The following is a 111,619-nucleotide window of genomic DNA, read 5'->3' as shown; positions in this document are numbered from 1 at the left end:
GAGGACGGAGGGATAATAATATCTGAGGAAGAATGGACAATAATATGGAGGTATCAATGGAAGTCTACCAGTTCACAGAAATGGAGGGAGTTCAGGTGGAAAAACTTGGTAAGATATTTTATTACACCCTCTCAGAAATCCCATTATGATAGAAACCCCCCCTGTTTGCTGGAGAAATTGTGGAAATCAAAATGCAAACCATTATCATATTTTCTGGGAATGCCCCATTATCAAAGACTATTGGAGTAGGATACATAATGCCCTACAAGGTATCTTAAAATGTGAAATACCCTTAGAGAGTAAGACCATATATTTTGGGTATATACCTCAAGAATGGTTGAAAAGAGATAAATATTTAATGAATGTACTGCTGGTGGCTGGTAAAAAGACCCTTACCAGGAAATGGTTATCACAGGAGAGCCGAATTTTAAATGTATGGATGGAAATTACAATGGACATTTACAAAATGGAGAAGATAACAGCATCTGTTAATCATAAGTTGGAACAACTTTATTCATACTGGAAAAAATGGTTTAACTACTTAACACCTCATAGGCCTGATTGTACTTTCACAATCAATGAATATGTTTTTTAAAAAAATCACTCCCTACTCTGTACATAGTTTTCTTCTTTCGATTGTTCTTTCTTTCCTCTCCTTTCTATAGTGTATACCTCATAAATATTATGTGGAGATTTGTGACAAATATGATTATATGATATGTATGTACAGTATCTGAAATACATCTTGTGGAAATGTTTGTTTGATGATGAAATTCAATAAAAAAATAAATTACAAAAAAAAGAAAACTAGAGGGCTATGAGTAACCCTAGGTAATTTCTAAAGTAAGTACTTGTTCGGCACAGCATTGTGGGCCGAAGGGCCTGTATTGTGCCTAAGGTTTTCCATGTTTCTAAGCAACACAGGCAACAACAGGGCTTCACTTCCACATGAGCTCAAAGCCTTCTATGCTTGCTTTGACCATCAAAACATGGAGGAACCATCATGAACTCCCATCCCCCAAGGATCCTACGATTTCAGTCTCTGAGGCCGACATGTGAGCAGCCCTCTGGAGGGTGAACCCATGAAAAGTACCAGACCAATACTAAAAACTTGTGCTAATCAACTGGCAGGAGTATTCACTGAGTTTTTATCCTCTCGCTGCAACAGTCTGAGGAACCCACCTGCTTCAAGCAGGCTTCAATTATACTTAAGAAGGCCAAGGTAACCTGCCTCAATGACTATCATCCAGTAGCGCTTACATCCACAGTGATGAAGAGTTTTTGAGAGACTGCTGATGAAACATATCAACTGCTGCCTGAGAAGCAATTTGGATCCACTCTAATTTGCCTACTGGAGCAACAGGTCCATAGCAGATGCCATTCCACTTGCTCTTCACTCAACCCTGGAACATCTGGACAGTAAAGATGCATACGTCAGAATGCTCCAAGACCTTGGCTTCAATATCTCCTTGTTCAGTTGGATCCTCGATTTCCTCACTTGCAGACCCCAGTCAGTTCAGATTGGTAATTTCATCTCCTCTACGGTCTCCTGCTGCATAGCTGCACCACAAAGCTGTGTGCCTAGCCCCCTGCTCGACTTGCTTTACACTTGAGACTATATGGCTAAGCACAGCTCCAATGCCATTTTCAAGTTTGCTGACAACATTGCCGTTGTAGGCCGAATCAAAAGAGGGAACAAATCAGCATATAGGAGGGAGATTGAATTATATGCTGCATTACAACCACCTCTTACTCAATGTCAGGAAGACCAAAGAGCTGATTTTTGACTCCAGGAGGAGGAAACCAGGAGATCATGAGCCAGGCCTCATATGAGGATCAATGTGGAGAGGGTCAGCAACTTTCAATTCCTCAGTGTTATTGTTTCACAGGAGCTGCCTTTGGCCCTGCACACAAGTGCAATTATGAAAAAAGCATGGCAATGCCTCTGTTTCCTTAGGATTTGGGGAATATTCGACATGACATCTAAAACTTTGATATAGTTCTATGGATGTGTGGTGGAGAGTATATTGACTGGTTGCATTATGGCCTGGTATGGAAACACCTATGCCCTTGAACAGAAAGTCCTACAAAAAGTAGTGGATAGGAGTCCATCAAGTCCCTGGAGTCCAGTCCATCACGGGTAAAACCCTCCCCACCATTGAGCACAACTACACAAAATGTTGTCATAGGAAAGCAGCATCCATCATCAGGGACCCCACACCATCCAAGACATCAGGAAGAAGGTACAGGAGCCTCAGGACTCACACCATGAGGTTCAGGAACAGTTATTCCTGCTCAACCATCAGAGGATAACTTCACTTCATTATTGAAAATTTCCCTCTGCCTATGGACTCGCCTTCAAGGACTCTTCATCTCATGTTTTCGGTATTTATTGCTTATTTATTATTATTATTATCTTTCTTTTTGTATTTGCACAGCTTGTGTCTGTTGCAGACTGGTTGAATATCCAAGTTGGTGCCGTCTTTCATTGATTCTATCATAGATTTATTGAGTATACACCACAAGAAAATGAATCTCAGGCTGTATATGGTGACATGTATGTACTTTGATAATAAAGTTACTTTGAATTTTAAGATTCAAGTGCTGAGGACTAAGAAGGTATGGTCAAGGGAGGTGGAGGATTGCTTACAGGACTGCTTTGAGTCAGTGGACTGGACAGTATTTAGGAATTTGTCTTCAAATCTGAATGAATACACCACAGTTGTCACTGATCTCAACAAGACCTGTGTGGATGAGTGTGTGACTTTGAGAACATACTTAACACAGCCAAACCAAAAGCTGTGGGATGAACCAAGAAATGCAAAGCCTGCTGAGGGCTAGATCTGTGGCATTCAAGATCGATGATCCAAAACTATACAAGTTATCCAGGTATGAATAACGGAAGGCTATTTTAAGGGCAATAAAACAACTCTGATTAAGGTTAGAGATGGAATAGTATGCATATCAGCTGCGGCAGAGTTTCCAGGAGATTGCTTCCTACAAAATAAAACTAAACATCATGAATAGCTGTGATATTTCACTCCCAGATGAGCTCAATGCCTTTTATGCATGCTTTGAAAGGGTGAATAAAACTAAACTTGTGTGAACCCCTACTGAATCTGGTGACCTGTGATCTGATCAGGGACCACGGTGAACCCTTGCAAGGCGTCAAGCCCCAATGGGACTTGGTAGGACTCTGAAAATCTGTGCCAACCAACTGGCAGGAGTGCTCAAGGACATCATCAATCTCTCACTGCTGCAGTTGGAAATTCCCACCTGCTTCGAAAGGGCAACAATCATATCAGTGCCCAAGAAGAGCAGGTGAGCTGCCCCAACAACTATCAACCAGTGACTGCAATGAAATGCTTTGAGAGATTGGTCATGGTCAAAATCAACTCCTGCTTAAGCAAGGACTTGGACCTGCTGCAATTTGCCTGCAACCGCAATAGGTCGACAGCGGATGTAATCTCATTGGCTCTCCGCTCGGCCTTGGGTTACCTGGACAATATTAATACCAACATCAGGAACAAGCTCTAAAACTAGGCCTTTGTATCTCCCTCTGCAACTGTTTGACTTCTGGGAAACCACTGTCTATGCAGATTGGAAATAATACCTCCTCCTCACTGGCAATCAACAATGACACACCACAAGAATGTGAGCTTAGCTCACTACTCTACCCTCTCTACACCCACAACTGCATGGCTACATACAGCTCAAATGCCTTCCATAAAATTTGCCGACAACACAATGCCTCTTGGCTGAATTTCAGATGGTGACGGGGAGGGGTACAGGAGTGAGACATATCAGCTGGTTGAGTGGTATCGCAACAGCAACCTTGCACTCAACATCAGTAAGACTAAGAAATTGATTGTGGACTTCAGGAAGGGGAAATCCAGGGAACACGAGGGAATTGGGTGAACCAAATTGGTAAAGGTGCTGAGGAAGAGGATTTCTTGGAATGTATGCGGGATGGTTTTTTGAACCAACATGTCGAGGAACCAACTAGAGAGCAGGCTATTCTGGACTGGGTTTTGAGCAATGAGGAAGGGTTAATTAGCAATCTTGTCGTGAGAGGCCCCTTGGGTAAGAGTGACCATAATATGGTGGAATTCTTCATTAAGATGGAGAGTGACATAGTTAATTCAGAAACAAAGGTTCTGAACTTAAAGAGGGGTAACTTTGAAGGTGAATTAGCTAAGATACACTGGCAAATGACACTTAAAGGATTGACGGTGGCTATGCAATGGCAAGCATTTAAAGGTTGCATGGATGAACTACAACAATTGTTTATCCCAGTTTGGCAAAAGAATAAATCAAGGAAGGTAGTGCACCCGTGGCTGACAAGAGAAATTAGGGATAGTATCAATTCCAAAGAAGAAGCATACAAATTAGCCAGAGAAAGTGGCTCACCTGAGGACTGGGAGAAATTCAGAGTTCAGCAGAGGAGGACAAAGGGCTTAATTAGGAAGGGGAAAAAAGATTATGAGAGAAAACTGGCAGGGAACATAAAAATGGACTGTAAAAGCTTTTATAGATATGTAAAAAGGAAACAACTGGTAAAGACAAATGTAGGTCCCCTGCAGACAGAAACAGGTGAATTGATTATGGGGAGCAAGGACATGGCAGACCAATTGAATAATTACTTTGGTTCTGTCTTCACTAAGGAGGACATAAATAATCTTCCAGAAATAGTAGGGGACAGAGGGTCCAGTGAGATGGAGGAACTGAGCGAAATACATGTTAGTAGGGAAGTGGTGTTAGGTAAATTGAAGGGATTGAAGGCAGATAAATCCCCAGGGCCAGATGGTCTGCATCCTAGAGTGCTTAAGGAAGTAGCCCAAGAAATAGTGGATGCATTAGTGATAATTTTTCAAAACTCATTAGATTCTGGACTAGTTCCTGAGGATTGGAGGGTGGCTGATGTAACTCCACTTTTTAAAAAAGGAGGGAGAGAGAAACCGGGGAATTATAGACCGGTTAGCCTAACGTCGGTGGTGGGGAAACTGCTGGAGTCAGTTATCAAGGATGTGATAACAGCACATTTGGAAAGCGGTGAAATGATCGGACAAAGTCAGCATGGATTTGTGAAAGGAAAATCATGTCTGACGAATCTCATAGAATTTTTTGAGGATGTAACTAGTAGAGTGGATAGGGGAGAACCAGTGGATGTGGTATATTTGGATTTTCAAAAGGCTTTTGACAAGGTCCCACACAGGAGATTAGTGTGCAAACTTAAAGCACACGGTATTGGGGGTAAGGTATTGGTGTGGGTGGAGAATTGGTTAGCAGACAGGAAGCAAAGAGTGGGAATAAACGGGACCTTTTCAGAATGGCAGGCAGTGACTAGAGGGGTACCACAAGGCTCAGTGCTGGGACCCCAGTTGTTTACAATATATATTAATGACTTGGATGAGGGAATTAAATGCAGCATCTCCAAGTTTGCGGATGACACGAAGCTGGGTGGCAGTGTTAGCTGTGAGGAGGATGCAGAGTGACTTGGATAGGTTGGGTGAGTGGGCAAATTCATGGCAGATGCAATTTAATGTGGATAAATGTGAAGTTATCCACTTTGGTGGCAAAAATAGGAAAACAGATTATTATCTGAATGGTGGCCGATTAGGAAAAGGGGAGGTGCGACGAGACCTGGGTGTCATTATACACCAGTCATTGAAAGTGGGCATGCAGGTACAGCAGGCGGTGAAAAAGGCGAATGGTATGCTGGCATTCATAGCAAGAGGATTCAAGTACAGGAGCAGGGAGGTACTACTGCAGTTGTACAAGGCCTTGGTGAGACCACACCTGGAGTATTGTGTGCAGTTTTGGTCCCCTAATCTGAGGAAAGACATCCTTGCCATAGAGGGAGTACAAAGAAGGTTCACCAGATTGATTCCTGGGATGGCAGGACTTTCATATGAAGAAAGACTGGATGAACTGGGCTTGTACTCGTTGGAATTTAGAAGATTGAGGGGGGATCTGATTGAAACGTATAAGATCCTAAAGGGATTGGACAGGCTAGATGCAGGAAGATTGTTCCCGATGTTGGGGAAGTCCAGAACGAGGGGCCACAGTTTGAGGATAGAGTGGAAGCCTTTTAGGACCGAGATTAGGAAAAACTTCTTCACACAGAGAGTGGTGAATCTGTGGAATTCTCTGCCACAGGAAACAGTTGAGGCCAGTTCATTGGCTATGTTTAAGAGGGAGTTAGATATGGCCCTTGTGGCTACGGGGGTCAGGGGGTATGGAGGGAAGGCTGGGGCGGGGTTCTGAGTTGGAGGATCAGCCATGATCATAATAAATGGCGGTGCAGGCTCAAAGGGCCGAATGGCCTACTCCTGCACCTATTTTCTATGTTTCTATGAATCCAGTCCTCATTGAGGGATCAGCAGTGGAAGGGATGAGCAGTTTCGCTCTGAATATGTTAGGCCCAACATATTGATGCAATTATACAGAAGGCATCACAGCAGCTATATTTCATTAGGAGTTTGGGGAGATTTAGTATGTCACCAAATACACTCACAAATCTCTACAGATTCACCATGGAGAGAATTCTAACTGGTTGCATCACTGTCTGGTGTAGAGGGGCCACTGCACAGGATCAGAAAATGCTGCAAACGCAGCCAGCTCCATCATGGGCACTATCCTCTCCAGCATCAAGGACATCTTCAAAAGGCGATGCTTCAAGAAGGTAGCATCCATCATTAAGGAGCCCCATCACCCTGGATATGCCTTCTTCTCATTGCTACTGTCAAGGAGCTGGTACAGGAGCCTCTAGGCACATGCTCTACATTTCAGGAGCACTTTCTTCCTCTCCACCATCAGGTTTCTGAATGGATAATAAATCCATGAACACTACCTCACTATTTTTCCTCTCTTTTTTGCGCTAATTATTGTTTTATGTATACTTCTTATTGTCATTTATAGTTTTTTATTGCTTTCTTTATTAATCTTGTTATTGATTTTAAAAAAGCATAAATACAATCAAGAGCAGAATTAGATCAAATATATTTATCAGTAACAATATAAACCAAGATTAAGAGAGACATTGTCAAAATCATAGATATTGTTAAACTAGTATAAAATATATAACAAAAAATGAAAATAACAATTCTCTTCTTACCAGTTTATGAAGAGAAAGGAAAAAACATTGGGTTTTAAATGAAAAGAAAAAAAACACTACACTATATTAAAAAAAAGGGAAAAAAAGGGACTGGGCAGTCCATTTTGAGGATACAACCAAAAAAAAGAAAGACTTTCTGATCAAATCTAAAACTTCAAAAAAAATTGAAAGAGTAATAAATCAAATGAAATGAAAATATTGGATAAAAGGTCACCATATTTGCTCAAATTTAAAGGATGTATCAAATGTCTGACTTGTATTTTCCCTAAATTTAAACAGGACATAACAGAGGAGAACCAATAAAAGACCGTAGGTGTTCTATTGCTATGTATTGCATTGTACTGCTGCTGCAAAACAACAAATTTCACAATATATGCCTGTGGTATTAAGCCTAGTTCTGTCACAACAGAAAAAACAAAAAAAAACTCTTAAAAGTGTATAATTATGTTCAATAGGCTCCTTATGCTGTGATTTACAGAAAGGTTCATAGACTCTAAGTCAAAACATTTAGTCCCTGTCTATGCCAAGCAAATGGACTTTAAGTTAATATTATTTCCCTGGCCTTGGCCCATTGTAATGCAGGGTGTGTTGCTTTAGAACAATTTTTAAAATATGGTGGGAATTTCTGCCTCTACCACCCTTCCAAATATTGAGTTCCAGACCCTTACCATTCATTGAGTGAAATCATTTTCCCTCAACTAACCTCTAATCTTTTTACCACTTCAATTAAATATCTGCTTCCTGATTACCTTCATATTGTGAAAAGTCCAGTTTATCTTGTTAAGAGTTCATAAAATTTTATACAGCTCAATTAAATCTTCCCTGATATCCCTTTTCCAAAAAAGTACACCCACCTAGCCAGTTTTTCCACATAACTGTACCTTCTCATTGTTATAATATCCTTATAAATCTCCTTTGCATCATTTGAAATATGATTACAATCTTCCTATGCTGAACTCTACAGAGTATTCAAACTGCAGCCCAATGATTTACACAGTTCTAGCATGAACTCCTGCCTCTTGTACTCTAAGCTTCAGTCAAAGCTGTCCTGTATACTTACACAATCACACTTTCTGCTGTCCTGCCATCTTCAGGGATTTCTGTACATGTACTCCAAGATCCTCATTCCTCTCCATTGTTTCCTACCAATTCAAATCTGTTGTTCCAGTTTCTTTATCCTTCTCAAATCCATTATCTCACATCTATACTCTGAGATCTATTGAGCATAAGACACAGGAGCAAAATTAGGCCTTTTGATCATGACTGATTATTTCGCCTCTCAGCCCCATTCTCTGCCTTCTCCCTGTAACTTTCGACATCCTTCTATTTGATTCACTGATGGTGGTTTTTCATTGATTTTGTTGTGATTGTTTTGTATTTACTGTGAATGCCTACAGGAAAATGAATCTCAGGTTGTAAATGGTGACATATATGTACTTTGACTTTGAACTTGTGAATCATGAATGTATCAATCTCCACTTTAAATATATCTAGTGACTTGGCCTCCACAGCCATCCATGGCAATGAATTCCACAGGTTCACCACTTTCTGGCTAAAGAAATTCCTCCTCATAAGCACAAGAGATTCTGCGGATGCTGGAAATCCAGAGCAACACATACAAAATGCTGAAGGACCTCAGCAGGTCAGGCAGCATCTATAGAAATGAATAAACAGTCAATGTTTCAGGCCGAGACCCTTCATCTGGACTGGAAAGGAAGGGGGAAGATGCCAGAATAAGAAGGTGCGGAGGGCAGAGGGGAAACAGTACAAGCTAGAAGGTGATAGGTGAAGTCTATTCTTCAATTCCCTCCTCCCTTCCCTCTTTTTCTATTCCCCACTCTGGCCTCTTACCCCTGCTCCTTCTCTTTCTCCTCTCATCCACTCTCCTCTCCTATCAGATCCTTTCTTCTCCAGCCCCTGACCTTTTCCACTTATCATCTCCCAGCTTCTTAACTCATTCCCCCTCCCCCACCCATCTGGCTTCACCTATCACCTTCTAGTTTGTACTCCTTCCCCTCCCTCCGCCTTCGTATTCTGGCAACTTCCACCTTCCTTTTCAGTCCAGATGAAGGGTCTTGGCCTGAAATGTTGTCTGTTTATTCATTTCCATAGATGCTGCCTGACCTGCTGAGTTCCTCCAGCATTTTATATGGGTTGCTCTAAATTCCTCATCTCCGCTCTAAAGGGCCATCCTTCTATTCTGCAGCTGTGCCCTCTGGTCCTAGACTTTCCTACTATTGGAAAGGAACATTCTCTTCACGTCTACTTTATCTGGTCACACTTGTGTCACCTACCTGGTCAACTGATTTCTTTTGGTCTTTACAACCTAGAACTTTCTTTCACAGCATCAAGCGCACTGACAATTTTGGTTATCATCCGCAAATTTAATTGTGGTAAAAATACCTGTCCAAGTTATTTATTGATTTAGTAACCTACAGCACAGAAGAGGCCCTTCAGGCCCTTTGAGCCACACGGCCCAGCAAGGCCCCAATTTAATCCTTGCCTAATCAGGGGATAATTTACTTACTAACCAGTACGCCTTTGGACTGTGGGAGGAAACCGGAGCACCCAGAGGAAACCCACACGGTCACAGGGAGAATTTACAAGCTCCTTACAGGAAGATCAAGTATGCACAACATCAATAAAATTTGAGTCAACCATTATCTTTGCTGTCTTCCACTCAACTAAACGTTAATCCAGCTTGCCCCTTGGGTCACGTTTATTTTGATCGAATTATTGAAGTGTCACACAGATGTTGTTAAGTGCAAAAGGAAAGCAGGTCACTCAGATAATTCAATTTGTGTAAATACTATAGCATAGCACAGAAGGATGACAATGAAATATATCATATCATGCATTGATGAGCATAGCTGCAAAGAATTTATACCATCCTCAGCTGTTTCCATGGCAACTTTGGATAAAACACAAAAGAGAAAGCACTATTTACTTAGCTAACTGATTGGGAGGAATGCAAGATAAAAGAATATTTCAAAGAAATAAGGTGACATTGTGGAATGCAAATACTTTCAGAAAATGTAAAAAATCAAAGTAGACAGTGGAAAACAAGGAGAGAGAATTCTAAAATGTGTACACTTACCCGAACAAAGCATCTTGAAATTGTAGGAAATCATTAGTGAATAAAAATAATTTCTCTGCATTCCTGCCTGCCTTACAGAGTTCAAGTCAAAATGTGCTATAACATATAGCAAGTGCATAGCAAATTACATTCATCTGGACAATACGGCATAGGCTTTAGTTTTAAAAGAACTGGCAGAAAACAAGAAACAAGGGGATATTTTAATGGTGAAACAATAAACAAGAAGCAGCTTTTAAACACCGAGAACAGAATTGTCCTTTCAGTTCTCATTCCCATTGAACAGTGTTCCATGTGCACCCAACTGCTCCATGTCCCTAACATCTTCACAGAATTTCATCCGCACCATCTTGCACCTCCTTCTTTCCAGACATGCTGTCACAAACTGCCTGCATACTCATACTCACAGAGGCGCACTGTCCCCACCCTCACACGCGCTCCATCCCCATCCTCACATCCTCACATGTACTCAGTCGCCACCCCGTCCTCACACGCACAATGTCCCCACCTACACACGTGCACGGTCCCCAGCCCCACACGCGCTCCGTCCCCACCTGCACTCATGCGCACTCCGCCCTCCCCGCACTCACTGTCCCCACCCTCACACGCGCTCCGTCCCCATCCTCACACGAGCACTGTCCCCACCCTCACACACACACTCCGCCCTCCTGGCACTCACACACGCCCCACGCCCCCGCACCGTACTCATGCGCACTCCGCCACCCCCCACTTTCTCACTCTGTTCCCCCACCCCTACCTCACAGTCACTCACACCCTGTTCCCTCACCCCTACCTCAGTCACTCACACCCTGTTCCCTCACCCTCACCTCACAATTACTCACAGCCTGTTCCCTCACCCTCACCTCACAATCACTCACACCGTTCCCTCACCCTCACCTCACAGTCACTCACACCCTGTTCCCTCACCCTCACCTGTCACTCACACCCTGTTCCCTCACCCCAGTCACTCACACCCTGTTCCCTCACCCCTACCTCAGTCACTCACACCCTGTTCCCTCACCCTCACCTCACAATCACTCACAGCCTGTTCCCTCACCCTCACCTCACAATCACTCACACCGTTCCCTCACCCTCACCTCACAGTCACTCACACCCTGTTCCCTCACCCTCACCTCACAGGCACTCACACCCTGTTCTCTCACCCCAGTCACTCACACCCTGTTCCCTCATCCTCACCTGTCACTCACACCCTGTTCCCTCACCCCAGTCACTCACACCCTGTTCCCTCACCCTCATCTGTCACTCACACCCTGTTCCCTCACCCCAGTCACTCACACCCTGTTCCCTCACCCTCATCCGTCACTCACACCCTGTTCCCTCACCCCAGTCACTCACACCCTGTTCCCTCATCCTCACCTGTCACTCACACCCTGTTCCCTCACCCTCACCTCACAGGCACTCACACCCTGTTCCCTCACCCCAGTCACTCACACCCTGTTCCCTCACCCTCACCTCAGTCACTCACACCCTGTTCCCTCACCCTCACCTCACAGTCACTCACACCCTGTTCCCTCACCCCAGTCACTCACACTCACACCCGTTCCCTCATCCTCACCTGTCACTCACACCCTGTTCCCTCACCCCAGTCACTCACACCCTGTTCCCTCACCCTCATCTGTCACTCACACCCTGTTCCCTCACCCCAGTCACTCACACCCTGTTCCCTCATCCTCACCTGTCACTCACACCCTGTTCCCTCACCCTCACCTCACAGGCACTCACACCCTGTTCCCTCACCCTCACCTGTGACTCACACCCTGTTCCCTCACCCCAGTCACTCACACCCTGTTCCCTCACCCTCACCTCAGTCACTCACACCCTGTTCCCTCACCCTCACCTCACAGTCACTCACACCCTGTTCCCTCACCCCAGTCACTCACACTCACACCCTGTTCCCTCATCCTCACCTGTCACTCACACCCTGTTCCCTAACCTCTACCTCAGTCACTCACACCCTGTTCCCTCACCCCTACCTCAGTCACTCACACCCTGTTCCCTCACTCTCACCTCACAATCACTCACACCGTTCCCTCACCCTCACCTCAGTCACTCACACCGTTACCTCAACCTCACTTCAGTCACTCACACCGTTCCCTCACCCTCACCTCACAATCACTCACAGCCTGTTCCCTCACCCTCACCTCACAATCACTCACACCGTTCCCTCACCCTCACCTCACAGTCACTCACACCCTGTTCCCTCACCCTCACCTCACAGTCAATCACACCCTGTTCCCTCACCCCTACCACAGTCACTCACAACCTGTTCCCTCACCCTCACCTCACAATCACTCACACCCTGTTCCCTCACCCTCACCTCAGTCACTCACACCCTGTTCCCTCACCCTCACCTCACAGGCACTCACACCCTGTTCCCTCACCCCAGTCACTCACACCCTGTTCCCTCACCCTCACCTCACAGGCACTCACACCCTGTTCCCTCACCCCAGTCACTCACACTCACACCGTTCCCTCATCCTCACCTTTCACTCACACCGTGTTCCCTAACCTCTACCTCAGTCACTCACACCCTGTTCCCTCACCCTCACCTCACAATCACTCACACCCTGTTCCCTCACCCTCACCTCAGTCACTCACACCCTGTTCCCTCACCCTCACCTCACAGTCACTCACACCCTGTTCCCTCACCCCAGTCACTCACACCCTGTTCCCTCACCCTCACCTCACAGGCACTCACACCCTGTTCCCTCACCCCAGTCACTCACACTCACACCGTTCCCTCATCCTCACCTTTCACTCACACCGTGTTCCCTAACCTCTACCTCAGTCACTCACACCCTGTTCCCTCACCCTCACCCTCACCTCACAATCACTCACACCGTTCCCTCACCCTCACCTCAGTCACTCACACCCTGTTCCCTCACCCCAGTCACTCACACTCACACCCTGTTCCCTCATCCTCACCTGTCACTCACACCCTGTTCCCTAACCTCTACCTCAGTCACTCACACCCTGTTCCCTCACTCTCACCTCACAATCACTCACACCGTTCCCTCACCCTCACCTCAGTCACTCACACCGTTACCTCAACCTCACTTCAGTCACTCACACCGTTCCCTCACCCTCACCACACAATCACTCACAGCCTGTTCCCTCACCCTCACCTCACAATCACTCACACCGTTCCCTCACCCTCACCTCACAGTCACTCACACCCTGTTCCCTCACCCTCACCTCACAGTCAATCACACCCTGTTCCCTCACCCCTACCACAGTCACTCACACCCTGTTCCCTCACCCTCACCTCACAATCACTCACACCCTGTTCCCTCACCCTCACCTCACAGTCACTCACACCCTGTTCCCTCACCCTCACCTCACAGGCACTCACACCCTGTTCCCTCACCCCAGTCACTCACACCCTGTTCCCAGTCACTCACACCCTGTTCACCTCACCCTCACCTCACAGCACTCACACCCTGTTCCCTCACCCCAGTCACCTCAGTCACTCACACCCTGTTCCCTCACACCTCACCTTCATCACTCACACCCTGTTCCCTCACCCTCTACCTCACAGTCACTCACACCCTGTTCCCTCACCCTCACCCTCACCTCAGTCACTCACACCCTGTTACCTTCCTCACAACCTCTACCTCAGTCACTCACACCCTGTCTCACCCTCACCTCCCTCACCCTCACCTCACAATCACTCACACCCTGTCCTCACCTCACAGTCACTCACACTGTTCCATCACCCTCAGCTCAGTCAATCACACCCTGTTCCCTCACCCTCACCTCACAGTCACTCACACCCTGTCCCCTCACCCTCCCTCAGTCACTCACACCCTGTTACCTCAACCTCACCTCAGTCACTCACACCCTGTTCCCTCACCCTCACCTCAGTCAATCACACCCTGTTCCCTCATCCTCACCTCAGTCACTCACACCCTGTTCCCTCACCCCAACCTCACAGTCACTCACACCATTCCCTCATCCCGACCTCAGTCACTCACACCCTGTTCCCTCACCCTCACCTCAGTCACTCACACCCTGCTCCCTCACCCTCACCTCACAGTCACTCACACCCTGTTCCCTAACCTTCACCTCAGTCACTCACACCGTTCCCTCATCCTCACCTCAGTCACTCACGCCCTGTTCCCTCACCCTCACCTCACAGTCACACTCTGTTCCCTCACCCTCACCTCACAGTCACTCACCCTGCTCCCTCACCCTCACCTCACAATCACTCACACCGTTCCCTCACCCTCACCTCAGTCACTCACACCGTTACCTCAACCTCACCTCAGTCACTCACACCCTGTTCCCTCATCCTCACCTCACAGTCACTCACACTGTTCCATCACCCTCAGCTCAGTCAATCACACCCTGTTCCCTCACCCTCACCTCACAGTCACTCACACCCTGTCCCCTCACCCTCACCTCAGTCACTCACACCCTGTTACCTCAACCTCACCTCAGTCACTCACACCCTGTTCCCTCACCCTCACCTCAGTCAATCACACCCTGTTCCCTCATCCTCACCTCAGTCACTCACACCCTGTTCCCTCACCCCAACCTCACAGTCACTCACACCATTCCCTCATCCCTACCTCAGTCACTCACACCCTGTTCCCTCACCCTCACCTCAGTCACTCACACCCTGCTCCCTCACCCTCACCTCACAGTCACTCACACCCTGTTCCCTAACCTTCACCTCAGTCACTCACACCGTTCCCTCATCCTCACCTCAGTCACTCACGCCCTGTTCCCTCACCCTCACCTCACAGTCACACTCTGTTCCCTCACCCTCACCTCACAGTCACTCACCCTGCTCCCTCACCCTCACCTCACAATCACTCACACCGTTCCCTCACCCTCACCTCAGTCACTCACACCGTTACCTCAACCTCACCTCAGTCACTCACACCCTGTTCCCTCATCCTCACCTCACAGTCACTCACACTGTTCCATCACCCTCAGCTCAGTCAATCACACCCTGTTCCCTCACCCTCACCTCACAGTCACTCACACCCTGTCCCCTCACCCTCACCTCAGTCACTCACACCCTGTTACCTCAACCTCACCTCAGTCACTCACACCCTGTTCCCTCACCCTCACCTCAGTCAATCACACCCTGTTCCCTCATCCTCACCTCAGTCACTCACACCCTGTTCCCTCACCCCAACCTCACAGTCACTCACACCATTCCCTCATCCCTACCTCAGTCACTCACACCCTGTTCCCTCACCCTCACCTCAGTCACTCACACCCTGCTCCCTCACCCTCACCTCACAGTCACTCACACCCTGTTCCCTAACCTTCACCTCAGTCACTCACACCGTTCCCTCAACCTCACCTCAGTCACTCACACCCTGTTCCCTCACCCCTACCTCAGTCACTCACACCCTGTTCCCTCATCCTCACCTCTGTGACTCACACCCTGTTCCCTCACCCCACCTCAGTCACTCACACCCTGTTCCCTCACCCCTACCTCAGTCACTCACACCCTGTTCCCTCACCCTCACCTCACAGTCACTCACACCATTCCCTCATCCTCACCTCAGTCACTCACACCCTGTTCCCTAACCTTCACCTCACAGTCACTCACACCATTCCCTCATCCTCACCTCAGTCACTCACACCCTGTTCCCTCATCCTCACCTGTCACTCACACCGTTCCCTCACCTCTACCTCAGTAACTCACACCCTGTTCCCTCACCCTCACCTGTCACTCACACCCTGTTCCCTCACCCCTACCTCAGTCACTCACACCCTGTTCCCTCATCCTCACCTCTGTGACTCACACCCTGTTCCCTCACCCCACCTCAGTCACTCACACCCTGTTCCCTCACCCCAACCTCAGTCACTCACACCCTGTTCCCTCACCCTCACCTCACAGTCACACTCTGTTCCCTCACCCTCACCGCACAGTCACTCACACCCTGTTCCCTCACCCTCACCTCAGTCACTCACACCCTGTTCCCTCACCCTCACCTCAGTCACTCACACCCTGTTCCCTCACCCTCACCTGTCACTCACACCCTGTTCCCTCACCCCTACCTCAGTCACTCACACCCTGTTCCCTCATCCTCACCTCTGTGACTCACACCCTGTTCCCTCACCCTCACCTCACAATCACTCACACCCTGTTCCCTCACCCTCACCTCACAGGCACTCACACCCTGTTCCCTCACCCCAGTCACTCACACTCACACCCTGTTCCCTCACCCCAGTCACTCACACTCACACCATTCCCTCATCCTCACCTTTCACTCACACCGTGTTCCCTAACCTCTACCTCAGTCACTCACACCCTGTTCCCTCACCCTCACCTCACAATCACTCACACCGTTCCCTCACCCTCACCTCAGTCACTCACACCGTTACCTCAACCTCACCTCAGTCACTCACACCCTGTTCCCTCACCCCAGTCACTCACACCGTTCCCTCATCCTCACCTTTCACTCACACCGTGTTCCCTAACCTCTACCTCAGTCACTCGCACCCTGTTCCCTCACCCTCACCTCACAATCACTCACACCGTTCCCTCACCCTCACCTCAGTCACTCACACCGTTACCTCAACCTCACCTCAGTCACTCACACCCTGTTCCCTCATCCTCACCTCACAGTCACTCACACTGTTCCATCACCCTCAGCTCAGTCAATCACACCCTGTTCCCTCACCCTCACCTCACAGTCACTCACACCCTGTCCCCTCACCCTCACCTCAGTCACTCACACCCTGTTACCTCAACCTCACCTCAGTCACTCACACCCTGTTCCCTCACCCTCACCTCAGTCAATCACACCCTGTTCCCTCATCCTCACCTCAGTCACTCACACCCTGTTCCCTCACCCCAACCTCACAGTCACTCACACCATTCCCTCATCCCTACCTCAGTCACTCACACCCTGTTCCCTCACCCTCACCTCAGTCACTCACACCCTGCTCCCTCACCCTCACCTCACAGTCACTCACACCCTGTTCCCTAACCTTCACCTCAGTCACTCACACCGTTCCCTCATCCTCACCTCAGTCACTCACGCCCTGTTCCCTCACCCTCACCTCACAGTCACACTCTGTTCCCTCACCCTCACCTCACAGTCACTCACCCTGCTCCCTCACCCTCACCTCACAATCACTCACACCGTTCCCTCACCCTCACCTCAGTCACTCACACCGTTACCTCAACCTCACCTCAGTCACTCACACCCTGTTCCCTCATCCTCACCTCACAGTCACTCACACTGTTCCATCACCCTCAGCTCAGTCAATCACACCCTGTTCCCTCACCCTCACCTCACAGTCACTCACACCCTGTCCCCTCACCCTCACCTCAGTCACTCACACCCTGTTACCTCAACCTCACCTCAGTCACTCACACCCTGTTCCCTCACCCTCACCTCAGTCAATCACACCCTGTTCCCTCATCCTCACCTCAGTCACTCACACCCTGTTCCCTCACCCCAACCTCACAGTCACTCACACCATTCCCTCATCCCTACCTCAGTCACTCACACCCTGTTCCCTCACCCTCACCTCAGTCACTCACACCCTGCTCCCTCACCCTCACCTCACAGTCACTCACACCCTGTTCCCTAACCTTCACCTCAGTCACTCACACCGTTCCCTCAACCTCACCTCAGTCACTCACACCCTGTTCCCTCACCCCTACCTCAGTCACTCACACCCTGTTCCCTCATCCTCACCTCTGTGACTCACACCCTGTTCCCTCACCCCACCGCAGTCACTCACACCCTGTTCCCTCACCCCTACCTCAGTCACTCACACCCTGTTCCCTCACCCTCACCTCACAGTCACTCACACCATTCCCTCATCCTCACCTCAGTCACTCACACCCTGTTCCCTAACCTTCACCTCAGTCACTCACACCATTCCCTCATCCTCACCTCAGTCACTCACACCCTGTTCCCTCATCCTCACCTGTCACTCACACCGTTCCCTCACCTCTACCTCAGTAACTCACACCCTGTTCCCTCACCCTCACCTGTCACTCACACCCTGTTCCCTCACCCCTACCTCAGTCACTCACACCCTGTTCCCTCATCCTCACCTCTGTGACTCACACCCTGTTCCCTCACCCCACCTCAGTCACTCACACCCTGTTCCCTCACCCCAACCTCAGTCACTCACACCCTGTTCCCTCACCCTCACCTCACAGTCACACTCTGTTCCCTCACCCTCACCGCACAGTCACTCACACCCTGTTCCCTCACCCTCACCTCAGTCACTCACACCCTGTTCCCTCACCCTCACCTCAGTCACTCACACCCTGTTCCCTCACCCTCACCTGTCACTCACACCCTGTTCCCTCACCCCTACCTCAGTCACTCACACCCTGTTCCCTCATCCTCACCTCTGTGACTCACACCCTGTTCCCTCACCCCACCTCAGTCACTCACACCCTGTTCCCTCACCCCAACCTCAGTCACTCACACCCTGTTCCCTCACCCTCACCTCACAGTCACACTCTGTTCCCTCACCCTCACTGCACAGTCACTCACACCCTGTTCCCTCACCCTCACCTCAGTCACTCACACCCTGTTCCCTCACCCTCACCTCAGTCACTCACACCCTGTTCCCTCACCCTCACCTCACAGTCTCTCACATGCTGTTCCCACACCCTCACCTCAGTCACTCACACCCTGTTCCCTCACCCCTACCTCAAAGTCACTCACACCCTGTTCCCTCACCCCTACCTCACAGTCACTCACACCCTGTTCCCTCACCCCCTACCTCAGTCACTCACAGCCTGTCCCACACAGTCTCCTTTTCTCGCTGTTTCTCTGCCATCTCTCATTTCCCCTTATTTGATGCAAGATGGCGGATGCTTCTTGTAAAGTTTAATGATTGACAGCCATTACCGAGTTGGAGTGGAGCAAAGATAACCTTCTTCACTAAATCCCCTCCAGAAAACTCAAATATCAGTAAGTCTAATGATCTTCAGAAAGTCAAATACACACTTATATACATTATGATGGCAGTAATATCCTAACAAATTTTCCATTTTAAACTGTGTCTGCCCCAAAGATTTCAATTTAGTAATTAGATGTTTCCTTTGCACCTCGTAGGAACTGCAAACAAACAAAATATGCTGCAGCGTTTCTTGACAAATGCACTCCTTAAAAATACCCATATCATGCATATTAAATCTGTACAAGGAATTATTCAATCTGGTATGTCCTATACGTGAACATGTAAGGATAACTTCTTGTCTCCCTTGATACCCATCTCAAGACTGAGTTCGCACCATCCTCTGAATTTTCTATAAATGCTGTCCTTTTCTTCTTATCCCAACTTTGTTGCCACAGGTAATGAATAGACTTTTTAAATGACGGTTTTCACCTCCCCTTTACGCGAAGGCGCCACTATATTTACATCCGTGATTTTTAATGAGTGCTTGACTAGAATCTCCGCCACCTCGTTTCATTCACCTCAACAGGGCAGCAGTGATTAAAAAGTGTGAGCCCAGACCCTGCAGCCTCAACAGATGTCCAATCTCAAGAAGAATGTCCGGTACCTGTCAAAACCGAGAACGAATCAGAGCACAAAAGCACATTATCAGGGCGACCTATTCCGAGGCTAAAATGATAACTACCATCTCAGACGCGGATACTGATACATTGTCCGATCATCTTCTCTTAATAATCACCTGAAACTCTGGAATACAAACCCCGAACAACCTGCGAATGCATCTTTCGATTCACATTGCTGAACTAGCTGGGCCACTGATGTACAATCATTCATCTCGATCTTTTCTTGAGGCTTAAATCAGCCCCAGGCAAAGGGGAGAGCCCTGGAGGGGCGACAGAAAGGGGATCAGTGGGCCTGATCCCAGACTAAACAAGCCAAGATTCTGCGTCCATTCATTCCCCCACCCAACACTGAAGACAGTGTTCCCAACACCACGAACGTTGCCAGCACTGTACGGCCAACTTTAGAGATTAACCCAGTAAGCCTGTGACCTGATGTGAAGGTACTTCACCCATTTCTACCGGTAATGCTGAAATCGGTGATGCTTTCACAGCACCACAACATAATCTCAATGTCTGATCTTTAACTTTAGCTAGGGGCTATCAGACCGCTGGCGATGGTGGAAGATCTGACCGAAACTGTCATTTAACACTGATGAGCACTGACTGCTGTGACGATCGACACGCCACCGATAACCGAGCTGCAGATCCCCTGCCGCCGCTGTCCTACCGTCAGTTGCCACTGGAGCTCTGGCACTGGCACAGGCCTAGCAAAACCCACAATCCAGCGCGCCGGCGCTCCGCAGCCAGCGCTCCCGGCGCGCACCGCGCGGAGCCCTTCTTGCCAGGCTTCCCACAGCCCTTCGCGCGGAATCCATCACAGCCTTCCCTGCCAGGACTTCCACAATGCTTTGCGCGTCCCGTCTCCGCCCTCCTTTGTCGAGCGGAGGGGTTCGATTTAATGTCTGGGCAAGTAATCATCGAGTAATTTTTCGTCCACGTAGTCAAGGGGAGCAGTTCGTATGATCTCCTCTTTCAGTCAGGTTTTAAGGCTTATCATAGCACAGAGTCTGCCCTGCTGAAAGTGTACAATGATCTCCTCCTCTCTACCGATTCAGGTGACTCTGCCATCCTAATTCTTCTTGACAGTGCAGCATTCCATACTGTGGATCATGCCATTTTAATAGACCGTCTCCAGTACGGGGTTGGTGTTGAACTGGTTCACATCCTACCTCAAAAATAGAAGCTTCACCGTCAACATAGGCAAATTTTCCTCTTCTCCTGCGGGGTCCCACAAGGTTCCATCCTAGGTCCCATTCTTTTCTCTATATACATGCTTCCCCTCGGCCAAATCATTCAAAAACACATTTCCTTCCACTGTTATGCTGACGACACACAGCTTTATCTCCCCTTGAAACCCAACGACCAGTCAAATCTAGTCAGCCACATGAACTGCCTTGAGGACATAAAGTGTTGGATGGCACAAAACTTCCTACAGCTGAATGAAGGCAAGTCTGAAGTTGTCCTATTTGGCCCCTCGACTCCATCAACGTGATTACCAACAGTCTTGGTAACCTGTTCACCCTTCTCAAACCCCATGTTAAGTCCCTTGGTGTGATATTTGATTCCACCGTTAAGTTTGACAAGCAAGTTAATGCAGTAGTAAAAGCCAGTTTTTTCCAGCTTCGGACTATTGTCAAAATCAAGTCGTTTCTCTCTTTCAAAGATGCTGAGAAAGTCTTCCACGCCCTTATATCCTCTTGCTTGGACTACTCCAACTCCCTGTATACTGGGATTAGTCAGTCGTCCCTGTCCCGCCTGCAACTGGTCCAGAACGCCGCAGCCAGGCTCCTGACAGGTGCACGGAAGAGGGACCATATTACTTCTATCCTGGCCTCCCTCCACTGGCTACCAGTACAGTTTTGAATTGATTTTAAGGTTCTCTTGTTTGTTTATAAGGCCCTAAATGGGCTGGCCCCCTCCTATATCGCAGACCTTCTAACCCCTTATTCTATTTCCAGGTCCCTCAGGTCGGCTGACTTGGGGCTCCTGGCTGTGCCGCGATCTAAATTTAAGTTCAGGGGTGACCGCGCCTTTGCTGTTGTAGCCCCTAGACTGTGGAACAGCATTCCCTTCCCCATCAGATCTGCCGCCTCCATTGACTCTTTTAAGTCAAGGCTCAAAACTTACCTTTATTCACTGGCGTTTGAATCTTCCTGATGTGGCTGATTTTTGGCTTGTGCTTAGGCTCATGTGTTGTTTATTTTGTGTCTATAAGCTATGTGCCTTGTTTATATCTGTGTTTCTTGTATTTGTAATTTTAGCTACCTGTTATGGATTGTACAGCACTTTGGTCAACATAGGTTGTTTTTAAATGTGCTTTATAAATAAATTTGACTTGACTTGACTATTGGTCCAATTGCAGCAGTGTTCTAATACCACTGCATTTAATTTGAAGTTTATAGTTCCAAATCTCACTTCGCGATTTGAGCACACAAAAGTAAATCAAGGCTGTCACCCGAGTGTATAGGTTAGAAGATTTTGGATTATCAGCGGTGTCATCTTTTAAAATGAGATGCTCTCTCGAGAAGAAACTCTTGATACTATTGAATCAGCAAAGTAACCCACATAACTTTTAAAGATTTTATCAGTTTGTGCCCTTGTATGCCTTCCACTTAGTCATTCTCACATGCCCGTCAACTTCACTTTAATTATTTTGCTATTTGTGCTCATTTTGGAAACCCTTAGTCATTTTGCGCAAATTCCAGGCATAATCCAAATGGCCAGCGAGAATGCGCAAATTCCAGGTCAGTAAATCAAGCTAGATGTCAGAGAAAGTATTGAAAGGCAAAATCGAAATAACATATGATGGGTTGGATAGTTTGAAGCGTGTGTATTTTAATACTAAGGGTATTATGGATACAGTAAAGGTGATGAATTTAGACTACGGATCAGTACGTGGAACTACGATGTTGTGACCATTACTGAAACTTGGTTGAGACAGTGGCAGGAACAGGTTAATGTACCAGGTTTTGGAAGTTTTAGAAAAGATAGAGAAGGAGGTAAAGGGGGAGGGGCGGGTGCACTACTAATCGGGAACAATATCACAGCTGCACACAGGGGAGACATAATGGAGGGTTCAGACACGGTCCATTTGAGTGGAATTTAGGAATAGGTGCACTCAAACTGATGGGATTTTACTACAGGCCCCGCCCTCCCCCCAGCAGCCACCGGGACATTGATGAACAGATGTCTGAACGGATTAAGGAGATGTGTAAAATAATAGGGTTGGTGTCATGGGGGATTTCAAATTTCCTCATATAAACCAGAACATTCTTAGTGCAAGGGGGTTAGATGGGGCAGAATTTGATCAGTGTACACAGGAGGGTTTAATAAATCATCAACGAGAGGAGGGACTGTACTGGACCTGGTGTTGGGTAACTGACCTCTCAATGGGTGAGCAATTAGAGAACAGTGACAACAACTCCTTAACTTTCAGGGTAGCTATAGATAAGGATAGGTATGGTCAATGTAGGAGAGTTTTAAATTAGAGTGGGGCAAATTACGAGGGCATTGGTCAGGAACAACGAGGGGTTAATTGGGAACACCTTATTTCTGGCAAGTCCACATCAGACATGTGGAGGGTGTTTAAAGATCGATTGCACAGAGTACAAGAAAGGTACAAACAGTTGGGTAAAAATGCTGACGGGCCAAAGAGTTAAATTGTACCACAGAGGCAAAATTCCAAAGGGTGAAGAATGCAGGACTGAATGAGCTGTATTTAAATACATGTAGTATTTGGAATAAGGTGAATGAACTCGTGGCGCCATTAGAGATTGGTTGGTATGACGTTGTGGACATCATTGAGTCGTGGCTGAAAGAAGGATGTTAGGAGCTTAACATCAAAGGATGTACTTTGCCAAAGGATGTACTTTGTGTCAAAAGGACAGGCAGGAAGGCATAGGCGGTGGTGTGGCTCTGTTGGTAAGAGATGGAATTACATCTTTAGAAAGAAGTGACAGAGAATAGGGTCAGAGAATGTTGAATCTTTGTGGGTAGAGTTAAGACACTGCAAGGGTTTAAAAAAACATTATATGGGAATCATATTGGCCTTCATATTGTAGCCAAGATGTGGGGTGAGATTGCGAAGGGAGCAGGAAAGGGCATGTAATAAGGGTAATGTCACAATAGTATTGGCGGACTTCAATATGAATGGGGATTGGGAAAATCAGGTTGGTGTTGGATTGCAAGAGAGAGAATTTGTTGAATACCTATGAGATGGCTTTTTAGAGCTGCTTGAGCCTACTAGGGGAAAGGCTATCTTAGATAGGTGTTGTATAATAACCCAGATCTTATTAAAATCTTAACCTAAAAGAACCCTTAGGAGCCAGTGATCATAATATGATTGAATTCATACTGCATTTTGAGAGGGAGAAGCATAAATCACATGTAGCAGTATTGGAATGGAATAAAGGGAATTACAGAGGCATGAGAGAGGAGCTTGCCCAGGTGTATTGGCGGGAGATACTGGCAGGGATGATGACAGAACAGAGGTGGGACTGCATAAAAACCAAGGGAAAAGGTGAAATTTGAGGGCAAACAAGCCAATAATATAAAGCAGGATACTAAAAGTTTTTTTTCAGTTATATGAAGAGTAAAAGGGAGGTAAGAGTTGAAAATGATGCTGGAGAGGTAGTAATGGGGGATAAAGAAATGGCAGTTGAACTTAATAGGTACTTTGCATCAGTCTTTATTGTGGAAAACACTAGCAGTGTGCCAGAGGTTCATGAGTGTCAGGGAGTAGGAGTGAGTGCCATTGCTATTACAAAGGTAAAAAATGCTAGACAAATTCAAAGGTCTTAAGGTGGATAAGTCACCTGAACCAGATGGACTACATCCCAGAGTCCTGAGAGAGGTTGCTGCAGAGATGATGGATGCATTGGTCATGATCTTTCAAGAATCACTTGATTCTGGCATGGTCTTGGAGGACTGGAAAATTGCAAATGTCACTCCACTCTTTAAGAAGGGAGGAAGGCAAAAGAAAGGAAATTTTAGGTCAGTTAGCCTAATCTCAGTGTTGAGTCGACTATTAAGGGTGAGGTTTTGGATACATGGAAACTGATACAATAAGTCAAAGTCAGCATGGTTTCTGTAAAGGGAAATCTTGCCTGACAAATCTGTTAGAGTTCATTAAGGACGTAACAAGTAGGGTGGATAAAGGGCAGGCAGTGGATTTCATTTACTTGGATTTTCAGAAGGCATTTGATAAGGTGCCACACATGAGGCTGCTTAACAAGATAAAATCCTATGGCGTTACAGGAAAGATAATGGATAAGTAGTGCTAAGGAAGCAATGTGATGACAGAAGGACTTGGACAAATTTGATGAATAGGCAAAAAAGATGGAATACAGTGTTGAGAAATGTATGATAATGCATCTTGAACAATAATGCAGACTATTATCAAAATGGGGAGAAGGTTCAAACATCAGAGGTGCAGAGGGACTTGTAAGTCCTCATTCAAGACTCCCAGAAGGTCAATTTGCAGATTAAGTCTGTGGTAAAGAAGGCAAATGCAATGTTGGCAATTTTTTCAAGAGGAATAGAATATAAAAGCAAGGAGATAATGCTGAGGCTTTATTGGACATTAGTCAGGCTGCACTTGGAGTATAGTCAACAGTTTTGTGCCCCTTATCTCAGAAAGGATATGTTGTTATCGGATAGAGCCCAGAGGAAGTTCACAAGGATGATTCAGGGAATGAAGGGCTTAAAATATAAGGAGAGTTTGGCACCTTTGGGCCTGTACTCACTGGAATTTAGAAAAATGCAGAAGTATCTCATTGAAACCTACTGAATGTTGAAAGCACTAGATAGGGTGGATGTGGAGAGGATGTTTCCTGTGGTGGGGGTATCCAGAATTAGAGCGCACACCCTCAAAATTGAGGGACAACCTTTTAGAACAGAGGCAAGGAGTAATTTTTTTAGCCAGAGTGTGGTGAGTCTGTGGAATGCTCTGCCACAGACTGCAGTGGAGGCCAAGTCTGTGGGTATATTTAGAGTGGAAGTTGATCATTTCCTGATTGGTCAGGGCATCAAAAGATATGGCGAAAAGGCAGGTGTATGGGGTTGAGTGGGATCCAGGATCAGCCATGATAGAGTGGCAGAGCAGACTCGATGGGCTGAATGGCCTAATTCTGCTCCTCTGTCTTATGGTATGTGCCTGTTAGAAGGAAGGACAAGGATGGAAAGATAAGAGAACCTCAAATATCTGGGGAGGTAATGAATTTAGTCAAGAAGAAAAAGGAAAAGTATGCAAGGTCTTCAGAAATTAAGATCAAAGGGAGCACAAGGATTATAAAGTAATCAGAAAAGAACTAAAGAAGGGAATTAGGAAAGCCAAGAAGAGCCATGCAAAGTCCTTAACAAGTAGGATTAAGGTTTAATCCCAAAATGTTCTATACATACATTAAGAACAAGAGGATAACTAGCAAGAGGGTAGGACCACTCCAAGATAAATAGGGGAACATTTGCTTGGATGCAGAGAACATGATGAGGTAATTAATGAGTTATTTCCTCTGGCAAAGTGACACAGAGGACCAGGAGATCAGTGCTGAATGTATAAATACTATATGTTTGGATGTTTAGAGGTGAAATAGGAGGAATTGTTGGGCCTCCTAATGAGTATTCAGGTGGTTAAGTCGTCAGGGCCTGATGGGATTTACCCCAGGCTATTGAAGGAAGCAAGAGACAAGATTGCTGAGGCTTTGACCAGTATCTTCATGTCCTCTGTAGGCATAGGTGAGGTCGCAAAGGACTGGCGAGTGACTAATGTTGTACCTCTATTTAAGAAGGGAACAAGGGAAAATCCTGGGAACTGAGTCTCACGTCAGATGTAGGGAAATTGTTAGGAGAGAATTCTTAGGGATAGGATATATGAGCATTTGGAAACACATGGCCTAATTAGTGAGAGGTAGCATGGCCTTTTTTTTAGATTATGAGGACACTCAGTCTTCATTTATTGTCATTTAGAAATGCATGCATTAAAAAAATGATACGTTCCTCCAGAATGATAGCACAAGAAAACACAGGACAAACCAAGACTAAAATTTACAAAACCACATAATTATAACATATAGTTACAACAGTGCAAAGCAATACCATAATTTGATAAAGAGCAGACCATGGGCACGGAAAAAAAAAGTCTCAAAGTCCCGATAGCCTCATCATCTTACGCAGGCGGCAGAAGGGAGAAACTCTCCCTGCCATGAACCTCCAAGCACCACAAACTTGCCGATGCAGCACCATTGGAAGCACCCGACCGCAGCGGACTCTGAGTCCGTCCGAAAACTTCAAGCCTCCGACCAGCCCCTCCGACACAGCCTCTCCCAGCACTATCCTCTGCCGAGTGCTTCGACCCCACCCCAGCGGCCGAGCAACAAGCAAAGCCAAGGAGTCGGGGCCTTCCCCTCTGAAGATTCTGGACCACACGGTAGCAGCAGCAGCAAAGCAGGCATTTCAGAAGTTTCACCAGATGTTCCTCTGTGCTCTCACGTCCATCTCCATCAAATCAGGATTGTGCACGGCACCCTACTTGACAAATAACAGACATCACCACCGGAGTGGCCACTCACAGCCGTGTCACGTTGCCATCTTCTCCTCCCTCCCTCCTTTGTGTGGGGCAAGTCATGTCTTATCAACTTGATTGAGCTTTTTGACAAGGTGAAGAGGGAGATTAATGAGGGTAGGGCAGTATATGTTGTCTGCATAGATTTCAGTAAGGTGTTTGACAAAGTCCCTCATGGGTAGCTTTTAGAGCGATTTTTGGGTTTAGCACATTTAGATTTAGCTAATGACTTTGGCCACCAGTCTCTGGGTCCGAGTATAAATTGTGGATTTAATTTGGACAGTAACTCTGAACAATGAGTTCCTAAAAGCTGTGAATCATAGACCAGACAATGTTGATTAAAGTTCATTTGGATTTCTGTGGTGTGTGCGCTAATCGGGAGGTGTGACGTTTGTGTTTAGTTTCAAAGAAAGCACTGTAGATACATTGTAAATATGGAATTGCCCTTTGATGTTTAGCATATATGTAACGCTTTGTAAGGTTTCACTGCTAATGTAATGGTTTCTCTGTAGCAGCAGTGTTTGGGTTATGACTAGAGATAATGGGGGCTTTGGAATGTGCGCTGGCCACTGAGAGGAGACATTTTTCTTTCTTGTTTGCCCAAGAGAAGGTTTTGCGGTCTTTTGTTTGGCGGAAGATGGAGAGAGAAGATGCTAGAATGGTGAAGTCGTAGTCTACAGGATAGAGTGGACTTGGAATGGGGTCGGGAGTTGATGACGCCAGGGAAAATTGATGGAGAATGAACAGAGGGAAAACTGTGAGCTCCAATGTTGCACATTAGGCTATCTCATGAGAATGGACCCTTTTTCTTTTTTGTTTTCTTTACTAACCCAATAGTCAAATTAAGAATCATATAGCTCTATCGTTTAATTGCATATTCTGGACCATTTGTTATTTCATGGTACTGATTTGTAGCAGCAGAACACATCACACAGCATCTACCCAAACAAGATTTCTCAAGTTTGGCCAGGCCAGAGGCTGTCTCCCCCTAGATTAAACCACTAGCCAAACCTGGGAGTTACACATAAAATATCAAGCCCACATTGGACCAGCTAGACTTTTCAACCAGAAGTGTCTCCATATCATGCCAGGTGAGTAAATTTGCAGATGATGCCAAGATTGATGGAGTTGTAGATAGTGTAAAAGATTGACAACAAATACAGTATGATATAGATCAGTTGCAGATATGGGCAGAGAAATGGATAATGGAGTTTAACCCAGATAAAAGTGAGGTGCTGCACCTTGGTGGGGCAAATGCATGGAGAAAGCACATTGTTAACGTCAAGACCCTTAACAGTGTTGATAAGCAGAGAAATCTTGGGGTGCAAGCACATAGCTTCATAAAAGTGGTTACACAATTCAATAGGATAGTTTAACAAGGCTTATGGAATACTTGCTTTTATTAGTTGAGGCATTGTGTTCAAAAATCAAGAGATAAGTTGCAACTTTATAAAACTCTGCTAGGCCATATCTGGAGTACTGCATGCAGTTCTGGTTGCACCACTATAGAAAGGATGTTAAGGCTTTGGAAAGGGTGAAAAAGAGGTCATAACAGGATGCTGCCTGGATCAGCCGGTATGTGCTATCATGAGAGGCTGGACAAACTTTGACTGTTTTCTTTGGGGTGGCAGAGACTGGCGGGGTGGTGGGGGAGATCTGATAGAGGTTTATAGGAATATTAGAAGCATAGATAGAATTGACAGGGTACCCAGGGTAGAAATGCCTTAATACCAAAGGGGATGCTTTGAAGGAGAGAGGGGACAAGTTCAGAGGGGATGTGAGAAGCAAGTTTTTATTACTCAGAGTAGTAGATGCCTGGAATGGTGGTAGAGACAAATATATCAGAGGCATCTAGATAGGCACATGAATGTGAGGAAGATGGAGGGATATGGGTATTGTGTAGGTAGGAAGGATTAGTTTTGGGAGGATTTTGATGTACTTTTTAGCTGGTTCGGCACAACAGTGTGGGACAAAGAAGCCATTCCTGTATAAACAGGATTACCAGCTCACAGTATTAGAAAGTTTTTTTAAAACATGATACTCAAAGGGTCATACTATAGTTTGATATGGTTGAACAGGGGTGTCAATAATTTGGATGCAAATGCTGCATCACAGTGGGAGAATTTAAAAAGTACAGGAAAAGGCTATTCCCCTGTGATCACTACTAGGGAGTTGCTCAGGATTGATGATTTGCTTCCACTCTCTGGCTCAAAGATGACCAATGACACCAACTGAAAACAATCCAATTATTCACAAATGGGTCAGGAGCTGGCTAATGGAGTACGTGGATAGATCATTTGAGGTGATGCAAACAAAGTCAAGATTCTCCATATCGAACTCAAATGCATCTTCACCACTTTGCTTGCGCAGTCAGTGGGATGTTGCCTTTTTTTCCCCAGAAGCTGGAAAGCTCAATGACATGGCTCAAATTTAAGGCTGTGCAGGTACATTGAAAGCTGTGTTAAATTTCACCTCCTCACTTCATTCCTTGTAAAAAAGCTTGGCCAGGAATTAAGAATATTTAAAGGTGATTGGTGAAGCTTAAGTCTACTTCATGTGGGACTGTGTGAATATGCTCTCAGCCCTACTAGCTGTGCAACAAAATCCCTTTCAAAAGTGTAAGGGCACAAGAAATTGGCAAAGTATGAAATTAGCTGGAATGTTCAGCAAATGCCACGATTTCACTTTGTGCTTTAAGAAACAATTTCTCACGTGAAAATGAAAATTCAAACTGTGTAAAGGCTCAGCAGTTAGTTACTGACTTATGTCACTAGCATTTAGAGCAGTAATGAAGGTCCTCCATCTGCCTGTCCTTAGCAATCTTCTCTATTGTGCCCAGGTGTGGTTCAGGCTCCTCATTTCTGCCTTTACAGTACACCAAGTTGTCTTTGGTTTCCCCAACCTTTCCAGGGTCCAATGAAGTGCTGTCTTGAAGAGTTAGCCTCTCTTCTCATGCACAATCCATCTCCAATGTTACCTCATGATGATATTGGCCATGTCCTCTTGGTGACACTGAGGAGTGGGGCATGGTTCAAGATCTTTCTTGGCCAGAAAATAAAGAGGACCTTCCAGAGGGTTATGGTGTGCAATGACAGCAGCTTGGTGAGGTTGGTCTGTCATGCACAAGCATTTTGACCCATACAATGGTGTAGACAGAACACACCTCAGGTACAGCTTCAGCTTGGTTGATCCCCGTATGTTGCTCATTGATCTGAAGACATTTCTAGCTTTGGTGAATCTGCACTAGGTATCGTCCTTGGTTGGGGGCCCCCCCCCCCCCCAATGCTGCTGAATGATGCTGCCCAAGGTGGTGATCTGCTGGTGCTGGATAAATTGATGCCATATGCCTTGATGGGAGGAGGAGGGTCATGGCTGTTTTTTTCTGGCTGAGTCCAACCAGTCCACCAAAGGTACACAGCTGCTAAGTTTTCTCTTGCACATGCTGGTACACGATAGTAACGTGAGGTCATCTGAAGTAGAGAATAGATCCAGCTCATGCCTCTCTGCTTATTTCTCATTGTTTGCCTCATAACCCAATCATCAGACTAAATATCACTAACATCACATAGCCTTGCCCAATTCGTCTTGACTTCAAAGCTCAAACTGAAGTTCTCAACTATGCAGGTGAAATTAGCATACAAACTCTGGAAAAGCTGGACAATTTTGGAAGGGATCCCATGAGGGGCTCTCGCCATGGATGGTATCAAACGCCTTTTCAAAGTCTACAACTATCACATACGGTTGTCTCTGCCATTCTGTGCAGTTCTATGATGTAACACAGCGTGAAGGCTGAGGACGTGTCATATATGCAAAACCATTGATGTATTACATATGGATGGATTTGAGCAAACAGTGAGGAGGTATCAAGAAATAAATCGGTGGCAACTTTCAGGATACTGTAAAGACTTCTCACACATTTTGTGGTTTAAGTGTTTTTTTGGGAAGGAGTACTTAAAAGTAAACTATCAGACAAAATTGCTTGTACAAAGAAATACAGCAAAATAGAGCAAGCATATGTTCAATGTTTATTGCTTGCTTGTTGTTTTTAAAATTTCTTTGCATTTACTATGAATGTCCTGAAGAAAATAAATCTCAGGGTGACCAAATTTACTTTGATAATAAATTTACTTTGAAATTTGAAATCAGATAATCAGTACAGTTAACACCAAGTCATGCAATCCAAAGTGTTAACTATCAAGCAGTTTGATAAGGGCATAGATAACTTGAATGGTAATGCTCTTTATCCAAGGGTAGGGAAGATAAAACTAGAGGACGTAGGTTTAAGGTGAGAGATAGGCTGAATAACCCATTTCTTTGCAGTTTAATTCTATGCTGTAAATAATATAAAAATAAACAACAAATAGGCACTGATGTAGGTCCGATTCATTTAAACCATGGAGCAAGATGATCTTCCAAATTCAAAGGTTGAAATATTGAATAATTAAGAGTGTACACTGATAGATGAATTCTATCCAATACAGGACATGCAGATCAATACACCTTGGTGTCTAAGCATTAGACTCTTACATCATTTACAACAAAACAAAGACGACATCAGGGTCAGAAATGAAATTCCTTATGGCGCCTCTAAATAATTTTATTAGCAAAACCAAAAATTCAAGCAAATAGAATTGACATTTTGTAATGGAATGATAGTCTAACATGCAAGTATTAGGAAAGTCAAAAGAAAGTAATGTGTAGTAACCTATAATTAACTCAGTTACAAATATAATCAATCTAATTCCAAGCTAAAACTGTCCCGAAAATCCTAAATTACACGTTTCTTTATCAACAGAAAAAGCAAAAGCAGATGAACTCAAGCAATCATTGAAACCTGGAGCTATATTTGAAGAATTACAAAACTACTTAACCCAAACATGACATAACAGCAGATTTCATACTCTGTTGCCTCTTGATTAAACCCAAAAATTTTAACAATATCATCAGCACGCTGGCAATGGAATAACCTTAACTCGGAAGAATGAGTTATTAAAGTAATATTTGTTTAAATGCATGTTTTGCAAAAAGTTGCTCAAATTCACTTGTTTACAAGATTATAACAGGACAAATCAAGGGACACTGACTTTTTGGAAACTTATTCAATTCTGAGTGCATTTGATTTTTTAAAAGTACTGTGGTCAAGTAAATATGCATTTTGTTAGCAATTTTTGACAATCTGCATGGATCATTGGTAACTAATACAAGTTGGTTTTATCATTCAGAAATGAATACTATACAGTACTATACAATTTCAGGTAATTCAAGAGAAACAACATTTTAATGCAAAATTCCTTTCCTGCAATCTTATTCCGAATTATGTAAAGTAATCCAACTACCTCCTACAAAAATAAAAACTTAAAATTAGTTTTAATGGAAACAAACTGCAGTGATTCTTCAAGACTAATATTAACAATTAATGTTCCTAGTTTCAGAACATTTCTTACCAAGACAGAATTTCAATTTGACTATAATTAAAGCTTGTGCTTTAGAGGAATCATTCTTAAGCCATTTGGGATTTCTTTAGCCAGAGGATGGTGAATCAATTGAATTTGTTTCCTCAGATGGAAATGGCGACAAAGACCAAGTCTTAAAGCAGAGGTTAACAGGTTCTTCATTGGTAAGAGTGTCAAAGGTTATAGGGAGAAGACAGAGGAGTATGGGGCTGAGAGAGAAAATATATCAGCTGTTACCAAATGTCAGAGCAGATTTGATAGGCCACATGGCACCTATATCTTGTGGTCAAATTTAATAAATTTGTTAAAAATCATTTTTGTAAGATGTGTATTTTGTTGAAAAGTCAAAGTTGTAAAGTAATTCATATGTTAGTCAATAAATAATTCCCTCAGCAAATGCAGCATAAATGAGACATTGCAAAAACCAAAACTGTGGATTGATTTTGGTGTTAACTTGCAAGGCTTTTATTTTAAACAGATCTAAATAAACAATTTACTAGAACCAAAGTTTTACAACTTGAAGACTGAAATTGGCTTCTCAACTTCCAGCAACTCCGATCTTCCACATTAGAAAAACAAAAGATTGACATTAGTTCAAATTAAAGAAATATATAATTGTATTTTGGTCTTTACTTTTAACAGTTGCAGAGTATATTGCTTTACAAAATTATCAGGATTTCTACCATTTTTATGGCTCAAAGATCTCACCATCAACACCGCATTCATCCTTTCTTTACCCTTTAATACCAATGCCATGCAAGCTTCATTACTGTACAAATATGGGACAACAAATGAATATTAGATATTTCTACAGATTTCAGTAATCATGTAACTTATTCTTGGTAAGCTATTTTCTTTTACCCGCAACAATAAAACTTGACATTTGCCAGATATTTTCAAATTACTACCTTACAAAATTCACCATCTTCCTTAGATAAAGTAACCCAGATATGGTACTTGACCCAAAGCAGTTCCTGGGATAACTCAAGAACTGATATTCTAACAATAACTTAGAAATCCATCAATTCCCATCACTTCAATACCCTTGAAAGCTGACTGTCCCTATCCTGAGAACTTACTTATTTAACAAATAGTTACTGCAAACAAAATCACTGTTGCCAATCCATTCATGCATGTCTGTACATTACAAAATTAAGACATCTAAACATTGTTAGAAGGGCAAAAATAATAACCAATAAAATCAGGATGCTAAAAGAATTGCCAGCTAATAGGTTAGATGTTACAGATTATCATAAGTAGAATCACTGGTCAGTTATTTCTTCGATCTGCACTTCAGGGCTTTGTTCTCTTTTAGATTTCCGGTAATCTTCAGCTTGCTTGTCCAACATTTTCTTTAAAATAAAGAACATTAATGAGGCCATGTCATCATTGTTTTAGGTAAGAGTCTTTAGACCCCACCCCCATCATAATACAATGACTTAGGCTTAAGAAGGTTGTTATTGGGGCTGAAGTCTGAGAAAATAATTGTATTCTTAAAACTATCATCTGTTATGCAGCTTAAGATACATATTCACAGTGTACTTCAAATTTCATCATTCTACTCACAAATCAATGTGGACCTCTCATTAAATTGTAAGTCACTGTCAAACTCAACATAGTTGCATTGAATGGCATCATACTTATAAAATTTAATTCAGCTTTATCCCATCGCACGAAATCTCAATGTTCAGATAGTTAAAATATACTCATGATTTCTTTTACGGTTGTATAAAATTAATAGAAGATAATGATTAATAGATTAATAAAATTAATAGCATCTTTAGGAAGAGGTACAGTCGACGTTTCAGGCCGAGACCCTTCGTCAGGACTCACTGAAGGAAGAGTTAGTAAGAGATTTGAAAATGGGAGGGGGAGGGGGAGATCCAAAATGATAGGAGAAGACAGGAGGGGGAGGGATGGAGCCAAGAGCTGGACAGGTGATTGGCAAAAGGGATACGAGAGGATCATGGGACAGGAGGGCTAGGAAGAAAGAAAGGAGGGGGGGAAGCCCAGAGGATGGGCAAGGGGCATAGTGAGAGGGAGAGAGGGAGAAAAAGGAGAGAGAAAAAAAAGAATGTGTGTATATAAATAAATAAATAATGGATGCGGTAAGAGGGCGAGGTGGGCATTAGCGGAAGTTTGAGAAGTAAATGTTCATGCCATCAGGTTGGAGGCTACCCAGACGGAATATAAAGTGTTTTTCCTCCAACCTGAGTGTGGCTTCATCTTTACTGTAGAGGAGGCCATGGATAGACATATCAGAATGGGAATGGGACGTGGAATTAAAATGTGTGCAGAATGGGAATGGGATGTGTCAGGTTGGAGGAAGTTTGCTTTTTGTCAATCTCAATATATACTCTATGGACATCGGAATAGTCATGCCTGGGAATATTGAAGAATATTTCCTGCCATTCTGTTGACAACTGTTCATTAACTGCCTGCACTTCAACCAACCCATGTTGTTCTTTGCCAAGAACCTTTCTCACTCTTTGATAAAGATATTTAAGATATTCACATGCATCATCTGTTTCAAGAAAATCAACTTAGCCAAATAAGATCTGTAATTTTTAATCAATCCATGCCAATGCCAAGAAAATAGTTGAATATTGAAAATACTTTCTCTGGAGACCTCCCCTACCAGTAACATCAGACCAAACTGTAATTCAACAATTTTGATTCTTTCTTTCCTCACCAATCAAGAATGCACCCCTTCCCATACAAGTATACATCCATCCCATTCAATAGACAGCATCTCTTATTTTCTTACAAAATTGAAGAACGATGAAGTGCAGTCATTTTGATTCTAAACCATGATCTGGCTCTAGACTGGCTTCTGAAACTTTCATTAACCCCTCCCCCCCATCCTTCCACCCCTACTGATATTTATTTTTAAATAATTATTTTTGTTTACCATTCTTTAAGCTAGTTGTCTATTCGTATATCTTCTGCCTCTTACTTTTAGGGAAAGATCTCCATTTTGTTTTTTGTACTCAGATTGGTTCCCTTTTGCCATACAAACCTCACATTTAGCTTGTTACACTTATCAATCCAAGGAGATTGAGATTGATGCAGAGAGCCTTTCTTATTCCTCCCCCGCCACCCCCGCCAAGGGAAATAGTTTCATCTGTATCTAAACTATCTGTCCTTTGAGGTCTTCCCTATTAGTCAAGGATTAGTTGAACAAATTTACCAAAGCTATATCATTTATTTTCAACTCATTACCCCCTTATTATGCACTTTATAAATATATGTCATCCTTCTGTTATACTAAACCCACAAGCATGACTACCATTCATTTTATAATAATTCAAAAAAAATGTTACCCAATTGTGTCCCCAAACCCAAATCCAAAAGTATTTCCTTCACTGGCTTGAAAGATACTGAAGACTCTTTAATGTTTTAAACCTTCTGTTCTTTTGCAATGTTTTTATGGGCGGGAGAAGATGGCGGTGCGACACAGTGCACGTAGCCTCTCCGTTGAAATGATATCGTATTTGTAAGTAGGGGACCGTGCACAATTCTGATTTGATGGGGACAGACATGAGAAGGCACAGAGGCACATCTGGAGAGATTTCTGAAATGCCCAGTTTGCTGCTGCTGCTGCTGCTACTGTGCGATTGAGAATCTCCGGAGGGAAGGCCTCAAAATCCCCGGCTTTGCCTGCTGCTGGCGACTGAGGCTGGGGTTGAAGCGTTCGGCAGGGATGGTGCTCAGTACTCGGTGTCGGAGGGCTGATCGGAGTTCGAAGTTTTCCAACGACTCAGAGTCGGACTGTGGTTGGGCATGGCAGAGAGAGTTTTCTTCCTTCTCCCGTCTGCGTGAGATGTGGGACTCTCGAGAGACTTTGAACTTTTTTACTGTGACCATGGCCTGCTCTTCATCAAGTTATGGTATTGTTGCACTGTTGTAACTATATGTTATAATTATGTGGTTTTTGTTAAGTTTTTCAGTCCTGGTCTGCCCTGTGTTTCTGTGATATCACACCGGAGGAATATTGTATCATTTCTTAATGCACGCATTACTAAATGACAATAAAAGAGGACTGCCTGTCCTCATAATCTAATCTACTATCTTTTTTCCCTTGCCAGTATTCTTATAGCTCTTTCTCCTGAACATGACATCTCTTTCCCTCTCACTATGGTAGATTTCAAAAATACACCTTTGCTAATTAACACCTTTGATGACAATATTAAATCATTTTCTCTGCTTCTAGTTCCCACATGGCCCACTAATCTTGGCTACTCCCCACCATCTTTCTTATGGTAGAGAGGCAATAAATTACATGATTCATGTTAGAAAGGGCACATATCCATTTCTCATCTCCATATGATAACCACTTAGGGGAATTCCATGGGCAACAGACAGATACACAACCATGTATCTGTGTCTTAGACAATTGTCTTCATCCTTATGAACTCTTTTGCTCCATATTGTTACAAGTTACGCCTTCTGTCACTGTATATCATTCGTCAGAGTATTTCTGTGTAGTCTGAGTAGGGACTGAATAAGTAAATACCACACCAACCACCCACCCCCCAAACTCATCCCGAACTCAAGACAAAGCTTTAATTATCTGATCCAATAAATTCAAAGAAGTACAAATTTAAAAAGGCATTCCACACACATTCTTAAGATTATAAAACCTATAGTTTGAACGTTAATCAAGTTGATAAGTAAATAACAGGTTTTTGCCTAAAAATTTGTGTATAAGGATATCATAGAGATGGATGATTACATCATTTATTCCTCCTTTTAATCCAAACTGTAATTCAAATAATACTACCACATATGAAGTAAAGGAAGATGATGGCTTAAGCTGGTTTCCGTGGACAATTTGTTGATTCTTTTCCTGGTCACTTAAATTTTGGGTATTAGACGATGAAAATGGTGAATCGGTAGATCTTCAATTGCTTGAACAGTGTGAAGAACAAAGAAACACACAAAACATCTAACTACTACCTACGATTACAGGCACCAGAATGCTCACCTTCAGCTTCTGATAATGAGGCAGGCTGCTACAGTGGGTTTTCTTTGCCACTTCCTCCTTTGTGTAAAAGAGGCAGCAGAGTGTGCAGTAATATCCAGTCTTTGGAACCACATAGTCTAGTCCTGTAATTTAAAAAGAGACAGCTTATTAGATCTTTTAAATCAGCATTGAACAAACTACCCAGGCAAGTGGAGACATCATCTCACACCTGAAAATTTACCTTTTGAGGGAGCAAAAAAAGGAAGGGGAAAACAAAAGAATAGCACAGGATCTTCAGCCACCAAATCTATAGCATTTCAGTGAGCTTTTGGATAACAGCTATAAATGCCAATAATATTTACATGTTGCAGGAAAATAATTAGATTAAGAGAGACCACTGCTTCAGGACAGCCAGATTGCCCTAATTTGCAAATGGACCAGCATTGAAGTGTGTGTGAATATACTACAAATGTGGCACTTGAGTAAATCCAATATATTTGTAAATGGCTTTAAGTTCCTGAATGTATAAATGAGTGTGACAAGCACCATAAAAAGTATTAAAGAACAGCATTTCTGCATTTTTTCAAAGTAACTCCTTCCTACCTACAGGATTGTTGGGCTGATATAGTCCAAGTCGGTACTCATCTGGAGTAGGAGATCGTGATCGAGCACGCTTGCTTTCTGGTTCTGCACAAGTTGAGACAGTCTCTCCCTGCATTTCATTCTTTTCATCTGATTCCATCTTACTGTCAATCAGTTCATTTCCATCTTCACTACCATCTTTTTGGTCACCTTCTGTTCTTTTAGTTTTGATGTTCATTCCCCTCTTTTGACCATGTTTTATCTTAGGTTTCTCTACATCCTCTTCTTTTTGTTCAGTGGTGTCCTCTGATTTCTCTGTTAAAATGCTTACATTGGCTTCATCAGTTTCCAGTTTACTACTCTCTGCACACGGTGTCAGATCTTCCAGATCCAAATTTCCAGCTTCCACATCACCAACTTCATCCACAGTTACAAATTCATCTATGTTTTCAGGAAAGCATTCTTGCTTCAAATCCTAGAGAAAATCAAATGTTATGAAATGCTTTCAACTTCTGCTCCAGTTACTCTCAAACATAATTTTAATGGTCAAAAACACACCTAATCTTATCAAGACAATGCTCCTATTCTGGGAGACCTCCAGCCTCCTGGATAACCACATCAACACCAGGCGCTCAGAGCTGTAGCTCCTCAGAGAATGTGTTAAGAAAGTGAAGCTGCAACTCATTGACCTTCGACTCATATGGGAAACTGAGGAGACAGATAAACAGGAGCTACAGGGAGGTAGTCACCCTTGAGTTGCAGGGGGCAGGTACCTGGGTGACTGTCAGGAAACGAAAAAGAAAAAAGTAGCCAGCACAGAGTACCCCTGTATTTTGGATACTGTGGGGCAGGGGGAGAAGATGATGCAGTAGTGATAAGGACTTTCATAATTACAGAAGACATGAGAATGTGGACTTGACAGAAACTTCTGGATGATGGGATATGCTGCCTCCCAGGTGCCAGGACATACCAGCTGGGTCCACTGCATTCTAAAGGTGGAGCGTGAGCAGCCAGAAGGCTTGGTACATATCGACACCAATGACTTAAGGAAGAAAACTGATGAGATCCTGAAGAGAGAATTTAAGAAGCTGGGTAGAAGGCTGAAAAGCAGGACCTCCAGGTCTCTGGATTGTTATATGTGCCACACGCCAGTGAGGGTAATAGGACGATTTGCCAAATGAACACATGACTGAGGAACTGGTGCAGGGGACACGGTTTCAGATTTCTGTATCAATGGGATCTCTTTTGGGGAAGGTACGACTTGTACAAAAGGGACCGGTTATACCTGAAACCAAGGGGGACCAACATCCTGGTGGGCAGGTTTGCTGGAACAGTTGGGGAGGGTTTAAATGAATTTGCTATGGGGATGGAAAACAATGACAGGGCTGAGGGTGGGGCAGTTGTATAAAAAGGCAGTGTGTGATGAGACTGTCAAGAACAGGCAGCTGATAAGCAAAAAATTGCCGTCATGGGATGAGTTGCAGTATAATGGGGACAAAAAAAAATTGAAAAGGGTGACTGAAGGTGTTATATATGAATGCACAAAGTATATAGAATAATGTAGACCGTCTTCAAGTGCAGTTAGATATTTTTCTTATTTTTTGGCAATACAGCACGGAATAGGCCTTTTAAGCTGTGCTACCCAACAATCTCCCAAGTTAATTCTAGCCCCATCATGGGGCAATTTACAATAACCTACCAACCAGTGTATCTTTGAACTGTGGAAGGAAACCGGAGCACCTGGAGGAAACTAACACGGTCACTGGAAGAACGTTAAAACTCTTTACAAGCAGCTGTGGAAACTGAACCTGGGTAGCTGGTATTGTAAAGCATTGTGTTAACCGCTACACTACCATGCCGCCCAGATATGATGTGGACATTATTGAATTAAGGCTGAAAGAAAAATATAGCTGGTAGCTTAACATCCAAGGATACATATTATATCCACAGGACAGGCAGGTAGGCAGAAGGGGGGTAAGGCTCTGTAAGTAAAAATTTAAAAAAATTCAATCAAATCAAATCCTTGGAGATGACAGAAGATCAGATGTAGAATCATTTTGCATAGAGTTAAGGAACTACAAGGGTAAAAAGAACCAGCTGGGAGTTCTATACAGGCCTCCAAACAGTAGCCAGTAACCAAACTGCAATAGGAGATAGAAAATAGATGTCAAAAGGGCAATCTTATGCTCGTCATGGGGGAAAATTTCAATATGCAGGTAGATTAGGGAAAATTAGGTTGGTGCTGAATTCCAAAAGATAATTTACAGAATGCTTACAAGATGGCTTTTTAGAGCACTTGTTGTTGAGCCGACTTGGGGATCAGCTATTCTGGACTGAGTATTGCATAATGAACAGGACTGGATTAGGGAGCTTAAGATAAAGAAACCCTTACGAGGCAGTAATCATATGATAGAATTCACCCTGCAACTTCAGAGGGAGAAGCCAAAGTCAGATGCATTAGCATTACAGTGAAGCAGAGAGGGAATTACAGAGGCATGAGAGGGGAGCTGGCCAATGTAGACTGGATAGAGACACTAGCGGAGATAATTGAGAACAGCAATGGCTGGAGTTTCCAGGGACAATTCAGAAGGTGCAGGATAGATACATCACGAAGTAATATTCTAAAGATAGGATGACACAACCGTGGCTGACAAGGGAAGTTAAAGCCAACATAAAAGCAAAAGAGAAGGCATATAATAGAGTAAAATTTAGTGGGAAGTCAGTGGATTGGAAAGCTTTTAAAAACAGAGCAACTAAAAAAGCCATAGAGACAAGATGGAAAAAAGTAAGCTAGCCAATAACAAAGAGGACACAAAAAGCTCATTTAAATATATAAAAAGAGGCCAGACCCCTGGAGAGGTAGTAATGAGGGAAAAGGAAATTACAGACAAGCCTAGTAAGTATTTTGCACCAGTCTACACTGTGGAAGACATTAACAGTGTGTCAGAAATTCAAGCACGTCAGGGACTAGGAGTGCAGATGCAATTACAAGGGAGGAGGTTCTTGGGAAACTGGAAAGACTGAAGGTAGATTAGTCACCTGGAACAGATGGACTGCACCCCAGGTTTCTCAAAGAGATGATTCCTACGTGGCTCTGGAGGACTGGAAAATTGCAAATGCCACTCCACTCTTCAAGAAGGGAGAGGGAGAAGAAAGGAAATTATAGGCCAGTTGGCCTGACCTCAGTGGCTTGGAAGATGCTGCAGACAATTGTTAAGGATGAGGTTGCAGGGTACTTGGAGGCACATAATAAAACAGCCAAAGTCAGCATAGTTTCCTTAAAGGAAAATCTTACCTAACCAATCTGCTTCTTTGAGGAATAACAAGCAGGATAGACAAAGCAGAAATAGTAGATTTTGCATTGTTTGGTTTTCAGAAGGCCCTTGGCAAGGTGCTGCTTAACAAGGTAAGAGGCCATGGTATTACAGGAAAGATACTAGCATGAATAGAGCATTGTCTGATTGGCAGGAGGCAAAGAATAGGAAGAAAGGGAGCCTTTTCTTATTGGTAGCTGGTGACTAATGGTGTTCTGCAGGGGTCGGTGTTGGGACTGCATCTTTTTACGTTATATGTCATTGATTTGGATGTCAGAATTGGTGGCATTCTGGCCAAGTTTGCAAATGATACAAAGATAGGTAGAGGGACAGCTACTGTTGAGGAAGCAGGGAGACTGCAGGACTTAGTTCAGGAGAATGGGCATAGAAGGGGCAGATTGGAATACAGTATGTGGAAGTGTAATGATCATACACTTTGGGTGAAGATATAAAAACCACTAATTACTTTCTAAACAGGGAGAAAATGCAAATATCTGAGGGGCACGGTGGCTTGGGAGTCCTCTTCCAGGAATCCCTAAAGGTTACCCTGCATGTTGAGTCGGTGGTGAGGAAGGCAAATGCAATGGTAGAATCAGAATCCGGTTTAATACCACCAATACATGTCATGAAATTTGTTGACTTTGCAGCAGCAGTACATGGCAATACAGCAAATATAGATATTAAATAGTTAAATTAAATAATTAATGCAAAAAAAGTAGTGAGGTAGTGTTCATGGGTTCAATGTCCATTCACAAATTGTATGGCACAGGGGAAGATGCTATTCCTCATTTCCGATGGTAGCAATGAGAACAAGGCATGACTTGAGTGATGAGGTATCACTCCTTGAAGATTTCCTGGATACTACAGAGGCTAGTGCCCATGATGGAGCTGATTAAGTTCATAACACTCTGTAGCTTCTATCCTGTGCATACAATACCAGACAGTGATGCAGCCAGTTAGAATGTTCTCCATGGTACATCTGCAGAAATTTGCGAGTGTGCCATACCAAGTCTCCTCAAATTCCTAATGAAATACAGCTGCTGTCATGCCTTCTTTTTAGTCACATCAATATGTTGGGTCCAGGATAGCTCCTCACTAACACCCAGGAACTTGAAGTTGCTCACCCTTTAAAACTTCTGATCCCTCTGAGGGATTAGTGTGCATTCCCTCTTCTTATCCTTTCCTAAGTCCAATCAGTTTTTTGGTCTTAATGGTGTTGAGTGCAAGATTGTTGCAGCAACACCACTCAACTAGCTGATATATCTCACTCCTATAAGCCCTCTCATCACCATCTGAAATTCTGCCAACAATGGCTCTATAGTCAGCAAATCTATAGATAGCATTTGAGCTGTGACAAGTCACAGTCATGGGTGTAGGGAGGGAGCAGAGCAGTGGGCTAAGCACACATCCCTGAGGCGTGCCAGTGTTGATGACAGCGAGGTGGAGATATGTTATTTCCAATCCGCACAGATTGTGGTCTTTTGTTTAGAAAACTGAGGAGTCAGTTGCAGAGTGAGGTACAGAGACCCAGGTTCTGGAGCTTTTCCAATCAGAACTGTAGTCAATAAACAGCATCCTGTCATAGTGATTTATATTGTCCAGGTGATCCAAGACTGTGTGGAGAGCCAATGAGATTGCATCCACAGTAGACCTATTGTGGCAATAGGCAAATTGCAGTGGGTCTAGGCCCTTGCTGAGGAAAGAGTTAATTCTACCATAACCGACCTCTCAAAGCACTTCATCACCATAGATGTGAGCGCTACTGGACGATAGACATTAAGGAAATTAGGGCACTGGAATAATTGTTGCCCTTTTGAAGCAGGTGGGAACTTCCGACGATAGCGACAAGAACAAAAATGTCTTTAAACACCCCCGCCAGTTGGTTAGCACAGGCTTTCAAAGCCTTACTAGGTACTCCTTTGGGTCCTGCCACCTTGCAAGGCCTCACCCTATTGAAAGACAGCCTGAGGTCAGCCTCCGAGACAGAGATCACAGGGTCACCAGGTGCTGCAGGGATCCTCATAGCTGCAGTTTTATTCTCCTTTTCAAAGCGAGCATAAAACACATTGAACTAGTGTGGGAGTGAAGCATCACTGCCAATCATGGTGTTAGGTTTTGCTTCATAGGAAGTAATGGCCTGCAAACCCTGCCATAGTTGACGTGCACCTGATTTCCCCTCTAACTCCATTTGGAATTGTTCCAAAGCGCTTGTAATAGCCCTCCACAAGTCGCACCTGGCTCTCTTGTAGACCTGGGTCGCCAGACTTAAAATGCCACAGGTCTAGCCCTCAACAAACTACGAACCTCCTGGTTCATCCATGGCTTTTGATTTGGGCATGTACAGTAAGTCCTCGTAGACACAATCATCCACACAGGTTTTAATGAAGTCAGTGACATCTGTGGCATACTCAGACTTGAAGATGAACGTTTGAATACAGTCCAGTCCATCAATTTAAAGCAGTGCTGTAAGCACTCCTGAGATTCCCTTGTCCATACCTTTTTGGTTCTGACTACTGGTGCTGCAGTCTTCAGTCTCTGCATATACTCAGAGAGAAGTAGTACAGCTATGATCAGACTTTCCAAAGTGTGGGCACTGGATAGCACGGTTAGTGCTCTTTGTGGTGGTGAACAGTGGTCCAGTGTGTTGATTCCTCTGGTAGTGATTCGTTAGTAACAATTTAGAGACTTTTTCAAACTGGCATGAGTAAAATCCCCAAAATGATGGGGAAGACATCAGAATGTGCTGTTTGATGCTTGTTCATGATAATCACTCTAAAACCTGTTTTACCCTGAGGTGGGATGTACACTGCTACCAAGATGCTTACTGAAATCTGCTGTGGCAGATATAATGGACAACACTTGATTGTGAGAAGTTCCAGGAGCAGTGCACAAGACTGGGACAGAACCACCATGTATGAACTGAGGAGTTGATCATGAAGCATACTCCACCTCCTCTGCCTCTGAACGACTCAGCAGTCCTATCTTGATGGTGCATTGTGGACCCATCAAGATGTATCGCTGTTTCCAGAATGGAGGGGGTTGGGTTAACAAAAAATGTAACAGATTTTAATGACCCTCTGATACAGCACTCTAGCATAGATCTTCAATTTTATTTACCAGAGACTGCATAGTCAGTTTTCTCTGCATCCTTAGGCGAAGTTTTACACCACTGCGGCGTCCTCTCTTCCGCTTTTTTATAGTGGAACTGCACCGATCAGAGTCCGCTTGAGTACTGTTGGCTTTGCATTCATTTTGAAAAGACTAGAATATAAAAATAAGGATGTAATTACCAAAGCTTTTAAGGCACTGGTCAAGCCTCATTATTGAGTATTGTGATCAGTTTTGGACCCCTCATCTAAAAAAAAAGGATGTGCTGAGATTGAAAAGGGCCCAAAGGAGGTTCACAAAAATGATTCTAAAAATGAAAGGCTTAACATACCAAGAGCTTTTGGTGGTTCTAGGCCTGTTTCTTGCTGAAGTTTAAGAGAATTAGGAGAAAATCTCATTGAAACGTATTGAATATGCAAAGGCATATAAAGTGGCTGCAGAGAAGATGTTTCCCATAGACAGGGAGTCTAGGACCAAAGGGCACAACCTTAGAATAGAGGATGTCCATTTAGAACACAGAGAGGGGTTCCCAACCTGGGGTTCATAGACCCCTCAGTTAATGGCATTAAATAAAAAAAGGTTGGGAGCTTCTGGATGAGGAGTAATTTCTTTAGCCAGAGGATGGTGAATCTGTGGAATTCACCGCCACAGGCGGCTGTGAAGGCCAAGTCATTGAGTATATTTAAGCAGAGTTTGATAGGTTAGGGGAGAACGCAGAAGAATGGCGTTGACAGGGAAATGGATCAGCCATGATCAAATGGTGGAGCAGACTCAATGGCCTAATTCAGCTCCCATGTCTTAAGGTCTATGTAACTATTTCAAGCTTGTACTCTTCCCCCCACCCCCAATATCAAAAACAATCAGTACATTTCCTTTCCAAAGGACAAGTTATAGGAAAACATGAATATACAGATATACAACAAATTCTACAGATATTAGAAATCCTCAGCAACACAATATGCAGGAGCAACTCAGCAGGTCAGACAGCATCTATAAAGGGAAATGGAAAGTCACCATTTTGGGCAAGACCCTTCATCAGGACTGGAAAAGGGTAGAAGCCAGGATAAAAAGGTAGCGAGGGAGGAAGGAGCAAAACTTGGCAGGAAGTAGCCGAAGGGGAAGGGGGATGAAAGGGAATGATGTGAGTAGCTCAGAGCTGATAGGTGGAAGAGGTAAAGGGCTGAAGATAGGACAGGAGAGTAAACCATGGAATAAAGGAAGGAGATGGGGGAACAGTGATAGGCAGGTCCAAAGGGTAATGGCGTGAGAGGGTCACCAGAATAATAGAAGCCAAAAGGGGAGGGCCATGAACAAGGAAAACAGAGGAAGTAGTTCATGGAAATTAGGAAATCAAATTTGATGCTGTTAGGTTGGAGACTACAAAGGTGGAATATGAAAAGTTGCTCCTTCGACCTGCACCCGGTCAGTATAAACAGCCATGATCAGACATCAATGTTAGAATCTGAAGTGGAATTGAAATTGAAATTAAAATTGAAATGTGCGGCCACCAGAAGATCCTGGCTACTGTGCCAGATGGAACAAAGGTGCAATATCTCATATTCCGTTTTTGTAGCCCCCAAACATAGACTATCCATTTTCCTCCACAGATGGGGGAGCATTGACAAGGGAAAATGGAGTAGCTCAACTCCCACTGTTAAATGCAGATTTTCCCAGTGGCCATTTTAATTGTGACTCCTATTCAAGTTTCAACATGTTGGCTCATAGCTTCTTTTTGTGCTACAAAGAGGCCACTCTCAAGACTGAAGAGCAATACCTCATTTTATCTGGATAGCCTCCAACCTGATGGCATTGAACATCCAAATTCTCCTTCCAGAAAAAAAATTACCCTCCCTTTCCCCTCTTCTATTCCCCACTCTAACCTTGTACCTCTTCTCACCTGTCTATCACCTTCCCCTGGTTCCCCTTTGCTTTCTCCCCCCCCTCATGGTCCACTATCCTCTTTCAAGATCTCTTCCACTCCAACCCTCCACCTTTCCCACACACCTGGTTTCCACCTATTACCTTCCAGCTATCCCAAACTTTTTATTCTGATGCCTTCCACCTTCCTTTCTAGTCCTGAAGGAGGGTCTCAGCCCGAAATGTTGATGGTTCATTAATTTCCATAGATGCTGCCTGACCTGCTAAGTTTGCACAGCATACTTTTGAGTTACTTTCTATTGATGTTGCCTCAGTACTTGGATAGCTTTCCTCCTCCCCAGAATCCCCATACCCTCCATGCCTGGAATCCCACTAACATCAAATAGGTGATCACATGTTGAAGTGGCCTTCATTGTTAAAGGCTCCAGTAACAACGCTTTAAATTTCAATCATATAAACTGAGGCTTCTAGGAAACTGGTCCTAATTGTTCTTTTTTTTCTTTTTCAATCTTTTTATTAGTATGGTAATGATAAAAATTAACTAACATAGTAATCATAAAAAGTTATTGGGATTACATTGTTGTAATTATCATATATAAATATAAACCCAGTTAATACATAGATATTAAACCTCCCAATCTTACAGGATACAAATATTATATATAGACAAATTAACATGAAAAAGGAAAAAGAAAAAAATATATAACCCCAAAAGAAACTAATCTAACAAGACAAATCAACTAAACTACAGAAAAAAAACCATGGGCTGTTGTGAGACATAAAAAAAACCATTAGTGTCATTGACTCCGCTCCCCTCAACAGATACTAAAAAGAAATAGAGTAGGTTTGGAAAAGGTCAAATTACATATGGAAGTACTGACTAAATGGTCTCCAAGTCTTTTCAAATTTAATAGAGGGACATAAGTAACACTTATAATTTTTTCTAAATTTAAACACAACATAGTTTGAGAGAACCAATGAAATGTGGTGGGGGATTGATCTCTTTCCAATTCAGCAAAATGGATCTTCTGGCCATTAATGTAAAAAATATAATCATCCGATGAGCTGAAGATGTTCAAAGATTTGGTTCTATCATTGGTAAACCAAAATTTGCAGTAATAGGGTGGGGTTGTAAATCAATACTCAAAACAGTTGAAATAATATCAAAGATATCTTTCCAGTATTTTTTTTAAAAGAGGACATGACCAAAACATGAGTTAAAGAAGATATCTCGGAGTGACATCTGTCACATATAGGATTTATAGGAGAGTAATAACGAGCTAATTTATCCTTAGACATATGAACCCTATGCACTACTTTAAACTGTATCAACGCATGTTTAGCACATATAGAGGATGAATTAACTAATTGAAGAATTTTTTCTCTATTTTTCAATAGGTAAAGCAATCTTAAGTTCCCTTTCCCAATCGATCTTAACTTTATTAGATACGTCTGGACGTATTTTCGTAATTATAAATGTTTGCTATTACACCTTTCTGAAAAGGATTTAAAACTAAAATTTTTTCCAAAATATCCGATGAATATGAATTCAGGAAGGTAGGAAGAACAGTATTTTTAAAATTTCTAATCTGTAAATGTCTAAAGAAATGGGATCTAGCAAAATTATATATATTAGATAATTGTTCAAAAGACATGAAACAATTATCCAAAAATAGATCGCAAAATCTTAATATACCTTTAGTTTTCCAAGCCAAATAGGCTTGATCCATGATAGAGGGTTGAAAAAACAAATTAGATATAATAGGACTTGCTAGAATAAATTGATTCAACCCAAAAAATTTTCAAAATTGAAACCATACTCGTAAAGTATATTATTCCATTGGGTTAACTATTTGTTTATGCAATTTAGAAAGAGAAAAGGGAAGCGAGGTCCCTAAAATAGAACCCAATGAAAACCCTTGTAAAGCTTTACATTCAAGATTTACCCAATGTGGACTTGAAATTATGTCTCAAGTCCCATGACCAAAATTTTAAATATCCAATATTAATTGCCCAATAATAAAATCTAAAATTCGGCAATGCCAGACCCTCCTCCTTGTTAAATTCCTGTATCTTTTACCTATCATAGGATTTTTATTCTGCCATATATATGAAGAGACTTTAGAATCAACCTTGTCAAAATAGGATTTTGGAATAAAAACTGGCACCGCTTGAAATAAATATAAAAATTCAGGTAAAATAATCATCTTGATAACAATAATTTGACCAATCAATGATAGAGACATTGGTGACCATTTAGTAAACAAGGATTTAATCTGATCAATTAAAGGTAAAAAAATTAGCCTTAAATAAATTCTTATGCTTTTTTGTAATTTTAACCCCTAAGTATGTAAAGAAATCGGTAACCAATTTAAATCTTAAACATCCAAACGTCGTAAAGTGAAGAAGCAATTACCATTTACTTATATGGGAAAAACTTGTGAGCGTTCGCAGACCCGAAAATAACCTACCACATCATGCCAAATAACACATAAAACCTAAAATAACAGTAACATATAGTAAAAGCAGGAATGATATGATAAATACACAGCCGATATAAAGTAGAAATACTGCACTTTTCGACGCAATCGGCAATCGCCTCTGATCTGGGCCGCCATTTACATGCCGGGCAGCACCTAATTAATTAGCTTGCTTATTTCGGCTTTTTTCTTAAAGACGAGCTGGGTGCCTCCCGGCTACCGCTGCATTCTCCGCGAATCGGTATCTGTCCGCGGCCCGGGGGTTGGGACCACTGGGGTGGTGGGACACGGGGGTGTCATCTCATCGTCGATCAGGGCAGGCAGGTCATCATCTTCTATGCCTGCCTGCCTCGATGGTGAAGGCTGAAGTTCGTCGTCTGCTGTGGCTGATGTGGAAGGCTTGAAAAACAACAGTATGCTTGACTGCTAGCCTCGCACATTTTTCTATCATACAGGTCTTTGTAAACCATCTTGCAAATATGCCCTAAACCAACGTACCCTTTCAAAATTAAAGTTGTACTTTATCATTGCAGCGAAAATCTCACGCAGTTGCTTCACGTTCAGTTCCTGGACTACTTCACTTTCAGTCCGTTCGCTACTGCATTCGGTTTCAATTGTTATCCTTTCCTCTTCCAATTGCGTCAGCTCTTCATCTATCAGTTCTTGGTCATGGGATGCCAAAACCTCTTCAACATCATCTTCGCCAACTTCCACAAGCCAAACTCACTTTGCCCTTACTTCGTTCACCACGATTGAAATGCTTAACTATGTCTAGTTGTACACTAAGTGTAACACCTTACGAGCTCTTTCAGGCTTTTTCGATACCTTAGAACTCATCTTGCAAACGGACGCTCAAAATAAATCGACATAAAGCACAGATGCTCACAGGCACGTGTTTAAGCAATGCCAACTCGAATGCAGTTCCAAATCCAGGGGAGAGCTACTGCTCGGGGCACGCGCTGCCTTTTATCGCGTGCTGCTTTTCCCGTGCGCTGCCTTTTTTTGTAACAGCGTAAACACCTTCTGTTAGCGAAAACAGGTAACTAAGGTAGGTCTTTTGTAATAGTGAGGTTTCGTAAAGCTAACGTCTGAAAAGCAGGGGGGCATCTGTATCAAATAATAATGGACTAAGAGGACATCATTGCCTAGTACCCCGAAATAAGCGAAAAAAGGGAGATCTTTGATTATTGCTAAAAAACCAAAGCTACAGGGGTATGATATATCAATTTAATCCAAGATATAAATATTGGGCTATAATTAAATTTCTCAAGCACAGTAAATAAATATGGCCATTCAACTCTGTCAAAAGCTTTCTCAGCATCTAGTGAGATAACACATTCTGGAGTAGTAAGTGATTGAGTATAAATAATATTCATTAATCTCCTAATATTAAAAGATGAATAACGGTTTTTAATAAATCCAGTCTGGTCCACAGATAATCTAAGGTAATACTTTCTCTAACCTAGTTGCTAGTATTTTAGAAAAAAATCTTAGAATCTACATTCAACAGAGATATCGGTCTATATGATGTACAATTAGTAGGGCCTTTATTCTTTTTTAGAATTAAATAGAAGCTCCATAAAATGATTGTGGTAATTTACCTAATCTGACTACTTCTTTAAAAACTCGAGACAACCAAGGCGAAAGAATAGAAGAAAAAAAGCTTAAAGAATTCCACTGTAAAACCATCTGGACCAGATGCTTTGCCAGAATTCACAGAGGAAATAACACCTTTTATTTCTTCATCTGTGATAGGAGTTTCTAATGTTAAACATTCTTCTGGTGGTAATTTCGGAAAATTCTATTTCCTTAAAAAGTTATGCATAATGTTAGGATCATGAGGAAATTCAGAATGGTATAAGGGGGTGTAAAATTTTTGAAAAGATTTATTTATCTCATTATGATTGACAGTCAAACCGTCATGTTTACGAATCTTAATAATTTGACGTTTAACCGAATCAGTTTTCAATTGATTAGCTAGTAGTTTACCCGACTTATCACTATGTATATAAAACTCACTTCTGGTTTTCATTAATTGATTTTCAATTGAGGATGTTAATAATAAGCTATGTTCCATTTGAAGTTCAACTCTTTGTTTATAAAGCTCCTTACTAATAGCAATAGAATATTTCTTATCAATTTCTTTAATTTTCTCAATCAACCGAAGTGTTTCATTCTTAATATGTTTTTTCAAAACAACAGAACAAGAAATAATCTGACCACGGATATATGCTTTAAAAGTGTCCCATACTGTCCCAATGGAAATTTCTTCCGTATTATTTGTTGAAAAAAAGAAATCAATCTGTTCCTTCATAAATTTAACAAAATCCGGGTCTTCAAGCAAATTAGAATTAAACCGCCATTGTCTGATACTAGGAGATCAGGAGGCCTGTTCTTCATCAAGTTACGGTATTGCTTGCACTGTTGTAACTATATGTTATAATTATGTGGTTTTTGTCAGTTTTTCAGTCTTGGTCTGTCCTGTGTTTCTGTGATATCACACCGGAGGAATACTGTATCATTTCTTAATGCATGTATTACTAAATGACAATAAAAGAGGACTGCGTGTCCTCAATCTAATCTAATGTATGCATTAACTTGATAAAAAGTTTCAATGGAGCATGATCAGAAATGGCAATAATGTCATAATTACAGTCAATTACAGATGGAATTAAAAGTCTATAAAAAAGTAATCAATTCTAGAATATGAATGATAAACGTGAGAAGAATGAGTACTTTCTCATTAGGATGTAGAAATCTCCAAATTTCTGAAATTCCAAAATCAATCATAAAAGAGTTCATAAGAGTAGCCAATTTATTCAGTCAAGCTTGACTGGATATAGATCCATCCATCAGGGGATTTAAACAACAATTAAAATCACCACCCATATATTCATTTAAATCAGGAAACAAAATAAATAAATGCTTAAAAAATTCAGGATAGTCCACGTTTGGAGCATAAACATTAACCATAGCAACTTCTTTGATAAAGAGTAACCCAGTAATTAATAAAAATCTGCCATTCGGATCTGAAATGATGTCATGATGAACAAATTGAGGAATCTATAAAAAATGAAACTCCTTCCACTTTGGCCTGAGAGCTCGAGTGATACTGTTAATCCTTCCAAAACCTTGATTATCCTCTTTCCTCACGAGTTTCTTGTACAAAACTAATACGAGCTTTCAGTCTTTGGAATACTTTAAAAATCCTTTTCCGTTTAATTGGATGGTTCAAGCCATTTGTATTCCAAGAGACAAAATTAATAGCCTGAGCCATATTTTAAAGTCAACCCTTTGATGTATAAAGAGTTAACCAGAATATAAACTCATGAAATCGGAAGAGGAACAAATATTCAGAGAGGAACCAGAAGTCACAACACTGCAGACATCTTTGTAGTCTGGAATCAGCCCAACAGAAAAAGAAAGTAAAAGTAAAATCCCCCCCACCTTCCACCCGTAAAGTCCCAGAATTAAGCCAAAAGGAGGCCAGATAAAAAAGTAATACTAAATCTACCCCCATTTCTCCAGAAGGCAACTCCAAAGATATATGTTAAAAAGACAGCCACCCGAAAACCAAAATAAAACCCTATGCAGTAATAATCTTCATATTGTGGTATCAAAAATGAACGAAAGAGGAAAGGGCCAAAACATATTATCAATCAATTACAAACAAAAATCTAAATAATTGAAAATGGCACTAAAAAAAGGAATTATAGGAAGAAGAAACATGAAAAGATGGCGTAGTAAAAAAAACCGCCATCTTAATTATACAAGGCTAAAAAACAAGATATTCCTCCATACAGTAAAAATTTTACCATCGAATCGTTAGTAACAGTGTCAAAAATCAAATAAGAATACCTACACTATTAACTGAAAATGAAAATCTTGGAATTATAGAAGTCCATCTTCATACGATAATTATACGCTTTAAAGAAAAAGCACATAAGAACAGAGCTGATACTGCGAGAGCCAGACATTAATTAGAGAGAAGCATCTGTAGCAGTTGGATAATGCTCATCCAAAAAACTTTGAACCACACTTATGGAATAGAACAGCGGTCCCCAACCACCAGGCCGCGGACCAGTACCAGGCCGCAAAGCATGTGCTACCAGGCTGCGAGGAAACGATATGATTTTGCGATATGAGTCAGCTACACCTTTCCTCATTCTGTCACGCCCACTGTTGAGATTGAACGCACGCGAGGTCATTACCCGCGTGTCATCCATGTCAGTGCGGGAAGGAGATCAACTCCTCGAGCTTGCAAATGATGGCGGGCTGAAAAGTATGTTTGACATAACATCTCTGCCGGCATTCTGGATCAAAGTCAAGGCTAGATATCCTGAGGAAGCCACGGAAGCACTGAAGACGTTGCTTCAATTTCCAACATATCTCTGCAACGAATGTAACGAAAACTAAATTGCGGAATAGACTGGACATAAGGAACCCCCTTCGAGTATCGCTGTCTCCCATCACCCCTCGATGGGACCATCTTGTTGCAGGGAAACAAATCCAGGGCTCCCACTGATTCAGCGATATTGGTGTGTTGCAATGATTTTATATGTTCATACAGGGAAAATATGTGCTGTGTGTTTAATATCCAAACATTACTTAAAATGTTATGATGCTACTGACTTGTAAGTGACTTATATAACCATATAACAATTACAGCACGGAAAAAGGCCACCTCTGCCCTTCTAGTCCGTGCCGAACGCTACTGTCACCTAGTCCCACCGACCTGCACTCAGCCCATAACCTTCCATTCCTTTCCTGTCCATATACCTATCCAATTTTTCTTTAAATGATAATATCGAACCTATCTCTACCACTTCTACTGGAAGTTCGTTCAACACTTACTTCAAGCTTCCCTGTCCTCCCCGATAATTGACATCACTATATTCATGCCAGGAAAATATGCGCTGTGTGTTTAATAATAAATTCGTTAGATGAACACTTTTAGAAACAAAATTGAGTGTATTAGCCATGTATCACCTACATTCCGGTTGTGATTAACTCCACTGCTACTCCCCCCCCCGAACAGAATCGCCAAAAACGATTCGTAGAAAAAAATCAGCACGTACACGCATGCGCAGTGGCGCCCGTGCAAGGCTTCATGGTCATCGTAGTCTTTCTCGGGGTAAACACAACGTATTTAACTGCTACTCTTGTCCGTTGGCAACCCTACCCCACCCAACCCAACCCCCCCACCGGGCCAGCCGGTCCACAAGAATATTGTCAATAATAAACCGGTCCGCAGTGCAAAAAAGGTTGGGAACCCCTGGAATAGAAGATACAGGATGAACTGTCGGGGGGAGAAATTCTTAGTCGCACAGGATATAATAATGCTGGTCGGAGACCTTTATGGTAACATTCTGTCATCAAAGGTTTGAAAGCTCGCCACTCCATCACTTCTGGACTGTAGTCTTCTACTAAACGGAGCTGATATTGTTGAAGTTTAATCATACCTTGCCGACAGGCAATTCGGATAAGATGCTCTTTATCGTGAACATAATGGAAACGGAGGATTACTGGCCTCGGTTTAAATCCGGGGCCTGGTAATGAACAATGAACACGATCAAGCAGTGGAGGATCATCCGGGAATACAGAGCTAAGCACATCCCTTAAAAGTTGAGAGAAGAATTTTAAAGGACCCCCTTCTTCAACATCTTCAGGGTGACCAATTATATGTAAGTTCTGTCTTCTAGATCAATTTTCAAGATCAATAATCTTAGATTTAAAATGCTTCAGTTGTTTAGTCGTCAAAGACAATTTCTGTTCCAAACTCTGAATTTTCAGATCTCTCTTCCAAGTTTCACTATCCAATCCAGTAATTTTACTTTGTTGCTGTTTCACTTTGGAGCCAAGCGATTCCAAAGAGTCCATAATTGACTTTAAATCTTCTTTAAAACTTTTGACCTTGTGCGAATTTTTCATCTGAAAGATTCAGCAGAGTATCTTAAGTTAATTCAGGTTGCTTGACTTCAGCTTTCTTCCTCCTGTTTCCATCGGAGTCTTTCCCATCTTTAGGATCCTGGGTTTTAGATCTTGTACTTATTTCTTTACTCATTTCTTCAAATTTCACAGTCACGGTTCAAGGAAAAATCAATATAGTTTAAATTTTCAAGTGTAGGTAAAAATAAATTAAATAAGGGTGATTATAGGTTAAGTAGAATAATGGTAATGGAGCGAAGCCAGAATCAACCTCACTCCATGAGCGCCTGGTGGAGAAACGAAACTGGTCCTAATTGGCTCACCTGTCAAATCATGGCTCTATTCTTTGTAGCAGCTTTTAGCCTCACTTTTGGCTGAGCTCAATGACACTATCACCTTACAGTACCTCAACCAAAAAAAAAGCAACATACATTCAAGCAGAAATATTGTTTGATTGTGAAATTGAAACACATTTTCCCTCTCCCGGTTGTTAAAATCATTGACAGTTGGAATAAAATTAGGTACTGAAAAGTTTAGGAATATCCTAAGAATTTGGTTTTGAGAGAAGTACAAAAGAAATTGAAAAAGCTCTGGGAACAACTTCTCAATCCGTCTTAAGACACAAGGATGATGCTGGAGTATTGGAGGATTCCAAGTTTTACTTGGAGGGAAAGATAATATCAAGTAACATTTTGACCAGAATAAATTACCCTTTTGAAGTTTGTCGGGGGTGGGGCGGGAATCAAGGATCAGATCCACAAGTCTTTGAATGTAGCTAAACAAAAGTTATGAAAAGTTTGTGGGGGCCTTGATATTAACTGAATACAATACAAAAGTAAAGAAGTTCGCTAAACCTATTTAAACCTCTGGTCAGTCTTAACTTGAACAGTTTCAAATCAAGGACCAGCTCTTGAGAAGAGCCGCATCAGCACAATGGTATTCACATTTTTTAAATATATGCCATCAAGTTTAACAAAATGGCTCACCCACACAATCCAATAACAATAAATTCTCTTATCTGTGGACAGTGGAGAGTGATTTCTCTCAATATCCCATAACTACTTCAAGAAGCAATACCTTCCAGGACGTGCAATTGTGAAAAAAAATACAAGGGATAGGAGTGGGTAAAGGAAAAATGGCATTAAAAATGTTACAACAGCTGGTATTTGTTCAGAGACAAATAATTTGTAAACAGTATCTGTATTAATAAAAAGCAAAGCATATTATAAACCACTCCCAATCACTGAAATTCCAACAATAAACTATTTGTCTTGTCATTATGTCAAACACTTGTTAAGGGAGAAGCCACTCAACTTCACATTCCACACCTATCCAACATCTAATTAAGATCTTATTTTAATACTTAAGATGTTATGTCTAGCTAGGGCAGGAGTTGAAAGTGTACAAGCGGAAGTGACAGAAGGACTTATGCCTTGAAATGCTATGGGTAGTACTGTATTGCTGAGGACAAACATCCAAAAATGGACTTCTTCTGTGGATATTTATCTTAATGACATCTTTATTTTAACCTCTACACTTTAAGTCAAAATTTAGTCTACGCCTCCCTACAACCTGAAAAGCAAATCTATCAGCAGCAAAGCAGTCAGCTCTTAAATTAAAAAAATGTATCAAGATGCATCACAGAAAGCAAAAGTCAAAGGCTGACAGGTGTTAACAAGTTGTTGAAAATAAAACAATGACCTACACATATTTAAAATTTAAAATATACAGTCAAATAACTCAAGCGGGAAGAAAAATACCTGGGATGATGCCTGTTGATTTGTTTTGCTCCTTTGAACAGCTGGCACCTGATTCAAAACAGAAAAATACAAGAGGAATAACAAATATAAAAAAACAGGACGCAGGCTCTACCATTCATCATAACTATGGCTGATCTTCTACCTCTGTTCCATTTTCTTGAACAGTCCCACAACTGTATCACTTTTAGTATTTTTGCATAATATTTTGCATAAACTTGTTGACAGCTTCCACAGCCTCCTGAATATACAATTCCAAAGACTCACCATTCACCAAAAGGACAAGTTACTGCTCACTTCAATCCAAATTGGCCTAACTTTACTCCCTACCCTGAAAACACAACCCTTGGTGCCAGGCGCAAAATTCTTCCTGCATCTTGTTTGTCAAACTCTAAAAATATAAGTTTCAACAAGAATTCCTTTCAATTATGAACTTCCGAGAGACTAAGGGCCCCAAGTCCACCCAATCTCTTCTCATGCAGCAAACTAGTCATTCCTAGATCTGGCCCAGAAAACCTTTCAAATAAAACTACAGTATATTTTTCATTTTTCTCCTAAAGTAAACAGATCAAAATTGAGGTACAGTCTTATCTGGGCCCTATGTATGACTTGCAAGATATCTGTGCTTCCTGTATTCCAACGGACAACATACCACATGCTTTTCTAATCATTAACTACAACTTCATATTGGCATTCAACTACTTAAGCCCAGGAACATCTCTGTCTCCTCTGAACATTATTATCACCAAACAACAGGAATTCTGCAAATGCTGGAAATTCAAGCAAAACACATCAAAGTTGCTGGTGAACGCAGCAGGCCAGGCAGCATCTCTAGGAAGAGGTACAGTCGACATTTCAGGCCGAGACCCTTCATCAGGATTATTATCACCAACCTCTTTCTCCATTAAAACCATTGCACACTGTGCAGCAAAATGAATAGTCTCACATCTTTCCCCACAATATATTGATCTTAATACTTTCTGCCCATTCATTCCATTTGTCTCTACTCTGTAAAGCTTCTCCTCTATGTACAAACCCACCTAGTTTTATACTGTCAGCAAACATGCAAATGTGACATTTAGTCACTTCAGCCAAGTTATTCATGCAGCTCATGAAATGCTGGGCCCATGCATTAATCCCTGCTATATCCCATTGATCATAGCCTACAGAGAATGATCCATTTACTCTCACTGTTGCTTTATGTCTGATTATGAATTCTCAACCCACCCAAGTACATCACCACAAACACTGTGCTTTTTGACATCCTCTTCTGTCCAACCTGAAAGGAAGCTTTCTGAAAAATTAAATATACTATATTCCACTTGTTCCCTCTTAGTCATATTCTCAAAGAAACATGTCTAAACTTTTACCGTTTCAGCTGGTCCCGATGCATTTTGCACGCTTGTTGCCATGTCTGTTTTCGAATCTGGTTCCAAGTCAGATCCTGCCATCTCATGTACCGTTTCCTTCAGTAAATCTTCTTGATCAGCTTCATTCTCTGATTCACTAATGCAGAGCCCCTCAACCATGCCTCCTTCATCAAGTTCCACATCGCTTTCAACAACTGCAATTGCTTCTTGTGAATCTTCCTTTTTTGCTTCAGATTTAATTTCTAGTTCATTATCTCCCTCAGAGCTATCTTTCTTGATTGCTTTTGAAGGTGAACTCTCCGAGGTTGTCTGCTCTCCTTTATCTCCATCATCTCCATCAGCTTTTGGAGAGTTTCTAGATTTGCTAAGTACTTTCTTCTTAGAAGGACTGCGGGAATGTCGTCTTCTTCTGGGAGTGAAGCAAATAATATAAAATAATAAGATTTAGCTCTGGTAATTGAATCAAATTGATGCCAGACAATCTATGGGGTAAAATAAACTTGCTCCAAAGTCACATTTGTCACAGTTTTTACAACATATGGAAATCTACACTTGATCCAAGGTATTCTGGATATGGAGGAGGGAAAATAAGTTAAACACTAAACCAAAAGAATCTATTTGGTAAGAGGAAATTTCAGATCATTCTCATAACTTTGCATTTGGTTGCCAGTTTCTTTCTCATTCTTAAATTCAGATGCTCCATCTGATTTGCCTTCCCTTTTATGGATCTCTCTCTCCTCCAGATTCCACCCTCAACTTCTGCTACTTAGACTGAAATAATGAATTGTTTTGTCTGTTCTAATAAAGGGTCCTACCTGGAACTTCAACTAGTTTCTCTCTTTACCCACACTACAGACTTGCTTGGCTGAGTTCCTGGACTCTATTTCCATAGCAAACCTGGCCTGCCCCTATTGCCTGTGTCCAACACATCCTTCGCAGAGCTTCTCTGCAACTTAAAACTATTGTGTTTTCTGTCCCAGTTCTGACAGTATTCATCTTGAATCACTAACCAAAGATCCTGCCTCATCTGCTAAGTTTCCAGCATTTTCTTCTAATTTCTGTTTTTTATGCATTTGCAGATCCCTCAATACAATCAAGTCTTAATAACCTTGTCAGTTGAGGAACTATGAGATATAGACCATGCTGGTATTGCCAGCTGTGTGCATATCCCAAAAATGAATAAATCTGAAGATATACTGCATAAGGAGTATTACTTTTCATGAAGTGTCTCTTTAAGTGCTTGACCATCTATGGAAACAGGACCATTCCTTTCTATCTCTCCAAATAACCGAAAGAAAATGGCCAAAGTGATTGTCAAATACAGTACAATAAAATAGATTAACTTTGAGTCCATTTACCTATCTGCTTTATCCTGGTCCTTCAACACTTCTTGAACTTTAATGCTTGGTTTCTGAAATTAAAAAAGTAAAGATTATTACACTATCAGGAATACTGTAGAAAACTCTCTAGGCTCAGAAGATATAGGTCATGGCTGTTCAAAGGGTCTCATGTTTCAAATATATACCGAAGTTATACAGTTCACTATAAAGGACTAAGACAATTTACCCCTCAAGCCTAATTACTGCTATTTCTACAATTAGTTTATTGTTTTGCTAAAAAGACTCCGTATTTTAGTCTATGCCCAACCAGTGGAAATAGCAATATATCAGATAAATATTTGAAAACTTCAAATCATTTTTCACATGTGTCAATTCCAGGAAATTGAATGCTAATTTGCGGAATCTCTCTGAGCAATTTAACCTTCACAAAGTATTACCCTCGTAAATCTATGCCGCACTCTTAAAAAAACCAAGGCATTCTGGCATATTGTTTAGAATCGCTTATAAGACGAGATTTGATCAAACAAAGACATTTTATGAATCCAGCAGAGTCGCAACAAGGAAAATTCTCGTGTTCATTTTCAATTTCATTGATGAGAAAGCAGCTGGTGAAAACAAATGAGGTAGCTGTTAATGAGGAAACTTCCTTGCTCATGTTTTATCTAAATGAAGTTAAATATCATGCAATACTCTAAGGATCCAATGTCAGTATTGGAAAGAAGCAGCAAACTATGCATTTATTTTGGAGAACCAGCATAGATGAGGCCCTGCTGCTGCAGCAACCTCTAACAACCCGAATTAATCTTACCCTAATCACAGGACAGTTTACAAATTTACAGTGAGCAATTAACTAACCAAGAAGGTCTTTGGACTGTGGGAGGAAACCTGAGCATTCCATGGGGAGTACACACAGCTACTCCTTACAGACGATGCAGGCATTGAACTCTGATGCCCCGAGTTGTAATAGTGTCGCTCTGAGCTACTGTGATGCTCGAGACATGATTGGGGATTTTTAAGTTAGAGACTGCGGAAGGAGACCACCAGAAAAATCAGATCAATAAATGTGAAAATCAATGATCTGACGTTCCATTTCAGGGTCATGGTCCAGAGTGTTAGTGGATAGTAGGGAAGTTGAATTCAGATTTTCAAGGTAGAATTGAATTTGCCTAACACAGGCTGGAGCACACATCAAATCTGTAAGCAAATTTATGGAGAACAACTGGGTTGGTCTTTACGTAACAGAATGCTGCATCAAGAGGCAGCAAGAAAAGGAAAGAAAGAAAAGGAGATCTAAGTATGCTGCAAAACATGACACCAAAGAACAGTTCAACTGTGTGACATAAACTCTAGGCCAATGTAGACATGTTTCCTTTCAATGTACCTTCAAGTGTTAACATTTTCCAGTTCTGATATTACCAATCTTCATCATCAACTCTCACTCTGTCAAGATGCCAACAGATTAACTGAGTATTCTTACAACTTTAGACTTTCTGCATAGATTTATACTGAATGAAAACAGCTTTAAACCTTTCCTATGCATGTATCTGCCCAGGCATTTAAATAACGATTAGGTGCCCATCACAACCACTTTCATCTGCAGTACAATGCTAAATATTTAGAAATGCTCACTTGAAGTAAAGGACATGCTACCATGTAACAGCTTTCACCGACTTAGGAAGCCACAGAGAACTTCATGGACAATTAATTAATTTTAAATATTTCCAGTTGTCAGAGAATTACAATTAGGGTATTCCTTACCTTCAGTACAAGAGTTCTGTATTTCTGAGATGCATCCACTGTTATCTTTCTACCTTGAAATATTAGAGGTTTTTTCTTGTAGTATTTAACCATTTCTAACATACATTTTCTTGACTCCATTTCCAGAAAGGCCTGTTGGTTACAGCATTAGTACAAGGAGAGAATTGACTTGAAATTGATCATAACATTGTTTTCACAATCTACAATAGAGTAACAATATACCATGTATCCCTGGACCCAATGATTCAACTACTGACAAATTCTATTTCCCTTGCTCCTCCTCTGGTCGTTTAACTATTTGTGCATAGACATTATAAACATTACAGTAAATTCTCACAGTAGGTATACCACATAATTAATTGCAACCCTTGCCTTCTTTAAACACCAAAAATACTTTTAACGATACCTGGTTCCTCAGTCTCATCACGATGTAATTAAGTACTTTCCCAAAGCTGGTGCCCATTTTCACAACATCAGCATCCGAGTACCCAGAGGGAGGGAGATTCTGGAGAAGCGCCACCCTGCCACCACTTTCTTGTTTTTGCTTCTGGAAAGAAGAACAATTTTAAAGAAAGAATTGCTTAAATGCCAAATGTTCAATTTTAAAATCTTTTCTCTAATGAAGTCATGCAAGGTAGAACTTTCTCCCCAAATATATTATTCCAATGGCTTCTAACCCTTCTGAAGCCAAAAGGCTTAGACCCAATGGCAGACCCACGTTACAACTAGTAGTCAGAAGCAGCAGAAGAAACACCAACAGCAAAACTTAATATTTTTTAAAAAGCAACTCAAATGCAGAAAAAAATAACTGAAACATTCACCAATAGTCCATTTCAATTACCTTCAAATCTATCTCTTTGTATTTGAGAGATATATCCACTCGAACCTTCTTGCCATAAAGAATTGCTGGATTCATACTGTAGTAGGCGACTGCTGCTTGTGCTTGTCCACTTGTGGCCATTTGTACAAACCCCTAAGTTTGAGTTTAAACAAAAAACACATGTGACCATCACAAATGTCAAGCTATAGATCTCATTAGAAATTATTGAAAACAGCGGTGGGCATTCTTTTAAAAACCACATTCTCAAAAAGTCAAATTTAATAGCATCTTCAAAGCTTCACAATTTACTTCTAGAAAGAGTCAGACTGTTACCATCACTAAATTACAAACAGCCTAATTTAATATTGCCAAATTCCCTTCACTCACCTCGCTCTTTGTATTTAAAAGCAAGTACTTTGCAATAGATCCAAATGGTTGAGCAAGTTTGAGAATGTCTTTCACTTTGCATTTTCCTTTGGGCAATTCCGTCATATGAAGTACTTGGCCAGGTTCACCCACTGCCTTTTGAAAGGAAAGATAATTTAACTGCATGTTTCAACAACCAAATATTTCATTGAAAAGTAAATGGCATTATCATTTCATGTACTTAACTCTTAAGCTGATCACAAGTGTAATGAATATTATTGTTTTAAATTCATTCAGAATTCAAGAGTGGTGAACTCACAACCCCAGACAAAGCTGAAGCAGCTAACAGGTGGCACTTGAGGAAAAGATGAAAGGCAAAACAGTCTAAAAGGTGTGTTAAATAAAACAGGATGAAGGATGAAAATAGGTTGTAAGGAGTAACAAGGATCAAATGGACCAAATGGTTTGTTCCAATACAGAAAATAGAAAGTAACAATAATTCAAGCAGAAGAGGTTATGTTTTTTTAACATCCTGAACTAAAGACAAAAATTATAGAACCTACTTACACATTAATTCACCAGAATACTTTTCAGAAAGGTAAACTATTACCAGCAAACAGTACGGTATCAAATTTATTCCACTTGAGCTCAATCTAAAGTGAAATTTTTTTTCAAACCCAGATGAAAGAACCAAATTGAAAATTTAAACAGTAATTTTTTGACCTAATATCATTCGTATTGTAATGAGATGAAAACAAACCATGTTTCGCTTGTTCTGGATTTGACCTTGTCTGTTGCCTGAGAAAACAAAAACACATCATGAGCTCCCAGCAAGTGAAATTCTATCATATTTTATTACACTTGTCTGCTGCACACAGACCTAGTGAAAATACAACAAAACTACAAATACAGAAAAAATGGCAAATTCAATTTATAAAGGAATTATGTATAAAAGATCTCAGCATCTAAAATCTAACCAAATGTCTGTGAACAACAGGAATTCTGCAGATGCTGGAAATTCAAGCTACACACATCAAAGTTGCTGGTGAACGCAGCAGGCCAGGCAGTATCTCTAGGAAGAGGTGCAGTCGACGTTTCAGGCCGAGACCTTGATGTGTGTTGCTTGAATTTCGTCAGGACTAAGTGAAGGAAGAGTTAGTAAGAGATTTGAAAGGGTGGGGGAGATCCAAAATGATAGAGAAGACAGGAGGGGGAGGGATGGAGCCAAGAGCTGGACAGGTAATTGGCAAAGGGGATATGAGAGGATCATGGGACAGGAGGCCCAGGGAGAAAGGCAAGGGGGGGGGGGAACCCAGAGGATGGGCAAGGGGTATAGTCAGAGGGACAGAGGGAGAAAAAGGAGAGTGAGAGAAAGAATGTGTGTATAAAAATAAATAATGGATGGGGTACGAGGGGGAGGTGGAGCATTAGCAGAAGTTAGAGAAGTCAATGTTCATGCCATCAGGTTGAAGGCTACCCAGACGGAATATAAGGTGTTGTTCCCCCAGCCTGAGTGTGGCTTCACCTTTACAGTAGAGGAGGCCATGGATAGACATGTCAGAATGGGAATCGGATGTGGAATTAAAATGTGTGGCCACTGGGAGATCCTGCTTTCTCTGGCGGACAGAGCATAGGTGTTCAGCAAAGCCGTCTCCCAGTCTGCGTCGGGTCTCGCCAATATATAGAAGACCACATCGGGAGCATCAGACGGAGTTTATCACCCCAGCCGACTCACAGGTGAAGTGTCGCCTCACCTGGAAGGACTGTCTGGGGCCCTGAATGGTGGTAAGGGAGGAAGTGTAAGGGCATGTGTAGCACTTGTTCCGCTTACTAGGATAAGTATCTGATCTCCCTCCTGGCACGCGACTCCCTTGTCCATTCGCCCCCCCCATCCCTCCCCACTGATCTCCCTCCTGGCACTTATCCTTGTAAGCGGAACAAGTGCTACACATGCCCTTACACTTCCTCTCTTACCACCATTCAGGGCCCCAGACAGTCCTTCCAGGTGAGGCGACACTTCACCTGTGAGTCGGCTGGGGTGATATACTGCGTCCGGTGCTCCCGATGTGGCCTTCCATAAACACACACCAAAGTTGCTGGTGAACGCAGCAGGCCAGGCAGCATCTTTGATGGGTGTTGCTTGAATTTCCAGCATCTGCAGAATTCCTGTTGTTTGTGGCCTTCTATATATTGGCAAGACCCGACGCAGACTGGAAGACCGCTTTGCTGAACACCTACGCTCTGTCCGCCAGAGAAAGCAGGATCTCCCAGTGGCCACACATTTTAATTCCACATCCCATTCCCATTCTGACATGTCTATCCACAGCCTCCTCTACTGTAAAGATGAAGCCACACTCAAGCTGGAGGAACAACACCTTATATTCTGTCTGGGTAGCCTCCAACCTGATGGCATGAACATTGACTTCTCTAACTTCCGCTAATGCCCCACCTCCCCCTCGTACCCCATCCGTTATTTATTTTTATACACACATTCTTTCTCTCACTCTCCTTTTTCTCCCTCTGTCCCTCTGACTATACCCCTTGCCCATCCTCTGGGTTCCCCCCACCTTGTCTTTCTCCCTGGGCCTCCTGTCCCATGATCCTCTCATATCCCCTTTGCCAATCACCTGTCCAGCTCTTGGCTCCATCCCTCCCCCTCCTGTCTTCTCCTATCATTTTGGATCTCCCCCCCCCCCCCCAATTTCTTACTAACTCTTCCTTCAGTTAGTCCTGACAAAGGGTCTCGGCCTGAAACGTCGACTGTACCTCTTCCTAGAAATGTCTGTGATCTTGTTTTAACTTATTGTCTACAATGAATTCAAGGATAAAATATAGGCTTCAGAGCAACTCCATGTGAAAATTACGCTTATTTAAAGACAACAATTAAGTGTTCCATACTAGAAAATGATATTAGAGAAAAACAATCACTGTGATTTGCAAACAGAAAAGCACACAGGATAATCTTAATTCTGACCTCCATGAGGGTCCAGTGCATCCAATCGTCTGATGGCTGCAAGAATTGCAGACGCAGCATCTGAAGCAAGATTGGACTGTCGAGCAGGATTGTTCCTACATTTGATCCAAAGGGAAAGCAAGTTGAGTATTCTAATTTACTAATTTTAACTATTTTTAATATTTAATATTTGTAATCCAGGGAGTGTGAAGCACAGAATCAAATATCGCTGTGATGATTGTACGTTCTAGTACCAATTGTTTGGCGACAATAAAGTATAAAGTATTCATGTACAATCAATATACTAATTAACAATCACAAACCTACCACTTCCAATGTTATAAGCAATACAAATAAAGGGTGTGTGTGTGTGTGCGCGTGAGTGTGTGTGTGTGTGCGCGCGCGCGCGCGCGCCAACCTCTGAAGCAGCAAACTTGGGAGTCTAAAATTGCAGAGTCTATCTATAATATGCTTTAAAAACAATTAAATTCAGTTCCCACTTTTATAAAAATCAGGCTGTGCCCCAACCACTAGTTTAGTGAAACTGATCCAACTGTATGCTATTTTACTACATTCTACGTGATATTCAAAATAAGCACCACTCAGACTCAGCACTCCTTACCCAAATATCACTAAAACAATTTAGACATACCTTGCAGATGGTACATCTTCTGGAACCCATTGAGGGTAACTAGAAACAAAAGACAAAGACTCATTACATACTTCCAAAAAGCAATCCCTGAATTCAAACAATGATCACTCAACAGAAGTGTAAATGAGGAGAGCTAAAATTCCCAAGTGCCCGATGGCTCATCAATAACACCGGCAAAAGTTACCTTGGTTACTTTCCGGACATATGCACTCAAAAAGCATGTACACAGAGCAAATTTAAGGTAAAAGCGCAGGAGAAGGTAGGTAATTTGCTTTAGAATTATCTCAGTTTGTTTTTATAAATATTTAAGAAAACCATCAGAAGAATGAGGAGCAATATTTTTGGAAGAGAACAAAATAAATAGACTAATTGGGCTGGATGATAATGAAACCCAGGATAGCGACCAATGACTACAACCACATTCTCATTTTCACCCAAAGGAATCTCCACAGAACATTCAAAACTATCATGGAAGCTGAGTAGGCAAGGTTCACTGAAATACAGGAAATGACCATCTTTTAAAAATATTTTCTTTCATCTGTTGGATTCTGGGTACTTTGTGGAAATGTATACCACTAATATATTCCTACCCCCTTTATCCTCCTATGATCCAATCCCCTCCAACCGAATTAAATCCATCCAACAGCAGTATTTCCATTCTCTTCATAAACGCCATTTTTTTAAACATGAAATAGCTTAATTAGGATTGTTTAGCCAACACAAGTATCAGACCTTGTGCCACACTACACTTCTCACACGATGATGTTAACTTAAAGAATCCATGTCACTAATCTTTCTAAAGTAAATTTTTAAAAATTGCATACATCTCCAAGAGCAGCAAGCAACGCCTTTTGTGTGCTGGTTCATGCTTATGCTGGTTCCACTCCTGCATTATGGGAATTGGAGGGGGAAAAGAAAACAAATCAATGACTATATTTCAGTACAAACAATTGTTTTTTGTCAGAACCTGTATCTTAAGCAACAAATTATTTCAATCCAATATAGCAGAAATTAGATATATACTAAGAGGTTCATTATCAATAGTACTGGACGAAATCTTGCATGGAACTTAAGCATCAGGATCAGAACCTGTAATGTTGGCTTAGAGTATACACTGTGTATGATTAAGAGTTTTAAAATCTTTTATTGGTTACATTTCCTTGCTCTGGACATAAAGTTCATTCTCCATATACAAGTGAATATCCTGAATTCGATTAAAAAAAACTTCTACAAATCTTTAACAATAATTTCTGCAACACTGCTCATCTGTTTTCCTCATCCTTATTTACACATTCTTATTCTACGTAGCTGAGACCAGAAAATTGGAATGATGAATGAAAAACAGCAAAGCTAATTTAAGCTGATTGTGTCAAAAGAAGCTTGCTCCACAAAAACAAATTGAGGAAACAAAAGATGGGGAGATGGTTTGTCACTGGAAACTGGAATATTCAATGATTATTCATGGTAACGTACCTTATCCAATTAGCAAGTCCTGTGACTGGAAAGAAATGCTGGGGTAATAGCATCAATACAGGGGATGTCAGCAAGCTCAAAAAACCGATTAGAAAGGCTGGCTGTTATAGGAGTCAAACTGGACACACTGGAGGATGCAGTAGAACAAATGAGGATGTGGTAGAACACACCTGGAGTACTGTGTACAGTTTTGGTCTCCAAATTTGAGGAAGGACATTCTTGCTATTGAGGGAGTGCAGCGTAGGTTCACAAGGTTAATTCCCGGGATGGCGGGACTGTCATATATTGAAAGATTGGAGCGACTAGGCTTGCATACACTGGAATTTAGAAGGATGAGAGGGGATCTGATTGAAACAGCCAAGATTATTAAGGGATTGGACACGCTGGAGGCAGGAAGCATGTTCCCGCTGATGGGTGAGTCCAGAACCAGATACCACGGTTTAAGAATAAGGGGTAGGCCATCTGGAACAGAGTTGAGGAAAAACTTTTTCACCCAGAGAGTGGTGGATATGTGGAATGCTCTGCCCCAGAAGGCAGTGAAGGCCAAGTCTCTGGATGCTTTCAAGAAAGAGTTGGATAGAGCTCTTAAAGGTTATGGGGATAAGGCAGGAACTGGATACTGATTGTGGATGATCAGCCATGATCACGGTGAATGGCGGTGCTGGTTCAAAGGGCCGAAGGGCCTATTCCTGCACCTATTGTCTAAATGACCCAATGGAGAATTCCGGCAACCTTGGAAAAATTTTCTCACCCTCTGTATGCCACCATGGCTGAACAGAGGAGCACTTTTAGCGCCAAGACAACAGCGCTGCTCCAAGGAGTGCTATACAAGGGCATTCTTACCCTCGACCATTCAGCTCTACAATGAGTCAACCTATAGCCGGGAAGGGGAGAACAGTGATGGCTGTTAGACTGTTTGAGGTAACTTTTTTTCTTATTCTTTCTAACCTTCTTGTAACATTTATATATCTGTGTACTTGAATTGCTGTGACACTAACTTCCTTTGGGGATCAATAAAGTACATGTCTCTAACTAACCTTCAAGTGATTAACCCACTGTAACTGTGTTCATAATTGCCAGCTAACCACTTCTGATAGATGCCCAAGTCAAATGAGAGCTCAATCTTAATGCATCTACAGCCAAATAGCTGGATACAAAAATGTCAATAGATCGTATAATGCACGGCCAGCTGTATCCAAATCAGATTTGCTTAAGATCAAATTGGCAAACTTAAGAAACTACAGGATCAAAATTAATATCTTGTCAAAACAAATCTTTCAAACAATGCCTTGCCAGAAAACGTTGACATCTCCAAGGCCCACAAACTTAATGAAGCTTTTAATCCAATTAAGAAATTGCTCAGCTATATTAAGCTATGCCCAGATAAGTCTGGAGTAAAATCAAAACCAATAGAAGTGTTTGATATCATTTTCAATTTGAATTAATACAAATCACATTACTTCAGGTATCTGCAGCAGTAACTAGGCTGTTAAAATGTAATAGAACTTTAGGGAAGCTATGATGAGTGGAACCCAGAGTAAATTTTTGTTAAATGTTAATATGAATAGTTTTAAAGAGCAATTTAAGAGGATTAATGCAACGAAACATACCTTGGAAATATATTGTGTGATAATAAACAAATCAGTAAAGTTTATAGTAGTTCCATGTTGATTTCACAGCTTTAGCTCATTCAGGCCTAAAATCTCATGCCCATAAAACTTTTGCTACAAACCTTGGCAAGCTTTTTTGCACAGGCAAAATGATCAAAATCACTGTTCTCCAAGTAGGAGTAGGAATTTTATGTTCTCAACCCAAAAGGGATTTTTTTCCTGAGTCTTCAAGATCAAATCTTTTTGGTTTAACAGTCCTAAAATAATCAGCAGGAACTTTGTTCAATCAACTGGTTCGGTTTCCTAAATATCCCGCATGATTATCCCTAATTATTTGCCATTTTTGCATGAATTATCCAGAAAAATTATTCTACTAGTTCAGAGGCAACTTCATAAAATTTGTCAGGTAAGTTAAAAGAATGAAATAGAGAAAATAATGAGGGATTTCAAAGGCCACTGACAAATATTTGGACACTAATAGAATGAAGTGCTAAATAGATCAGGCTGGAATATAAACATACACAATTGGGTAATTTGTTGAAAAGCACTAAAGGTCTGCAGGGAAAACACCTGTATTTACTTACAATACCAATATAATGAAGGTAATTTGTAATTTGCCTTTAGGCAGAGCAAACATGATGCATGCAGTGGAACCATGGTAATATGAGAATAAACTATACATCTCAATTAGTCTTGTCCTTAATTTCTCTATATTTATAATACTCATATTGGTGGTGGTGAAGTAATAAATATGTTCTGCATTCCCTCCCCCATGGTCTATCATCAAATACACTAATTTCTGCAACCAGCCCCACACCTTTTATAGGTAATAATATATCACAGGTTAACCAAGTTTTCACAACATAAGTTCAAACATCTTTCAGATCAACATGCCCTGTACCCTTTCCACAAGAAGATTAACTCTTTTGGAGTTTGTCCCCAATACTGATTGCAGGTAGATCCCATTCTTGAATTACTTCCCATTTTGACATCCTCCCACCCCAATATTTTGAGGTAAAGCCATTCACTTCATTATCTTCAAGATAAAAGGGGAACAAATCAAAAATATTAAGGTTTAATCCAGCCGAAAGTATGAAGTTAACATATTTTGCAACCCAAAGCGATTCTAACTACGCAGATAAACAAACACTGCACATATTTCTAAAGCTTCACATTTTGCTGTTTACTTAAAACTACTGTAATACCTACCTGACACCAGTGCCTACTGCACCAGAAAAATGTGTTTGATTAAATACATTATTTTATAAAATAAGCTGAAATTACAAACCTAAAATTAGTTTTTTTAAAGAAAGCATTTATCAACAAAATAAAAATGAGAATCTCAAAAGCTGCTATAAAGTATTCTGCTTTTGGTGCCATAATTGATCTGTCCCTGAGGTGAACATATAACTTTGAATGGTTAATTTTGCTTAAAAAAAAGTTGAAGCATTTCTTTGCGTTCCCACATTAACAAAGCACATAATTTAATTGACAAGGGCTTAGTATCAAACGTTTAAAAGGTGCCCTATACAACAGCAATCAATACTCACGTCTTTTTTAAGCATTTCTACCAGGTATACTTTTCAATCAATTACAACTTTCTTTTCATTCTCTTGTACAATTTTTCCAACACCTAACTGAACTTGAATACTAGGGAATTATGAGCTTCCAAATTTCCAATTAAATCCTAATACTTTAAAATCATTGCCAATTTGTTACATACACAGTATATATTATGCGAAGAACCAGAATTGATATAACCAACGATAATTTATCTTGTTACCATTTCTATACCGTAGTAATAGAACATGAAAACAGACTGTGCAACATTTTAACAGATTGAATGGGCATTTATTTGCAACAACATGAAGCAAGTTGTCTATTTTACTTGCTTATAAGGTCAGCTTATCAAATTGCATACTCACCCCAAATGTAGCAGACTTCATTTTCCAACTGTACTTTATTTTACAAACAGAAAAAATATTTTTTCTGCTTAAGTCCTCAACACCGGTGTAATCTGCCATTACACACCTTAAAAGAAAATAATCCTTTATGCCCTTATCTCAAGACTTTTCCAGATCTGTTGTTATAATTACAACAGCCAATTTGCAGATGAGGCCTGAAATATTGTTCAACATTTTTGTTGGCAACAGCAGCAGCAGCTTGTGATAATTTAATAACACTCATTGGTAGTGGTAATAAGGACATAGACCATGTCCTCCAATTCTGAACCAACAACCTCAAGCTCGAGACAGGAGTGCCACAATTGAACCAATCAAATGCTATGACTCGTCAAACTAAAGATATTCAAACAGCCTTTAAAAATGCAATACCTTCCCCTTCTCCCACAGCAATTGTAATTAATGCTGCTTTTCAACTGCTTACTGTGGAAAGCTTGATTTTAATTCACAACGCAGTGAATGCTGTAACACCTAATGTTGTGAAATACTGGTGGATATGGACTTGTTGTTTATTCCTACCTTAAGCATATTCCTATTCAGACTTCATCCATGACATTTATCGATACATTTCAAAGAAGGGGTAGAGGGCTGGAAACCTTTTAAGTGAACCAACCAGAGACTGAACCTACTTGTGATACCAATTTTTAAAATTATTCCTCAAATAGAATGAATGCATTGAAATTAGGTCAGAATTTACCAGGTTATGATTAGTCTCTACTTTCCTGTGAGTGCACAGGGTTTGTTTCTGGGGGGGAAAGTTACATTCAAAACACTTGCCTTAGGGATTTAATTAATTATTGTCAGGTTCAATAATTAAAACTTGCCAGTTTTCTGTTAAGTAGGCAGTTTTCCCCAGAGTCCTCTGAGTATAGTACCAGCATCCTCTTAAGTTCAGTACTAAAGTTTTACTAAAAGAAAGCACCCATCATTAATCTTGGCATTACTTTGAACTTACTACCGGCAGTGCATTGTCCAGCATTATCCAATCAAAACAGAATAGGAAAAAAAACACATCAATACAATGACAGCTCAACTTCTCAACTTTTAAACAAACCCTCTGGTCTGTTCAAAGAGAGGTCACTGTGCTGAAAAACCTCGATGCGCTAAGCATCCCTGGGTAATAAAAAGAAAAGCATTGGCATAAATGACATTAATATCACATGAAAGTCACTTAGTGAGATGCTTCTTATGACAATCTGAGTTCAAGGTCTAAATTATCATGATCTATTAGACATTTACAATATCATATGCACAAATCTTTGTACAACTATAAAGTGACAACATGAAGTTACTTCAATCACTAAGTGAAGCAGCACTTTAAACATTTTGACATCTAAGAGGAAAACTGCATTGAATAACATACAAATCATAGCTATGCACATCTATTAAATTCTGTAGATTTTTTTCCTTATACCGAACATTTGGACACTCCACAACAATAGACTTAATAAACCAAAAATCCCATTGTTTCTAAAGGAATATAAACAATAATACAAAAAAATCAAATGTGTGCACAGTACTGTATTACTCATTAACATTTTTCATGAATATATATCTTCATTAAGCTTTTATTAAAGCTCTGTTGCTACTATCAGAACCAAAGTTGACTCCTTTCACATTAACCTTCACAGATCTTAGAAATAACCTCTTAATATAGCTCAGAAACAGGGAAATGGACTACATGATGCTAGTGTTAATTGAAAATTGTGGGGAAAAAAAACCATGGGCTCTGAGACAAGTTGATCAACATGAAACGTTACTTCCATTTCTCTTCATGCTTCCTAACCTACAGAGCATTTCCGGCATTTTATGCTCTTATTTCAGATTTCAAGGATCTGGTCCTCTTTTGCTTTCTATTCACCAGAAAAATACTCCAAATTTCTCTATTAACAAGGGAAAGAGATTCTGAACAATTGCCCAGAAAGAAACCTGCCTTCTATTGAGGTAGGCAATACACCCACCTGAACAGCCATTCTGCATGAAATAAGGTGCACCATTTGCTCATATTTAAGAACACAAAAAAAAATTGAGACCCAACACCCAGTAGCTTCAAAACAAATGCTTATCACTGATAACGCAATGGGTTACAAGTACTGCACACCCCTTTGATTTGACCAAGTATGTTGTAATTTTCACTGGCAATCTGCTCATGAATTTGATTTGCAGTTTCATAACTACTTCTCAATGAAAAGATACTTTGTAAAAATTTCATGCTGCTAAGATGTTCCGAAGAACATCTGGAACAAATTAAGACTCAAGAGAGGTTTCCACAAGTCCAATAAGAATTGTTGCTTATACTTTATAAAGCAATTTTTAAATTAAAGGTCACTCACCTTTACAGAATGAACATTTACATCACACAGCGAACACAAGTGAGGGAACATTCTTGGCAAGAAGCCATGGTAATCGTTTATGTTGCTCAGTGAAGGAGATCCTCGTTTTCTTTCAAAAAGGGACCTTTCTTGGCCACGAGAAGGCGGCCCCATTTTTCCATAATCAGAATCATATTTATACATTGGGTCAGACAAATGCGTATCATCCCTACGGAAGTCATCACCTCGTAATCGTTCAGGCTCATAGTCCTTCCTGTCATAATATCTAAAACTCAGCTCTCGAGAAGAACCATGGTCATAATTGACCACAGGATCAGCATCAGGATCACGGCCTTCAAAATTATTCCGAAAGCGCCTTTCTTCCTGCCACTCACTATGGGATCCTCTGAAGGATCTATCTTCCCGAGGAGAAATGTCACCTCTGTTGTAATTCAAAGATGCTCCAACATTATTTCTTTTTCTTTTAAGTTGCAAAAGAATGTCTGGCAAGGATTCAGGAGTAAGTTTGTCTGCAGGATAGCGGCTCAGTTCATCCAAGTCTCTGGATGAAAGGCCAAAGGTTGCCAAAATATTACTGGCCTTGTCCGCATCAATCCGTTTCTGAGCGGCAAGTGAAGGCTGATTACGGCTGCTCATATCAAACAAAGTAGTCAAACCACTGCTGGATCGAGAAGGCCCAATACCTGAAGATATTATATTCTGATGCATTTGTTCCATAGCTTGTAGGCCCATTGCCTGACCACGTCCAAAATTCAGATAGCCACCCATTCGTGCACCTTGGTTCATTCTCCCAAGATTTGCATGGGCATTTGCAGACGGAAAGAATCCAATATTATGATTGTCTTTCTTCATGCCACGACCATGATCTTGTTGAACTCCATCCAATGACATTCTGGCACAAGAAAGAGTCTAATTCAGAACTGGTAAGAGCACCATAAAACAATTCTTCAATGGTTAGTAGATAGCCTTTGCTGGCTCTGTAGAAAGTTGTTTCACTATCTAACTTCGTCTAACAGATGGTTGATGCGACAATGTCACAGATTCCTCAGAGAACTTTTGCCAGGCTGAAAAGTTAAAACAAAAATGTTAGATCAAGGATCTCAAGGCCTTTAAAGGACCATACGCCTGGAACCGTCTTCAAAGCCAGAAGTCCAAAACTGGTCTGTAGAAAGACAGTGTAAATAACAAGATCGAATGCAACATTTCACAGTTGCATGCAAAATCCAATGCAGTGGGAAATTTATTTGTATTCTATACAACCGCTTAATGAGAAACGGTAAGAATCTGAAAATGCACATCAGTAGGAAAGCATGGCGGGTACAAACAAAATGGTAACCTGCCACCAAACCCCTTCAAATCAATAGGATTTTTCCAACACAAGTGTATAGGAAATCTCAGCCATATTGAAGAATGCCAATAAAATAATTGTAACATTTCAGAAAACATTGCAGATTTTTAAGATTTCTAACTATCCACAGAAAGGGAAGTAACACGGAGTGGATGTGTTGTGTAAGCCACTGGAAAAGAAAGAGGCAGTGTGTTACAGCACTCATTTCACACTTTGATAAAGCAAATCATTTTTACTTTAGGGCTTTTAAATGATTTAATGCCTCATCTTGCAAGGACACCTCTTGAACACGCTGCCAGCAGCCAACAAACTGAATCAACAGATAACCAAAATGTGCACAGAATTCAAGGAATACTTTAAAGGAATAAAGCCAACAAGTTTTAAAATAGCAACTAGCCAGCAAGAAACTAGCTGCAAGTGCTGAAAAATAAATGGCGTGCATCCAACTCAAGAACCTTTGGTTGGACTATTGAAACAGCTCCATAAATTTCTTGTCAACATGGAAGTGCAATTATAAATATTATGCATTCTAGAAGCTGTCTGAAATGAAAATTTAATCTCCGAAAAGATTCTTAAAACAATTTTCAAGATCAAACACATCCTACCATGCATTTAGCACTCAAGATCACATGTACCAAAAATAATGGTTGTTGGCAAGGCAATGAGAATCAACCAGTCAATAGCTTTCACCACAGTTGCTGAAACATGAAAAGATCTGACTGTAGGAACGTTACAGTCTGACATCCATCTTCACATAATGGAATCTCAGTGAGAGGAGAGAAATATCTGCATTAAAGAGTACATTCTCAGATGTTTTAGCACATAGTGGCACTAAAATCGTATTTCATAAAGGATTAATGTCATGGCACATTGAAGTTGTCAGCTAACAGTTGACTGTTACCAATTTGTCTAAACCTAAGCAATAGTCTCTACCCATAAGAGCAGCAGGGACCAACAATTCAGAGTTCCAAACATGTTACCAAAATATGATGAATCCCTGTTATGGAAAGCAAGATTTAACTGTTCAAGATCAGTTGTACTACCAAGCTATCAAGCAAACCAATATTGAATAATAATATGTTTATGAAGATGGTTTGTGTCTTTGAAACTGATCAAGTACCAGCCGTGTGAGAAAAACAGCATGATTTTTCTTTTTTCTGAATTGTAATCAGTATGGTGGTTCGTTTCACAAACTTGACCAAGTGTGTTTAAATTTCAATCTGAATCAATATTGCTTGATTTTTAAATATTACTTGCATACATGTATTTTTCATAAGTAAACTGATAGCTTGCTTCAAAGCCACATTATTTTGTCTATGAATTCCTCAATTACATTTAAAATATATTTCTCAAAAAGTTAATCAAAGTCATGCTTATCATCTGAAGCACAATGAAACTATCTGCATTCCCCAGATAATTCTTAAAATTAACTTGATTAAGCAGTACTTTGCTAATTGATGTACATGATGAACAGGAATGTTCCAAGTGGTCTCACAAATGACACACTGAAGATAAATCATTTACACCATTCAAAATTTCTTTTTAGACAATACAAAATGCTGGTGAAACTCAGCAGATTAGTTATCATCTATGGAGAGGCATAAAGAGCTGACATTTCAGGCAGAGACCCTTAACCAGGTCTGGAAAGCAACAGGGAAGAATGTTTTCTACCCGCTTTTTGCAGTTCTGATAAAGTATCTCAGCCTGAAAAGCCATTTCTTTATTTCTCTCCACAGATGCTGCCTCACCTGCTGAATCTAATCAGAGGGGATGACGAGACAGCCTACAGGGATAAGGTCCAGCACCTGACCGCGTGGTGTACCAACAACAACCTGGCCCTTAACACCCAGAAGATCATTGTGGACTTCAGGCATGCTAGGAGCCACACTCACGTCCCCATCTACCTCAACGGAGCTCAAGTTCCTTGGTGTCCACATTTCCAAGGATCTCACCTGGTCCCTGAACTCCTCCATCTGCCTATATAGCGACTTTATTTCCTGCGAAGCATCAAGAAAGCTCACCTCTGTCCTAGGATACTGACGGTCTTTTACCACTGTACCATTGAGAGCATACTCACCAACTGCATCTCAGTGTGGTATGGCAACTGTCCCGTATTGGACCGCAAAGCACTCCCAGCGGATGGTGAAAACTGCCCAGCAAATTATCAGCACCCAATTGCCCACCATTGAGAACATCTACCATAAATGCTGCCTGAGCAGGGCAAAAAGCATTATCAAGGATGCATCTCAACCTAACCATGGACATTTTACTCTCTCCCATTCGGTAGGCGCTACAGGAGTCTCCGCTCCCGCACCAGCAGGCACAGGAAGAGCTTCTTCCCTGAGGCTGTGACCCTGCTGAACCTCACATCACAGCGCTAAGGAGTATTGCACCCATATTGTACTGTCTCAGTACTTTTATATTTGTGTGTTGTAGCACTTACTATTTATTCGCAGTTACTTTGTAAATAACACTATTCTTTGCATTTCTGGTTAGATGCTAACTGCATTTCATTGGCTTTGTATCTGTACTCGGCACAATGACAATAAAGCTGAATCTAATCTAATCTAGTTCTTCCAGCATTGTGTTACTCTGGATTTGCAACATTAACACTATTTCCCTTAAGTCATAAATGACAAAAAGCCACATTTAACACGAGTTACTTGTTCCCCAAATACCCTAGAACTCCTCGTAGTTAGAAACTTCTCTTCACAAGTTTTTACAATCTATCGAACTGTCCAATTTTATCAGAACATTTGGATATGTACTTGCAGATATACAAAATATATTTTGTACGTGCATGAATGAGACTGCAGATGCTGGCTGAACCATTGAACAGCCTGAACGCAAAGGTAACTAGGATCATTCACAGAATGTACACCTACAAAATTGAGCCTTACAAGAGTGCCAGAGAAATATTCCAAAAGTGACCACAACAGCAATATGCTAACTTTCAATATTACCAAGTTAAACAAAGTATTTCATTCAAACCTATCACCAACTGACATGCTCAGAATCAGAGTTATTATCTCTGACATATCTCATGAAATGTTGTTTTGTGGCAAACAGATGCAGAGAGTGCTCCTAACATTCACTTAAACCAATGGACAGCCAAGCTAGATTTAACTTCTCCTCTGTGGAAGTCCTTTTGCATCACACTGAAGTATTGGCCTAGATTACACACCCATGTTACAAAGACGAGTCCAATTCTAAAGAAAATCTTATTAAGTTTGGCAAAACCTTATTATTAAAATCTTATTCAGTTCACTTTTGGATAACACTTTTCTCTATCACTAAGAAAATTCAAAAGGCATTTGCAAAGTCCAATATCAACTTTTCACTTCCCGGGCACCTAGGGACAACTCATGTAGCAGCAGAACTCTCAATGGATACGATTAAATATTCTTGTTTCAGCTTGATAGAGCTGAAAAGCACAACTGCTTCCAAGGTCAGTACAGTCAACAAAGATGTCTTAATGCATTTAAACAAACTATCGCTGCTTAAAACTGACGGAAACAATGCCAAATGGGGATGGATTCGTCCTCATAGATTCCACGCAGGAAACATGGCTGCAGGTCAAAGATACAAGTGCGTTTAAGGAAACGGGGTTTTAAACTCCCAATACTGATCATCTTGCTGGCAAATGTGCAGCCTCTGGTGAATAAAATCAATGACCTCAGAGCTAGGGTGCTGAATCAGAGGGACATTAGCATGTGTCCTTTGTTTCACAAAACCCTGGTTAACCCCTTCCGTACCAGATACAGCGATACAAATCAATGGGTTTACTATACACCGTCAGGATGAGATGTTAAAAGGGTTAAAGGGGTTGGGAAATGGTTTTCGGACCCTTGTGAGGAGGGGTTGCTCAGACTTCTGTCTGGGTGGTCTGACTGCGTTCCTTTCAGACTGACAATTTTGCAGAAGTTACGTTTTGCGAATTGGGTTCCGCTTTTCTGTCTTTGTCTCGTAAGCTAGTTCTATACATACTCTAAGTTGGACAAAGGTTCAATATGACCTTGCAATCCTTGTTTCACCTGCAGCATGTGGTAATTTAATTACGTTCTGTCTAAAAAATGTGGAACTACAGTTGAAAATGAGGAACTCCCTCATCATGTACACTGTCTGAGTTTGATGGCTTTTGCCTTTTAAGGTAACCAAGGGGTCTTTGTTTAAAAAAAAGCTGTTGCTGGGCATGTGACTGGGGGTAGCTAAAAAAATTGTTTCCTGCTATGTGACAAAAAGGGTATAAAAAGCCTATCTGTGTGCTAGGGGAGAGACCACTGGTACGGGCCTTTGTGTGTGCCTAAATGCTCTCCCTCCAGTAGTGAGCTACTAAATTAAAAAAAGCTGTTGCTTTATCTTCCGTAGTACTGTGTGCTCTTGTATCGGGTAATGGGTAATAACTAGAAGTAAGGTTTAACAAGGATAGATCTATAGAGTCTCTCAAAAGCAGAGGTGGAGGAGATCATGATCAACTCTTCTTGGTTCAAATATATCAGTGCCGTCCCAATTCTGCTCACCAGACCTGGAATATCTAGCAGTTAAGTGCCATCCTTTTTACCTACCGCAGGAGATTTCCAGAATCATTTTTGGTAGCAGTATACATTCCATCTCAGGCCAATGACAAGCAGGCTTTAGATGATCTGAGCAATGGGATCAACATGCACGAAACAGTGCACCCTAACACCTTCAACAATGTTTTGGGGGATTTTAATCAGGCCAGTCTGAAAAAAAATCACTAAGCAATTACCATCAACAGATCACTTGCAATACTAGAGGGCACAACACACTGGACCATTGTTACACCACCATCAAGAATGCCTAAAATGCTATTCCACACCCTCACTTCAGGAAGTCTGATCACCTGGCTGTACTTATACTCCCCAAGTGTAAGCAGAGACTGAAGACTGCAGCACCAGTAGTGAGGACCAAGAAGGTATGGACAAGGGAAGCACAGGAGTGCTTACAGGACTGCTTTGAATCGGCAGACTGGATTGTATTCAGGGATTCATCTTTGAACCTGGATGAGTATGCAACAGTTGTTACCGACTTCATTAAAACCTGCGTGGATAAGTGTGTGCCTAAGACTTACTATACATTCCCAAACCAAAAGCCGTGGATGAACCAGGAGGTGCGTCATCTGCCGAAGGCTAAGTCTGTGGCATTCAAGTCTGGCAACCCAGGCCCATACCAGAAAACCAGGTATGATTTGCGGAGGGCTATTCCAAGGGCAAAGAGCCATTTCGAACGAGGTTGGAGGTGATATCGGACATACGACAACTCTGGCAGGGTTTGTAACACATTACTTCCTACAAGGTGAAACCCAATAGTATGAATGGCAGTGATGCTTCACTACCAGATGAACTCAACGCCTATGCCCACTTTGAAAGGGAGAACACAACTGCAGCTGTGAAGATCCCTGCTGCACCTGATGACCCTGTGATCTCTGTCTCAGAGGCTGATGTTAGGCTGTCTTTAAAGACAGTGAACCCTTGCAAGGCAGAAGGTCCCAATGGAGTACTTGGTAAGACTCTGAAAACCTGTGTCAAACAACTGGCAGGAGTATTCAAGGACATTTTCAACCTCTCACTGCTACAGGCAGAAGTTCCCACTTCCTTCAAAAAGGCAACAATTATACCAGTGCCCAAGAAGAATAATGTGAGCTGCCTTAATGACTATGGCTCAGTAGCACTCACATCGACAGTGATAAGGTGCTTTGAGAGGTTGGTCATGACTAGACTGAACTTGTGCCTCAGCAAGGACCTCGACCCATTGCAATTTGCCTATCGCCACAACAGGTCAACAGCAGATGCAATCTCAACGTCTCTTCACACAGCTTTAGACCACCAGAACAACACACCTATGTCAGGATGCTGTTCATCAACTGCTGCTCAGCATTTAATACCATCATTCCCACAATCCTGATTGAGAAGTTAGAGAACCTGGGCCTCGGTACCTCCCTCTACAATTGGATCCTAGACTTCCTAACCAGAAGACTACAATCTGTGCAGATTGGTAATAATATCTCCTCCTCACTCTCATTCAACACTGGTGCATCTCAGAGGTGCACTCTCTATACCCATGACCGTGTGGCTAGGCATAACTCAAATACCATCTATAAATTTGCTGATAACACAACCATTGTTGGCAGAATTTCAGATGGTGATGACAAGGCGTACCGGAGCGAGATGTGCCAACTAGTGGAGTGGTGTCGCAGCAACAACCTGGCACTCAATCTCAGTAAGACGAAAGAGCAGATTGTGGACTTCAGGAAGGGCAAGACAAAGGAACATATACCAATCCATATAGAGGGATAAGAGGTGGAGAGAGTGAGCAGTTTCAAGATGTTGGGTGTCAAGATCTCTGAGGACCTAACCTAGTCCCAAAATATCGATTCAGTTATAAAGGCGGCAAGATAGCGACTATACTTCATTAGGAGTTTGAAGAGATTTGGTATGTCAACAAATACACTCAAAAACCTCTACAGATACACCATTGAGAGCATTCTGACAGGCTGCCTCACTGTCTGGTATGGAGGGGCTACTGCACAGGACCAAAAGAAGCTGCAGAGGGTTGTAAATCTAGACAGCTCCATCTTGGGCATTAGCCTACAAAGTACCCAGGACCAGAAAGGCAAAGTCCATTATTAAGGGCCTCCAGCCAGGGCATGCCCTTTTCTCATTGTTACCATCAGGTCGGTGGTACAGAAGCCTGAAGGCACACACTCAGCAATTCAGGAACAGCTTCTTCCCCTCTGCCATCTGATTCCTAAACGGACATTGAACCTTTGGACACTACCTCACTTTTTAAAAAAATATTATTTCTGTTTTTTGCACGATTTTTAATCTATTCAATACACATATACTGTAATTGATTTTTCTTATTTATTACTTTGTTTTCTTCTATATTATGTATTGCATTGAACTGCTGCTGCTAAGTTAACAAATTTCATGACACATGTCACTGATAATAAACGTGATTCTAATTCAATTAGTTACCAACTAAAGCAACATGTAACAGTTGTATCTTCAAAGGATGCACCTTCTTTGAAGGCTGCTAAAATGATCATATTAAAAATAATTTGGTTCAGTAATTGCCCATTTCCTACACCAAGTAGGAAGTTTCTTTTCAGAAGATATTAGAACATTCCTGAAGCTCTTTCCAGCAAACAATGTAGCCAGTGCAGATCGAAGTAACAGTTCCTCCTCGCTGGCAATCAACACTGGCGCACCTCAAAGATGCATACTGTGCCTACTGCTCTACACCCAGGACTGTGCAGCTAGACACAACTCAAATACCAATGTATAAATTTGCCAATCACAACTACAGTGGCATGCAAAAGTTTGGGCATCCCTGGTCAAAATTTCTGTTACTGTGAATAGTTAAGTGAGTAGAAGATGAACTGATCTCCAAAAGTCATAAAGTTAAAGATGAAACATTCTTTTCAGTATTTGGAGCAAGATTAGTGTATTATTTTTGTTTTGTACAATTTTAGAGTGAAAAAAAGGAAAGGAGCAACATGCAAAAGTTTGGACACCTCAAGAGATTTGAGCTCTCAAATAACTTTTACCAAGGTCTCAGACCTTATTTAGCTTGTTAGGGCTATGGCTTGTTCACAGTCATCGTTAGGAAAGGCCAGGTGATGCAAATTTCAAAATGTTATAAATACCCTGACTCCTCAAACCTTGCCCCAACAATCAGCAGCCATGGGCTCCTCTAAGCAGCTGCCTAGCACTCCGAAAATTAAAATAAATGATGCCCACAAACCAGGAGAAAGCTATAAGAAGATAGCAAAGCACTTTCAGGTAGCCATTTCCTCAGTTTATAATGTAATTAAGAAATGGCAGTTAACAGGAACAGTGGAGGTCAAGCTGAGGTCTGGAAGATCAAGAAAACTTTCTGAGAGAACTGCTCATAGGATTGCTAGAAAGATAAATCAAAACTCCCATATGACTGTAAAAGACCTTCAGGAAGATTTAGCAGACTTTGAAGTGGTGGTGCACTGTTCTACTGTGCAGCGACACTTGCACAAATATGACCTTCATGGAAGATTTGCAAAGGAACATATAAACAAGCCTGATGCATTTTGGAAACACGTCCTGTGGACTGAAGTTAAAATAGAACTTTTTGGCCACAATGAGCAAAGGTATGTTTGGAGAAAAAAGGGTACAGAATTTCATGAAAAGAACACTTCTCCAACTGTTAAGCACAGGGGTGGATCGATCATGCTTTGGGCTTGTGTTGCAGCCAGTGGCATGGGGAATATTTCAAAGGTAGAGGGAAGAATGAATTCAATTAAATACCAGCAAATATCACACCGTTTGTAAAAAAAAAGCTGAAGATGAAAAGAGGATGGCTTCGACAACAGGATAATGATCCTAAACACACCTCATAATCCACAATGGGCTACCTCAAGAAGTGCAAGCTGAAGGTTCTGCCATGGCCCTCACAGTCCCCTGACCTAAACATCATCGAGAATCTGTGGATAGACCTCAAAAGAGCAGTGCATGCAAGACGGCCCAAGAATCTCTCAGAACTAGAAGCCTTTTGCAAGGAAAAATGGGTGAAAATCCCCCAAACAAGAATTGAAAGACTCTTAGCTGGCTACAGAAAGCGTTTACAAGCTGTGATACTTGCCTAAGGGAGTGTTACTACGCACTGACCATGCAGGGGGCCCAAACTTTTGCTTTGGGCCCTTTTCCTTTTTTATTTTGAAACTGTAAAAGATGGAAATAAAAAAGTAATCTTGCTTAAAATATTAAAGAAATGTGTCATCTTTAACTTTATGCCTTTTGGAAATCAGGTCATCTTTTACACGCTTAGCTATTCACAGTAACAGACATTTTGACCGGGGTGCCCAAACTTTTGCATGCCACTGTATTTTTGGCAGGATTTCAGATGTTGACAAGGGGGAGTACAGGAATGAAATAGACCAGCTGGTTGAGTGGTGTAAAAGCAACAACCTTGCACTCAACTCAAGAATAAGGAATTTATAATGGACTTCAGGAAGGGGATGCTTGAAGGGAACACACATCAGTCCTCATCAAGGGATCAGCAGTTTCAAGTTCCCAGGAGTCAACATCTCTGAAGATCTGTCCTGTCCTGGGCCCAATATATTGATGCAATTACAAAGAAGGCATGACAGCTGCTATATTTCATTATGAGTTTGAGGAGATCCGGTATGTTACCAAAGACACTAGCAAATTTCTACAGATGTACTACAGAGAGCAATTCTAAGTGGTTGCAACACTGCCTGGTATGGAAGAGCTACAGCACAGGATCAGAAAATGCTGCAAAGTTGCAAACTCAGCCAGTTCCATCATGGCCACTAGCTTCCCCAGCATTGAGGACATCTTCAAAAGCTAACGCCTCAAAAAAAACTGCATCTATCATTAAGGACCCCCATTACAAAGGACATGGCTTCTACTCATTGCTACCATCAAGGAGGTAGCACAGGAGCCTAAATACACATTCAATGTTTTAGGAACAGCTCCTTCCCCACTGCCATCAGATTTCTGAATGAACAATGAACCCTTGTACACTACCTCACTACTTCTTTCCTTTCTCTCTTTTTGTACTATCTAATTTACACAAATTTATTATTGTAATTTATAGTTTATAATTATGTATGGCAATGCACTGTGACCGCAAAACAACATTTCATGACATATACAGGTGATTTTGAAACAGATTCTGAAATTTGGAAGCAGGGCATTGGCATTATTTGTATTTTCCCAAATTATGTTAAAAACATTCTCTGAAAATTAAATGCAAGCATAAAATTAGATAAGATACTGAGATTCTAGTATATACTGCATCCAAGGTCACAATTGGCATTACCATTCAATTCCAAATTTAATCAAAAATATCACGATTTACAGATTATAGTGAAATCAATGTATCACTATCAAAGCAACACAAGTCAATTGGCTTGACAAAACCATTGCTTCAAAAACCATAAAATATAGGAACAGAATTTGGCCACTCAGCAAATCATGTCTGTGGCTCCATTGAATCGTGCCTAATTTTTTTCCCATCCCGTTGTCTTGCCTACTCCATGTAAATCTTAACCTATTTAACAAACAAAAAAATTATCAATCTTTGCCTTAAATACACTCAAATGATTTGGCCTCCACAGAACTGTGGCCACAAATTCACCACTCTCTGGAAACTGCTCATCTCAGATTTAAGGGGCCACCCTTCTGAGGCTCTGCCCTTAGATCCCAGTCTATCCTTTAATGGAAATATCCCCCTGCTATCAAATCTACCTCAGTATTTCAGTCTCCAATAAGATCTACCCTTGTCCTTCTGAAATCCAATGAATACAGGCACAAAGACTCAAATGCTCCAGGCGCATTAAGCCTTTCATACTTAACTGATCCCGGGGGAAATTGGTTTTCATTACAGTTGCACCATAAATAATTAAATAGTAATATGTAAATTATGCCAGGAAATAAGTCCAGGACCAGCCTATTGGCTCAAGGTGTCTGACCCTCCAAGGGAGGAGTTGTAAAGTTTGATGGCCACAGGCAGAAATGACTTCCTATGATGCTGTGTGTTGCATTTCGGTAGAATGAGTCTCTGGCTGAATGTACTCCTGTGCCCACTCAGTACATTATGTAGTGGATAGGAGACATTGTCCAAGATGGCATGCAACTTGGACAGCATCCTCTTTTCAGACACCACCGTCAGAGAGTCCAGTTCCATACCCACAACATCACTGGCTTTACGAATGAGTTTGTTGATTCTGTTGGTGTCTGCTACCCTCAGCCTGCTGCCCCAGCACACAACAACAAACATGATCACACTGGTCACCAGAGACTCATAGAACATCCTCAGCATCGTCCAACAGATGTTAAAGGACCTCAGTCTCCTCAGGAAATAGAGACGGCTCTGACCCTTCTTGTAGACAGCCTCAGTGTTCTTTGACCAGTCCAGTTTATTGTCAATTCGTATCCCCAGGTATTTGTAATCCTCCACCATGTCCACACTGACCCCCTGGATGGAACAGGGGTCACCAGTGCCTTAGCTCTCCTCAGATCTACCACCAGCTCCTTAGTCTTTTTCACATTAAGCTGCAGATAATTCTGCTCACACCATGTGACAAAGTTTCCTACCGTAGCCCTGTGCTCAGCCTCATCTCCCTTGCTGATGCATCCAACTATGAGCCTTCTCTAAACACTCTCCAGGCCAGCAGATCGTTCCTTAAAAACAGGGCCCAAAAATCACTCACTACATTCCAAACATAGTCTGACCAACACCTTAAAGCCTGAGAAGTACATTAGATTAGCAAAGCAACAATCTGAAATTAATGTTAACATTGCATTTACCTGCAAGTTAACCTTGAGGAATCCTTAAATAGGACACCCAAGACCCTTTACATCTGAAACAAGTGCTACACATGCCCTTACACTTCCTCCCTTACCACCATTCAGGGCCCCAAACAGTCCTTCCAGGTGAGGCGACACTTCACCTGTGAGTCGGCTGGGGTGATATACTGCGTCCGGTGCTCCCGATGTGGCCTTCTATATATTGGCGAGACCCAACGCAGACTGGGAGACCGCTTTGCTGAACACCTACGCTCTGTCCGCCAGAGAAAGCAGGATCTCCCAGTGGCCACACATTTTAATTCCACATCCAATTCCCATTCTGACATGCCTATCCACGGCCTCCTCTACTGTAAAGATGAAGCCACACTCAGGTTGGAGGAACAACACCTTATATTCCGTCTGGGTAGCCTCCAACTTGATGGCATGAACATTGACTTCTCTAACTTCCGCTAATGCCCCACCTCCCCCTCGTACCCCATCTGTTATTTATTTTTATACACACATTCTTTCTCTCACTCTCCTTTTTCTCCCTCTGACTATACCCCTTGCCCATCCTCTGGTTCCCCCCCCCCCCCGGCCGCCTTGTCTTTCTTCCCGGATCTCCTCAGCAACTTATAGGGTAAATAATTATTTGGGGAGTGATCGTACAGTACAATGGGAACTAGTCAATGACCCCTTTCAAAGAGCCAACGTTGGCATGTTAGACCATTTTGCTCACTGACAAGTTCACATGCTCCAAGGCTTTGGGGAAGCCTTTTAGGACCGAGATTAGGAAAAACTTCTTCACACAGAGAGTGGTGAATCTGTGGAATTCTCTGCCACAGCAAACTGTTGAGGCCAGTTCATTGGCTATGTTTAAGAGGGAGTTAGATATGGCCCTTGTGGCTACAGGGGTCAGGGGGTATGGAGGGAAGGCTGGGGCGGGGTTCTGAGTTGGATGATCAGCCATGATCATAATAAATGGCGGTGCAGGCTCGAAGGGCCGAATGGCTTACTCCTGCACCTATTTTCTATGTTTCTATGTTAATACCAGTAGTCTTGATTTTAACTGCCAAAGACCAAAAGTCTGAATTCTCTCACAAGAAATCTCCACCTCTCCTGGTTTAAGATGGTCATTAAAATCTATATCTTTAACAAAGTTTATCATATGCCCCAAACAATGCTTTACGTAGCTTGACTTTTTCTTGACCATGGGAATGCCTTACAAGAACAATGAAGCAGTTCAAGGTGGCTCACCACTTCCCACCTTCAAGAGCAAAAGAATGCTAGGCTTGTCAGCAATGCCCACACTCAAAAAAAATGAAGTTATTATTAAGGAAACAAATCTACTTACCCAAAGATTTTAACATTCCTTCCTGTGCAGACTCTCCCTTATTTTTGACAGTTTCATCACTTAACACATCTGCTGGTGTACGTAGAATATACAACTTAATGCCCCATTTATTCTGACTTTGTCTCAATTCTGAATTGAGGCAAATGCTTAAGCCTCAAACACAAGGAAATCTGCAGATGCTGGAATTTCAAGCAACACACATAAAAGTTGCTGGTGAACGCAGCAGGCCAGGCAGCGTCTCTAGGAAGAGGTACAGTCGCGTTTCAGGCGGAGACCTTTCGTCAGGACTAACTGAAAGAAGAGCTAGTAAGAGGCCCTCCCCCTCCCACTTTCAAATATCTTACTAACTCTTCTTTCAGTTAGTCCTGACGAAGGGTCTCGGCCCAAAACATCGACTGTACCTCTTCCTAGAGATGCTGCCTGGCCTGCTGCGTTCACCAGCAACTTTTATGTGAAATGCTTAAGCCTAATCTTCAATACATTACTAACATTTCACCATCCCATTTCTTGTACAGCTTGTCATAAACATAGAAATCTACAGCACATTACAGATCCTTCAGCCCACAATGTTGTGCCAACCATGTAACCTACTCTAGAAACTGCCTAGAATTTCCCTACTACATAGTTCTTCATTTTTCTAAGCTCCATGTACCTATCCAAGAATCTATTAAAAGACCCTATTGTATCTGCCTCCACCATCACCTGCAGTGCATTCCATGCCCTCACCACTCCCTCTGTGGAAAAACTTACCCCTGACATCCCCTCTGTACCTACTTCCAAGCACCTTAAAATCTGCCCCCTCATGTTAGCCATTTCAGCCCTGGAAAAAAAAGCCTCTAGCTATCCACACAACCAATGCCTCCCAACATCTTATTAAACCTTTACCAGGTCATCTCTCATCCTCTGTCGCTCCAGGGAGAAAAGGCCAAGTTCACTCAACCTATTCTCATAAAACACACTCTCCGATCCAGGGAACATTCTTGTAAATCTCCTCTGAATTCTTTCTATAGCATCCATATTTCCTGTAGTGAAGTAACCAGAACTGAACACAGTACTCCAAGTGGGGTCAGTGGGGTATACAGCTGTAACATTACCTCATGGCATTTGAACTCAATCCCACGGTTGATACCAACAAACCATATGCTTTCTTAACAACACTGTCAACCTGCGCAGCAGCTTTGAGTGCCCTATGGACATGGACACCAAGATCTCTCTGATTCTCCACGTTGCCAAGCCTTACCATTAACATTATATTGTCTTCAAGCTTGACCTACCAAAATGAACCACTTCACACTTATCTGACTTGAACGCCATCTGCCACATCTCAGCCCAGTTCTGCGCCCTTATCGACAGCCCGCTGTAACCTCTGACAACCCTCCGTACTATCCATAACACCTCCATCCTTTGTGCCCTCAGCAAACTTACTAACCCACCCTTCGACTTCTTCATCCAGGTCATATATAAAAATCACAAAGAGGAGGGGTCCCAGAACAGACCCTTGCAGAACACCAGTGGTCACCAACCTCCATGCAGTACCAACCATCCACAACCACCCTTTGCCTTATGAGGGCAAGCCAATTTTGGATCCACAAAGCAAAGTCCACTTGGATCCCATGCCTCCTTACTTTCTGACTGAGCCTTTCATGGGGAACCTTATCAAAAGCCTACTGAAATCCATATACACTACATCCACTGCTCTACCTTCATCAATATATTTTGTTACATCCTCAAAGAATTCAATCAGGCTCGTAGCTATGCTGACTATCCCTAATCAGATTGTCTCCAAATGTTCATAAATCCTGCTTCTCAGGACTTTCAACAATTTGCCCACCACTGAAGTAAGACACACTGGTCTATAGTTTCCTGGGTTATCTCTACTCCCTTTCTTGAGCAAGGGAACAACATATGCAACCCTCCAATCCACCGGTACTTCTCCTGCCCCTACTGTTGATACAAAGTCTTATTTCATAAAATCATTTCCTTAGTTTTCACCCTATACCATCTACAGCTTCTCATATTCCATCCATTTTTATTCATTTAACCTAATCTTTCCCCACTCTCCTATGCAAAAATGAAATTCATATATGAATTTATTATATCATATAATAGTGTCTCATGCAATCAAATTTACATTGACACAATTATTGAAATGAATAGGAAATAGGGATAGAAACAAAACAGGAAAGAGATAAGAATAGGCTACAGTGAAAGATTGCAGAAAATTGCAGGCAAGTGAAGTTATGCATTTAAGCACAAATCCAATTATTATTTGAAAGGTCAAAAGAATAGAAACCCAAAAAGGTTTAGGGGTTCACTAACACAGAACAAAAGGCAAATAAAAGCCGAAAGCAACTCAGTAACATCAGTGGGCTAGTGGCCTTGATAACTATGACTAGAAAAAATAAAGTCTTTGCACAAGTACAAAAAGCCCATTTTACAAGTTGTTAATGATATTAAACATATGATACAAAGTAACATAATAAGATATCAGGGCAGAAAGTACAAATCTCAAAAAGTGGTGTATAAAGGTGCAGGAAAGGTACTGTATTGATTAACAGATTAATGTATTGGCAGATGAAGATTTGACTGTCAAATCTAACAGGAGAGGACAGAAGGCCATGGAAGAAAAAAGAGGGAGGAGCACCAAAGGGAGGTGATAAGGTGAGAGAGGAAATGGGACTGGTGAAGGGGGGGGGCTGTTCTCTCCTTTCAGATTCCTTCTCCATTCCTGTCTCTCTTTCACCAATCAACTTCCAAGCTCTTTACTTCACTTTCTTTCTGGTTTCACCATCCTTCCCCCCCCCCCCACATTCTTACTCCGACTCCTCATTTTCCCCCCAGTCCCGATGAAAGATCTTGGCTCGACATGTCAACTATACTTTTTTCCATAGATGCTACCTGGCACCCTGAGTTCCTCCAGCATTTTACGTGTGCTGCTTGGATTTCCAGCATCTGCAGATTCTCTCGTTTGTGATTAGAAAAACAATTCTACTTTCATCTTTCAATGTTTGAACAGCCTTTGAGCAATCCAACCTCCAAGAGTCAAGTCCTGACGAAGGGTCTCGGCCTGAAACGTCGACTGCGCCTCTTCCTATAGATGCTGCTTGGCCTGCTGCGTTCACCAGCAACTTTGATGTATGTTGCTCCAAGAGCTATCCACTTGTCCACTATCAAATGACTGTAGTACTGTACTTGGTAGAAATTGGTTCACACACACACCAGTTACTCTGATGCCCCAAGTAGCAACTGTATTGCTGCTTTTCTGTAAATGCTTGCTAAAGCATTGTTTCTTTTGGCTAAACAATAAAATGAAAAATACACCAAAATATTGTATTTCCTTTTGTTAAAAGACTGCCATCAAACTATAATTCTACCATTTATATTAACGATGGTAATATCGAGAAAGTGTGAAATTTGTTTGACAACTGATCCCGTAATGTACCCTGGGATTCCCCTCCCCCCCAGTGACAGGAACAATATAAATATAAACTGGCGTTCCATTCTTCTCCATCCGTTTATTTACATTCCCACACCATCTCCTCTCCATACATACAGCGCCCAATTTGTTCTATTTTCACTCGATAATATTTTCGGTCTGCATTAACAACACCCACCCTTCTCGTTTCCCCCTATCCTTCACACTTCCCCCCGGATACCTAGGTCTCTTCAGCTGTGGGGTGAGCGGTTCTATCAGGTTGCCTGCGAATTTTTCCCCTTCGTTCGTTCATCTCAAAATGGCGCCGACTCCGGCCGTGAAAATATTAAAGAACCTTGGGAGTGAAGACGGCTCACTGATGTCACATACTTAAGGGCCTACGCGGAAAGCAAATCCCGCTTCTAAACTAACCCCGATGAGTAGTCGAGATCGTCTGGTCGGCCCACTCCCCTTAGTTTATTCTCGACTGCATGACACCATTCCTCCGCCGCCACCTTACCTCCAACGGCGAGTCCCCCCAACTAAACAGTACGCATGCGCGCTCTCGGCGCCTGTGTATCGGCGCATGCGCACTCATATGCAATGGCACGCTCGCACCGCCTGGCGCTGGAGCAGTCCCCCGCGCATGCGTACTCCCGTGCAATGGACCGCTCGCGGCGCCTGGCATTGTAGGAGTTCCCGCGCATGTGAATTGTCGCCAAGAGCCGCGGAAGTAGGTGTTACTTATACAACAGGAATTCTGCAGATGCTGGAAATTCAAGCTACACACATCAAAGTTGCTGGTGAACGCAGCAGGCCAGGCAGCATCTCTAGGAAGAGGTGCAGTCGACGTTTCAGGCCGAGACCTTGATGTGTGTTACTTGAATTTCGTCAGGACTAAGTGAAGGAAGAGTTAGTAAGAGATTTGAAAGGGTGGGGGAGATCCAAAATGATAGAGAAGACAGGAGGGGGAGGGATGGAGCCAAGAGCTGGACAGGTAATTGGCAAAGGGGATATGAGAGGATCATGGGACAGGAGGCCCAGGGAGAAAGACAAGGTGGGGGGAACCCAGAGGATGGGCAAGGGGTATAGTCAGAGGGACAGAGGGAGAAAAAGGAGAGTGAGAGAAAGAATGTGTGTATAAAAATAAATAACGGATGGGGTACGAGGGGGAGGTGGGGCATTAGCAGAAGTTAGAGATGTCAATGTTCATGCCATCAGGTTGAAGGCTACCCAGACGGAATATAAGGTGTTGTTCCCCCAACCTGAGTGTGGCTTCACCTTTACAGTAGAGGAGGCCATGGATAGACATGTCAGAATGGGAATCGGATGTGGAATTAAAATGTGTGGCCACTGGGAGATCCTGCTTTCTCTGGCGGACAGAGCATAGGTGTTCAGCAAAGCCATCTCCCAGTCTGCGTCAGGTCTCGCCAATATATAGAAGGCCACATCGGGAGCATCAGACGGAGTTTATCACCCCAGCCGACTCACAGGTGAAGTGTCGCCTCACCTGGAAGGACTGTCTGGGGCCCTGAATGGTGGTAAGGGAGGAAGTGTAAGGGCATGTGTAGCACTTGTTCCGCTTACTAGGATAAGTATCTGATCTCCCTCCTGGCACGCGACTCCCTTGTCCATTCGCCCCCCCCATCCCTCCCCACTGATCTCCCTCCTGGCACTTATCCTTGTAAGCGGAACAAGTGCTACACATGCCCTTACACTTCCTCTCTTACCACCATTCAGGGCCCCAGACAGTCCTTCCAGGTGAGGCGACACTTCACCTGTGAGTCGGCTGGGGTGATATACTGCGTCCGGTGCTCCCGATGTGGCCTTCCATAAACACACACCAAAGTTGCTGGTGAACGCAGCAGGCCAGGCAGCATCTTTGATGGGTGTTGCTTGAATTTCCAGCATCTGCAGAATTCCTGTTGTTTGTGGCCTTCTATATATTGGCGAGACCCGACGCAGACTGGGAGACCGCTTTGCTGAACATATACGCTCTGTCCGCCAGAGAAAGCAGGATCTCCCAGTGGCCACACATTTTAATTCCACATCCTATTCCCATTCTGACATGTCTATCCACGGCCTCCTCTACTGTAAAGATGAAGCCACACTCAGGTTGGAGGAACAACACCTTATATTCTGTCTGGGTAGCCTCCAACCTGATGGCATGAACATCGACTTCTCTAACTTCCGCTAAGGCCCCACCTCCCCCTCGTACCCCATCTGTTACTCATTTTTATGCACACATTCTTTCTCTCACTCTCCTTTTTCTCCCTCTGTCCCTCTGAATATACCTCTTGCCCATCCTCTGGGTCACCCTCCCCCTTGTCTTTCTTCCCGGACCTCCTGTCCCATGATCCTCTCGTATCCCCTTTTGCCTATCACCTGTCCAGCTCTCGGCTCTATCCCTCCCCCTCCTGTCTTCTCCTATCATTTTGCATCTCCCCCTCCCCCTCCAGCTTTCAAATCCCTTACTCACTCTTCCTTCAGTTAGTCCTGACGAAGGGTCTCGGCCTGAAACGTCGACTGCGCCTCTTCCTATAGATGCTGCTTGGCCTGCTGCGTTCACCAGCAACTTTGGTGTGTGTAGGTGTTACTTATTATTTATTTATTGAGATGCAGCGCGGTACAGGCTCAATTTACGATGACCGATTAGCCTACCTATGAATGTGGCATCTCTGCGATGAAACCCATGAGGTCACGGGGAGAAGGGGGACAAACTCCTTGCACAGAGCGGTGGCAATTAAATCCCGCCCCCCGGTCGCTGCTACTGTAAAGCGTTGTGCGGACCTATTGATACAGAAGTTAAATGCAGAATAGCAAAGGCAAGTTCTGCTTTCGGTAGACTGCGCTCCACTGTATGGGAACGTTGAGGAATCAGTCCAACGACAAAACTGAAGGTCTACAGAGCCGTGGTACTCACTACCCTCCTATATGCCTGTGAAACGTGGACTGTGTATCGAAGGCATGCAAGACAGCTCAACCACTTCCACATGACTTGTCTTCGCAGAATATTAGGCATCAGATGGCAAGATAAAGTACCAGACACTGAAGTTCTCCCTAGAGCAAGTCAACCATCAGTCCACACACTGCTGATGAGAGCACAGACCCGGTGGGCAGGTCATGTCATCTGCATGCCGGACGCGCGTATACCCAAGCAGCTCCTTTTTGGGGAACTCTCTGCTGGAAGACGCTCGCATGGAGGGCAGAAGAAACATTACAAAGACACACTAAAGGCCTCCCTGAAGTCATTTGACATAGACACGACCTCTTAGGAAATGCTGGCACAAAACCGCCCTACCTGGCACGGCCTCATCCGCAAGGGCTGTCAAGCTTACGGAGCAAGACACATTGCTGAAGCACAACATAAGCGTGAGCTGCGCAAGTCCAGAGCCACCAGCGCAACAACTGCAGTGCCTGCACACGTCTGCCCAACATGTACCAGGACATTTCGTGCCTGAATTGGCCTGACCAGTTATCTTCGGACACACCACATCCAGTCTCAAAATGACTAATGGTGTTGAGGTCTTCATCGACGATGGACGAACCACCACACTGCCATGCGCCAGCGTTCCGTTGGCCCTTTTGGGTGGATTTGAATTGTTTTTCAAGTTGGCAAGTTTAAAAGTAAGAATTATTGTGAAATTGCAGTAGTCAATCATAACTAATCTCCTCTTTGAAATAAAATTTAAATGAATCATTTTTTGGTAGACACAGGATGAGGAAACAATATTTGATTAGCCTGATAAATAATTTTCCGCTGTTCAAAAAATGCTGTAGCTTGTACAGCTTATGGATTTCAGTTCCTCTTGAGAGCTTGAGCATATTATTGAGGTTGTGCCAAGAGTTGACAATATTATCCCAGGCTCTGAGTTTTAGGAAGAGGTAGGAATTTTCCCAGTGATCTGGCCATTCACTGGAGAAACATAGCCAACACCAGGCATTGGTCAATGCATTCCTCAAGCCTGCTTTGGCGTTAAATAAAATCCTAGCTAATTTGATATTGGTTTCAATACTCCTTTCCCACAATTTCTCTGTACTCCATTGTATTTTAAATCTCTGTCAGTCTCTGCCACAGAATTCAATAATTTCATGGGATAAGGAATTACAGATATGGCAAAGAGTAGAAATTTCCCTTCAACTCTGCCTTAATTAAACAATCTCATATTCTGAAACTGCTGACTGAGTCTAGATAGTTGCATAAAGAGAAACATTTAAAACTTTTCAGAGGTTCATCATGTCACTTCTCAAATCCATAGCTCAAAAATTTCAAGCCTGCTCAGTTCACCTGCAGAGCCAACAGATCTATCTATATACTACTAAAACTCTCATGCTCTGTCTGTCTGTTTGTGACCTCCAATTAGCGCAAACAGTGCATTACAGCGGCACTTTTTTTGGCTAATTCGAATTAAAATGCGCTAACTTACAGAATGCAGGCAAAGTTCAGGGTTATATATTCGTATAAAATTGCTCATTCGCCAAAAATCAACAGGCTCCCTTTCACCCGAGAGCCGATCGGTCATCATGGAAATCGGGACGCGACAGCCCGACGCATACGCACGGCCAGCCTCAGCAGTGACACCTACCAGAGCAAAAGGGCAGGGAAGATCTATTTTGAGGGGTCACATTCTGCTAATCAACATCAGCATGTGCAGGATTGGGACAGATCTAACTGCCACCCATCAACAAGAGATAATTAAATCTTATTGTAATGACGTACTTTGAGACACCCATAAAACCTTTTGCCGCAGTCAAAGGACAGCGATGACTATATCACATCCATTTAGGAGAGTGCCAATCACATCATCAAGAATAATCATCATCCTTTGGTGTTACTGCTTCGTATCTTCTATCCAGCATTAGGGTAAAAAAAATGGTCAGCCTAACTATGCCACGTGGAAAGGGAAGGGGGACATTATGGTCAAGAGATGACGGCAAACATTGTCGGGATGCGGCAAGAAGAGGGAGAGAACAAGAATCGGAGGAGACCAGGGCCGCACGACTCCAGGATCAAAGAGTCAGGACAAAAAAAAGATGAGAGAAGAAGAGACAGAGGAGGAGAGGCATGCACATCTCCAGGGTCAGAGACAAACAACAAACAGCAGAAGAGATGAAGAAATAGGGGATGAAAGGGCTGCACGTCTCCCGAATGACAACGAGAAGTACAAGGGTGGCAGAGCAACACTCACAACACGCTGGAGGAACTCAGCAGGTCAAGCAGCATCCATGGAAAGGATCAGTCAACATTTTGGACCGGAACCCTTCGTCAGGACCGAAGAGGGAGGAGATAGAGGCCCTATAAAGGAGGTGGGGGGAGGGTGGGAAGGAGAAGGCTGGTAGGTGCCAGGTGAAAAACCAGTAAGGGGAAAGATAAAAGGGTGGGGGAGGGGAAGCAGGGAGGTGATAGGCAGGAAAGGTGAAGAAGGAATAGGGGAAAACACAATGGGTAGTAGAAGGAGGCGGAACCATGAGGGAGGTGATAGGCAGCTGGGGGAGGGGGCAGAGTGAAACAGGGATGGGAGAAGGGAGGGGGAGGGAATTACCGGAAGTTACAGAATTCTATGTTCATACCAAGGGGCTGGAGACTACCCAGACGGTATATGAGGTGTTGCTCCTCCAACCTGACTTTAGCCTCATCCTGGCAGTAGAGGAGGCCATGTATGGACATATCTGAATGGGAATGTGAAGCGGAGTTGAAGTGGGTGGCAACCGGGAGATCCTGTCTGTTGTGGCGGTGCTCGACGAAGCGGTCCCCCAATCTACGTCGGGTTTCACCGATGTAGAGGCTGCACTGGATGCAATAGATGACCCCAACAGACTCACAAGTGAAGTGTTGCCTCACCTGGAAGGACTGTTTGGGGCCCTGAATGGTGGCAAGAGAGGAAGTGTAGGGACAGTTCGCTTACAGGGATAAGTGCCGGGTGGGAAATCCATGGGGAGGGATGTGTGGACCAGGGAGTCGTGGAGGGAATAATCCCTGCGGGAAGTGGAGAGGGAAAGATGTGCTTAGTGGTGAGGTCCTGTTGAAGGTGGCTGATGTTGCGGAGGATAAGTTGCTGGGTCCGGAGGCTGGTGGGGTGGTAGGTGAAGACAAAGGGAACTCTGTCCCTGTTGTGATGACAGGAGGATGGGGTGAGGGCCGAAGTGTGGGAAATGGAGAAGATGCGGGTGAGGGCATCATTGATGGCGGCAGAAGGGAAACCATGATCCTTAAAGAGAGAGGACATTTGAGATGTGCTGGATGGCAGATAAGCCAGAAATGATGCCATCAAAAGTGTCCTTCGTTAAACGAGGAGGAGCTGTATTTGCTTTGCTACGTGTTGTTCTTCTTTAATAAACTGACGTTTACTACTTCAGTTTCCAAAGCAAAGCGATACCAATAGCAATCAGGGAAATTTAATGTTCATTCTGGTCACATCAGACTGCACTACCCTTCTCTCAAAGGGTGCCTCAGTGAGTCACCCCGTTGTCTAGTAAATTATAAAGTTAACATTGCTCTAGACATCATGCCATAGCGAATGGCTCCCCCATATACAGTACTGTGCAAATGTCTTAGGCACATATATATAGCTCGGGTGCCTAAGACTTTTGCACAGTCAACAACAGGAATTCTGCAGATGCTGGAAATTCAAGCAACACACATCAAAGTTGCTGGTGAACGCAGCAGGCCAGGCAGCATCTCTAGGAAGAGGTACAGTCGACGTTTCAGGCCGAGACCCTTCGTCAGGTTGACGAAGGGTCTCGGCCTGAAACGTCGACTGTACCTCTTCCTAGAGATGCTGCCTGGCCTGCTGTGTTCACCAGCAACTTTGATGTGTGTTACTTTTGCACAGTACTGTTTTTGTCATTGTGGAGCAGAGAGCAAGTTTGTAAATCTGACGTGAGCAAAGGATGTTGAGAATGGCGAGGGTGGTGCACCGTGGGAGGGGTGTGGGACAGGTGGCAGAGAAAGAGTGCCAGGGCGAGGCATGCCATACCCAACCCTGAGACACCAGGCTAGATAATTTGATTCCAAACAAGCAGTTTAGTGATTATTACAGAATGCCTCTCTGTTGTTTCCCACTCCCTTCCCCATTTCCCAACCATTTTCTTCCCATATCAATAGAGACCTGTATCATCACCTACATATGTCATGATTTTTTTTTGCAGCACCAGTACAGTGCAATACATAAAATTGCAACAGTACTGTGCCTGAGACTTTTGCATGGTGCTGTATATGTCAGGATTGTCTTTGTTGATTTCAGTTCAGCTTTCAATACCAGCATCCCGGTGCTTCTGCAAGAGAAGCTCTCCAAACCTGATGTACCAGGTCCCTTCTGTAGGTGGATCACAAACTTACTCCCTGACAGAAGGCAGTATCTGGTCCACATGACATCTTCATGTCTGATCTCCAACATGCACTGTGCACATCAGTAGTTCAGTTCTTGTAACTATTCTACTGGATGTCCACTTGTCTTCTTGGTAATTAGGCATGAGGATGTCGTGTCCAACCTCAATGCTCCTTGCTGCTTCACTTGGCAATGAAATGTTTATTCTGCACTTCCCCCTGTAGATTTGGTTTCAGGAGGTCGATGCGAGATTTTAGATTCCTGTTCATGAACAGCATTGCAGGTGTTTGATTTGTTGTCGTGTAAACAGAGTTCCAATACACAAAAAGGAAGTTGTCCACCTTGTGCTGTAGAGGAATGTCCTCCTTGTCCATTAGTTTAATGAACACCTTGAAGGTTTGGATAAATCTTTCATCTAACGCATTTGTTGCCAGGTGGTGGGGAGCTGACTTGAAATGTCTGATGCCATTTTTCTTCATGAACAGTTAGGATGCTTCTGACGTCCATTGTGGTCCGTTGTCACTCACAATTTGTTCTGGTAAGCCGTTTCTGGCAAAGATAGTCCTCAGGGTGGAGACCGTCTTTGCTGAAGTGGTTGACTTGATTGTTATAACCTCTGGCCACTTCTAATAGGCATCCATAGCAACCAGGAGTCCATGAATGGCCCAGCAAAGTCAATATGTACCCTTTGCCATAGTGAAGACGGCCATTCCCACGGGTGTAATAATGCCTGTGGGGGGTGCATTTTGAACTTTTTGGCATCATGAACAGCTTTTGGCCAAGTCTTCAATCTGTTTATCTATTCCCGGCCACCACATGTAGCTCTGGACGAGACTTTTCATCTTAATTGTATCCAGGTGTTCTTCATGCAGGTTTTCTAACTGCCCAGCTTAGAGAGAACCACAACACAAAATCCACATATCAGTGTTCTTTGACATAGCAACAGTTGGTCTTGTCTCGCTGAGAACTCTGGAAATGTAGGAATACCATGAGTTGGCCATCCTTGTACAGTGATGTCATAGACGTCTGACAATGTTGGGTCATTCCTTGTTTCCCTTTGTATTTCGGAGATTCTCTCTCTTTGCAAGCAGACCAAACTCACTCAGCCTGGTAAGCACTTTACCAATTTTCTGGAGGTGCTCTTCATCATTTTTGCCAGTCATGATGATGTCATCAAAGTAACATTGTGTTCCCGGGAAATCTTGGAGCCCTTGGTCCATTGCTCTTTACCAAGTTACTGGAGCTGATGCAAAACCAAAGACCAGATGATTATACTGGAACGGTCCCTTGTGAGTGCTGATTGTGAAGAACTTCCTGCTTGACTCCTCATTCTCCATTTGGAGATAGGCTTGTAAAAAGTCAATCTCTCCTTGCCTGGCAAGGATGCAAAAATGTTGTCTATTCACAGCGGGGGATACTGCACAGCACACAGCACCGGGCTGAAGCTCACTTTGGAATCCCCACATAAGAGAACAGCTCTGAGTCACCAGGACAATGGGCGTGGCCAATCGCTCCACTCAACCTTGGAGAGAATTCCAGATGCCTCCAAGCGTTGAGTTCAGCATCCACTTTAGGACGTAGTGTGTAAGGCACTGGACACGCTTTATGGAATGTTGCTGTTGCCGTTTCATCCATTTCAATTCTGACCTTCAGGCCTTTGAGTTTACCAAACACCTTCTCTTTAGCATTAAGCAGCCGTGTCAGTCTCTGGTTAGTGCTACCATTTGGGCAGCTGTTGCCTGTTGATTTCACACTGAGAGCTTTGATTGAGTGCCAATCTAATTGCATTTTTCTCAACCATTCATGTCCAAAAAATGCTGGTCCTCCACTTTTCAATACATAAAACTCTAACTGTTGTATTTGGCCTACATACATTTACTTTCAGTTTGCCTTTGGGAGACACTTTTTTTGCCTGTGTAAGTCTTTGGCATCACCTGTGTCTTTTCTAATGGTATCTTAGAAAACAGTCTGTTGTAGTCGGCCTCTGGAATGATGGAAAAGCTGACACTGTATCCAGCTCCATTTTCAGCTTTACACCAGACACATCTATTGTGATCCGTATGATTTTGTGATCTGCGTCAGTAATACTATGCAGTTCTAGGCATGACAGTTCACCTTTGTCAGACTCTATGTTGTTTGATTCTGTTTTACATTCGGCAACTTTATGCATTTGCTTCGTTTTGTGTTTGAGATTTTTCACTCAGTTGTGCTTTTTGTCTGCCTTGCAAATTCTCTCCATGTGACCTTGTCTGTGACACTTTCTGTAAACTATTTCTTTGAACCAACAGTCATTTGCGTCATGGAAGGATTTGCCACATTAATAACATCTTTGGCATTTTGCACTATTCAGGAACATTTTGTGCATTTCACATTCTAACCTCCTTTTCTATAGTCCTGCTGCATCCTTTGCTGCAGTCTCTAACAATATTGCAATGGCCAATGCCCATTCTAAGGTTAGGTCTCTTTCAGACAATAGCCTCTTTTGAATGCTTTTACTATGCATGCCATATATAACCCTGTCCCTTAATGCATCAGAAAGCCCACCTCTAAAGTCACAGTTCTGGGAAAGTTTGCGTAGTTTGCATAGTCTTCAGAAAGGCTTTCTTCTTTTGACTGGTTCCATTTGTAAAATCTAAATCTCACAGTTATTAACAGTGGTTTAGGGCTCAAGTGATTTTGTAAAATCATAACAATTTCACTGAACATCTTGCTTGCTGGTTTTGCAGGGGTTACTAAGTTGCGTAGGAGACTGTATTTTCTTGAGCCCATTAAGCTAAGAAGTGTAAGGGCTTTCTTTTCATCCTCCACATTGTTCGCATTACAGTACAGTTCCACCCTCTCGATATACGACTCCCAGCCTTCATTAGTGCTATCAAGTTCATCAACTTTCCCAACTGAAGCCATTGCCATGTTATTTTCACTTTAAATTCAGCGCATCTTTCACTGTTATTCAGGCGTTCCTTTGTTAGCATTTGTGATGGCCATCTCGTCCTGTTTAACTCTCATTTCATCCTGTAATCGTGCTGTGACTATCAGTGCAGTTAGTGATATTTTCTGACATTCAGGTTTGTACTCGTCGCCAATTTGTCATGTCTGTGAACAACAGATTTTATTTAATATCAATTAAATTTTATATGTTATTTAATATCAAAACCATATGTCCTTAATTAATAAAAAGGCTAACAGAGAATGTGCATCTTCCAGCAGTTAGTAAAATTCCATCTTCACCAGAACATACTGATGCAATTCCACACTTCCATAAGAGAGAGCATCCCGACATCAACAATTCCCATCTGATTTGGTGCAGCGTCTTCTCACAATATACAAAAACTACAGCAAACTGTTAGACCAAAAGACCATAAGATATAAGAGCAGAATTAGGCCATTTGGCCCATTGAGTGTGCTCCGCCATTTCATCATGACTGATCCATTTTCTCTCTCTCTGCCCCAATTTCCTGCCTTCTCCCCAATTCTCCTCATGCCCTGACTAATCAAGTATCTATCAAGCTCTGCCTTAAATGTATATAAAGACTTGGCCACCACAGCCATCTGTGGCAACAAATTCCACAGATTCACCAATCACTGGCTGGAAATTTCTTATCATCTCTGTTGTAAAATGATGGCCCTCTATTCTATGTCCTCTGATCTTAGACGCCCCCACCAGAGGAAACATCCACTCTCTTGAGCCCTTTCAACATTTGATAGGGCTTGAAGAGGTCACCCCTATTCCTCTGAATTCCAATAAGTACAGGCCCAGAGCCATCAAATGCTGTTCAATCCCAGAACCATTTTCGTGACTCTCCTTTGAAGCCTCTCCAATGTCAGCACATCCTTTCTTAGATAAGGGGCCCAAAACTGCTCACAATACCCCAGGAAATCCTCATAAGTGCTTTATAAGTCTTAGCATTACTTTGTTGCTTTTCTATTCTTGTCCTCTTGAAATGAATGTTAACATCACATTTGCCTCTTTCACTACCGATTCAACCTGCAAATTAACCCGTGGGGAATCCTGCACAAGGACTTCCAGTTCCCTTTGCACCTCAGATTTTTGAATTTTCCCTCCATTTAGAAAGTAGTCTACTACTTTCTTGTACTAAAGTGCATGTCTGTACACATCCCAATACTGTATTTTATCTACCACTTCTTTGTCCATTCTCCTAATCTGTCTAATTCCTTCTGTAGCCTCTCTACTTCCTCAAAACTACCTGCCCTTCCACCTGCCTTTGTATCGTCCTCAAATTTTGCCGCAAAGCCATCAATTTCATCATCCAAGTCATCAACATACAGCATAAAAGGAGGCAGTCCCAACATGGACCCCTGTGGAACATCACTAGTGACCAGCAGCCAACCAAAAAAGACTCCCTTTATTACACTCTTTGCCTCCTGCCAATCAACCACTACTTTATCAACGCTTCTTTCTTTCCTGTAATACCATGGGTTCTTAACTTCTTAAGCAGTCTCATGAGTGGCACATTGTCAAAGGCCTTCTGAAAATTCAAGTACACAACATCCACCAATTCTCCTTTGTCTATTCTGCTTGTTATTTCGTCAAAGAATTCCAACAGGTTTGCCAGGTACAAATTTCCCTTAAGGAAACCATGCTGACTATGGCCTATTTTCTCATGTGCCTCTGACTAATTGGTCTGTAATTTCTTTATTCTGCCTCTTTCCATTTTTGAGGAGTGGAGTGACATTTGCAATTTTCCATCCCTCAGGAACCATGCCAGCATCAATTGATTCTGGAACGATCATTACTAATGCCTCCACAACCATCTCTTTCAGAACCCTGGCATGTAAACCATCTGGCCTAGATGACTTATCTACCTTCAGACCTTACTGTTTCCCAGGAACCTTCTCCCTAGTAATGGCAACTTCACGCAATTCTGCCCCCAACATTCTTGGTTTTACGGCATAGTGCTAGTGTCTTCCACAGTGAAGTCTGATGCAAAATACTTATTCATTTCATCTGTCATTTCCTTATCCCCCATTACTACCTCTCCAGAATAATTGTTTAGTGGTTCAATATCCACTCTTCAAAGAACATGAGAAATAGGAGCAGGAGTAGGCCATCCGGCCCATCAAGCCTGCCCCACCATTCAATAAGATCATGGCTGATCTGTCCATAAACTCAGCTCCATCTACCTGCCTTTTCCCCATAACCCTTAATTCCCCTACTATGTAAAAATCTATCTAACTGTATCTTAAATATATTCAGTGAAGAATCCGCAACTGCTTCCCTAGGCAGAGAATTCCACAGATTCACCACTCTCTGGGAAAAACAGTTTCTCCTCATCTCCATCCTAAATCTTCTCCCCTGAATCTTGAGGCAATGTCCCCTAGTTCTAGTCTCACCTACCAATGGAAACAACTTTCCTACTTCTATCTTATCTATCCCTTTCAAAATTTTGTATGTTTCTATAAGATCCCCTCTCATTCTTCTGAATCCCAGAGAGTATGGTCCCAGGCGACTCAATCTGTCCTCATAGATTAACCCCTTCATCCCTGGAATCGAGCTGGTGAACCTCCTCTGCACTGCCTCCAAAGCCAGTATATCCTTCCTCAAGTATGGAGACCAGTACTGCACACAGTACTCCAGGTACAGCCTCACCAGTACCCTGTATAGTTGCAGCATGACCTCCCTGATCTTGAAGTCAATCCCTCTAGCAATAAAGGCCAACATTCCGTTCGCCTTCTTAATAACCTGTTGTACCTGCAAGCCAACTTTTTGCGATTCATGAACAAGCACTCCCAAGTCCCTCTGCACAACAGTATGCTGCACTCTTTCACCATTTAAATAATAATCTTCTCTTCTATTATACCTTCCAAAGTGGATGATCCCTCATTTACTAACCTTGTATTCCATCTGCCAGACCTTGGCCCACTCACTTAACCTATCTATATCCCTCTGCAGACTCTCCACATCCTCTGTACAATTTGCTTTTCCACTCAGTTTAGTGTCATCAGCAAATTTTGCTATGCTACACTCAGTCCCCTTTTCCAAATCATCAATGTAAATGGTAAACAGCTGCGGGCCCAACACCAACCCCTGCAGCACCCCATTCACCACTGACTGCCAACCAGAGAAACACCCATTTATACCAACTCTCTGCCTTCTATTGGTTAACCAATCCACTATCCATGCCAGTGCACTTCCTCTGACTCCATGCATCTCTATCTTATTTAGAAGTCTCTTGTGTGGCACCTTATCGAACGCCTTCTGGAATTCCAAGTATATGACATCCACTTGTTCCCCTCTATCCACTGCACTCATTATGTCCTCAAAGAACTCCAGTAAGTTTGTCAACAGGACCTGCCCTTTCTGAATCCATGCTGCGTCTCTAATGGAACTATTCCTTTCTAAATGTTTCTCTCTTTCTTCCTAAATGACAGCTTCAAGCATTTTCCCAACTACAGATGTTAAGCTAACATTCCTCTCGCCTCTCTTTTGCACATTATTTGAAGAAATGTTAGGTATCCTCTGTAATATTATTGACTAGCTTACCTTCATATTCTATCTTTACATTTTTAATGGGATGTTAGTTGCCTTCTGTTAGTTTTTAAATGCTTTCCAATTCACTAACTTCTCACTAATTTTTGCTCTATTATATACCCTTTCTTTGGCTTTTATGTTGGCTTTGACTTTTCTTGTTAGCCACGGTTGTGTCATCTTGCCTTTAGAATACTGCTTCTTATTTGGGATGTGTATAACCTGTGCCTTCCAAATTGCTTCCAGAAATTCCAGCCATTGCTGCTGTGTTATCATCCCTGGCATTGTTCTTTTCCAATCAATTCTGGCCAGCTCCTCTCTCATGCCTCTGTAATTCCCATTATTTCACTGTAATACTGATGCATCTGACTTTAGCTTCGCCTTCTCAAATTGCAGGGTGAATTCTATCATACTATGATCAATCCTGTAAGGGTTCATTTACCTTAAGCTCTCTAATCAATTCTGCTTCATTGCACAACACCCAATTTAGAACAGCTGATCCCCTAGTGGGCTTAACCATGAGCTGCTCTAAAAAGCCATAAGAACATAAGACATAGGAGCAGAATTAGGCCATCTGACCCATCGAATCTGCTCTGTCATTCAATCATAGCTGATCCTTTTTTCTATCTCCTCCTCACCCCAGTTTTGCTGTAACCTTTAATGCCATGTCCAATCAAGAACCTATCAATCTCTGCCTTAAATACACCCAATGACCTGGCCTCCACAGCTGCATATGGCAACAAATTCCACAAATTCACCACCCTTTGGCTAAAGAAATTTCTCCCCATCTCTGTTTTGAAAGGGTGCCCCTCCATCCTGAGGCTGTGCCCTCTATTCCTAGGCTCTTTCTCCCAACATGGGAAACATCCTTTCTACATCTACTCTGACTAGGCCTTTCAACATTCAAAAGTTTACAATGAGATTCCCCCCCCCGCCCCACCATCCTTCTGAATTCCAGCGAGTACAAACCCAGAGCCATCAAACGTCCCTCGTGTGATAAACCTTTCATTGCTGGAATCATCCTTGTGAACCTCCTCTGGACCCTCTCCAATTCCAGCACTTATTTTCTAAGATGAGAGGCCCAAAACTGTTCACAGTACTCAAAGTGAGGCCTCACCAGTGCCTTATAAAGCCTCAGCATCACATCCTTGCTCTTATATTCTAGACCTCTTGAAAAGAATGCTAACATAGCATTTGCCTTCCTCACCACTGACTCAATCTGCAAGTTAACCTTCAGGGTGTTCTACACAAGGACTCTGCAACTCAGATTCCTGGATTTTCTCCCCGCTTAGAAAATCATCCGCACATTTATTTCTTCTACCAAAGTGCATGACCATGCATTTTCCAACATTGTATTTCATTTGCCACTTTCTTGCCCATTCTTCTAATCTAGCTAAGTCCTTCTGCATCCTACCTGTTTCCTCAACACTGTCTTTCCCCCATCAATTTTTGTATCATCTGCAAACTTGGCAACAAAGCCATCTATTCCATCGTCTAACTCATTTATGTACAGCATAAAAAGAAGTGGTCCCAACACCAACCCCTGCAGAACACCACTAGTCACTGGCAGCCAACCAGAAAAGAATCCTTTTATTCCTGCTTGCTGCCTCCTACCAATCGGCCAATGCCCTAACCATGTTAGTAACTTTCCTGGAATATCATAGGCTCTTAACTTGCTAAGCAGCCTCATGTATGGCACCTTGCCAAAGGCCTTCTGGAAGTCCAAAAATACAACATCCACTGCATCCCCTTTATCTATCCTACTTGTAATCTCCTCAAAGAATTCCAACAGTTCGTCAGGCAGGATTTTCCCTGAAGGAAACCATGCTGACTTTGTACTATCTTGTCATGTGTCACCAAGTACTCCATCACCTCATCCTTAACAATTGATTCTAACATCTTCCTAATCACTGAGGTTAGGCTAACTGGTCTATAATTTCCTTTCTGCTATCTTCCACCTTTCTTAAGGAGCGGAGTAACGTTTGCAATTTTCCAGTCCTCTGGCACTATGCCAGAGTTCAATGATTTTTGAAAGATCATTTCTAATGCCACCACAATGTCTAATGCTACCTCTTTCAGAACCCCAGGGTGCAGTTCATCTGGTCCAGGTGACCTACGTACCTTTAGGTCTTTCAGCTTTTTGAGCACCTTCTCTCTTGCAACAGTAAATGCACTCACTTCTCTTCCTTCACACACTACAACATCGGCCATACTGCTAGTGTCTTCCACAGTGAAGACTGACGCAAAATACTCATTTAGTTCAGCAGCCATCTCCTTGTCCCCCATTATTATTTCTCCTGCCTCATTTTCTAGCGGTCCTATATCCACTCTCATTTCTCTTTTATTTTTAACATACTTGAAAAAACTTTTACTTTGATATTATTTGCTAGCTTGCTTTCATATTTCATCTTTTCCCTTCTAATTATTTTTTATTTGCTCTGTAGGTTTTTAAAAAAACTCCCAATCCTCTATCTTCCCACTAAGTTTTGCTTTCTTGTATGCCTTTTCTTTTCCTTTTACCACAGCTTTGACTTCCCTTGTCAGCCATGGTTGTACTATTTTACCATTTGAGTATTTCTTCATTTTTGGAATACACACATTCTACAACTTCCTCATTTTTCCCAGAAATGTACACCATTGCTGCTCTGCTGACATCCCTGCCAGCAGCTCCTTCCAATTTACTTTGGCCAGCTCCTCTCTCATACCACTGTAATTTCCTTTACTCCACTGAAATACAGCTACATCAGATTTTACTTTCTCCCTAACAAATTTTAAGTTGAACACAATCATATTGTGATTACTGGTTCCTAAATGTTCTTTTACCTTATGCTCCCTAATCGCCTCCGATTCATTACTTAACACCCAGTCCAGTATAACTGATCCCCAACTAGGCTCAATGACAAACTGCTCTACAAAGCTACCTCTTAGGCATTCAGCAAACTCACTCTTTGAGATCCATTACTAACCTGGTTTTCCCAATCAACCTACATGTTAAAATCTCCCATGACCACCATAACATTGAACTTTTAACTCGCCTTTTCTATTTCCTGTCGTAACCTGTGGTCTGCCTTCCAGCCAGTGTTGGGAGGCCTGTATATAACTGCCATCAAGCCAACTCATAGGCATCCTAGAAATTTCTTCTCTTGGGATCCGGCACCAACCTGATTTTCCCAATCTACCTGCATATTGAAATCCCCCATGGCTATTGTAACTTTGCCTTTTTGGCATTGTGACGGGGTCCTGAATTACCCCTATGAACTGTGCTCGTTTACCCCTATTAACTGTGCTTTTGAAAAGAGAGAGAGAGAGAGAGAGACATATTTAACACAGATATCTTGTTTTAGAAAGAGAGAGAGAGAGACGAAGACTAACTGTTGGACTGTCTCTTTAAGACATGAGAAAGAACTGGCTAACTTTTGGCATTCTGCTGAGTTGGAGATGGCACCAAGCAGCTCGTAAGTTGCTATGGTGACTGAAGGCGGTGTTATTTGATGGACAATCGATGTTATGATATTTCGGCAGCATGTTGATACTTCTCAAGGACATCTCCTACTTGCATTTCTTACACAGAGAGAGGAAGGAGGAGTTATTTGAGTGACAGTTGATGCTCAGCACGGGAAGATAAAATAGAAGGTCAGATGATAGACCTGAGACACACTGACACTGAGTGAGCTTTGTTGTGCCTGCAGAAAAAGTGGGTTTTTGGAGGATCGATCAGGCAGATCGATCAGTGGCTCTTGCAGTGAAAAGGAAAGGGGTTGACAGGTGGGGAGTTGTCCATGTGTCCACCCTTGCCTGGGTGATAGCTCCACCACAGAAAACCGGTCCCCTTTGTTGTGGTCACAGTCGGTGACTTTTAAAGGATTCAGAGGACAACGAGAAGATCGATGGCGTCAGCTCAACTGAAGACTCAAATCTCTCCCTCTCTCTCCATCACTACTCAACTCAACACTACGAACTGAACTGAACTTTACTCATCATCGTAAGACTGTATCTTTTTACCCCTAGACTTGAAGAAACTTGTTTTTTCATATAAATTTCCACACTTCCTGATATGCTTACTTACATATAATCATTGCTAACCTGTTTGATTTATCTACATTTATATTACTGTATTGTGTAGTTATTGATAAATATTATTAGTTAATAGCAATACTGGACTCCAAAGTATTTTCTATTTCTGCTGGTTCTTTATTCTCGTCAGGGGGTACGTGACAGCATGTGTTTTCTATCTCCTGTAATTTGTAGACCACATCCTTACCACTGTTTGGTGGTCTGTATATAACTCCCATCAGGCTCTTTTTACCCTTGCAGTTCCTTCGCTCGACCCACAAACCTTCCAACCCTGTGTCATCTCTTTCTAATGATTTGATTTAATTATGTACCAACAGAGCCTCACCACCCCCTCTGCCTACTTGCCTGACTTTTCGACACAATCTGAAGACAATGAAGAGTATAAGCAGCTTGGTTCGTGACGTGAAACATCTGCTCAATCTGGGAGAGTGAGTGCTTGTGCAAGCATGCAAAATAAAATAATGCTCAGACCCATTTGTTATGAACAGAATAAAGTATGACTATTCTCTCATCGACACTTTTTTATTTTTACTTTTCCCCCAGTGTGGACATGATAGGGCTTTGGCAACAAGGATGTGAAGCAATAAGACGAATTTGAGAGCAGGCCAGAGGCTTAAGTCTCTGCTCTGAGTTCCAACGAGAGGGATGCAGATGTGGGGCATCCAAAACCAGCTGGGATATTCAGCCGACAGATTAACATGGAAGAAGGATGGTGGCTCCCCCAGGGTCAGCAAGTTGTTGGCAGGTTCCAGAGTCCCAGTTCCTTGCGGGTAGGAGGAACAGGGTCCGATGGCCCCCTGGGGTCTTCATATCGGTGAGACTGGAGTTCAGTCCGCTGATCATTGAGTCCTGTAGTCAATGCCAAGGATTGAGGCCTGAGGGTCGAATCAGAGGTTGAAGCCCATTGGCTGGAGCTCTGGGTCTGTGAATCTCTGTGACTCCACTGGGGTAGTCAAACGCACAATGTTTGCTCGTCCACATTCATTGGAGACAGAAGAATATAGACTGTCTTGTGCTTAGAGGACTGTGTGTACGTGTGGGTGGGTGGGAGGAACGGAGACTTGTTTTGCTACGGTTGTTTTGTTACTTGTGTTCTGCGTTGTTCTGCTGAACACCATGGGCGTGCTGTGTCGGTGACACTTGCAGGCTGCCCCCAGCACATCCTTGGGTTTATTAGTTGTTAACACAAACATGCATTTTGATATATACCTGATAAATAAACTTGAATCTTGAAATGAGCTGAATTGAACCATACTTATGATTGTTTCTTATCACTAAATGACTAAATCTTTCACATAGCAATCTGAATGATATACTGCGATGTGCATTACTCTTTGTTCCATTGGCTTCAATGGTGAATTCAATGGGATCAAGCTCTCAACCAATGTTTACACTTGTCAAGTTCAGCTTTTCTGAGGAAGGTGCATTTTATGTGGAGGTCAGAGGTGCTTAAGTGTGGTACCACTCGTGTAGGCATACTGAGGTGTTAAAGCAAAGGCAGTTAAATAACTAGCTCAAGTTTTATTCAGTTGTATTTATGATTAGTGCAAGTGGACCATCAGTATAAGATATGAGAATGTTATGCATCCTCTGGGTTTTCAGCTGATTACTGTTGGGTAATATTTTTGACAATTATTAAAATAATGGAGCATGCCACATGGTTTCAATTAAGAATCATGACTGCAGGAACAGAGAAATGTCTCTTTACCAGGGAGTTTCCTATTGCCAATTTCAGTAATGTCGCCCGCTTTGACTTGGCTGGGAGGTGAAACTGCTCTGGGCAAAGACATCCATCTGACTGCTTTTATCATTCCGCTGTTCTTCTTCCTCCTACTACTGGTCTTCGCAGTTTGGCTACTGGTTCCCGCATTACTCTGACACTGACTGATGTCACTTGTTTGGCTTTCAATTTATGTCCACTGGACAATCAAGATGGAGGTCAACTGATGAGGGTAGCCCTTCTTCCCAGGATCCATTCCTCAGGGCCTTGCTGGCTCTTGAAGAAGTCCAGCAGTGAGCACATTTTCTAGCAAAGGAAGTCACGGGCCTTAAGAGGAGACCATGGCCGTCATGAAATTCTTCTCATTATCTGCAATGTGACCGAAAACTCTTAAAGTTCATAATAAATCTAGTCAGCTCCATCTTGGGCACTAGCCTGCAAAGTACCCAGGATATCTTTAGGGACGGTGTCTCAGAAAGGCAGCGTCCATTATTAAGGACCTCCAGCACCAGGGCATGCACTTTTATACTTTATACGTTATACTTTATTGTCGCCAAACAATTGATACTAGAACGTACAATCATCACAGCGATATTTGATTCTGCGCTTCCCACTCCCTGGATTACAAATATTAAATATTACAAATATTAAAAATAGTAAAAATGAGCAAATATTAAAAATTTTAATTATAAATCATAAATACCAAATAGAAAAATGGAAAGTAAGGTAGTGCAAAAAAACCGAGAGGCAGATCCGGATATTTAGAGGGTACGGCCCAGATCCGGGTCGGGATCTGTTCAGCAGTCTTATCACAGTTGGAAAGAAGCTGTTCCCAAATCTGGCCATACGAGTCTTCAAGCTCCTGAGCCTTCTCCCGGAGGAAAGAGGGATGAAAAGTGTGTTGGCTGGGTGGGTCGTGTCCTTGATTATCCTGGCAGCACTGCTCCGACAGCATGCGGTGTAAAGTGAGTCCAAGGATGGAAGATTGGTTTGTGTGATGTGCTGCGCCGTGTTCACAACCTTCTGCAGCTTCTTTCGGTCTTGGACAGGACAACTTCCATACCAGGTTGTGATGCACCCTAGAAGAATGCTTTCTACCGTGCATCTATAAAAATTAGTGGGGGTTTTAGGGGACAGGCCCAATTTCTTTTGTTTTCTCAGGAAGTAAAGG

At 42.3% G+C, this 111,619-nt stretch overlaps 1 protein-coding gene across 8 annotated transcripts; it reads right to left on the bottom strand.

Moving 5' to 3' along the window:
- Window positions 1-31,502: 31,502 nt before the first annotated feature.
- On the bottom strand, window positions 31,503-91,433 carry LOC134349396 (matrin-3-like). Of its 8 annotated transcripts, none has more exons than XM_063053635.1 (17): window positions 91,360-91,433; window positions 73,414-74,305; window positions 66,861-66,922; window positions 66,037-66,075; window positions 65,406-65,500; window positions 63,192-63,229; window positions 62,453-62,587; window positions 62,087-62,218; window positions 61,652-61,792; window positions 61,246-61,377; window positions 59,506-59,558; window positions 58,148-58,553; window positions 56,781-56,828; window positions 44,744-44,887; window positions 38,334-38,787; window positions 37,752-37,873; window positions 31,510-34,116 (listed from the first exon to the last, which is right to left on the bottom strand). In XM_063053635.1, exons 1-17 carry the CDS (start codon window positions 91,425-91,427, stop codon window positions 34,027-34,029), a joined length of 3,051 nt encoding a protein of 1,016 aa, XP_062909705.1. In that variant the 5' UTR covers window positions 91,428-91,433; the 3' UTR covers window positions 31,510-34,026. The 8 variants fall into 8 exon arrangements, with proteins under 8 accessions (XP_062909711.1, XP_062909705.1, XP_062909704.1 ...); XM_063053634.1 differs by having other exon boundaries at window positions 58,148-58,556; window positions 61,652-61,789; XM_063053633.1 differs by having other exon boundaries at window positions 31,511-34,116; window positions 58,148-58,556.
- Window positions 91,434-111,619: the final 20,186 nt, after the last annotated feature.

Source organism: Mobula hypostoma, chromosome 7 (assembly GCF_963921235.1).
Source record: "Mobula hypostoma chromosome 7, sMobHyp1.1, whole genome shotgun sequence".
Lineage (NCBI taxonomy): Eukaryota > Metazoa > Chordata > Chondrichthyes > Myliobatiformes > Myliobatidae > Mobula > Mobula hypostoma.
This window is presented reverse-complemented; position numbering and strand designations above follow the sequence as displayed.

Coding starts and splice junctions, on each gene's coding strand:
- LOC134349396 (XM_063053633.1), bottom strand. CDS start 91,427: ATGCGCCGATACACAGGCGCCGAGAGCGCGCATGCGTACTGTTTAGTT. Junction 66,923..73,413: donor TAAATGTTCATTCTGTAAAG/GTGAGTGACCTT, acceptor CCCATAATGCAG/GAGTGGAACCAGCATAAGCA. Junction 62,588..63,191: donor TCCAGAACAAGCGAAACATG/GTTTGTTTTCAT, acceptor TCCTTTCAAAAG/GCAGTGGGTGAACCTGGCCA.